Here is a 108,198-nt window from a genome sequence, read left to right on the forward strand (position 1 = left end):
TGGTCCGGAACCAGGGGCAGTCAACATTTCTTCGAAGACTCGATCGACTTCCAATACCAACACGCTACCTGAGCTGTGTGGTTGCACTAACTCAATCACTAACAACGGTACCGTGTGCACTTATCATTAACCAAAGAGGTTCTCATTTCCACCACTCAATATGCATAATAATATGTTTCCAAAAGCTTGCATTTCTCATAAACAGGCTCAAGCTCATGAGTATCCATGTGTAAATAACACATCTCGTCTGTAACTCATGGTTGATCATCATATTTCATTATGCTTGTGTATATCTCATTTCAACATATCAATGAAATTCGCTATATATATATATATATATATATATATATATATATATATATATATCACATTTCATCTTATTTGTATGAAACATGTCTATATATATATATATATATCATATCATCATTTATGTATAAATCCAGATACTCGATATTTGGCTATCTTGTCTGGGTCTGTAGTACGTTCACAAGAATAAAAGTCAAAGGAACAAAGTAGCTCAACCAACCCTTTCTCCTAACCCTCAAAAAGGGATTTCCACCCCGCTAACTTGTCTCTAACTTTATCAATGATAAAGGAGAAGTCGCTTTTTTTTGGGACATGTATAAAACATATATCTCACATAAATCACATTTCATCATATGATATTTTCACATATTTATTTTACAGTAATCAAAACCCTTTGTCACGACCTGCTCATTTTCACATATATATTTTTTATTTATTAATAAAAATCAACATCACACATCTCACATTCAAACTCAGCAGGTCACAATCCACCTAAACCCATGGGTACCAGGGATACATCAGAACATACAGCAAAAGCCTATGTAGCAGAAAGTATAAAATCATATACATCTCATCATAATGTGCAATACAACTTACTAGAGTACTACAATCACTATCTCTCCGTATATACATTCTAAAAATGGAATCTAGGGACAATTCCCACAAAAATCCAACTGTCCCTACCAAAAACTTACCCTTCCAAAAAGGGCTAATAATCCACACTATGTTAGTGGGGCTTTTCCCGCTCTCCTATCTGGGGCTCCTGAAAAGTTAATGAAATTTAGGGGTGAGACACCTCTCAGTAAAGGAAATAAACTAATACCAGTGTGTGGCAACATGAGTATACCGTGTTCAACATATACCATACATATCATACTCAATACTGTTTATCAAATCTAGGAATACATATGTATATCAAAACATGGCAGAATATACTGCATTTTCATAAACATTTCTCATCTCATATAATAATAATAATAATAACATCAAAACCATCCTAGTAGGTTAGCTGGCTGTTGTCATGTATTACTCCCACATGACTGGGTTGTGTGGCCCGAAGGCGGGACCTGACAATGGTTGGCCGACCACTGCCAAGTCAATAGTCTAGTCTGTAGGTCCGATAGGTCTACCCAGACTAGTCCGTACACTAGGGGTGATAATAGCACACTTCTTGAAAATAACCACATCGACCATCCAATCTCACACCACTCCGTACAGCGGCGTTAACACAGATATCATGATCACGAAGACCATGGACACATAGCAATAGTACGTGCAAGTGCTAGCCTAAACCAAACCAACCAAGTTTTGATATAATATACATATACTAAAACCGTGATACATAGATATCTCATATCACTCATTTTCACATTGATCATATCATTTGCATATATATACGTGTATCATGAAAATCATTGACCCGTACACCGGTATTACACATTTTAACATAACTCGACCCGTACACCGGCAAATCACATAACTCAGCCCGTACGCTGGCAAATCACACAGCTCAGCCCGTATGTCGGCAAATCACATAGCACAGCCCGTACGCTGGCAAATCTCATTCACATAGCACGACCCGTACGCCGGCAACCATATCCACATAGCACGACCCTTACGCCGAAAAATCACACATATATAAAAATATATCGGCCGGTATGCCAGTTTTTCCATCATAAAACCCATATCATCCACATTCTTAGAAAATAGTATTTTACAACATTTTATACTCATACCACACAAACGGATTTTCCACATATTCAACATACAATCATTTTCACAGTATTTTGCAAATATAAAATATATATATATATATATATACATTTTCCATAAATCAAACGATAAATATATATATATAAGCATTTTCTCAAAAACAGAAACTAACTTAGTTCATCCCCTTACTTGATACCTGTAAAGCCCCTAATTAAACTGCCCCGCACCCGCAGGGTTCCTAACTCAACGCCCTAAAAATGAAAACCCCCAGAATTAAACTTCAGTATTTCTAAACGTCTAACACTTTTTATAACTACCACTAAGTCAAATTTGGTTTAAAATGTTTTACCTCAACTCATGAATGATTTCTAACATTCTCAATTAACACCCCTGGAAACGGAAACTTCCAGTGTTAAAGTTTAATATTTTAACGCGTACAATACTTCTCTCAACTGTCACAAATCCAAAAATTGAGTATAAAGTCTTACGTTGGATTTGGGATGGTTTCCACCTTCCTTTCACTGATGATCCACTCCAGTAGATTCGAAGAGAACTCCGCCAGGAGTGTCGTGGTGACTTCGGATTGTCGATCCGGCGTAAAAATAGCCCAAAAACAAAGAGAGAGAGAGAGAGAGGGAGAGTGTTAGCTTCTTTAAGAAGCTTAAATATCTGGATTTCCCCATATTTATAGAACTGTGGATTTCGTCGACGAGCCCATCTTTCGTCGACGAGTCCTTCACAAATTTCGAGGACGAAATCCACTCCTCGTCAACGAAATTCAGTCAGCTCAAAAACCCCTCTCGGCATTTTCTCATCGACGAAGCCCTGTGTTCGTCAACGAAATCTTTAAAGTCTTCGTCGATGAATCCCCCGTATTCGTCGACGAAGTCCTGCTAATCCTCCTTCCATTTTTCTCTCAAAGTTCAATGTCGTTGACGGCTTCCTTTTGTTTCCGGCTTCCATTTCCCTTTCTTTATTATTTAAATTTCATTTTAAATTCGGGTCGTTACACCCTTTCTTATGCCTTTCAATAATATTTTACTATATAATAATTGTCCAGTAAAACATAGGATAGTCAAAGGCTACTTTTTTTCAAATGCCCAATAAGTTAAGAAAATCACAGATAATATTTTCATATTATACTTTAATTTAATTGATTAATTTCCAAAAGTTCCTAACATAATTTATTTCCCTTACTTGTTTACTTAGAACGTGCCTGCAAGGATCCTAAACTGATGCCCGCAACATTCGCACAAATCCCTGTATTCACAGGCTTAGGTTTAATTAGCTCTACCCCGAAATTATAATTATTTTAACATTTCCTAGGCCCACGTGCTCCAATTAATCGGTTAGATTCTAAAAAACAAAAAAAAAAACATGGGTATGATCCACTTCCCATATTTAAATTTAATTTCTAACATATTTAAAAACACTAATATGATCAAATCTCCACAGTTTAATCTAATTCCAAAATATTCCCTTAAATATAATTTCATCAAATCCCTACAATTTAACTTAATCTCAAAACACTCCCAAAAATATGATATAATCAAATACTACAATTTAATAATCAAATACTACAATTTAATAATTAAATACTATAATTTAATCGGTTAAATTTTTTAAAACAACAGACATAATTTGTATTCCTCACCTTAACCTTTGAATGGTGCCTAGGATCCCAAAATAAAAAATCTGTTCCAATTAAAAAGATAAAGATCGAAACTAGAACCCCGTGGTGATATTTGTTTTTCGATTCGACTTACGGGTGGGGGAAAATCTTAGAGAAAGAGAGAGAGAGCCACGACTTCCAAGGGGGAATCAATTTGCCTTCAAATTTTAAGCTCAGGAAGTCAGAGACTTCCCGAGTTGGTTTATATATATATATAAAATATTATATTATATTATATTATATTATTTAATAAATAAATAAATATTAATTTAATTTAATTAATTTATTTATTTATTTTGTACATTTCCATGCATACAATTTTTTAGGCCATTACAAAAAATCTCAATAAACTTTAATTATACAATAATTGAAATACTTTCATGCCACAAGATTTGAGTGTTAAAACATACTCTAATAAACTATCGAAGAAAACATATTATAATATACTCAGTATATTTTGTTAAAAATAAAGGTATAATCACCTCTACAGTTTTAATTTAACTCAAAATATATATATTTTTCAGAAAAATGAGATGATAAACCTTACTCACTTTATTTCTTCTCAGATAAATGTTTAATAAACCAACATCACTAATTTCATATGTTTGATTCATTTAGAAAATTTGATATAATATTCCTGTATTCATATACTCACATATAATCAAGTTTAATTGGTTTAAATTCCAAAATTATCTGACATAATCTATTTCCCTTACCTATTCCTGAAGATATGCCTGTTATGTTTCTTGAAACGAACCCTAACTTCCTTAACCCTTGATGAGGAGAGAGAGAAGCTGGTAAGCCGAGAAGAGAGAGAGATGATCGGAGAGCGAGAGGGAGACCCGAGAGAGCTTAAGAGAGAAAGTGACACAAGTGAGAGTGGGAGGGCGGAGAGAGAAAGCCTAAAACCCTACAAAAGAGAGAGAGAGAGAGAGAGAGAGAGAGAGAGAGAGAGAGAGAGAGAGAGAGAGAGAGAGAGAGAGATGAGAGTGTTTAAAAAAAAAAATAAAACCTCCCCACTTAAAGACCCTCGGCCGCTTGAAATCGTCGACGATTTGGTCTCATACCAAACCAATTCTTTCGTGTTCTTACATATAGGTTTTAGATTGTCTAAAACCATCGATGATTTCCCTGAGCTCTCTAAAATTGTCGATGGTTTGGTTTTGTACCAAACCAAATTTATTATTATTATTTCCGGGTCCTTACAATTTCATATCTTAATATAATTGGAATAATATACTATTATAGCAAAATACTAATAATAATAATTTTATTTTATCTATAATTTATTATTTTAAAGAAAATAATAGTGTATTATATATATATATATATATGTGTGTGTGTGTGTGTGTAATTGCCTAATTGATCAAAATAGTGGTGGTAATTTAGTCTCATATATAATTGAATTCTCATGAAATCCACAAAGAGAATGGAAATAAATATTCATCTTCGTCAGCATCCAAACAAATTTGAAAATATGATACCATTACAATCACGAAAAGCTTAAACAATGCCTAAAAAAAGTGCAAATTATATCTCAATTTCAAAATAGAAACTAAATAGTCTAAACATCTATAAGTCATAGCCTTATTTCCTAAAAATAGAAAGCAAACGAAATTTCCAACTATCTCATTTTTAAATTTTAATTCCAGATATGCTATTTTAATGAATTATAACATTTAAAGTTGTCACTATACAACAACCTAAAGTCTAAATTCATTTATTATTTGGAACTTAAAAAATATTAGGAAAAAAAAAGAAAATATTAATGAATTTATATTTTATTATTTAAGAAAGTAATAGAGACTAAAAAATAATAAAATTTATAAATAAAATTTTGTATAAATGTTTAAATTTTAATAGTATTTATAATAGAATGAAAATATAATTAAAATATATATTTTTACAATTTTTTTAAAGCAAAATTCTTAATTCAAACTGGTATAGTTTGGAAGAACAAAAACAATTAACCAAGGGAAAAAAAGGAAAAGAAAAGAAAATGGAGAGTTGGGGACGGAAGGCCTGCAACGGGCGTCCCAGCCGCCCGCAAGAAAGAAAGATCCCATTATTACTCTCCAAGTCATTCCCCAGTCAATTAGATGCCCTCGCCCTAGGGAGAGTCGGAGAGAGAAAGAGACACTGTTCCCTACTGCTTTACTCCCTCTACGCGCCCACTCTCTCCCTCTCCCACACACGCACTGAAATGGCGGTAGGCCGATCCACTTCCTCGTCGGACGACGTCGTCGTCAAGTCTCCCAATGACAGGCGACTGTATAGGTACATTCAGCTCGAGAATGGCCTATCTGCTCTGCTTGTTCACGATCCCGAGATTTACCCAGATGGTCCTCCCGAACTGCTCGACAATAGCGACGTAGAAGCGCAAGATGAAGTAGACAATGATGGCGAAGAAGAAGGCGAAGACAGCGAAGAAGACGAGGACAATGACGACGACGACGACGACGACGACGATGATGAAGAAGAAGAAACCAAGGACGATGATAACAAGAGCGATGCCTCTCAGACTAAGAAGGTCAGTGTGCTTTCTCGCCATCCAATTTCAAGTCCGTAGAGCTGACTGCGATTTCACTTCGTTGTTTGTTGGAGTTATCGTCGTCGTCGCTGTTGTTGTGTTATTTACATGCGCCCCGTATGCCACAGTTTTTTATTTATCGTTTGACAATTTTTAGAGCCGCGATGAAGAAAATTCCGGTCATAGTCATGTGCTTTAATTTACTTCGAGCTATTTAAGTCCGCATTGCTAACTGCGATTTCACTACCTCTTTTTGTTCGTGTTATTGTTGTGTGTCTTGTATACGCAGTGTGTGCCTCAGTTCTACTTCCTTGTTGGACAAAATCTAGAGCCACGCAGAGAAATTTCACTTCGTGTTGTTGTTGCTTGATTTATATGTGCAGGGTGTGCCTCGGTTATTTACTTTTTGTTTGACATTTTTTAGAGCCACGGTGAACAATATCACCTTCTGATTTATGTCGATTAATTTCTTCAAAACTATTAAAGTCCATATCCCCAACTGCGATTTCATTCTTCTTTCTGTTTGTCTTATTGTTATTCGCTTTATGTGCAGTATGCGTACCTCATTTTTTAACTTACTGGTCGACAATTTCTAGAGCTGCAACGGCAAACTCTTTTCTGATTTATATAGTTTCATTTTCTTTGAGCTATTCAAGTCCATAGTGCTGACTGCAATTTCATTTCTTCTTTTTGTCTGTGTTATTGTTGTATGTTTTAAGTATATAACATGTGCCCCAGGTTTACTTACTGTTCCATAATTTTTAGAGCAGCAATGAAGAAAATTCCAATTTTAATTTTCATAGTTCAATTTCTTTCGATCTATTAAGGTCTGTCGTGCTAACTGCTATTCCATTTCTTCATACTGTTTGATTTATTGTTGGATGATTTATGTGAGTAGTGGGAGACTTTTTTAAAATTTTGTTCGACATATTTCAGGGCCACAATAAAGAAAACATCATTCTAGTTTGTATATCTAGATCGAAATTTTGTCAAGGGTCTCTCAATTTTTCCTATATTATCAGCGTTTATTTAATGGCATGGTGGTTTGAGTTCTAATTTTGCTAATTTAATGCATCTTAGGAGTAAGTTCTACTTTTTCTACTTTAATGCGGCTTAGGAGTGCATTGGATTTAGAGTTAGGGTTAATATATTGTTAGAGGTTATATATGTCTTTTGGTATTATTATTATTGAGTGTGTTAGTATGTTAATTAGTGAGAGTTAGTAATGGTGTTATTGTCATTAGAATGTATTTAATTTGTATTATAAATAGAGGAAAAAGTCTATCTTCAAGTTAGGTCATTCATTTTAATCAAATCTTAACATGGTATTAGATCATGATCCTACCTAAACCCTATTCCCCTCAGCCGTCACTGGAAAACACCATTCCTGTGGCTCTTCTTTCTAGATCCACCTCCATCCCATATTATTTCATAAATCCAACCATATACCCATAAATAGATCCCCTTCGACGACTCACCCCACAAAACCCCATTGTCGGAGGGCACCCCACGTGCCCTCGTGATCAAATGGCAAGGCCGATCCCACACCCTGGTGCGTGAGTGAAGTTTCGGCCACTTTTTTCTTCTTTTTTCCTTTGCCATGCTTTGATTCCTTCTTTAGGCTATATTATCAAGCTGTTAGGCCAGCCTTTTGCTAAAAAAATCAACCTTTTTTGATCATGTACTCGTGGTATTCCGTTCATTTCTGTTCAGGGTTTGTGAAGGCTTCTTTGTGAGTTTTTTGGAGCCATGGCAGCATTCGTATGTTCAGTTTTGAGGCTGTGGCAGTGCTATATCTGTTGGTAAGTTGTTCGCCTCATCCGTGGTTGTCTTGATGCTTCACATAGTTTGTGATTGTCCCGATTATTGATTGTTTTTCTTGTTTTTTGGTGTGGTTGCTTATCTGTGAGTGCTGTGGTAGTGCTATATCTGTCAGTGAGTTGTTCACCTCGTTTGTTGTTGTGCCGGTGCTTCACATAGTTTGTGATTGTCCCGATTAGTTTTGGTTGGTGATTGCTGATTTGTGAGTGTTGGGATGGAATCTATGAATCCTAAAAATTTGTTTCCTACATTGCTGCCACAAATAACGAATCAAAAGTTGGATGGAAAGAACTATGTTCAATGGTTTTAAGCTGTTCGGAATTATTTAGTAGGATTAGGGAAATCGAACCACTTGCTCCAATTTGATTCTTTTGATGAGAAGAGAAAAGACTTGTGAGTTCAAGAAGATGCCTTGATTGTTCCCCTTTTATGGAATTTGATGGAGCCACAAATTGCATGAATATGTATGCATCTAGATACGTGCAAGGAGATTTGGATTATGTCAAACTTCTATGTTCTAGTAACATTACACGTATGTATGATTTATCACAGGAATGCTTTAGTTACAACAAGGAGATAAGAGTATTGCGGATTATTTTGGAGAGATGAAGTATGTTCATGAGGAGCTTAATGTTGTACAACCTATAACTGTTGATGTTCATGAGATGCAGAAGCAGAAGGAGTAGATGACAATTCTTTGTGTTCTAGTGGGCCGGAGACCTGAGTTTGAGGCAGTTTGGTCTTAGATACTCACTAGTGCTGAGTTGCCATCATTTGCTGATGTTTAGTCTTGTGTTCTTTGTGCTTCCTTTAGCACGCATTCTCCTACTCTTGCATTTGGCTCTGAGAGGACTGCTTTTGATGCACAGGGTGATGCTAGTTCTTTACCAAATAATTGCAAAAGTTGTCGCAGTGGTTCGAGTGGTTGCAGGGATAAAGATGGACAAGACAGAGGTAATCCTTGCAAATGCACTCATTGTGGATGGAATAATCATACCATTGAGCAATGTTGGGATCTTCACGGTAGACTTTCATGTGTTGCCAATGCAGCCGCCATTGACTTCACACCTTTGGGGGCAACCAATGCAGCCACCACTAACTCCTCACCTTTGGGGTTGAGTTGGGGGGCAATGTATTGTATCTATGTCAGAGGAAGAGCATTCAAAGTTCCAACAGTATCAAGTGTGACAACAAGCTTCTCTTCCCATTGCATCTCTTGCCCAAACAAGTAATTACACAGTATGCCTGTCATTCAGTACTTCGCGTCCTAATCCTTTGGTCATAGACTCCATTGCTACTGATCATATCACAGGTATACCTAGCTTTTTCTCTGCTCTCCAATATCCTGCAAATTTACCTTTTGTTACTCTTGCTAATGGATCTACTACCGCAGTCAAGGGAATTGAGACTGTAAATCCCACTTCTTCTATTTCTCTTCCTTTGCTTTTTTATATGCCCATTTTTTTTTTAAACCTTATTTCCATTAGCAAAATTACTAAAGCCATGAATTGTTCAGTGACATTCTTCTCTGATTTTGTGGTTATTTAGAATTTGAAGACGAGGAAGGCAATTGGTGGAGGGGGTGAAGCTGGCGGTCTCTATCACTTTGAGCCGCTATCTCCTTCTACTGCCTACACTGCTGCTGCCACACCTTTTCAAATTTATTGTCGCGTGGCATGGGTCATCCTTCACTGGAAAAGTTAAATTGTCATGTTCCTAATTCGAGTTATGTGTCTAGTCTCAAATATGAGTCTTGTCACTTGGGCAAGCACCATCGTGTTTCTTTCGCTTCCCGAGTCAATAAACAGGTTGCAAGCCCTTTTATGTTAGTTCATTCAGATTTATGGAGTCCTAGTAGGGTTGTGTCCAAGTTGAGTTTTTGGTACTTTGTAACCTTTGTGGATGATTATTCAAGAATGACTTGGTTATATTTAATAAAAGATTGTTTTGAGTTATTTCATGTATTTTGTGCCTTTTGTTTTGAAATAAAGACTCAATTTGGTTTGCCCGTTCGAATACTTTGAAGTGATAATGGTAAAGAGTTTTTTAGTGCACAATTCACTACTTATATGACTCAGTTTGATATTGTTCATCAATCATCTTGTGCCCACACTCCTTAACAAAATGGGGCTGTAGAATGGAAAAATAGGCATCTTCTTGAAGTCACTCGCGCTTTACTTTATCAAATGCATGTACCTAAAGTGTTTTGGAGTGATGCTGTACTTACTGCTTGTCATCTAATCAACAGAATGCCACCTTTGTTGTTAGTGGCCAAATTCCCTACTCCATTCTCTTTCCCAATTCACCTTATTCCCTCTTCCTCCTCGTATATTTGGGTGTGTGTCCGTTGTTTTTCGACTAACTCCTAGGGTAGATAAGTTGGATCCTTGTGCTATAAAATGTGTCTTTCTGGGCTAATCATATACTCAAAAGGGATTATTGTCATACTTCATCGCGTAGGTTCCTTCTTGTTGTTTGTGTGGATGATATTGTTATTATAGGTGATGATAAAGGTATTTAGAGTCTCAAACTTTTTATATAGACTAAGTTTCAGACCAAAAATTTAGGATTGTTGAAATACTTCTTGGGTATAGAAGTATCTTGATCTCGTATTGGAACTATTGTGTCATACAGGAAGTATGTTCTTGATTTGTTGGGTGAAACTGGCTTGTTGGGATCTAAACCGATGGATACACCCATGGATCCTAATAGCAAGTTAATATCGAAGACTTGTTGGAAAGTTGAAGTATCTCACAGTTACTCGGCTGGATATATCTTTTGCAACTTGTGAGTCAATTTCTAGATTTTCTAAGGACAAATCATTGGGACAAAGTAATTTGCATCTTGAGATATCTCAAAGGTGCACTTGGGAGAGGTCTTTTATATCGTGATCAAGGTCACACTTATATCCATGGATATACAGATGTAGATTGGGCTGGATCACCTTCTAATTGGAGATACACCATCGGGTATTGTATCTGGGTTGGTTGTAATTCGGTTTCTACGAAGAGTAAGAAACAAACTGTGGTGGCAAGGTCAAGTGCTGAATTAGAATATAGAGCCCTGGCTCACATTGCTTGTGAACTTGTTTAGTTGAAGAACATGTTGGAAGAATTGGGTTTTTCACATTCTTAGCATATGAAGTTGATGCGTGGTAATCAAATTGCTCTTCATATTGCCTTCAACTTGGCCTTTCATGAGCGGACGAAACACATTGAAGTTGATTGTCACTTTGTTCGGGAGAAACTTTTTCAGAAGCTCATTACAACCACTTATGTGAAGTTGGACATGCAACTTGCTGATTTGTTTACCAAAGCGTTTGGAGGTGCTTGTGTTAAATTCATTTGTAACAAGCTAGGAGCATATGACATTTATGCTCCAACTTGTGGGGGAGTGTTAGAGGTTATATATGTATTTTTGTATTATTATTATTGAGTATGTTATTATGTTAATTAGTGAGAGTTAAAGGTATTATTCTCATTAGAACGTATTTAATTTGTATTATAAATTGAGGAAGATACCTATCTTCTAGTTAGGTCATTCATTTTAATTAAATCTTAACATATATCATTTGCCTTCTATTGTGCTGGAAATGGCTATTTTCTTTTCTAAATTTATTTTGATTTGTTCTTTACTAAGCAATGAATACTAGTGTAGAATTTCATCTACTAATTGGATATACTCGGATTGTCTTTGCAGGCAGCAGCAGCAATGTGTGTAGGAATGGGCAGCTTCTCTGATCCTTATGAGGCACAGGGTCTTGCACATTTTCTAGGTCTGACCTTGTAACTGCTATTTTATCTATTTATACACAAACTATGAACTATCCGCAATATTGATAAACTGCTATTATATCTATTTATACACAAACTATGAACTATCTGCAAAATTGATAATCATTAAATGGGAGTTAAAATTTGCAAGATGGCAACATAGCATGTATTTATTGGCAATTTAGCTCCCAGAAAATTTTGGGATTAAATAAGTTGGTGCTTTGTTATGGTGTACTGTTGTTTTCCTGGCATCCCTCTGGGCATTTGCAGAATGATGGGGCCGGGGGGGGGGGGGGGGAGGCTGCCCTATTTGTAATTGTTATTTTTTAGTTTCATTTGTTGGAGGAAATCTTTTTCTCTAGCTCTTTTACCTTTCTTTTCTTCTTTAGGCTTTGTTTGGATTATAGATATTGTGATAGAAGGAAAAGAAAAAAAACAGGAAGAAACCAATTTTCTATTGGATTTACTACTAATAATTAAAATTTAATTAAAGATGATTGAAATTTAACTAAAATTAAAGGTGCAAAATCATTTTTTTTCAAGGGTTTACTCTATATTTGATATTCTTTTCATTTTCCTCGATAACCCAAGCGAGAAAAAGTACTTCCTTCCTATCCATCTTTCCTTCATGTTTTCCAATTTCCAAATAGAGGCTTAAGAGAACAAGCATAAGTGCATACCGAATATAGCTGTCCTAGTCGCCCTCAAATGACTTTCTTTCCTTGCATGGAGCGGACACATAATTTTTGTAATAATTTTTTTTTCTTGTTTTCAAGAAGATCTTCATTTTGGATCATAGAATAGTTTGCAACTTAATTAAAATTTATATATATATATATATATATATATAACTTGTTAGGGTGGCCTTTGTGATATTTTACAACAACAACAACAAAACCGAGCCTTAGTCCCACTTAGTGGGGTCGGCTATATGAATCCTTTTCCGCCAATTTATGCGATCATAGACCATTTCTTTTGATATATTACCTTTGTGATATTTTGATGAGAAAAAAATATTCTAATTGAAAAATGAGGTACAATATAGGGAGAACAATATGTCCTAGAATTAAAAAAAACCAACGAACCAAAGCCTAATCAATCACAAAAGAGCTGCCCTACAATTTCTTTGAAGGTCAGGCAACAACAACGCCTAGAAAAACCTAATAAAATTAGCCTTAAAATAGGCAAGAAACAACTAGTGAGGGGAAGAGGGTTAATTGCACCCATGGACACTAAACTATTTACTAACAATGTGGTCACTAATCATTAAATTTGTGCACGAAGGTCACTTATCTAACAAACCTCTTTCTGTCTAGGGCTAACATGGCTCTATTAGAAATGCTTGCCTGGAAAGTCGTTTTTGTGTGCATGATAGCTAGGGCCCCACCTTGACTAACTTTAGTCAGTTTCCTTCCAAAAAGTTCATATGACTCCTTTGGGCCATCACCTTCCCATCTTCGGGAATTCCCAATTCTAGGCCTCCTGCAACTCACTCCGAGTAGGGATATCCATTTGGAAAATTGTGCACTAACATAGAGGGATTTCTTGGCGGGAAAAAATGCCTCTTCATTCCTTCATCAAACACCTTCATCAGCTCTGAGTAGGCTCTAATGGCTTTCTTTTGCTCTTTGCCTCTTGCTCATGACAGACATAGTCTGATACCAAAAATCATTTTAGAAATCACATACATCATTTTCCAAATACTTTAAGTTCATTAAATAGACAAGTGGTCTGTATTGCTCCCAATCTTGCGAACCCCTTTACCTAAAAGCATAAGCTGTTAGTTTGTGGGCCAACAACATATATCAAGCTTTAACACTCCCCCACACGTGCAGCCTGGGCACGTGGAGAGATGAACAACGATAAATACCCATTACAAGGAATACATTTATTTTTTAAACACTACAATAAATGTGGGCAAAAAGACTAGAACCTAGGACCTATTGATAACTTGTTCTGATGCCATGTTAGATTACCACTTTACCCAAAAGCTTAAGTTGCTAGTTTGTGGTCCAGTAATGAATATTAGGCTTTAACAATTTCCCGTTTCTATTTTTGCGATTTTTGTTTCTGGGAATTAAAAGTGGAGGTGAACTTTAAATTCTCTTCATTCTTGAAGAAATTCATGGGTCTTCCATGGTGACACATCTTGCAAATAAATAGTCAATATTTTTCAACCATTTCTTCATTTTTTTTTTCAGTTTGTGTTTAGGTTTGTGGGTAATGCTAGAGAAATGAGCGGAATGGGAGCCTTGAGGATAATGAGTTTGCAGGAAGTGGTGGCGGAGGAGGGAGCAAAGATAACATTCGTCGGAGATATTGCCCTAGAATCAAACTCTGACTAACTAGTAGGAGTTTGGGGTAGTGGTTCTAGTAGTCGTCGATGTATTTGAGGGTGAAAATCGTCACCAGCACATGGTTTCTTGGGGTTTTCCCCTTTCTTGATCCTCATCAACACTTCAATAGAGAAAATCGTTACCATCCTTCTTAGTGCCAACAACAAGTGCCATTGCGGTTGCCGCCCCTATGCCTCTGCTAGAAACATTCTTGCCATGGTTGCTTGAGGAAGCAGACAAATTTTCTTCCATTTCATTGCCATGGAGTTTGATCCAATGAGTCCCCATCACTGTAAGATTGTGCAAAGAGATATCAAACCAAGGTTTTTAGAATCGGATCCGCATAGGATCATTGGGAGTGTCCACAGGATCATATCGTGGATCGTAAGACTCTCTACTTACAATGTAAAGAATACTTAAAATTTATATATTTGGAAATTTATGACATCTTTCAATAAAATAATCCTAAAAACTTGGTAGTTTAAGAAATTAAAACAAATTTTAGGAATGTGGCTAGCTAACACCTAGCAGGTTTTCCCTTCAATAATTTTGACCCTAAAAAATTTTTTTGAATAGCCTGAACTGCAGAGTGCTATGTAAGGGCATCCTGTTGCTAGCTTATTTATTTAATAAGTGTAATTAAAAAGAAAAGCAAAAAGAATGAAGAGAAGAAGGGAGAAGAATTTGCTAATCTTAATTCAATGAGTTGATGTAAATTTCTCAGTTTCTGCAGTTTTGTCATCAAACCATAAGAAGAAGAGGAGAAGCAGGAAAAAAAGAAAGAAGAGGAAGAATGCTTTGTTAGTCACAAAGAAAAGAAGAGGAAATAGAAAGCTATATGCTCTCTGCTCTCAAAAAAAAAGATAGGTCTCTGGCTTGTCGATAATGAGAGAAAAAAAGAGGAAGAAAATAAAAAAAAAACAAAGATAATGCATAACTGCTACAAGCTGCAACTTTAAGCCCTCAGCCTGAATATGCAAGTCCCTATTTGTTGAAGCTCTCTATTGATCTCAAAGCTCTTTAGCTGGCCTCTACTATTGCTGGAAGAAGGAACAGTCCAAGCCTAGTGATAGACAACCTAGGATCTGTCTATCAACAACTCTAAGCTCTCAAGGAGCTTTCCATTTTGAAGGAAGAAAGCTTTCAAGATGCTCAACTGCTCTCTTGACTTGGATCGAACAAATCCTAGAACATGCTTGTTATTTTGCCCTAATTTTAATGCATTTGAGCCAACTATACCAAATTTTGTGTCTATTGTAAAAGTAAAGTGTTTGGGCCAATAAAAATATATATTTGGCCTTTTTCTTTAAAATCCTAAATAGGAAAAATCCTTATTCCATTGCAAAAATAGAATCATGATCCTAACGATCTAGACAAGATCCTACTAGGATCCTACTTTATTAAGATTCTACTTAAGATCCAAATCGATGAGGCAAGTATGGATTGTAAGATCATAGAATCGCACGATCCGGTTCGGGATTTTGATAACCCTGCATGAAACGCTCAAATCTTCCCAAAGAACATGTGAGGGTAGGTGAGGGCGTCGAGAATTTCTTGGTGACCTAGGAGGTAGAGAAGTGGTTTGAGAAGCTTTAGATGGCGCAATCGCAATTGTAAAAAGGTGGAATGGTAGTGGTGAGGCCGCGAGGGTGTTGGGGAGCGGAGTATGGAGACGTAACAGTAGCACGAGGAGATCAACGTCTGGGCCATAGGTGGAATTTCTGTTGTCTTTTCAAATTATTATTATAATACATCAGGATTTCAAAAAAAAAAAAAAAAAAAAAGAGAAAAGAAAAGAAAAAGTGACATGCGTGGGATTTCTAATGGGTGCTGGTTAGTCTTGGACAGAAAAGGGACATTATGACATTTTAGTAGATGACTAATCTTTGTGCGCCAAAAAAATGATTAGTGACCTTGATTTTAGTCAATAGGTCAGCGACGAAGGGTGCATTTTACCCGAGGGAAAGATGTGCAATCTCTGAAAATTCTTGAATCTCCTCCCAATCTGAGGGGTCCACAGGGGATCACAAGTTGCAGATTTCCATAACGCTTTCCTTTTTTGGTTTTGCCAAAACCTTAATGTCTCACCTGCAAGAATTTCCCACCACCCTTGGAGCCACCCAAGCTTCACCAAAACATGAGAAGATAGCCCTCCAAAGAAAATCTGCCACCCAACAATGAAGTAAGAGGTGTGCATTTGTTTCATTGGATTCTTGGTACATGGAGTAGTTACAAGGGTCGAGGATCATGTAGGGACTTCTACTCTGTAAGAGGTCATGTGTGTTTAGCCTATTGTGAGAGACGGTCTATGAATGTTCAATTGTCCAAATCTTAAAAGGTACCTCTGTCTTCCAAATGATGCGGCCTCAAAGAAATGATTGGAACATATTGGATATAACATTAACCTAAAATATGAGAGCCCACTGGGGTTATGAATGAGAAAGGTGGATCAGAATATCTGTGCACAGTGTGGGAATTATTAATCAGAAATATAATTCAATTTTTTGGTTGGTACAAAAAATCTTGAAGATAACGGCAATTAAAATTTTAAATAGATTTACCATAGCTGCACTAATCAGTGTAATATGCTACTATAAATAAGGCTATTAAGTTAAGAATAAAATATATAATCAAATATAGTCGTAAGTTTTAAAAAGTTAATTAGAAATAGGTTAAGAATATATAGAATCAATTTGATAAATAAGAGCTAAACCAAAAAATATTACACATTAAAATTTATGGAAGTCCTCATGGTTGTCCACAGAAGTACTAAGGTGGTGACGTCACGTGTTTTGAATATATATATTGATGATTTCTGTTGGTAGTTGTGTGGGTGGGTAAGGGTGCAGGTTGATTGCTGGCAAGAGAGAGATTCAATTTAATAAAACAAATTATTATTGTTTTGAACATCTTTTTAGCATTTTGTGCATATTGATGTGCAAATTCAACTTACAAATCTTTCTTTCAGAGCACATGCTTTTCATGGGAAGCACTGGTTATCCAGATGAAAATGAGGTATAGTAGTCCTTTATTTTTTAAGAATTTTTTTGTGTTATATTGAGGTGTACATATTCCACTAATGCCCACAGAAAATAATGCCTTGAAGAGGTTATGCCTATAGTTAATTGCATGCCATGATGTAGGAAGCATGGTTGTCTGATTTTGGTGGAGATTAATACTAACCCCTAATGTAATTGAAAACTAGATTCAATTAATTTAGTTATTGCCTTTTACTCGAGTCTGAGTGACTGCATCTTGGAGTGGCTTCATGATAAAATTTTAGTGATATCATACGAGGCATCTTGTCCATGAAAAGATTTTGTTGCTGATTGGATTATCCATTGGGTGAGCTCTAGGTGTCTCCCCTCCTATCCTTGTATTCTCTTTATATCATAAAATTTAGAGTTACATAATTCTTTTTTATCAAAAAAAAAAAAGAAAAAAACTTTGGTATCACTGTTAGACATACAGAAACTAAAACCAAAAACCCAAAATTGAAACTAAAAACCAGAAACTAGCAATCTGTTTGGTTAATATTTGGTTGGCAAAACAATTGAAAATTATAAAATTTGATTTTCAGTTTTTTTCGCAAATAGTAAAGAACCGACAACAAAAACAGAAAACTGGCAACATAACAAATGCATTTTAATAATCTGTTTCTTCATTGTGTAGAAATAGAAAAGCAAAATAGAACACAACAACAATACCAAACAAAACCTTGGAGTTGCATAGTTCTTAGAATAATTTTGATTTTCTGCATTAAGTTTGTGCTATAGGGTTGAGCAATGTTGCTTTGACATGGAGTTATGGACACATGACAGATTTAACACATAGTACAATCAAGATGTATCGACTCACATCTTTTTGTTATTATTTGTTGCCAGTATGACAGTTACTTGTCCAAACATGGAGGGTCATCAAATGCATTTACAGAAACTGAACATACCTGCTATCATTTTGAAGTTAAGCCGGAGTTTCTTAAGGGTGCCTTGAGAAGGTATTGATTTGGATAACTGGGATCCATTTGATCCAATTATTTTTGTTGTTTAAAAATTTTTAGTACACCGTGCCCTCAAATTTTATTTTTGTCTTACTGATTACTCCTAGCATCTCCATGTTATAAATGATTTTGAGATGGTCATAAGTCTTGCTACTTCAATTATGTAAATGAATTAGAGGAATTGTGGTTTCTATAAAATGAAAGGAAGTCATTTGTTATGAAGCTAGAAACACAATGGAGGTTGTTATCTCTAAACATTTAAACGAGGAAAGATAATAATAGATTGTAAACAGCCAAGCCTAAGTAATTCAAATGGTCTAAATTTGGCTACTTTACTGCAATGCTTCATGAAAGCACAATAAAAGGCATTTCTGCTCCTCTGCTGTGCCGATGATTTTAGCAAGGAAACAAATTTAATTTTACAGCATATTTTCTGAACAGCCTCCATATGCTAGAGAGAACAATGAATTTTAACCTATTTTTTGAAAATATCTTTGAATCCTTAAGGAATTTGTGTGGGGGAGTTGATAAATGAAGATGAATGAGTTTTCAATGAGTTTTCAACCATTGCATTATTATATACATGGTTGAATGTATTTTCCAATGACGTTGACCTGACTCTGTGGTCCGAGTTGCATTGGTCAAATAATGTTTAAACAGTGCCATGCAAAGGCCAGGGAATTGATTAGCCTTTAATGCTTTCTCAGATTTTCTCAGTTCTTCATTTCACCTTTGGTGAAAACTGAAGCCATGGAGCGAGAGGTACTGGCTGTAGATTCAGGTGTGTGTCAATCCCTTTTAGTTTTAGTTGTTTTGATGTACTCTTTAAATAAAGAGATCAGTCTTTGTTTTCTACTTGGCCATAACTAATACTTGCTGTGAATGGTACACTGTATTTGGAACAAAATGGAATGTAGAATTTAATCAGGTTTTGCAAAGTGATGCTTGCCGCCTTCAACAACTTCAGTGCCATACATCTGCACCTGGACATCCTTTGAACAGATTTTTTTGGGGTAGGTTATTTTTATAGGTTTTTTATTTTTTTCCTGCCTTATTATTATTTTTTTGCATTTATCTTGATGCTGCATCTATCTGTTTGTATGAGACTACTTGCTTCTTGCTTTTTTGCTGGAAGGAAATAAGAAGAGCCTAGTTGATGCTATGGAGAAAGGGATTAATCTGCGAGAGCAAATTTTGAAATTGTACAAAGACAACTACCATGGTGGGCTGATGAAGCTAGTTGTCATTGGTGGAGGTAAATTTTTTATTTTTGTGATACTATTCTACTTTTATGTATGATTTGTGCTTATGAATTAGAAATTTTTTTTTTTTTTCTAAGGGACCTCAATTTTGATAAACTAAATTGCATCAAATTCGGTGAAAGTAAGGACTTTATATTAGGAAAAAAATGGAATTCTATGAGAATTTCAATTTAGCTAAACTGAACTATATCCAACTCCATGGAAGTAAGGACTTTGTTGTTCATATGTTTATGGTAAATTTCATGTAGTTTGGATGGAGATCTAATGATGGAAATAATAGGTTGAGAATTATTCAGTGGTGGTAGTTTTGTGGTGGCTGCAGACTGCAGAGTTAGTCTTTGAAGTGGTATTGGCATTGATGCTTTGGTATTGTTGTTAGGGAATGGGTAGCGGTGGTGATATTTTTACCAGGATTGGTGATGTAGGATGGTTCTAAGTAGCCCTATTCCTACTGTTGACCCTCTTTGTAGCACACACACAATATCACAATCTATAGGAAGAATTGAATTAACCAAGCTTGAGCATCACAAACATATTCTAATGATCACAAGTTGTTGAGATTTTGAAAACATGTATGATTTGGTTTAAAAGCCGTTAGTTGATCATTTCATTCAAGTAATCAAGTTCACTTTTAAAGATGTTATATTGGAAGTCTTAGATCGCAAGGCCTAGTGTACAAATCAAATATCCCTAAGCATGGTACTAGCAAGCATGTTCATGTTGAAAATCTAGGAAGATTCAAAGAGAATGAACAAGGTTTTTCAATCAAGGATTTGGTAGAGTTTCAAGGCTTACAAGTTACCTTTAGGGGCTGTTTTAGATGGTCACAAACAAGGAATTGAAACGAGCTTACCAAAAGGTTCGGAATGACAAACACCAAGACACACGAGTACTCAATCGCACCACGAACAAGCTTGTTGATCCTTAGGAATCTTGAGACAAGAATGAAGCTTGAGGAAGGTTGTGGCTGTGAGCTATGAAAGGGAGTGGGTGTGTAGTGTTGATGATGACGTTGATGTTGTCGTGGTCTCTCACCACCCAATGTCCGGGGAGACAGAACGTAGCCTCACACTACTTACTCACAAGGAGAGGAACAAGATTCACAAGTTTAAGCAAAGGCTTCCTTTTTAATTGATAATGCAAAGATCCCTTCTACAATACAAATGATGGCATATTTATAGCCTTAAAGCATGCACATGACTTGCACATGGCTTCTTGAGAGATTAAAGAAAATACAAAAATAAAATAAAACATTTAAAACATAGATAATGAGGTTCCTAGGAAGTAGTTTGTCATAGGAAATAGGTGCCTAGGAACTAGAATAATTATGATAGTGGAGTCTAGGAACTTAAAATGAAATAAATGCTTCCTGAAAAAAATTAGACTCTTACTTGCAAGTTGTCATGCTTCTTGAAAAACCAAGACTCTTTGACTTGCAAGTTGTCATCCTCTTTCCAAGCTACCTTCCAAGAGAAGCTTCAATTGCTGCAAATAAAGTTCACATCCATTGGTGGACTTCGGGTGGGATCGTCCACGTATCACAATATCTGCGAAAGATACTCGAGGTGCATGTTGATCCCCATCAATTGGTTTGGTGTTCATTGGTCTTGTTTGGGTAGCAATGGTCATAGGAGTTGGTGGCAGTTGGTGGGTGGCTGTGGTGTGGGATGTGCAGTGATGATGGTGGTGCATTAGAGTTGGCAAATGGTCTTAAATACTGGAAATTTTTCTTGTTTTCCCATTCTCTTGTTGATACTTCAAAATAGATCATGCAAAAGTCACCTTATTGGTTGGTTTGGTTGATTAATCCATTTAAGAAATTTCTTAATGGGAAGTGGCTTTGTGCTTTGTTTGTGTTGGGATAGTGGTAGCAACTGTAAATGTTCTGTTTCTATTCTTGATTATGTAGTGAGCCTTTTTTTTTTTTTATGAATACCAGTAGACATTTTCTTCCCCTTTTGCAACTTTTCATTGAAAATCCTTCCAGAAAAATTCTCTCTTATAAAAAAAAAAGAACTCTTACAAAAAAAAAATCACATTGTTGTTTGATCAATGCAAAATGTACAAATTACTAATTGCAAAAATTAGGAAAAAAATAGTGTGGCTACTATATGGTGGAGGTAGAGGCGCTAATGGCAATTTTTATGTTGTCATGGTGGTGGTTCAGGGTGGTTGTGCAGGCAGCCATGGTTGTTGTGGTGGTAAGCTGGCACTAGCAGTGGTTATGAAAAACATTATTTTTTCTTCTTTCAGTGTAACATGGATTATATTTATGCCAATTTTTTTTTTTTGGAATACATTTTCGCCTTCTATAGGGTTTAGGAGGGTTTAGGGTTAGGGTTTTAGGGTTTAAAGTTTAGGGTTTAAGTGGATTGCTTGAATCCATTTCCAGGAATTGGATTCTAGGGACCATGCCTGTCAACTAATGTCTCTCCCATCCCAGCACAACCTGGGGGTTCTAGAGAATGATTTGTGGAAAAATTTCCTAGTTTTCCTTTTCACCTTCCAGTTTCTCATATCTGCAGAATGAAATTCAGGGACCCAAGTCCACTTGCACAATCTGAATTCATTCTCATTGCAAGTACTTAACTGGACTGTAGGTTAAGTTAAACTTCCATATCTATAGAAGTTAAATGTATTGGTGGAAGTTCTTCAATGCAAAACTTCAAGATCATGGACCTTCTAGAAATAAGGATTCCACATCCTTAGATACAATAACATCTTATGTGATCATTTTTACAAGAGTCATGTTAAAGAGCATAATTAGAGAAAATTTATTTGAGACCTTTATAATGTGAAACTGTATTATGTTAATAGTGGTACTTTTAAATGCTGCAGAGACGCTAGATGCACTTGAGAATTGGGTTCTGGAATTGTTTAGTAATGTCAAAAAAGGTCCTCAGGTAAAGTCGGTGGCTGGGATGGAAGCTCCTATCTGGCAAGCTGGTAAACTTTACAGGTTGCGGGCTGTTAAAGATGTTCATGTCCTTGATTTATCATGGACATTGCCATGTCTTCATAAAGACTATCTGAGGAAATCTGAAGATTACTTATCCCATCTCATTGGACACGGTGAGACGTCCACTGCATTCTGGTGTTGGAATTGCTGAATTGATTATACCTGAATAACAGTTGATTGTCTACTTGGCATGGTGATGATGCTTATTTTGTTTAATTTTTGCACAATGATTCTAGTTTTCTGACATGGTTTCTTTTGTGTAATGTTTTTTTTATGGTTTTTGATAATTGGGAATCTATTTTTTTTCTCTTCATCTGCGTAGTCAAATCTGCCTAGTTCTTGTTAGCCGAAAATAATTGAGTTCCTAGCTTGTGAACTATCTTAAGAAAATTGGAGTAATATTTATTATTACATTTCATGGTCCACAAATGATAAGAGTTTGTCAGTACAACTCTGCTGCTGAAAGCATTCATGGTGACCTGCAGTGCTAGAAATTCATGTTATGATGGTCATCAACCTTAAGATTATATATCTGCAAATGAACCATTGGAGCAGAAGGGCTCTGTGTGTAGGTGTGCATTGTACTCTTTGCATGTGTGCAGAGCGTGAGGGTGTATATTTTTGTGAACGTCCACAATGAAGCATACGTATGATAATATTCATCTCTTGAAAATTGTTGAAGGGAGAACTGCTTCTTTAAAATTAGTTTTTTTGGTGTGTAATTATTTCCTTTTTCATGTTATATGGGAGTGGATAAATAGTTTCTCAGAATAAAAGTACATTCTATTCTACCTTTACTTGTTTTGAGCATTCCTTTTCTACTCTGTGTGGTGAATTTATTTGCATAGTATTATTATTATTGTTTTTAATATCCTGCTCAAGCTCATATTAATCTATTTTTCTGTCCAAATGTTTTTAGCATGAGTTTAGGATAATGAGCACAAGATTTTTGCTTTTCAGAGGGCAAAGGAAGTTTACTTTTCTTTCTCAAAGCCAGAGGATGGGCAACTTCTTTATCTGCTGGCGTTGGGGATGAAGGAATGCATAGATCTTCTATAGCTTTTATCTTTGGCATTTCTATACACCTCACCGACTCTGGATTGGAGAAGGTAACTTCTTTATCTTTTACCTGTTCTTTTGGTGAGGAAAAATATACCTCTTCTCTAAGTTACCCTGTCTGATCTTCTTCCTACATTTTGGAAACCAACATTATGTTGGGATTTACTGTCTTAAAAGGAAGTTTGTGGATGAATATTTGAAACATATTTATTTTCCTTGGTACACATGCATGATTAATTTATGAACTATGCATTTTTGCTAAGATGTGAAGTTGATTAACAAATTACTTTTTGTAAATATGTTTAAGCACTTGATACTTCACTTGTTTTAATCTTGTACGATTACCCTATGTTTGGTTTGTAGAATGTCTATTTCCTAGGGATAAATTAGTTATCAAATAGGTTAGTTACAATTAATAATGCAAAAAATTATGTTGATGCCTTAAAGCAAATAACAATGTGAAGTTTTTTGTGAGTCCATAACAAAGAATAGACAAGGAATAACTGTTCTAAAATTTTATCATGGGAATTTCTATTCCTTTCTTATTACATGTTGAATGAAATAATTGGGAATAGACAAGGAATAGCTATTACCTATATTCCCAAAATTTTCGTTATATTCCATCTTATTCCAAGGAATAACTATTCCACGAACTAAATGAGCCATTAGTCAATTAGAATAGGGAAGTACCTTGTACTATTGTTTAAGTGGTTTGAGCTTAACTAGAAAACTTACGGCCATTTTTTCAAAAACTGGTCCAACCATTGATCTTGCGAAGTCAAGTTTCTACCTTAAGGCTGCTTCTGCCTTTCAAAGATTCTATCATCTCTTCACTCATCACCATGGTTATTAGAAAATGTTAACATCCTATTGATATAGATGTTTCCAAAACATATTACATTTTTGTTTTGGATTGCTAACTCTCTTAATTCAATATTTTTCACATAAACATATTTTTTTATTAGTTAAAGTGAAGAATTATCTCGTTATAATTCCGTCCCAATTCATAATTTATCAATTTATCAGAAGAAAATCTCTTCTAGATTTGAAAAATTTCAACATCCATCCATGATATACAAGTGCCAATATATTTTTCACACACACTTGCCACGATCTGGTTCCTATTCCTTGATGTGAAATGTTCTACATTCTTGGTAACGTTGCTCTTCACTGATGAGAAATCTGAGGGCTTATATTTCTTTCTTGATATTTTTTTTATTGCTTGATAGTTGTATAATTGATACTTTCATATTTAGTTAATTATATTGAAATATGGAAACTACATTTCACTTCTTTTGAGCTGTTCATCTCTTGCTAGTGTCTTTGTTTCAAGTGCAAGCCTTCGTTGGGGTAAAATGCACTTGTGCTTACTGAACTTTTAACTAAAAATCCCAATACCACTAAACTTTAATTTTGTGTGCTAAGGTTGCCCAACTACTATTTTTTTGCAAGATCCCTCTTTCGGTCCAATTTAAACGACTTTTCATCACGTTGCCGAGCCGGAGTTGTTTTTAGCTTGTGTGGCAACGTGAGTCCCACCCTCGCACATGCCATGTCATTTCCCTCTAGAAATAAAGGCACGTGACTCATTTTAACATCTTTTCTCCCTTTCATGTAAAACCCTTAATCTTGTTGTTTTATGTAGATCTCTCATGATATTTTCAAGAATCCGTGTTTGTGGGGTTCTTTCCATGGGTCTGCTCACGAACTCTCACTACATCTTTCAGTGGAGTTTCTTTGTTCAAGATCAACAAAGAAGCCAAACCTCTTGATCTATCATCTCTTTGGTCGCTACTTGAACAAAAAAAAGAGCCGCATGACCTTGATAGCGGCCGTCTTTGTTTCGGCTGTTCTCGTGGTGCTCCTTTTGATCGGTGTAGCATAGAAACACTGATGTGATTGAAGCTTGGGAACTCAATATTTGCTTGCATTAATTGTCTTTTCAGCAGGATTCATATAGCCGACCCCACTTAGTGGGACTAAGGCTTGGTTTTGTTGTTGTTGTAATTGTCTTTTCAGCAGCCCAAGAAAGCTACTAGGGGTTTTAGGGACAAAAGACTACTGGGGTTTGGAGGATTCAACCTAGTACAAAGGAACTCTCCTCGATTTGAACACCCAAGTCATGATGAAGGAAATCTCCCACAAATCAAAGCAGCACTTGCAAAAGTTGCATCAAAGATATCGAGTATATGCCGTCTGCATCCCACGGGAATTTTATTCAATTATTGGGATGGTGTTGTTGGCAAGGCGATCTTCTTCTTGCCTATGATTTCATGCCCAATGGGAGCTTAGGCAAGTACTTATTTGATGAACCCAAGATGGTTCTCAATTGGGAACAAAGGTTCAAGATCATCAAAGGCATCGCTTTGGGTCTTCTCTACTTGCACAAAGAGTGGGAACAAATCATGATTCTCAGAGACATCAAGGCAGGAAATGTCTTTCTAGATTCCAAACTAAATGGTCGTTTAGGGGACTTTGGACTTGCCAAATTGTATGAGCACAACTTGCGCCCAAGCATGATTAGGGTAGTTGGAACTCTGGGTTACTTGGTGCCAGAGCTTATGCACACTAGCAAGCCCACCCCCGGCTCTGATGTCTTTGCTTTTGATGCCTTTTTATTGGAAGTGGTTTGTGGAAGAAGACATTATCGGAGGAACTCATTTTGGTGGACTAGATTTGAGAGAAGTGGTGTGAAGGATCCATTTTGGATGTGGTTGATACCAAATTGAGGGGTGAGTACAAGGAGACGGAGGTGGTCGTGGTGCTCAAATTGGGGCTAATGTGCTCCAACAATGTGTTGGGGGCTCGACCTATGATGAGGCAGGCTCACATTGGAGCTAATGTGCTTCAAAATAGAAACACTAAACGCAATTGTATCCTTGGTAATTAGAGGGTGGGACTTATGGTCTTCTAATTGAAGGAAAATAACGTAGTGTGTGCGGGGGTGGGACCCACACTGCTGCACAAGCCAAAACAAACTCCAACTCAATGTACATGACGATGAGTTGTTTAAATTGTACAGAAAGAGGGGTTCTGCAAAGGGTGACCTTAGCGGACAAAATAAAGTTTAGTGGGTATCAGGATTTGTAGTTAAAAAGTTTAGTGACCATGGGTGCATATTACCCGCCTTTGTTGTGAAACAAAACTTTTTTCTATCATGCCTCTACATGGTATATTTGTATCCATATACTTATTCATGGGTAGCATTACAAGAATTGAAACTTCTGTGTGGTATTGAGAGATAAACACTTGGTATGTCTAACCATTCACTGCTATGATTCTGAAAATAATATTATCCAATTGCAGAAGACAGTGGTATGAGAAAATGGAGATGTTAGATGGTTAATAGACAACTCATGAAAAAGTTGAATTTCATGCATCATTTGCCTCTTATGCGCTCTTATATTTTTCATTAGATATTGCCATCTTAAGGTACCTTCAAGCTCTTGAATCTTTTCCACCCTTGTCTGTAGCTGAGAAACACCGGGCTGCCAGATTGACACTTATATGCTTACTTTGGATTGTTTTACTCTTGTGCATGTCAAAGCACCAGGCTATAAATGCAATTTGACAGTTGGCAGCATGAATTGGATTCTCATTGGTTGATTATTGATGGTATTGGGTTTCCTTGCCTGCGTTTGGACACTTCTTTTTGATAGCAAAAGATATATATTGAGAGAGATAACAAATTACAACTAGAGGGAGGACGTGAAGTCCTCAAAAGAGGAAAACAGAAAATAAAACAAAATAAAAAAAAGTTTAGGTCGGCTGAATTTGGTGGTTGCCCTTCTATTCATTTTACTGACCTTCTTTTATTATTTTTTCATGCCGTTTGGAAATTGGAATTGAGTTATGTAAACTTTGTTTCCACCTCATATGGGCTGTTTGGATTTCATGAAAATTGATATGCCTTTTCTGTACCTATATTGTGTGCTGAGTAGTGTCTTGGGTGTACATGTTTGAGGGAGTGCTAGGTTGTTTGGCCTTGCCATTTTCCAAGTGAGGTGTAGCACAACTTCAAAACTATAACAACAACAAGAAGCTTTAAGTCCCACTAGGTGGGGTCGGCTACGTGAATCCTTTTTTGCCAATCCACCCGATCCATAGCATTTTCCTCTATTAGATTAAGGGCTATTAAATCCTTTCTTACTACTACATTCAAAGTTATTTTAGGCGTATCCTTATCCCTTTTCATGCCATAAACCATTACTAACTCACTCCTCCTCACAAGTGTTCTACTAGGCTTGCTTTTCAAATGCCCAAACCATCTAAGTAGCTCCTCCCTTATCTTGTTTTCAACTGGTGCTATGCTTACTTTATTGCATATATGTTCATTTCTTGCTTTATCTTTTAATTTTAAACCACTCATCCACCTTAGCATACGCATTTCAGAAACTTTTTTTTTTTTTGTGCATGTTGTTTCTTAGTTGCCCAGAATTCTGAACCATAAAGCATAGCTGACCTTATAGCTGTCTTATAAAACTTTCCTTTTAATTTTAAGGGTATTTTATGATCAAACTGCACACTTGACGCACTCCTCCATTTTTCCCAATCTGTTTTAATTCTATGTACTACATCTTCTTCAATTTCTCCTTCATCTTGCATAATAGATCTAAGATATCTAAATCTATCAATGCAATTAATTTCTTGATTATCCAATTTAATCTTCTCTTTGTTGCTACTTCTTACCTTACTGAATTACATTTCATATATTCTGTTTTCTTCCTACTTATCCTAAACCCTGTGGCTCTCCAAACTTCTAGCTTGGACTCCACTTCGCTCCCACAACACGATATCATCTGCAAACAACATATACCAAGGGATCTCATTTTGGACATTCCTAGTAATTTCAATTACTAAAGTAAAAAGATAAGGACTCAAAGTACACCTATTATGATAGGAAGCTCTCTAGAATTTCCTCCTACAGTCCTAATGCTAGTCACTACTCTATCATGCATATCCTTAATGACCTCCGTATATCTACTGCAAACTCTCTTCTTTTCTAATACCCACCAAAGCACTTTCCTAGGTACTCTATTATAAGCTAGTTGTCTTAGTACGAAAGGGTGTTGCCTAGTTAGCATATCAATCCTGATGTATATACCATATTACCAGGGATTACATGTGTGTTTTTATTCCTTTGTCGCTATATATAAATCAATGTTTTAAAAGGTGCAATCGAGGCTCACCTTGAGGTCGCCTCAAGATGAGGCATGCCTAAATTGCCCCAAGGTATAGTCTAAAATATCTGACTCAAGAAGCAAACGCATAATGCAACAAGGCTTATGCATTTGCATAGAAGGTGCATCTTTTGTGCTTTCTAGGTTTAGACTTATGCATTTTTAGTAGGTGTATTTATAGTCAAATTTGGTTTTGAAAACAAATTATATATAAGAAAAGACTAGAGAATGCTCTAGCCTGAGTGAATCCCTGAGCTGAAACTCTTGAATCTAAACCATTTTAAAACAATTAAAAGTTGTATCTTGGATCATGAGCACAATTTGAACTTTGTAATGTTTGATTATCTCTTAACATGGTCTACTTGAATGTTGTTAAGTTTATATGCTTACACTGACCAAAAAGAATTTACAAATCATTTAAAAATTTTTTTTGTCACTCTCATAATTTTTCTTATTCTAAAAATATATATGTGATGTATTTATTTATTTATTTATAAAAAAATAAAATTCCCCAAAAGCTTTGTAATGCTTTTAGGCTTATCCCTTGATTATGCCTTTGCCTTTTAAAACATTGGTACATATTTCTGGGCTTAGATTTCTTCCTTGAGGTTTTCTCTAATGTTGATGATTTGGCAGATTTTTGAGATTATTGGCTTTGTTTATCAATACCTGAAGTTATTGCGTCAAGTTTCTCCCCAAGAATGGATATTTAAGGAACTTCAAGATATTGGGAATATGGAATTCAGATTTGCAGAGGAGCAACCTCAGGATGATTATGCTGCTGAACTTGCAGGTTATTTTTTTAACCTGTCATGCTTATGTTTCCTTAATATGGTACGATACAAGATTGGTCATCTATTGGGATTAATATTTTCAAATTATAATAATTTCTTATGTTGCATTGATTGCTGCTTGCTCTAGAATGAAAAGAGTTCAGACTCATTTTTTCCTGTTAACTGTCTATTGAGTTGCCATTCCTTTTTTTCAAGTCATAGCAATGAATACCCTGAACCTATTCTCAGGTTGAAAGTAGTTTACAACATTTTTAGTTATGTTTATGATGTTGTTGGGAATAAACTGATATGGAAATGCAGGAAATGTAATATTAAATTTGCTTCTTTGAACCATTTCCCGTAATTATCTAACAGTGTTATGAAATTTAAAACTAAAACAATCACAAGAAGCCTTAAGTCTCACTAGATGAGGTTGGCTACATGAATCCTTTTCTGCCAATTCACTCGATCGAGAGCATTTTCTTCCACTAGCTTATGAAATTGCATTTCTATATTTTGTTTACTAAATATTAAACTGCATAACTTGGCATGCTTTGATATATTTGGCAGTTCTCTGAATTTTAAAAATTGAATTTTGAGATGGGATCATGGGACCTAAACTCACCTTTGGGTGCAGATTTTACTGCAGATGCCCTGGCATTTTTTTGCCGAAAGGAAGCACACATTTTCATTCTGTAATTATATGGATTAACCAAGGAATTCTTTGCTATACGATTTGCTTATGTGTGTGTATGGAATTATATGTAGTTAAATTGGTTGCAAATGTAATTTGGTGCTAGTATAGAATTTGTAGAGATTTGTTTCAATTCTTTGAATCTTTGAGATGGTCAGGCCAATAGTCAAGTATAAATTGGTTGCTAATGTAAGATGAGTTATGTCTTATATATTCAAAAGACATTGAGTGATTGGGGCTTGTTTAAAGCACATTAATTATTATCTAGTTCTTTCTAACTACTACTACAACAACAACATCAAACCAAGCCTTAAGTCCCACTAGGTGGGGTCAGCTACCTAGTTCTTTCTAACTAGTTATAATAATTTTTTTATGGCAGAGAATTTGCTTGTTTATCCGGCTGAACATGTTATTTATGGAGAATATGCATACAAGGTGTGGGATGAAGAAATGATAAAATATATTTTGGGTTTCCTTACACCAGAAAATATGAGAATTGATGCAGTGTCGAAGTCCTTCAATGAGTCAAAAGGTAGGCAAAATTTTTGTAATCATTAGCAGCTATTTTGAAATCTTTTATGTCTGAGCCTTTGGTTTTCTTTTATGTGTTTGATATAGAAATGTGAATTGGTTGTAAGGCTATTGGTGGGTTTGCTTTGTGCTATGCCCTTCAATTTTCTTTTACTCAAGACATAGAATAGTGGAAAGTTAACAGGAATCAGGAAGCCTGTTAGCCTGCAACAACAGCAGTTTCATAGCTATACGAGACAAAGGCACAGGAGTGATTGGGTTATGTCTTGAGTTTCGGGATTGTTATGGTTTTTAAGGGTTTTTGATTTCCTATTGGGTTATTGATTTGTTATTTTCTTATTTGGGGCTATAAATTCTGGGCTATTGTATTGAATTGATATTCTAGATAATTTGAATTTTATATACCCTTAATGTGAATTTTCCTTCCACCCCTCAGAAAAATTACTGTAGGAGTTGACACTTGGATTGACGCTAGGATCCATGCAAATAATTTGGGCTCAAGCACTCTTATATTAAATTTCTCAAATATATTGAAACTACAGGTACTATAATGTGGATGCAAAAGCATTCACATTATAGTTAAATTACTGTAGGAGTTGACACTTGGATTGATGCTACGATCCATGCAAATACTGTGTGCTCAAGCACTATTATATTAAATTTGTCAAATGCATCCACATTATAGTACCTGTAGTTTCAACATATTTTAATAATTATATCTTTTTTTTTCCTGTCAAAAAGAAAAAAAGAATGTGGATGCAACCGCATGATATGTAGGTTGCTTTTGAGAACATGAAATTGGGGCCTTGGATTTGAAATTTTGCAGAATTTGACAAAACGTTTGGTAACCCAGCAGCACGGTGGATCAGATATGGCACTCGGTGAAAGGGGCCATAGTGAGTACATGAATTTGCCCCAATTTCACTTTATTGAAAGCAAATGCCACCATAGGAGGTCAAACCAGTATGGAAGTTTGGGGTTTGTCCCTGGTTAATATTGGATGAAATGATAGAGGGCATGTAGCACTGACCACTTTTTTTTTTAATTATTTATTTATTCTATAAAATAAGGGAAAAGATTGCACTGCCCCCTCCTGAGCAGAACATCTCAACAGATCCTATGTGTGTGGCTGCAGCAAATATCTCTTCTATGCATCTTTCCTGTGGTGGGAACGCTGGAACATGATGAAAAGCTGGAGGAGGGAAAAGATTTCATGAGCTTACAGGAGTATAATTCCCCATCCATCTCGTATTTTCTTCCAATATTAGGTGAAGATTTTAATTTTTTCCAGGATGAACCATAGTTGCACGGCTTGAGAGTGGGAGTTGTTGCTGGTGCAGCAGAGTGGGCAGATGTAGAAGAATTGTAGTTTATTAGCATCTTGGAAGTGTATATGTAAAATATATAAAATATAGGAAAAATATCTATACTGCTACAAGTCTACAACACATACGTATAATATTTTCATAGAAATATGTCATAAATCTTAACATCTAAACTGATGTGATTGCATAAAAATATTTTCACCTGATAATGCCCGAGAAGTTGCAAAATTACATTGTGATTTTGTTTGATTAAGAAATTGTTTTTACATGGCAATGCCAGTGCTATTGCAAAATTACAGTGTTACTGCATTTTATTTAATCAGAAGTAATAAACTCAGGTGCATGCCCTACTAGAAGTAGTTTGAGATTTGTACTGATGGAAGCAGGGTTCTATCATTACAGGAGTAAGATTCTGTCATGGTTGGAGTGATGTTTTATCAACGTTCTTCCATACAAGAAGGTGATAATCAAGGTTCTGAGACAAAAGTGTCACTTTGTGAGGAGCTTCCTACAACTGAGGAATAAACCAAGCATAGCGAAATTGGATATAGAAAGAGGACTAGTTTGTTTTATGTATGGATTGAGGTATGCCATAGATGTTTCGTCAAGAGCAGTCAGCAGAATGATTTTAGGCTCTTAGCATTCTGGTTTTCAGTCAATAACTGTGGTGGTTGACCACTTTTCAATTATGGTTCTTTTTTTCCTCACCTCACATGTATATATTAGTATATTACCATGGTGTGCGGTGGCTAGAGTCTGCAATTGTATTTTTCGAGAATGTTGTAAAGTGCTGGCCAAGGTGGTGAGTCATTGCTTTTGGGATGTCCAATTCATGGATTCCTGCAACTAAGGGATAAACCAGGTACGTAGGAATTGGCGACTTATGAAATTGCCTACCAAAAGAGGACTAGATGTTTCCAAAGAGCGGAATTATTTTTGGCTTTTAACATTCCTGGGAATTGAATTATATTTATTGATTGCGGTGGTGGTCCACCGCTTTTGCAACTATGCCTTTTTTTCCCCACAGTACACAACCTGTTCTTTGAGATTAATGAAGAATGTTGTAAACAACTTGGGGACTACCAGCTGATGTGGTGAGTGATCATGACGCTTGGATCGTGTGATGTTGGTCATTTTTGTTTGAGTCAATAGGAACTATATTTAATCTATGATTAACAATCCTCAACAGCCGTTGGAGCAGAAAATGTAGACCTTTATTCTAATCTTTCCCCTTCCTGACTTGACTGGTAGGTGCAAACACATTTTCAAACAATTCTGGGCTGAAAGCTCCAATAACATGTTCCCAAACACAGTGTTAAGAGTGCTTCATATTTTTATGCAGTGTAGTAATAAGTACGGTACTGTTATTATTGAATTGAAATTCTATTACACTAAGAGCATGCTTTTGTTATGGACTGAACTGCTGTTGCAAAGTCTGGGGAGAGGATGTGATCTATTTTTGTTTTTTGTACATAACAGATCTGCACAAAAGCTCCTCAAAGGTTTTGAAATGCATTAGCCATTGAAGGTCTTGATCATGCCTGAAAGTTTCCTTCTTAGCGAATGATGGGAAACTTCTTTTAAGCAAACTCTGTCCGTTGATCTAAAAGGGAAAAAAATACATGCCATAATATTCTTTGATCCCTGATCCTGAACCATTTGGCCTGATTTGTGACATGCTTGGAGCTATTTTTTTATTTTTTTCTTATAGATAAAAAAAGAAATATTATCAGAAAAGAAATGAGTCATTACAAGGATTGGAGCGCAAGGTGTCACCACTTAAATAGAAGAGAACACAAATGATGAAAATGTTGACTTTATGAGTCCTATCCCGTTTCGATTATGACAAATCCAAAGTATCTCACTTGTGCATCTAGTGCTTGAACAAATAATTCTCTTAGAAGGCACGTAGAGTCGAGGCATGATCAAAGCCATGAGGATCTCAAAGCTCACACTACATGATGGCAATCAGGAGAGCAAAAAGAATGAAGACATTTTATGTTGTATTGTAATGCATTTAAGTATTGGTCTGTAATAATGCATTTCATGCATGATGGGATTGAAAGCTCAAATACTGGACCATAGACTGATCTTAGGGAACCTAAATTTGCATGGTAAACCCTTTACTCATATTTCCAAATTCATACACATAGGATTGATAAATTCCAAGGTCAAAACAGGGCTAAATTTTAGGTCTTGACTGACCTCAGTCGATCGATCCTTCAGTGTTATTTTCATCACAGTCGACCGACCCTTTAGATTGGCCTGTTTAGGAAGCCTCGGTTGACCGGCCAATTTTTCTCTTGAAATGCCCAGCCAACCGACCCTCAATTACTTGGCAAATATGTATAGCCCAGCCGACCGACCTTCAAGCCCGGCTGACCATTCATAAGGCTCAACTGACCGAACTATCATAACTTTGCATTTCGCCTATGGCCAGCCGACCGACATCTTGCACAGTCGACCGACCCCCTAAGAAAATTCAAATTTTGCCTTAGGCCAGCTGACCGATGCATTCCCTAGCCGACTGGACCTCTCGGGTTGGCCAGATTTTTTAGTGCTAATCGTCATTAATTTTTTAATTAAATTTTTCTAAAATAACGAGCGTGTCCCTAACAATCATAATTCTTGGAAATTCTATATATAGCCCATTTCTAAAGCATAATTAGTACTTTTGATTGGCAAAAATTCTCTCAAAATATTTTGTGCAAATATTTCTTATATTTTCACATATTCAAGCATACTTAATCCTCTTTCTCATATTCCTTTGCAAAATCAATTAGAAAGAGAGCATTGATTCATCCTTCTTCTCTTGCATATTCATTGCAACTTGAAAATTGATTGATCATTCATTCTGGTGGGCATATTTCATATCATCCAAAAGCTTATACTCTCACTTATTCATTTGCATTTGAAAATCCTATTTAGAGAGTAAGTTTGAGTGCTTCTCATATTATTTGATTCATAAATATTTCTTGGGAAAACTCTTTTACAGCTTGTGAGTCTTTGCATATTCATTGCAAGATTCAAAGGCTTACATTGTGTTTATTGGAAAAATATTTTTGGTAAGCTAATCTCCAATATCTCTTATACTTCATATTTGAAAAATACTTTTGGAGATATTATTTGGGTTCTTAAAATCTTTAAAAAACACACTTAGTGAATATTATATATCTTGAATCAAAGATCATTTTCATAATACTCTCACACATTATCTCATACATACATAAATCTTTGAGAGATAAACTACAAATACTCTATTGAGCTTAAACTCCCATCATACTAGAGTGCATTGCTTTTATTGTTGTATATATCTGCTTATTGGAGAAACACTTTGTTTATACAAACATCATTTTATTATCTTTGTATTCTTGGCGTGTCGTATCGTCGGAAGAGGTCACCATCTTGTAAGGTGTACCAGTTTGGCTCAGCCTGGGTAATTGAGCTAGGGAGGCACCGACCTGTAAGGTGTCAAGGTTTGGTCCCACCCGGTAAGTGAACCAGGGAGTCTCCGCTCTGTAAGGAGAGGTTGTAAATGGCGTCGCTTTGCCTGGTTAAGTGAGCATTTTGTGAATCCTCAAGTGGGTTGACTTGAGGCGGGGACATAGGTAGTATTGGCCGAATCTCGATAAAAACCTGTGTCATTCTTTCCTTACACTCTTTACATTTCATATTTGCTTGCTTATCCTTATCTTTTGAATTTATTGATGCTGTAGTTAAATACTGATTCATGGTTGATTGGGAAATTCTAGAACTATCATGTTTGTTTAAATTATTTGAAAATCATTATCTATCCGATTTGTGGTTGATTGGACAGACCCTAGATTGAGTAATACTGATTGTTATTTTAAATTGACCTAGAAATTTTTAAAATATCCAATTCACCCCCCTCTTGGAATTACACCAAAAAATCACAGAAAAAATGAAGATAACTAAAAAGGCAAAGCTCACCATTCTTGTTGCATGCTAATGAGCTGCAACCCATTTGCTATAATTTGGATTGACTTTTAAAAACCCTTTCCTTGCTTAGGAAAGCAAAAATTGATGTGATCTTTACTTTCGAAAAACAAGAGAAATACTCTGAAGATTCAAACCAGCCTTTATTTATTGGTTGCTTTGGGATAAAAGAAAGTATATGTTTAATCTAGAAAATGACCTTGCTTGAGCATTGCCCTCTATAGTTCTGCAAATTTTTGAGAAGTATGATCTTGTTTATTTAAACAAGTACTCCAAACCAAGCCTTAAGTCTAGATAGGCAGGGTTGACTACATGAATCCTTTTCTACCAATTTACATGATCATTGGCAATTTTTTTTGACAAATTCTGGGCTATTGAATCCTTTCTATCTCATTCTAAGTTATTTTAAGTCAATCTCTCCCCATTCTACTATCCCTCACACTAACTAGCTCACTCCTCCTTACTAGTGCACTATTTGGCCTTCGTTCGCCCCTCCTTTATCTTATCTTCTACTGGAGCTATGCCTAACTTATTGTGAAAATGTTCATTCCTTAATTTATTTTTTAACGTTATACTACTCATCCACCTTAGCATTTTCATATCGACAACTTTTACTATTTGGATATGTTGTTTTTTAGTTGCTGATCACTGATCCATATAACATAGCTAGTCTTACAGTTCTCAAATGGGACTTACCTTTTAATTTTAAGCGTATTCTATGATCATGATCACATAGAATGCTCGAAGCACTTCTCCATTCTGCCCAACTTGCTTTTAGCTCTATGTATTTCTTCTTTGCCAATTTCTCCTTCAACTTTCCTGATAGATCCAAGGTATCAAAATCTGCTAGTGCTATTGATTTTTTGACCATCAAGTTTAATCTTTTCTCCAATGTGCCTCCTCCAACTACAACAACACGACAAGCCTTAAGTCCCACTAGGTGGGTTTGGCTACATGAATCCTTTTTCACCAATTCACCCAATCCAGAACGTTTTCCTCTATTAAATTAAGGGTCATTCCAAGTTATTTTAGGTCTATCCCTATCCCTTTTCATGTCAGAAACAATAACTAACTCACTCCTCCTTATAGGTGTTCTACTAGACCTACTTTTCAAATGCCCAAACCATCTAAGCCTCCCCTCCCTTATCTTGTTTTCAACCGGTGCTATACCTAAGTTATTGCGTATATGCTCATTTCTTACTTTATCTTTTAATGTTAAACCACTCATCCACCTTAACATATGCATCTTAGAAACTTTCATTTTTTGTACGTGTTTCTTAGTTGCCCAACATTTTGAACCATAATGCAAAGCTGACCTTATAGCTGTCTTATAAAACTTTCCCTTTAATATTAAGGGTATTCTACGATCATATAACACCCCTCACGCACTCCTCCATTTTAGCCAACCTGTCTTAATTCTATGTACTACATCTTCAATTTCCCTTTCAACTTGCATAATAAATCCAAGATATCTAAATTTATTATTGCTATTAATCTCTTGATTATCTAGTCTAATCTTCTCTCTATTGCTACACCTTACATTATTGAAATTACATTTCATATCTTCTGTCTTATTCCTTCTTATCCTAAACCCTTTAGACTCTAATGTGGCTCTCCAAAGTTCTAGCTTAGATTTCACTCTGCTTCTACTATCATCAATCAACACAATATCATCTGCAAACAACATACACCAAGGGATCTCATTTTGGATATTCCCAGTAATTTCATTAATTACTAAAGTAAAAAAGAAAAATAACGACTCAAAGTAGAACATTGATGTACACCTATTGTGATTGGAAATTCTCTAGAATCTCCTTCTACAGTCCTAACGCTAGTCACTACCCTATCATACATATCCTTAATGACCTTTGTATATCTACTGCAAACTTCCTTTTCTAATATCCACTAATGAACTTCCCTAGGTACTCTATCATAAGCTTTCTCTAGGTTAATAAAAACCATATGCAAGTCCTTCTTCTTTTCCCCAAACTTTTCCATTAAACTTCTTAAAAGATAAGTAGCTTCTGTTGTTGATCTCCCAGGCATAAAATCAAATTGATCTTCCTAAAACTTTCCAATATTCCTCTTACTATGATTGAAATTAAATTCCATATATTATGTTTTATTTCTATGTATCCTAATACCTTAAGATTCTAAAGCTTCTTTCCATAATTCTAATTTAGATTCTACTCCAATCCTATTTTCGTCAATCAAGACAATATCATTTGCAAACAACATATACCATGGATCCTCATTTTTGGTACTCCTTGTAAGTTCATTCATCACTGGGGCAAAAAAGATACGGCCTCAATTAATATTCTTGATGTACACTTATTGTGATTGGAAATTCCCTAGTCTCTCCACTTGCAGTCCTAATGCTAGTCATTACTCTGTAGTACATATCTTTAATAAGTGCAATAGACTAACTACATGCATTTTTCCCTCTAGAACCCACAATAGAACTCCCCTAGGTACCCTACCATATGTTTTCTCTAAGTCAATAAAAACCTTATTAAGTACCTGTTCTTTTCCCTAAACTTTTCCATTATAATCTTAAAAATATATAGATTTTTGTTAGATCTCCCAAGCATAAAAGCAAATGCATTTCTTCAGACCTTTGTTTCTAACCTTAATCTTTGTTCAACTACCCTTTTCCACAGTTCCATTGTATGGCTAATAAGTTTAATTCTAGATTGGTTATTACAATTTGAATGTCTCCTTTGTTTTTGTATATAGGTATGTGAGTGTTTTTCCTCCATTCATCCTACATTTTGCTTAGTTTTTATAAAATTATGTTAAATAAATTAGTTAACCATATAATTTTGTTATCAACTAGGCATTTCCAAACTTCAAATAGGATGTTATCCACTCTTATAGCTTTTCCATTTTTCATCTTTTTTTAATGCAAACTTCACTTCTTTAACTCTAATTTTGTGAAAAATAATCTCAGAGTTTTAGCCTTATCGTCATTTGTTAATTCAAGTTTAAGTCTTCTACTTGGTTTTCATTAAATAACTTACTAAAGTAACTTCGCCATCTTTCTTTTGTGTCTTCTTCTTTAACCAAGACAATATCATCCTCACTTTTTATATATTTTACATCACCAAAGTCCTTGCTCTTTTTTTCTCTAGCTCTAGCAAGTTTAAATATTTCTCTTTCCCCTTCTTTTGCATCTAATATAGCATATCTATTGTAATATGTTCTATGTTTAGTTTCACTAATGGTCTTTTTTGCATCTTTTCTCGCCTGTTCATACTTTTCAAAGTTTTCCATGTTTCTATACTTTTGCCATGTTTTATACGAAATTCTTTATTTTTATGGCTTTTTGGACTTTTTGTTCTCACCACCAACTTTCTTTAACTATCCAAGAATCTTCCTCTTGATTCTCCTAAAGTCTCTCTTGCTATCTATTTAATAGAGCTAGCGATCCTACTCCAAGAAGTGTTTGTCTACTTACTAGTCTTTTATTCTTTAAGTTACCATTGCGCCAGTGGCACATAACTATAGGATCTTTTGAGTTTTGAAGTTAATTACCTGGCTAACCTTGTAATTTTGTCTTAGTGAAAGTGGTTTGCCTAACATTTCTTTCGTTTGTTACTTACTTTTTCAGATTTCAAACACGAGCCATGGTTTGGATCACATTATACAGAGGAAGATATTTCTCCTTCTGTACTAGAATTGTGGAGGGATCCTCCAGAAATTGATGTTTCCTTTCATTTGCCTTCAAAGAATGAGTTCATTCCGTGCGATTTTTCTATCCGTGCAAATTATGCGTCCAGTGATCTTCCAGATATATTTTCTCCCAGTTGTATACTTGATGAACCATTGATGAAGTTTTGGTACAAGCTTGACAGGACTTTCAAAGTTCCTCGTGCAAATGCATATTTCCGCATCACTTTGAAGGGGTCTTACAGTGATGCAAGGAGTTGTCTTTTGACTGAACTATTTATTAGCCTTCTTAAAGATGAATTAAACGAGATTGTATATCAGGTTAACTGCTTATCATTGTGGTAACTGTTACATTGCTTTATGTAGCTAATATTTTTTTACAAAAGAAACCAAACTTAGTTCCACTTGGTGGAGTCACCTTTATGAATCCTTTTCCACCATTCTGCACAATTTAGGGCAATATCCTTTCAAAGTTGGAGTGCTTGCCCTCGTGCTTTTGCTAAATATCAGAAGGGCAAGGGCATGATTTGTAATTACCTAAGATCCACAACAAACCTCTTGCCTCTAATAATTTGATTAGAGCCTGCAAGCGTCTCAATTGGAGGCTGGGTAACACACCACTAAATCCAGAGGCTAGGGTAATTGACATTTTCCTGTAGGTAGAACTTGAACTAATTTTTATACATGTAAATCTTGAATGGTACATGTATTTATACTTTAAACCTATTCACACTAAAATGCTGAAACATGTTTCTTTCGAAATTGTTTTTCCATTATTTAACTTCCCTCAAAATTTCATTATTCTATTGTAATTGTACGATGCAATACTCAGTAATAGTGCCTCAACTCTGTGTATTTCATTTCTGAACCCTATTCATTGTGCAATGATACTTATGTTTGCTTGTACCAGTCTGTTCCATGACTTGCCATCGAAATTTCTCATAGACTTTATGTAGTTGCTGGTCATTATGTTCTCATTCAGTTTGTGACCTTTTCAGTTAAGTTTCTCATCCTCTTAGTTTTAATATAACTTTTCATGACAGTAGCATTCAATTTTTTATCTGCAGGCTAGTGTGGCCAAGTTGGAAACTTCTTTGTCTCTTTATAGTGACAAGTTCGAGCTGAAGGTCTACGGTTTTAATGATAAGCTTCCTGTTCTCTTGTCTAAAGTTTTGGCAAAATCTAAATCTTTTTCGCCAACTGATGATCGTTTTAAGGTACTTATGCTATAGCTTTTGTATCTTTGGCACCTTTTCTTTTTGCATGTTTCTCTTATTTTGTATGTTTTAATATTTTATCGTCTTCCTGAAAATATTGTACCTTAGTAGCTTTATAGTTTTCTTTACCTTCCTGACCTTAGGTGTATGCCACCTTATGAAAGACTGAAGTTATGCTCATTGTACCTGAGCATGCATTATCAAGGAAGTGTTGTTATTTCAAACTGGGAAAAGCTAAGCATATAACCAGTTACTGCTGCATAGTTGGAAAATTGAGCGGGCATGGTTTATAAATAATTAATTGGCAGTAAACTTTGTATGTTAAGCTGCAATGTGCATGTGCACCTTCATCACTCAACTCTGTTGTATTTGAATTTGATATTGCATACAGTTTGCTTTCAGAGTGAAAATGAGTATGTGGTTAAAAATAATTATACTGATTTTTTACTGGTTGTTACAAATGGATGTTGAATTTAACAGGTCATTAAAGAGGATTTGGAGAGAGCCTTGAGAAACACAAACATGAAGCCTTTAAATCATTCATCTTACTTGAGAGTACAAGTTCTGTGTGAGCGTTTCTGGGATGCAGATGAGAAGTTAAGATTGCTGGGTGGTTTGTCTCTCCCTGATTTGAATGCTTTCATACCACAGCTTCTTTCCCAGGTAAGTACGTGGGCACATTAGACATTTGTTGTTCTTTGCAGTTCAAATTCTTGATACTACATTACGCTGTTCTCCCAATAAATTTTATTTCTTTCCTTGTTTCTTTGTTTTACATTGGGTTCTTAGCCTGGTTGATTTCACAAGCTGGTTCATGTAAGCTGCGTAACTTGCATAAGTTTGTTCACCAATTGAGTTGACACCTTAAACTCAATTTTTAACCATTTGTTCTTGGTTGAGATGAATTGCGAGCAACAATAAAATCTTGCATCAATTATTGCAGACTAACAAACACCAAGAAATGATTATACTTTGGAAATTATTTTTTTGTGATCGTCAAAGATAGAATTCATTGAAGGGCACTGAGGGGGTGCCACGGATGTACAAACAGTTGAAAAGTTGAAAAATTAGAACCCTAAATCAGACAAAAATTGGAAATGTGTTCAAGTCTTCTCTTAGAAGCATGTGAGCTGAAACTTTTTCTGATCTGTGTTTTGTTGGCGGCAGTTATGGATTTATGGATCTTTTACTTTGTAGTATTTTTTGTTTAGTGTTCAAGGCCCAATTTTGGACATTTCTTTGCTTTTCTTTTCTTTTCTTTTTGATTGGTCTATTGAATTTTCTTTCAATACTGAAGTTTCTTTTTTATTAATAGGATACTGTTAGACTCGATGTTTTAAAGGGTGACGGAGCTAGAACATGATGAAGTTCATATTGTTTTCAAGTTCTAAGGTGCAACTCTCAATTATTTTGGAAAGATTGAACTTCAAAAGTTTTAGAAATCAACTCTTATGCTTTTCATTTTTGTATAATAGTCAAATTTTCACACTTAGAATGTGCAAGCCTTGACTAAAAAGGCTCAATAAGTGTGCTTTTTGTACAAATGCGCAAGCTTGGTGTGTAATGCATTGGCCTTTTTGGGATTTGGTATTTTAGACTGGGCCTCAAGGCGTGTTAGGCATGCCTTATCTCAAGGCAAACCACCTTGATTGAGCCTTTTAAAACAATGGTTAGAATAATAAAACACTAAAACCACCCAGTGCTCAATATGCACAAACTTTAGGCCTTTGGGACTATCTATGCTAGAGGTAGGGCATGTTTAATGCATGCACATTTGTGAAACTCCTAAAAATCTCAAGATGAAGTTAGATGGAAGGGCATGGTTAACAGGATTGGTAGTTTTAATTATTTGAGTGTTCTATTTACTATTTGTCCCCATTCTCTCCTCATTTGTCAATACCGTTTAATTAAATGGTATATTAGATGGTGTTTTATATAAAGGAAAAACTATTGGAAAGAGAAGAGGGAGAGACCCAGAGGTCTTCCATTTCTATATTAGTGTGTGGATGTGTATACATGCACACAGATATACTCTGTTGGGCAACCAGACCCTCAGATCATCCCATGTGCTGACTTTGGTGTTTTTTTATCCCGAGGGCAAGTAGCAAACTCGCATAGAGCCTCCTCGGGTGTTCTCTCTACATTTGGCCACCTGGTCCTATTTGTGCAGGCCATGAAAAACATGACCTCTCCAAGTTGGATCAATAATTTTGAAGCAAGGGAAAGTTTAGATTTACAGGAAGTTTTATGAGAATGCTGGATTTGCTTTCTATATCTAATTAGCTGATGAAAATAAATGTAACAAAGATATGAAAAAATAGGAAATCATTCATTCGTTTACTCATATATAAATTATAATAAATAATAGCAAGTTTCAGGCATGAACTTCTTTTGTACCTCAAAAATCTACTCTGAGATGTTCTATATGTTTGATTTTCAATGCCTTTGAAATTTGAATGGAATAAAAACAAAAAAAAAAAAGAAGAAGGAAATAATGGAGTGGATAAGTATAAGAGTGGGCAAATAAGGGGAAAATAGGTCTCAGCTCTCTCACTCTGAGTCATTGGGACAATATGTGCAATAGAACTACCTTTGGTATGCCCGGGAGAGGTGAAAAGGAATAGGTGTTGGCTATTGGCACTCAGATTTCATGCCCATAACGCCTATTTAGGTTATTCCTTGTGTTCTGCTTTTGCTTATTGCTCATATTTTTCTGATTTTCTGCAAGAGTTACATTCATTCATGCAGTCATTGTTATTCACTTCTGTCAGCCTATTGTGCAGCTTTATATTGAGGGTCTTTGCCATGGCAATTTATTGGAAGAAGAAGCAATGAATATATCAAATATATTTAGAAGTTACTTTTCTGTGCAACCACTCCCAATTGAAATGAGGCATGAGGAGCATATTTTATGTCTTCCTTCTGGTGCTAACCTTGTAAGAGATGTCAGTGTGAAGAATAAGTCAGAGACGAACTCTGTGGTTGAGGTATGAAAATTAACCTAATACCTGCAATTTTCACTGTTATTTTTGTGCTGTCTTCTGCTGAATTCTAGTTTTTTTTTTCCTGATTTTGTTTTCTGTTGCAGCTGTACTTCCAAATTGAGCAAGAACTTGGAGAGGAATCGATAAAATTGAAAGCGTTAGTTGATCTTTTTGATGAAATTGTGGAAGAACCACTTTTCAATCAGCTAAGGTGACACCAATTGAAACTGAATTTGTTCATATTCCCTTAGAAAATTTTCTGGAAGTTATTTTGTGGGCAGGGGCTTAGGTACATCTCACCAAAAAGATTCCCTGCTTGAAAATTAAGCCTTATAGCGCCTCTGTTTCCCTTACTCTCTTTCACTTTCCTTTCCTCTTTTCACTCATTTCACTATATCTAGTCTCAAATAAGGTTTGCATGGTTCCTTAAGGCTCTTCTTGGCTATTCAAAGTTCAAACCCATCATGGGCGAGATCTTGTGATTTGGCTGAAATTTATACTTATCCCTTACTGTTGTGTTTTACCAGGAGTCTTGAAGTGCCACAATATTATATTATATGAAGTTAACATGTCTTTTAAATATGAATAGCATCAATGTAGTCAGGCTAAGTTATATTGGGTTAATTGGATTGTTTATTGCTTTTTCTCCTCTTGATAATTTTCATTTATGATGAATGTAGGACAAAGGAGCAGCTTGGTTATGTTGTTGAGTGCAGCCCAAGAGTGACATACCGTGTATTTGGGTTTTGTTTCCGTGTTCAATCTTCTAAGTACAACCCAGTCTACCTGCAGGGGAGAATAGACAATTTTATTGATGGTCTGGAGGAACTCTTGGTAAGCATCTAAGTTCGCTATCTGGTGTTGTATTACTTTGGCAACACATGTTGGGCTTCTCTATTGTTATGCAACTAGATGTATTCTTTCTATGTTCTTTGACGAGAAAGTTTGTTCTTGTAATCATGCTTGACAATTTGGACTCTGGAGTTGCAAAATGGTATACTTTCATGACATGCACTTAAACAACTACAATCAAGCCTTAAGTCCCCACTCCCACTAGTTGAGGTCAGCTGCATAAATCCTCTTCTGCAATTCTCACTATCCAGGGCAACACCCTCTAATTGATATGTAGGTGACCCAATCATGCTTGTATGTCAATTTAATAGCCTTTAAGAGACTGGCAGAAATATATATAGTTTCTAGGTTTTTAGAATAAACAAAATGGGCAAACTTGTGTTTTAGATCTTAGTGCTATGAAGTATAATTGTATAGTATCATATTTAAACATGTTATATGTTACAAACACTAAGTAAATAGTTTCAGCTTCATGGAAACAATCTCACCCAGTATGTTGTAGATCTTAATGCCATGAAGGATAATTGTACAGTATCATAGTTAAACATGTTATGTTTTTTTTTTTTTTTTATCACTAAAGAGAAATAAATTAGCAAGGCATCAATGGATGTCAATCCATGGTACAAAACATCAACCACTCTTTAGAGTGTCGTAAATGTCAAGGATTACATTATGATCCTTAACAGTTTGCCCACTAAGCCAGCTGGAAACAGCAGCAATCCACTGGCCTTTGCAAGTATAAAGTGGAGTAGTTGTATTTTTGAAGGCTCTCTTATTTCTTTCTTTCCAAGGACACCAAAAGGTAGCGAGAGGGATTAGGTTCAAAGCCTTTCGCTTCTTCTTGGTGGCTCTGATGCCTATTAAAGCCCAAAGAAAACACCTATTTGTGACTGTAAGCCTCTTTTCTGCAGATTGTCAAGGGTTAAAACATTTCCATGAGCAGACTCCCAAACAAAAAAGCTATTTTTGAAGGGGGCTGCTGCTTTAAACATGTTATATATGTCAAACACTAAGGGTCTGTTTGGTATCGTTGCTGTTTTCTATTTCTGTTTCTCCAGTGAAGAAACAAATTATAAAAATGCGTTTGTTTATGTTGTTAGTTTTTTTGTTTCTGTTGCCGGTTCTTAGCTGTTTGCCAAAAAACTGAAAATCAAAATTTATGGTTTTCAATTGTTTTGACAACCCGTTGCCAGAAATTTTAACATCTAGAAATAATTTTTTTGGATTAAATTATTCATTTTATATACTTATAAATTAAGATCAAAATTAAATGATCATATGAATTTAAATATTATTAAAGTAAAAATATACATAAATTTCAAAAAATAGTACTAAAGCCATTACAAAATATTTCTACTATTTTTCAATTTTCATGTCCAATAAATTTTTTATTGTAAAGTAAAAATTGAAAGTAGAACAATTAAAGTAAAATAATTATAATAAATTTTATTTTTATCATAGTAATTTTTTTAACGTTTATTATTTGTAATTTTATCTTTTTAATCATATTTTTTAATATTATTTGATTTAAAGATGAAAATGAACATGTTTTCAATTAAGTCTTTAATTTGTAGTAGTTTTATAAATGTTAACTAAACAGTTGTTGGTTTCTAGTATTTAATTTCTCTTTCTGATTTTTGGTTTTCGTTTTTTTAATTTTGGACAATGATACCAAACGGCTCCTAAGTTTGTAGTTTTTTCAAGTTTATGAAAACAATTTTACCCAGTGTAGAGTTAATGGTGCTGAGATTGTGCCCTTCATAGATTTGATTTGGCGTGAAGGCCTTGTGCATTGGGCGTTCTATAATACAAATATTAAATTGTTTTTATAATACCATATATTTAATTATTTATTTTTTAAATCTTTTAAAAATTCTTAGCTTATCACTTTTTTTTAAACCAACATTTTTTATATTATTCTTTTCTATTTATGGTTTTTATGAATAAAATGAAAGAAAGTTATATTACAAAGTTCCTTTATACATCAGAGGTATTGTTGAAGAAGCATTAGAGGACTGTTTGAGGAGTGGCTAAGAAGTTTTAAGGAAGTGTAACACTAAAAGTACTCTTTAAAATTTTTGACCCATTTTTGAAGTATCAAATACATGTTGTAGGTGTGTCTAAGGAGTGCTGTTGTCCAACTTCAACATGACACACTTATCAAGGATCGGTGCTATATGTTCTTAGTACCACCTATCTGATGATAACTCATGTCATCTCTGTTTGGCATTGTGTGTGCTGCAGCCATGGATTCTATCTTTCTCTTGATCACTTTTAACCTTGAGGATACCTTATGTAAGCCTAGATTCTCCAGATGAGGCACAACATTGTGGTTGTGTTTTTATTCGTGTAACTACACTTCCTAATGCTTATGTATGCTGTCAGGCTTGTATTTGAAATTTTTTTGTTGTTGCAGGATGGGCTTGACAGCGAATCATTTGAGAATTACAGAACAGGCTTAACTGCAAAGCTGCTGGAGAAGGATCCATCCCTCAATTATGAGACCAATCGATTTTGGGGTCAAATAGTGGATAGAAGGTAGTGTGCATATTTTTCTACATAGATGTTGATTACTGTTTCCCATAGAGTTGTCAGTTAAAAGAGTCATTAATCAAGTGTGATATTCATTATTTTTTTATGTTAGCTCGTGAAACTTTGGAGATCAATTACGCTTATGTGGGAGATTTTCCCTACCAAAAGATTTGAAGGTGATAGAATGATCACACCTTTTAAAAATATCAAAATTGTTTCTTGTATTGAACTTTCAGGTATATTTTTGACCTCTCAAAAAGGGAAGCAGAAGAACTAAAAAGCATTCAAAAGAGCGATGTTATAGACTGGTACAAGACATATTTGAGACATCCATCTCCAAAATGTCGGAGACTTACAGTTCGAGTCTGGGGTTGCAACTCTGACCTGCAGGAGGCTGAAATAGAATTGAAGTCTGTTCAAGTCATTACTGATCTTGCAGCCTTCAAAGCATCATCGAAGTTCTACCCAATCATTTGTTGAACTCCATTATTGAATATACAGAACCGTCAATACCACCAAAGGCTCAATTTTGGTGCAAGGTGGCAGGTTAGGATTATATTGGTCAACCTGGATAGGAAAGAAATGTGAAAATATATTGGAATTATATGTACATTCTTGAAACAATTCATTTGATATTCAATATCAGTATATTGATAATAAATTTACCATAACTCTGTTGATGAGTTATCCAAATCGATCATTTTTCACTTGGTACCCAAAGGTAGCATTTTCTTCATTTCTTTGACTATAGTACGATGAGTTGGTCAGACTTTTGGACATGCTGCTGTGATGCATTGCAGGTATCTCACCTGACTCATGAAATCTGATTCGTATTAATTTTGTTGTCGATCATGATCGCTTCTTGGAAATCGACATACTTGGTTCATCACCCCCCAAACTCTGTTTGTGTGTGTCTGTGTGTAGGCATATGCTTTCTTCTATATTATTATGAATTGGTTCATCACAGCCCAAACTGTGTGTGTGTGTGTAGGCATATGTTATGTCTCCTATATTATTATGATTTGGTTCATCACTATATAAATTCTGTGTGTAGCCATATGTTATGTCTCCTATATTATTATGACTTGCATGAATTATATTTTATATTGATTTATTATTATTTTATTATATTATGGTAAAATAGGAGTAGAACAATAGAATAATATCTGTGTTGGAAGAGAGAGAAGCTTAATTCTTATTTACGATCCTCATGATTTTACTGTTTTCAAAACGTCTCCTGTTTTTGTGCTTTTCTAGAATTATATTAATGTTTGCTGTTGAATTTTGACAAGAACATTATTTATGAATGTGCAAATTAAGTATTTTACAGATGTTTGAAAACTACAATGTGCCTAACAATTTAATTAAAATACTCAAATCTCTTAATGTCCACATTCTGGGCATGTGTCCCAAAAAAATAATATTAAATGTAATATCAGCTGATGATTTTATCCTTGTGGAATTAAGTACAATGCATATACTAAATTTTATATAATATCAGTTGGAAAACTGATATCTATCTAATAGTAACTAGAATAATTTATCACATAAAATAATGGGAAACACTAATTTGTCTTTTGTTTTTTGTTAACTACTTAATTTTACTCAGAATATTTAGTTAATACAACTTCATGGGTGAATATAGATGCAAGCTTGGTTATAAATAAAATCTATAGAGGAGGTAGTTCGGTTTAATTTTTTTATTTTTACTGTGAGTTTCCTGTCAACTTAAGATTTATATTAGTTGTTCAGTTATAAGTTGTAGGGTATGGAAGTAAGTGTCCCCACTGTGAAATGATACAAAAAGAAGTTATCAGGGTGGAAAACTAGTTGCCTGTTTAAATATTAGATGGTTTAGATTTGTACTTGTCCATGTCACAAAGTGCGCCTATGTTCTTGTCTCGTTTCATAATTGTTGCTGCAGTGCTGGATAGGGGGAAAGTGGGTGAAGTGGCTTCTGATGGATGATAAATTCAAGTATGACCTGGTGATTTGGAGATGCTGAAGTTTTTACTTCTTTTGAGGAAGTGTATGGCCCAGGAATTAGTTCACCGTGACATTTGCCTATAAACGATTGCAGGGATTTGTGCTGCGAAGTGGGGTATTGGAGATGGGTCGTTAACTGGAAATAGATAATCTAGAAGACAGGTCGTTTGTGGTTGGGAGGCAGGATATCGTGATCTGTGGCACTGTGAAGTGCACTACTCGCAAACTTATTTAGGATTGCTTTTCTTTTAAAGAAAGCTGTATTATATGGGTAATCCTCCGATAGGATGGCAAGGAAGTTTACTCTCCAGAGAGTTGTGCCGTTGATCTGGTTAGGAGGATCCATGGATATTCCAACTTGTGTGTCATCTGAGAAAACATTTTCTTGTGTTTGCGTGTAGGTGTGTGGGTGTGCATATATATACTTTTGGCTAGTTATGTGAGCATTAGCTTGTTTTCTTTGGCATCCAATTCAGGTTGTTGCTGTTTTGGAATGTTTGGAGGGATTTGCAGTTGGCTTCTCTTTTTTGTGGTTTTGTTTGAGGTGCCCATGAGGTAGGAATGGGATAGTATAAAATATAGATGGATTGGACAACGAGGTAAACAGGAGGAAAGGAAATGAGGGTTGTGAAATTGTAGTTTCCCTGTAGATGTTGTTAGCTCACAACTATAGTAGCTGTGCGAAGCCGTCTTGCTCAGTGGGAACTTGTTAAGAACAATGCAAAAAATCAGGGGGGAAAAAAATTAATATTAAAGAAATGAAAAAAACAAGAAAAATACACTAGAGTTTCAGACACTACAAAGTTAATGTGGCAGGCAAACCCAGTGGTAAGGATGTGACCCAAACTGGTAAAAAATTCAAGACATTAAAATAACCTCTGGACTGTCTGTGAGTAGCCTATGAGGTGGTGATGGGGCAAGTAAACAACCAAAATAAGATAAGAAAATGGTGTAAAAGATTTGTAAGAGTGCATGTGCTCGATTTGGAGCATTTGGAGTAGAAATTTTTTCAAAGGAATTAATCATTTAGAACAGATAATAAGGAAAAATGTTGTAATGATAGCAATCTCCTTATAAAGTGTAATATTCACATTGATCTAACATCACGTTTGAAGACCCCAAACAAAATAACTAGTTGACAGAATCTGCTGCCACACCAGTGAGGGTGTCCAGCATTAGAAAATCTTTAGGAAACTCCGAAACAAAGAAGCAAACAGGCAAACAAAAAAAGAAAATGTGATCAATCAAAAGGGGATTAGAAAAGAAAACCTATGTGAGGTATCCAGTAATTATAGGAGTCGCCCTCAATTCTATAACTCAGGTTTTGTTTAGTGGATTGGTTCCTCCTGTTGAAAGGGGATTTTACCCCTGCAAAGGTCCCTCCAGGAGACCAAAGCCATAATGCTTGAAATGTTCATGTCGGGCCTACAGCCTCTCCCTCTCCAAGCCCGCATTAAGAATGCACATGGTGGGCGGGGGGGTTTGGAAGCTGCGATTTGAGCTGCTGCACCTCCAAGGGGATGTCATGTGGGGTCTCTATTTTTGAGTGACACACACTCTCGGGGTACCCCTTCCCAGAAGGCAGCCAATTAAATTCTACTTGGGATGGTCTGAAACTTGTGTCCCTCACCAGTTGGACCAGCGGACAATCTCTTGTGAGGGCATCTTTCTTTGATCCCTGACCTGTCTGATTGCACTCCTTTGCCTGATTTGATATTCATGCAGTTGGCTCTTGTGGGGATTGATGCATATATTCATTTTTATCGGAACAGAAATGAAAGGTATCTGTTTCCTGTGGCTCAAATAGACCATCCCCTTTTCGCTTCCTACCTTCTGTTGGGTAACTGACAGCCCTTCCTTTTTGTTCCAAACAAAAGAAATTCTCCACTTGCTTCTTGCCTCCATAGCCTTCAAGGTCTTGGCATCCACTTGCAAAATATCCATTTCGTTTGACGGTTCTTTTACAGGATGACCTGATAATATTCTGCTGGTTTAGTGCATGCCAGAATTCTTACACCCCGAGTAAGCAAACTGGCTGCTGAACAACCCCGCTGGCCGGCCGCCCTACCCTTGCCGGATAGTGCCATTACCACCCTGTCGCAAAGTGTTCATTATGTCGCACACACGGGCGATGAGTCTGACCTAGACCTAGCAAAGCGGATCGGGTCGGTTTATCCGTGATGGATAAGGCGGATTATCAGGTGAAAAAATCATAATCCATATTCGACTCGTTTAAGTGGCGGATTAGGCGGTTTCGGGTTGGATAATTCATGGCGGATGGGCAGATAATCCGCCGTTCTCAAATATAATTTTATTAATAATTTATTTTTGTCATAATAATTTAAATTGTATATGATAACTTGCAATTAGTTTGTGTATTAACTTTTTTAGTAACTATATCAATCATTCAATCATTTATACTAATTAACAACTCCTAATTTATGCAAGTAAAACTATAAGCAATAAAACATAATAAATTAATCTCAATCCAACTCAAAATAAAAACTTAAACTGTGTGACTCGTGTGAGTTTAAAATCTAAACATTAGAATTGTTCTTATAGCATGTGAGTTTCTTTAAATACAACTATTGTCAAATCGTGTGAATCTCCCAAAATAAAACAATCAATAAACTAAAAAAAAATCTTAATCCATCCTTCAAATAGCTTCAAAATCATTTGAATGCCTTGAATTAATTGAAATGCTTTCATTTGTGACATCAAAGTTTTCATCTTCTTCTCCTCGTGTGCCTATCATGAAAGAATTCAAAATATAATTTAAGTTATGAATCAAATAACATAAATTGAACTTATTAATTAGCATCTCAAAAGTTACAAGTTATCAAACTGGGAAAAAAATTTACAAATAATTTATTCAACACTACAAGTTAAAACAACAAACAAACAATAATTTATTGACTACATAATTTTCAAAGATAAATAGAAGCACTAGCTGCATAGCCTGTGCCAGTGTAGTAATTAATATTCAAATAAAGTCAAACAGAGCAAGATGATACATTAGATGAGGTACGACCTGCTCTTTCAGCTTGAGTAATATCTTCAGCAAGTTCTTCCTTATTTACAAAATCTTCAATTGCATTCAAAATTCAAAATATAAATAAATAAATAAATATTGCATAATACATAGTAATTATAATATAATTAAATAAGCATACCTCCTCGACTATACAGCCAATCACGAGTTAAAATGATAGTTTCAGCATTATCAGGCGTAAGAGAACTACGTGACATATTTATCACTTTTCCTCCAATACTAAATGCTGATTCCGATGCAACAATTGATATTGGAATTGATAAGATATCTCTTGCCATTCGAGAAAGAATTGGATACCTATATTCATGACTCTTCCAAAAGTCCAAAATATCCAATTCTTTATCACAATCTACCATCCTCTCTCTAAAAAACATTTCTAGTTCTGACATTAGAGCTTCTTCATCTTCTTTAGCAAAAGCTTTAAAACCCTAAAAACAAGTATATAACAATAGAAATATAAAAATTCTATAGATGTATAATAAAAGTAAAATAAAATTTGTACGTAAAAAAAAATCTTACTTTTAGTGTCATATCAACTGATATTACAATAGGTGTCATATGACCACGATCATGACTAATAGTTGCTTCCAAGGAAGGCATTTTCTTAGAAGTTGAAGGGGAGTGGTGCTTCACATACTCATCAAAAAGTGAATGCATCTCACGCTGGATGTCGTTTACTCGATCTTTCCAAGACATTGGTTGCACTTCTTTTAAACAAAAAGATACAAATTGTATCTTGAAAAGAGGATCCAAAATAACAGCCATTGCCAAAATTTTACTATAATCTGACCACTATTTGTCAAATTTCCTTTGCATTTGAGTAGCTACATTCCTTAAAAAGACATCATCACCCAATGCCGCATTAAGTAAAGTTACTTGTACCTTCCATACTCCTTGAAAGTATAAATTTGCAGTTGGATAAGATGTCCCAGAAAAAAGATTTGTCAAGTCATAAAAAACCTTCAAGAAACTAGCAATTTTCTCAATTTCCTTCCATTCATCATCATTAGGGCAAAACTTGAAATTCTCCTCACTAAACCTGAATTGGCAAATAGCATCTCTATAGTATAAAGCACTTTCAAGCATTATATATGTAGAATTCCACCTAATAGGACAATCTTGGCGAAATCCTCTCACACGTGGTACTCTCACCTTTTCACAACATTCATGAAATCTAAACTTTCGATGTTGTGAATGTTTCACATATTTGACATAATCTCGTATTTTGTCCACAGCGAAATGAGATAATTTTAGGTCATCTTGGACAATGAGATTCAATATGTGAGTGCAACAGTGAACATGAAAAAATTTTCCTTCCCTTACCAAAGCATTTTTCAAGTTCAGATTAGACTTCAAATACTCTACAAAACAATCATTGGATGTAGCATTGTCCAATGTTATGGAAAATAGCTTCTTGTCTATACCCCAATTCACCAATAAGTCCATGACTTTGTTACTAAGTGCTAAACCAGTGTGTGGAGGAGGCATGCTTGAAAAACTCAATACTTTCTTCTGAAGCTTCCAATTTTTATCCACAAAATGTGCAATTAAACATAAATAGCCATCAGTATTTAACGAAATTCATAAGTCCGAAGTAAGAGAAATTCTACTAGAATTATTCAATAAAAGCTCACGAATGTGCTCTTTTTCCTTGAAAAAAACCCTCATAACATCATCGTTTGCAGTATTTGATGTCACAAATTTTGTCTCTGGATTTAATTCTAAAGCCCATTCATGAATTCTTTCATACTCAACAAAAGAAAATGGCAAATTGTGTCTCACAATTGCCATTGCCAACTTCCTACGTTGTACAACTTGATCAAGTTTTCGTATATGTAGAGACAACTTTCCATCACCTTGACTCATTAGCATTTGTTTCAGATCATTATTTTTCTTTCCCATGCATTTTTTTGTATGACAATGTAAGTTTGATGTCCCAGAGTTCTTACTATGGTAGAAATATTTCTTAGGACAATACTTACATTGGGCATATTGTTTATCTCCACTTTCAATCAACTCAAAATCTGTCCAAATACTAGATGTTTTTTTCCTAGTTCTTTTTACCTGTGTAGTTGTTTCTTTTGTAGGTTCTGTGTTTGATGAATCTGGCAACTGAACTTCTTCTTTACTCATTTCATCATTTTGATCAATTGAATTCGTTATTGACTGAGACATTTTTTTTCCCAAATCCTTGTAATGCACTGCAAAAAATTATGAAATGGGATTAAATGTTTTAGTTGACACTAAAACTTTTCAGTTAAGAAATAATGCTAAACTTTTAATGAAATTAACCATGCACATGGTACAAAAATTTTTGGACAAAATTACCTTTAGATGTCAATTAATCAAAGTTGGTAAGCTTGCCCTTTCATAAATATATAAATTAAGTTTCTAACAAACTCAAATCTTCGTAGATATATGTCAACTATCCAACAATCAATTTTTTTTTTTTTTTTAAAGAAAAGATTAGGCTTTAATAAATCTTTAAAAAAATGTGCCAATTAAATTCCCAAGAATTTATCTTACATTTGAGACTATGAGTTTCAGGTCTTAGATTTGAATTTGTGTAAATTTAGACAAAATATAATGCAAAATTGTATTAAATTTCTTACAAATCAACACAAATTCAAATTCATATTTTTACATATTATATGATTATATGAAATGGGATTAAATGTTTTCATTGGCTAGCGAAGGATTAAATTCATCTTGAAGCAGAAAAATATAAAATTAATTAATTTTTTTAATTTATTTTATATTTTTGCACTGCAAGAAAATTATTTTTATGTGTAAATTTGTTATTCTAATATTGTATTTTTTATTGTTTAACAAATATTTATAGAAGAGTGTTTTAATAAATAAAAACTATTTGATGTTTTACGTATTCTACATTATAACTAACTAGTCATTGGTTATGGAAACAATGAAATTTAAATTTAAATTTCAAACAATATGCAATGAAAAAAAATGAAACAATGAAAAAAATGAAAAAATTGCACATATGCAATATTAAGAACCTGCAAGCTGCAAAGGAAGATTGGGTGAGGCTTGCAAGCCGCAAAGAAAGACTAGGCACTGGGCAATCTGGGCGAGGCCGAGTGGCTGGTGACTGGGCGAGACTTGAGAGACGAAGATGACTAGGCGAAACAGAAACTGCAAGCTACAAAGGAAGACTGGGCGTCGGCGAGGCCGCGAGGGAATGGTGGCTCGTGAGTCGTGGTTGTGGCTGTGGGTGGCAGTCAGCGACAGCAATGGGAATTGCCGTTGACCCGACGTCGTGGACTCGTGGGATGTGGCTGCGCAGCTGGAAATTGGAAAGAATGAAACTTTGGAACTCAGGATGAAAATGAAACCAGAAACCCTAATAGGAATCTGGTTAAGATTTGAGAGGGGGGCAGCCAGGCAGGGGGCTGGGGCTCAGGGCTGCTTGTGGCCATCAAACGACTCAGGCCGTGTGGTGTGGGCAATGGGCTATGGGCTTGTGCCTTTTCCGTGCGTGCCAAATGCGGCAATGGGCCGTGTGGGCAGTGGGCAGTAGGCACTGCCGCACTAGGCTTTCCCATTTGGGCGGGCTGCTGGGCTTGAGTTTTTATGGCTCATTAGTTATGGATTTTTAAGCGGTTTGGCGGATATCCGCCGGATAAAATCGACCCGACCCGCTAAAGAGGCGGATATGAAAATTAAAAACCATATTCGACTCATTTAGCAAGCGGATGATGATAAGTCGGTTAAAACGGATCGGATGCAGGTCGGATTAACGGATTTTTATCCATTTTGCCAGGTCTAGTCTGACCCAATGCGACACAAGACCAAAGTAAAGACCTCTCTATTCATTATGCCATTGGGTAATGTGACACGAGACCAAGTAAAGTAAAGACCTCTCTATTCATTAGGCCATTGCCATAGGGCTGCAAAAGAATCATTTTCTAGCCGTATATTGTTTACGATTTAATAACCAAAATAAATTGGGGGAGCAAGAATTAGAATGTTTTCCCACGTTCCTTTCTCAATTTTGTACACTAGTTAGAAATTTAGAAGGGACTTAGTCAAATTGTGGTGATTTGTCTCATTATCATGTCCTCTATTTTCAAAATTATCTTGTTTTGTTTTCTTTGTTCTACCTCGCGAAGGCTTTGAAAAAAAAAAAAAAAAGTTGGTGAGAATGATGCGCAAATATGAAAGGAGGTTGCCATGTGCTCCTAACATGGTGGGGCCGCCCATGCATTCCCCACCCTCTTCCTCTGCTCTGCCCTGCCCCCCAACTAGACACTGACCCGTGACCGACTCTGACTCATTGAGTTAACTTTTTCCTCTTGAAATGACGCTATTACCCCACCTCCCCCCCACTGCAATACCGTACCAGCTAGCAAATTGCCAAGCCGCAGAGGGATGATATGGGTTTTTGCCAATGTTAATCCTTGGGTTGGTGCTTAATTGTGTACAGTGCGCCTTTGTATATATAAATTATATATATTGGTTTTGAGTTGAGCAAATTACGTGAGAAAACATATATAATATTGGACAGCCCATGTCTTGATTATTGGATGTGTATGAAAAATATTAATTGGCTAGAGACCACTTCTCAATCAACCACCGTATTGATACAACAAAATGAATCTTCCTTAATAATTTGCACCTAGTTAAAATATTCCTCATAAATCATGATTAAGCACGAGAGAGAGAGAGAGAGAGAGAGAGAGAGAGAGAGAGAGAGAGAGAGATTGATGGGGAGGTATCAGTGTTTGTGTTTTCTTAATTATGAGCATTCTAAATTTTACACAATGCCAGTGTCGTGGGGAGAATAGGATGGAGAAGAAGATTGATGGGGAGGTATCAATTACCACATTTTATTTTTGTGGGGTGTAGTCACTAATCACTAGTACTATACCTTATATGTAGTACGTAGCTGAGAAATAAAGTTGGCAATCCATGTGAGCCAACAAAAACCATACACATTCAGTGCCCCCCTCGCCCTCATCTCTCACTATCCCCCATTTGATTTTCGATCTGGATAAGCATCCCCAACCCCCCATCCAATTTCTAGCTTCCTTCTCTCATTATCCCGCATTTGGTTTATCGCAAAACCTACTTACTTGGGTTTTACACAGTTTTGTGTTTGGCAATTCAATTGCCGTGTTGCCTTCTTATGCGTCACCCCCCCTTTTTTTTTTCTTTTTTTTCTCTCTTTTTATCAAATCTAGTTTTCCTTCATCTCATTATGATAATTGATATTCATGATAGATTTCCTTTATTAATATTCGTGATAGTTAGTCAGATAAGTGAAATGAGCATTTCTCAACTAGAGTGCGAATGGTACATTACATAATTAGCTTAATGATTATTTAGGGTAATCATTTTTGTACATTGACCTTAGAATGCTTATTAACACAAATGCTTAATCAGGGTGAGAAAAACTCATATTTATTCTCACGGGTTTTAAATGGATTGCTTGGCATTAATTTAAAATTAAGTAATATATATATATACCTTTTTTGAATAGTAGTCTTTTTTTATTAATTAAAGCTTAAAATGAGTGGTACATACTTTCACAAACAAAGGCTCAGTTATATGGAACTGATTCTTTAACACGCTAATTTTTAAGTAATAATAATAGTTGTAATAATAATGATAATAATAATGATAAACTTTAACATTAATCCTGACAGGCAATTAAGAGCTGATTAATTAATTGCCTTCTATTTACAAGCAATCAAAGTTGTAATTAAAAAGGCAGATTCATCTTTCCTCTTCCACAGCTCAGCCGCCAACGGCCAACGCCCTTTTTTTAAATTAAGAGCCCCAACTCCCCAAGTTAAAAAAAAAAATGCTCTGCAACAAAATTAATAATAAAAATAAAGAATAAAGGGAAAAAGGGTCGGTGGAGGAAAAGCATGTGCGTGTAGAGAGGGTGGGTTAGCCCACGTCCCCCACGGGCTTACCTAGTCGGTGAGGCCCACAAGAACCGCTGCATGTGCATCTTGATTTCTTCCCTAATTCGTGGGCCCCCGGCCCATTACTCCTCTCTATACTCCACAGTCCTCCTCACCACTGTCGCCTGTGGACCCCTACGCTCTCCCTTTCCAATCCCTCTCTCTACCCACAAGCTAACTAAGCCTATAAGTAGAGCAGAGCCTCCTCCTCATCTTCCTCACCCCCTCCTCCTCTCTCACCTCATACCTCACATCTCAGCTCAGCTCAACTCTTCTCATTGAATTACCTCTCTTCTCTCTCTCTCTCTTTCTCTCCACCTTCTTAATTAATTCATGGCTACTGCTAAAACACTCTGTTTTGCCTCTCTTCTCTTCTTCATTCTACACCAGCTGCATACCACCATCGCCGATTACGACGGCTGGCAGGGCGGCCACGCCACCTTCTACGGCGGCGGTGACGCCTCCGGCACCATGGGTGAGTTCAAACAATTGATTAAGCTATCTAGCTACTAGCTAGCCAGCCACCCTACTTCGTTAAATAATCAATTTCTCCCTCCAAACAATGATAATAATAAATTTTATGATTCTGCAGGAGGAGCGTGTGGGTATGGAAATTTGTACAGCCAGGGGTACGGGACGAACACGGCGGCGCTAAGCACGGCGTTGTTCAACAATGGGCTGAGCTGCGGGTCGTGTTACGAAATGCGGTGCAACGACGACCCCAGATGGTGCCGCGCCGGCACCATCACGGTGACCGCCACCAACTTCTGCCCTCCGAACTTGGCGCTTTCTAATGACAACGGCGGCTGGTGCAACCCTCCCCTCCAGCACTTCGATTTGGCCGAGCCCGCTTTCCTCCAAATTGCCGAGTACCGCGCTGGCATCGTCCCCGTTGCCTTCCGAAGGTAATTTCCTTATTTACTTAATTAATTAATTAATTTTTAATTATAACATTAGGCTCCTAATTAAAAACATCCGTTACTTAAAAGGGTAGTCCGGTGCATAAAACTTTCATGTATGCAAAGTCTAAATAAATGATGGAATATCAGAAAGCATTAAAAAAATTTAATACAAAGTACCTTAAATGCGTCATGAGAATTTAGAGACATAGTAGCGATAAGGTCGCTTAATTGAATGACCATACAATTGCCATCACTCCAGATTAACTTATGAATAATGTAAGTTACTTTTTCTTAAAGCAAAACACCCTTCTCTAATTTTTGTAGGACTATAATTTTGATTCAAAAAAAATATCAATTTAATAAAAATTGAACCCAACTAATTTGATTAATAATTTTGCCAATTGAGATTGAATAAAATATTAACCATAATGAAATGATTTGATATTCACTTGGTGTTCTAGGGATTATTTAGGAGGAAAACAATTTTTGTCTTGCATTAAAAGAAGATAGATATCCTCTTTTCTCATGTGTTTATGCCTCTCTCTCAGTAATCATTTATTTTATAAAAAAATAAAAAAATAAAATAAAAATAAAAATTATTTCAATTCAATTTTAAAATTTTTAATAATTTTTGCAGTTTTTTTGGATAATCAAGAGTGTGATATTAGGTCATTAGTTAAACAAAGATTCAATATTATACATTGGCAGGGTGCCTTGCATGAAGAAAGGAGGTATCAGATTCACAGTCAACGGCCATTCGTACTTCAACTTGGTGCTGATCACCAACGTGGGCGGTGCAGGGGACGTCCATGCAGCCTCAATCAAAGGGTCCAGAACGGGGTGGCAACCCATGTCCAGAAACTGGGGCCAGAACTGGCAGAGCAACTCCTACCTCAACGGCCAAAGCCTCTCCTTCCAAGTCACCGCCAGCGACGGAAGAACCCTCACCAGCACCAACGTGGCGCCCGCTGGTTGGCAGTTTGGCCAAACCTTCCAAGGCGGACAATTTTAACCAGCCTAGCCTAGGTCCAACCCTACGTGGCAAATTGCCAACAAATATATATTAAATTAATTAACACGTGTTTGGGGCACGTGTGCAAGTGAGTATCTATATATATATATTTATTATGGTGTGTAATGAGGCGGTGGGGGATAGGGCCTTCCATTGCAGAGGTAGCTAGCTAAGTAGCACCCGCAAGGCCTTTAAAAAGTTCACAATATGTAATTTAATTGTAATGTAATGTATTTAGAGTTTGGGCAAATATAATTAAATTGCATTCTTGCAATTGAGCTCTAAAATATATGTGGAATTAAATTATGTTCGAATACAATTTGTAAAGTTCAGTATAATAATTCAGTGATTAGCAAATAGTCTTTTTGAATACAATTTGGATCAATAGCATACCATCTATAAATTTTTAAAAAATATAATTTGATAATAACCAATTTTTTCGACATCACCCTCAAAATGGGTATTTGAGTTTTAAATCGCTATTGTTTACGGCAAATTTAAAATAGAAAAACAAAGAAAATGTAGCATCAAGATCAGATAAACAAATAATGTAGTAATCGGGAAAAAAAATAATAAAAATAATAAATAAATAAATAATAAAATAAAATAAATTCATTAAATTAAACAAGTAAAATGAATAGTATGATAAGGACAAAAAAAAATGTATATATATATATATAAGCAAGTAACTATGATATTATATATATATATATATATATATATATATATATATATATATATAACACCACAAGCTTCTTCAAGAAGCTTTGAAAGTCAAAAAAATCCATTTTGAATTGGATTTCTTTTTTGGTGTTGCGGTCAGTGCACTCACACACACACACACACACACACTCTCTCTCTCTCTCTCTCTCTCTCTTACAACTCTCTCTCTTCGATTTCGGGCCAGTTTTACTTCGGATTGACAAACCGAAGCCACCACGACGCTCCTAGCAAAGTTCTCTACAAATTTGCCGGAGTGGATCGTCAGGAAAACAAAGTTGGATTTCATTCTAAATCCAAGGTGAGACTTTATACTCAATATTTGGATTTTTGACAGTTGAAGAAAGTGATATACGCATAAAAATACTGAACTTTAATACTAAAAATTTTCATTTTCAGGGGTGTTGATTGGGAACGTTGGGAATCATCCCTAAGTTGAGGTAAGACTTTTTAAGCCGAATTTGACTTAGTGGTAGTTATAGAAAATGTTATACGTACGAAAATACTAAACTTTAATTCTGCGAGTTTTCATTTTCAAGGTGTTGAGTTGAGAACCTTGTGAGTACGGGAAAGATTTTTTTTTGGGCTTTTCAGGAATCAGGTAAGGGGATAAACTAAGATAATTTTGTTTTGAGAAAATGCATGTATATATATGTAGCATCTAGTTTCAGGAAAAATAAATATATTTATATATATGATTTACATTTGAAAAATGCTATTTAAATGATGATACGTTGAATATGTGGAAAATTTGTTCAGTGTGGCATGAGTATAAAATGTATGAAAAACTATTTTCTGGGAATGTGATTATGGCACAGGCTTTTATGATTTGAAAATCGGCGTAGATATTTTTATATGTATATGTGATTTGCCGGCATATGGGCCGTGCTATGTGGATGAGATTTGCCAGTGTACGAGCTGTGCTATGTGATTTGCCGGCGTACGGGCCAAACTATGTTATTTGCCAGCGTACGGGCCGAACTATGATTCTATGTGTAATTCCGGCGTACGGGCCGATGATTTTCATAAAATATGTATATGTGAAAAATGATATGATTGATTTGATAATTATTGATATGAGATATCCATGTATCACGATTTTAGTATATGTATATGATATCAGAACCTGGTTGGCTTGGTCTAAGCTAGCACTTGCACGGTACCGTTGCTATGTGTCCATGGTCCTCGTGATCATGATATCTGTGTTAACGCCGCTGTACGGAGTGGTGTGAGATTAGATGGTCGATGTGATTATTTTCAAGAAGTGTGCTGTTATCGCCCCTGGTGTACAGACCAGTCTAGGTAGACCCATCGGACCTACAGACTACTGTTTGACTTGGCAGTGGTCAGCCAACCATTGTCAAGTCCCGCCTTCGGGCCACACAACCTAGTCATGTGGGGGTAATACATGACAACAGCCAGCTAACCTACCAAGATTGTTTTATGTTATTATTATTGTATGAGATGAGATATGTTTATGAAAATGCAGTATATTCTGTTATGTGTTGATATATATGTATGTTTTCCCAGATTTGATAAACAGTATTAAATATGTTATGTATGGTATATGTAGAACACAGAATACTCATGTTGCCACACACTAGTATTAGTTTATTTCCATTACTGAGAATTGTCTCACCCCTAAATCTTATTAGCTTTTCAGCAGCCCCGGATAGGAGAGCGGGAAAAGTCCCGCTGATATAATACGGTCTATCTGCCCTTTTTGAAGGGTAAGTTTTGTAGGGACAATTAGATTTTGTGGGAAATGTCCCTAGGTTTTATTTTTTGGATGTATATATGAAAATACAATGATTGTAGTAACTCTGGTATATTGTGGTATATGGTATTGAGATGTACATGTTTGTATATTTTCTGTTGCTAGGGCTTCTGCTTTATGTTCTTATATATCCCTGGTGCCCACGGGCTCAAGTGGATTGTGACTAGCTGAGCTGGAATATGGGATATGTGATATTGATATTATATAAAAAAAAATATGTAAAAAAAATGAGTAGGTCGTGACAAATAAGATATATATGTTGGTGTTAGGCCCTGTGAGCATCCAGATCAAAGTGACACTAAGAATTTTACGTGGTTCGGTCAATAATGACCTACGTCCACGGAGCACACACCAAAATTCTTCAACTCGTCGGAAAATATTACAATTCTCTCTCTCTCTTCTTCCCTTCTTCCTCTCTACTCTCTCTGAGCTACTCTGCACATACCTATGTTATCTCTGCACTTTTGTGCTATGCAATACATCTTCCACAGCCCTCCTTTTATAGGCTTTGAATGTAAATTACAATTAAGATAAAACCAATCAAATTAATCATAATTGGAAGTTTATAATTAAGAGACTAATAGAGAATAAATTCCACGCGTTTTCTGACTTAACAATGCGTCATCTTCTAGCTGTCTTCTAGCTCCATCTCTAACAGTTGGGAGAAAGATGGAGACTCATGAGTTTTAGGTTTCGGGACATTTTTCACATTTATCAAGTGCTTTTTTTTTTAATCAAGCCAGACATAGCAAATACATAAATAGTCCTAATTTGGCTCAAATATAATTTTCTAAGGAATAAGGTAAATATCTTAAAATTTAAGAGTTTCATTAATTTTTTTTTATTATGAGTAATTATGAGAGAGGGTTAAATATAAAATTTAAAAGTCAAGAAAGATTGACTCCCAACCCTTTCTCTTTGTTATAGTACTAACACATCCTGAAATATCTTCAAATTCTTGATTGGGACATTGGGTCATCATCTTCTCTAATGACAAGCCATAAAAATTATGTCCAAAACTTTATAAAGTCTTATTTCATTTGATTGCTACTGCCCTTAAAACAAACGATACATACATTTATGCTGTAACGACCCAAATTTAGAATGGTATTGAAATAATAAAGAGAGGGAAATGGAGACCGGAAACAGAAGGAGGTCATCGACTTCGTTGACGACATTGAACTTTGGGAGGAAAAACGGAAAAGGGGATCAGCAGGACTTCGTCGACGAATACAGGGGATTCGTCGACGAAGGCTTTAAAGACTTCGTCGACAAACACAGGGCTTCATCGACGAGAAAATACTAAGAGGAATTTTCACGCCGACTGAATTTCGTCGATGAGGAGTGGATTTCGTCGACAAAATTTGTGAAGAACTCGTCAACGAAATCCTCTATCTATAAATATGAAAAATCCGAATTTTTAAAGCTTCTTTAAGAAGCTAACTCTCTCTCTCTCTCCCCCCTTCGGCTCTCTCTCTCTCTCTCTCATCATTTTTGGGCCAGATATAGGTCGGATCGACAATTCGAAGTCACCATGACGCTCCTGGTGGAATTCTCTCCAAATTTGTTGGAGCGGATCGTGGGAGAAAGCTAGTTGGAAATCATCTCAGAGTTGAGATAAGGCTTTTTAAGCCATATTTGGTCTTGCGCTAGTTATAAGAAATGTTGTACTCATGAAAATACTGAAGTTTAATACTGGAGATTTTTAGTTTCAGGGTATTGGTTAGAACCCCTCAAGTGTTAAACTTGAATGCTTTTGGGTAAAATTTTTCTACTCAATATTTGGGTTTTTGACAGTTGAGGAAATTATTGTATGCTTAGAAATACTGAACTTTAATACTAGGAATTTTCATTTTCGGGGTGTTGAGTTGGGAACCTTGCGGGTGCAGGGAAGATTTTCTTAGGGGTTTTGCAGGAACCACGTAAGGGGATAAACTAAGTTAGTTTTGTTTTGAGAAAATGTATGTATATATTTATATAGAATCTAATTTGTAGAAAAGGTATATATATTTATATATATGTTTTATATTTTCAAAATACTGTGAAAATGATCGTATGATTGAATATGTGAAAATCCGATTGTGTGGCATGAGTATAAAATGTTGAGAAATACTGTTTTCTGGGGATGTGGATGATATGAGTCTTTATGGTGGAAAACCGGCGTACGGACCGAGATATTTTTTTTTTTATATATATATATGATTTGCCGACGTACGGGCCGTGCTATGTGGATATGTTTACCAACGTACGGGCCGTGCTATGTCGATAAGATTTGCCAGCGTACGGGCTGTGCCATGTGATTTTTCGGCGTACGGGCCGAGTTATGTGATTTGCCAGCGTACGGGCTGTACTATGTGATTTGTCGGCATACAGGCCGAGCTATGTGATTTGCCAGCGTACGGGCTGTGCTATGTGATTTGTCGGCGTACGGGTCGAGCTATGTGATTTGCCAGCGTACAGGTTGTGCTATGTGATTTGCTGGCGTACGGGCCGTGCTATGATAAAATGTGTAATACCGGCGTACGGGCCGATGATTTTCATGATACTCGTATATATATGCAAAATGTTATGATTGATGTGAAAATAACTGATATGGGATATCTATGTATCACGATTTTAGTATATGTATGTGATATCAGAACCTGATTGGCTTGGTTTAGGTTAGTACTTGCACGATACCGTTGCTATGTGTCTATGGTCTTCGTGATCATGATATCTGTGTTAACGCCGCTGTACGGAGTGGTGTAAGATTGGATGGTCGATGTGGTTATTTTCAAGAAGTGTGCTGTTATCGCCCCTGGTGTACGAACCAGTTTGGGTAGACCCATTGGACCTACAGACTAGACTATTGACTTGGCAGTGGTCGGCCAGCCATTGTCTTCGAGCCACACAACCCAGTCATGTGGGGGTAATACATGACAACAACCAGCTAACCTACCAAAATTGTTTTATGTTATTATTATGATATGAGATGAGAAATGTTTATGAAAATGCAGTATGTTCTATCATGTTTTGATATACATATGTTTTCCTAGATTTGATATGCAGTGCTAAATATGATATGTACGGTATATGTAGAACACGAAATACTCATGTTGCCACACACTGGTATTAGTTTATTTCTCTTACTGAGAGGTGTCTCATCCATAAATTTTAGAAACTTTTCAGGAGCCCCTGATAGGAGAGCGGGAAAAGCCCCACTAATCTAGAGTGGTTTATTTGCCCTTTTTGAAGGGTAAGTTTTGGTAGGGATAGTATGGTTTTGTGAGAATTGTCCCTAAATTTCAATTTTGGGATATATATATATGGAAGTACAATAATTGTAGTAACTCTGGTACATTGTGATGTATGATATGATGGTATGAATATGATTGTACATTTTCTGCTGCGTAGGCTTCTGCTGTATGTTCTAATGTATCCTTGATACCCACGGGTCCAGGAGGATTGTGACCTGCTGAACTAGAATGTGAGATGTGTGGTATTGATTTTATGATGATATTATTATAAAAAAAAATATGTGGAAAAATGAGCAGGTCATGACATACGTTGACTATGACAACCACTCTTCTTAACCCATTAGATCTTGCAGATGTTGTATAAATTGTAAAAATTACTTTGAAAGGATGATGCATAATCAATTATAATATCATCATAATTGATTTCTTCAATACATCTTTAAAGAAGATCATGCCAATAAAAACATAAATTTTAAAAATAAATAGTAGATGTCATTTCCTATAAAAACCTCTGCCTTACTCTTGAATTCATTTCAAAAGAAACTTAATAGTAGGAAATGCTTGAAAAGAGTGATATAATTTGTGTTTGAATTTCCTAAAAATGTGTATGTAGTGCAATTCCTTTTCCTGCAAAGTGCATTTTGCACTTAAGCTTGTTTATTAAACCCTCAATTATTTAAGCATAGAATGAGTGAGGACTTTGGGCCGTGGGAGTTCTTGTTTGGTGGGCTAATGGGCTTCCAGTGTGTCCTTATTTACTAATGCCCCCCAAGCGTTTGGTGGGGGTGGGGGGGGGGGGGGGGTGTGGGGCATAATATCTCGGCCCAGGCCCACTATTCCAAAAGCTTCATGGGCCGACTGCTTTTCAAGATGCTAAAGCCCAGGTCTTCCACTAGATTTCTAAATTTAAAAAGTAAAAGACTCAGAATAAGGTGTTTGGGGTGAACTTTTTTTAACTTGTAAAAAGATGATTTATGAGTTCTCGAAAAACTTTTGAAAGCTATTAATTCAAAAATTTCAAAAAATTAAATTCTTACTTTTTTTTTTTCTAACAAATTATTTTCTGTCATAAGTGTTCTCACCTTTTTTTTTTTTCCAAATGTTATGATTAAGAATGCGAGTATTATATTTTTTTAAAAAAATAAAATTTTTGAACTCATACGAATTCTTTATACTTAAAATTGATCTCTCTCACACATCAATTAAACAATTCTCAAACAGTTTTTTTTTTTTGTTTTTTTGTTTTAAATCACTAATTAACAAAGTTTTCAATTTAGACAATTTCTTCAAGTTAAAAATACATCAAAATTTAGGCACATTAAGGAGATGATCAAATAATTAAAATATAAAACTTTTATAAAATATTTCATATTTTTAATATATTTTTAAAAACACTAAGAGAAATGGACGTCATAGGTTTGTACGACCTTCACCCATCTTCTCCACTTTGCTTTTGACATGTGGTTCGTGAAGAATTTTTTTTTCAAAAAAATTGCTGTCAAGTGGAAACTTACTTTGTACTAACCTAAATAATAGGAAAAAAAACCAAAAAAATAAAAAAAGATGTCTCCCGATCACCAAACTCTCCACTTTGTTAGGGTAGGAGGGTTGTCACAGTAAAAACAATTTATCACTGATTTATGGAGAGATTGTTTACTTGAACTCGAATATGTGACTAATCAATCGCTAAGGAGTAATTTTTTCTCGCCCTTTAACTTAAATAATAAGAGATAACTTATGTTTTATTTTATATATTTTATACCAACTTAAAATTCAAACTACAAATTTTTAACGAAAAAAAGTCCCAAATTAAATATTAAAATGTATTACAATAGAAATTCACTATCTTGCAAGTAATACAAATAAATAAATAAACTCCCACCAGCTACTTGCATCAGCTGCTGCTCTCCGTAGGTATGATTTCACATCAACTATATATGTAAAATCACAAAGTTAAGTATTTAATTATTTATTTTTTCTGGTAACTTTCCACTTAGAAAAATAAACGGAACCCATAATTAAAGAGAAACTGAAAAAATAATTCCAGCGGAGAATGGGTGCGAGTAATCGCAAAGTCAATGTTATTTGGCTACTTTCATTAGGCCTCTTTTCTCATCTGCTCGCCATCCCAAAAACCAACGACTATTATAAAAATCCTACTTCTGATATTCCCCTGATTCACTATATCATACCCATCACTTCTCCGATACTCCAAAGGTTACTCTCTCTCTCTCTCAGCCCTCGCGATCCTTCATAGGAAGTAGCAGATCTAGGGATTTGAAGAGCTAGATTTCGCCATTTATTTTATTATTTCCGCTTCTTGATTCTCTCCTTCTGCATATTGTTAATCGTTGCAGTTGAGCTGGTTTCCGTTTCATTTTTTGTTGAATCTCAGATGAGCAGAAGAGAATGAGGTGCGGCGGGCGCCGCTTTGACTTGCTTTCTTTGTTTTTGATCGTTACTTGCACTTAATTTGATTCTGCGAGCTGGCGATGCAGGTAGATCCGGATCGGGGAGTGGCTGATTTGGAGAAACTGTGAAGATGAGTGAGAGCCAGAGGTTCCAGCTCGGGACCGTTGGGGCTTTGAGCTTGTCGGTGGTTTCTTCAGTGTCAATCGTCATTTGCAACAAGGCTCTTATTAGCACTCTTGGCTTCACCTTTGGTCAGTCATCCTGCGCTCTTGTTCGTTGTGTTGATGATACTGCGCTCTACGGCTGTTGTTCTTAATTTGTTTTGCTGTTCTTAGATTCGTTTAAGCGCGATTAGTTTTGTTACGTCCGATTCTGTTGAGCCCCATTTGGTTGTAGTTACTGCAAACTCTACCTAGGTTATAAGGTGCCGTGTGCGAGGCTTAAGATTAATGTCTACGCGGAATTTTCAATTATCGGCTTTTTTGAATAGCTAAATTTAGTTTAAGATGCATTTAGCTTATTACTGTGCAGGATAGATCCATCTCAGATCTATATGGCTTATGCAATCTTATACCTATATCGGAATTACTATTTAGTTTGACGAGGAGAAAGGGGGAAAAGAGGATATACATTTCTTTAGAAATTGCGGTGGTTGTACCTTGTATCAGACTATCATGTAGTTGAGAATTGAGATCATTTGGACCTGATGGATGTGCTTTTCAAAATTCAAATCATGGATAAGCCATAGGAATAAACATATATAAGAAGTGCTTATATGGATGAGAAAAAGCATTGCGAAAACACTGACAAATAAAAACTACCTTGGTTTCAACACAACTTGTTAACTGGATGTATAGTTAAGTGAAAATTGTATACTGATCGGACTGAATTGATAGGATTATAATTTCTTTTCTACCACATTGAAGCTAGGAATGACAATTAATTGTTTGGAATGTAATTGGCATACGGAAAAAGATTTGTGTGCCACGGATGTGCCTACACTGTTGCTACCTTGTTGCTTGTTGGGATAGCTTATAATATTAGTACTTCCATATTTTTTGAAGCACTACTATTATAAGTTAACTTGGTGAACTTATTAAGATATGGGAGTGTAAATGATTTTGTGTTTGTTGGTTTGATTCCATATGCATTAAAACATTTAGAAAGAAGACTCCTTTTTTAATTTTTATCATTCAAGTTGAGAGCACCAAGGGGACAGGAGGAAGAGTAAAGAGAATCTAGATAGTGGTGGTTATAGAGGGTGTGATCTCCGGGGATGTAATGTCTCTTGAATGTTGACATAGTGGAAAGATGAAAAAAGATTCATGTAGCTGGCCCTAAGTGATGGGATTAAGGCTGAGTTAGTTTGAGCATAAGTAGAGTGATTATACAAACAGATATTTTATTTTAAAAAAATTGCAGCTAGGTTATGCATAAGTTTTTAAAATTTCGTATTGTTTTTGCCAATTCGGTTGTGAATGATGTAACTGTGTAACTGTTTCACTTTTTTTTCGGCCCCATGAATGCACTCTCCAATTTGTGAATATATAACATGTATATTGCTTAGAGTATAGGATTTAACAATAAGTCTACTGTGAAAGACGTAGGGACAGGCTAATTGCCACACCTCATCAAAGCTATATGATTACAACATCTCTAGGTTTTATTTGCTTCCTGAAGGTCATCTCATGTGCACTAGTATGTGCGCTGCTGGTGCTAATGTGGAAGGAGGGCCATATTCTGTGGTCCTTTAGGGCTGGGGTGCTCTGGATTGAGGAACTGCCAACAGCACAGGTCAAGGCTGGCCAAAGTGTTTTGCACTAGATGGTCAGTATGCATGGTTAACGTTGATGCTGGATCTTGAAGAGTTCTGTTCTAATTTTCTAAATGATATGAAGGATTTGAGCTGCAAAAGCCGCTGGATGGATTAGAATATTGGGTGGTAAAAGATATGGGTAATTTACCTTTTGGTTCATTTATGGCTGTGTGGAGTGGGATAAAAGTTTACATTACAGATAATGGATATTATTGTCATTGCCACATGTTGAGGAAAAACTTGGCCACATGGAATGCAGTAAAGTCTAGATTTTTATCTAATTCCATTTTGCAGCGGATGATATTCATTTGCATATTGAATGCCTCTAATCTTTTAGGTGCATTAGTTTCTTAGAAGCATTTGGCTGTCAGGCATATCAAGTCAGGAAACCCCTCAAAATTTTTGTAGGTTATTAAGACCGTCTCTCTCTGGATGCCTTTTGAGTGAACATCTATTTCCGAACAGAAATACTATGCTGTTTTTGTTGTTGTTTTGTGATCTTAAATTTCAGAATCGATCCTATACTGCTTAGCTTTTGACATCTTTATATGATTTAAGTAGTTTATTTTAATATTTGACCTGTGGTTTGCAGCTACCACTTTGACTAGCTGGCATCTTCTGGTTACTTTTTGTTCTCTTCACGTGGCATTATGGATGAAGTTGTTTGAGCACAAGCCCTTTGATGCTAGAGCTGTTATGGGATTTGGCATACTGAATGGCATTTCTATTGGACTTCTGAATCTTAGCTTGGGTTTCAATTCTGTAGGTTTCTATCAGGTAAAAGTCTTCTCTCTGCTTGAATTTAATTTGGGATTATTGTTTGCTCATTGTACTGTGTCGGTGTTCTGATTGTGTTGTAAGTTGATTTTGATTTTTCTTACTAAATGGACAGTAAGTGCATTATATGTGCTTTTGTTTTCCAATGTGCTAATTATACACAAAACACATGCTGTGTAAACCTGCAATATGGTTGGGTGTTTAAGAGGCATATGTGTTAAGTGATTCTACGTCTTGTTGGATCAATCTCTGTGCTTGAGTCAATGAGATTATTCATGCGGACAGACATTCTGAACTTGCAAAATAAAGAGAACATCTAATTTAGACATCTCATATTTTTCGTTTAGAAGGAATGCATTTTTTATCATTTTTCTTTATGAAGTAGTCTGGAATATATTTGTTACCATGGTTAGAACTTTTTATATGAAAAGGATCCTGGATGTGGTTGACTTTCTTAGGTTCTTTCCAACATCGATTTCATTTTGTTTACATTCAGATCCTTCATGATAATCTATTCATTCATTTATCGGCCTGATTATCATTTTTGAAGTCTTCTCTCCTAACTTTGCATGCTAGATGACGAAACTGGCAATCATCCCCTGCACTGTCCTTTTGGAGACCCTCTTCTTTAGAAAGAAATTCAGGTCAGTGATACCAATCTGACCTTTATTTTGATTATTCTGCCGTTATCTGCATCTTATATATATGTATATTTTATATTTGATTTTTGGTGCATCTTTTCTCCAAGCTATTGGAGAATTTTCAGCTTACAGAGAATTTGTGCCTTGAGTTTTGAGGGCTAATTTCTAATTTATTAGAAATTTTAATTTATGTACTTTCATGTATCTAGAGATATGCCTAATGCACAATCATAGTTACAAGAAAACTCTAATGCTCTATTGAGCTGCAAATATGTAGAATGTTCCAAAGCATGGTACATGTTTGTTCTGGAAACTCTAAATCTGGCAATCCTGAGTTTTAAACCAATACATTCTATATGACTATATGTTCATTATTAAAACTGGAGCATTATTGTATTATAATTATATCTCGTAGACATCATTAGTCATCTACTTTTAGATTTAGAAACATCTCCAATGTCCTCTCTTCAACATGTAAGTGCTGTTACACCTTTTTTTACATGTATATCTATGTAAGAATACCCTAATGTACCACATTTTGGAGCTTGTGCCATACTGCAATCCCATTTCCCTTCCCCAAATTGGAACATTCTGCCATCAAGGTCAACTTTGATTTATCCAAGCAATCATCTTCATATTTAGGTGTTTACACTATTCTAATGCAATGTTCATCATCGTCCACTGATATGGCACATCTATTGGGTTGTGTGCATTCCATGCTTGTCTTCCTTATGCCTTGCTTCTCGTCGAAATATCTCGAATTGGCTATGTACTTGGCTACTAATGGCAACCATAGTTTTCAACTTTTTTCAAGCATAATTGTATGTTTGTCTTGCATGTGTTCAGTACTTCAGTATTATGAATTTTCAGCTGAGAACATATTCCTTGATCTATCCTTTCCTCTTCATTTTGAAAACTGAGGTTTCTTGTCAATGATACAGTCAAAAGGAAATGTTCACACGGAAGATTAATCCGAGTTTATCTTAATTTCTCTTCTCAAAAGGAGTTTTTGTTCTGTGCTCAGCTCACTTATCTGACAATGTGTGGCTTGAAAGCATTTTTTGACTTGTTAATCTTTGGATTTAAGGCTTTGAAACCTTATGTGATTACATTTACCCTATGTTTGGAGAGACCTTGGATTTGGATTTGTGTTGGATTTGTATAATATGTAACATAAAGTTGTATTGAAATATATCCAAATCTACTCAAATCCAAATCCAAGGTCCAAAATATCATGCTTTCAAATGCAACGTAATTATATAGCAATAGCGTTCCACAAATTTTGACAATTTACTTTTGCCTTCCTGTCAATTCATATTCAAATGAGGTTTCTTCTTCTATCATTCAAAAGATTAACTTGATTTTGAAACTCTTCGCCTGATAGACGATGTATCATTATTAAGGGGTTGTTTGGTAAAATTGATTATTAAGTTTTGAATTCTGAATCTGTTTCTTAATTAATGAACTGGATACAGAACCAGTTGAACAGCTGAATAGTAATATTTTTACAATTTTGACCTTAAATATTTGATTTATTTGCACTTGAAAGGATATTTAAAATTAAAAACAAAACAAAAATTAGAAAGATACAGAAATTTAAATTATTTGCATCATCTGAAAAGTTGTATCAGTTCCATATGCATCAGCCAAAAAAAATATAGAATTTTTCAAAAATCAAAATTATAAAAATTTATTATCAGAATCGCTCTTCCATCTCTCTTTCTATCTCGTATTAAATAAATAATATAAAAGAAACATTAACATTTGGCTGTTTGATAGCCAATAATCAAGGAGAGAATACAAGAAACGCAAGAAAATGGAAGTGAAAACTATTTTTTTTATTATTATTATTTTTTAAAAAAGTGGAAGAAAGAGACAAGTTTGGCACCCTTGTTGCCAACCGCGTAGCAGCAGTTGTGATGGCTCCTCCATTGCCAAACAACACAACCCAGAACACTATTGTTGCCAATTCACAGTTGAGCTCGAAAAAGAAGAGATTTTATTAAGAAGAAGAAGTACAACAAGGAGCATAAGAAATCCTCTTTAAAAGATACAAGAACAAAGAACAAAAAAAGAAAAATAAACCAAAACAGCACAGCCACCAATTATGCTGTAAATAAGAAAAAGAAGACCCTTTGAAACATACGGTTTCAACAAGGAGGCCAGATAATGATCCAATCCCCAAGCGTAATTGCAGACATCCTCTTGCCTGTAAAAATATGAGCATTCTGCTCCAACCAAAACCCCCACAAAACTGCAAAAGCTACACACCTCTGCAACGCCAAACAATCTTTACCCCTTCCAAAGGGCTTCTGAGACCATTGTTTTAAAAATAAAAAATAAAAAAATCTTTACCCCTTCCAAAACCTGAAAAAGAGAGAGCCAATAAATTCTGTGCTGAATCCAAACTCACCCAACTGGCCAATCTCCAAATAAGCCAAAAAGATTACTTTACGCCCTCCAAGAAAAAGAGCAATTAAGGAACAAGTGAGAAGCAGATTCTGATTTTTCAAAACAAAGAGAACATGTATCTGGAGGTAAATCCTTGAAAGGCCTCCTGCTCCTCTGCCACAGATTATTAGTGTTAACTCTGTTAAGACAATGAAGTAAATAAAAGCCTTAATCTTTCAGGGTGATTTTAGCCTTCCAAATAGATCCATGAACTGGAAAGGACAATTTTTTATTGATTAAATGCTCAAAAAAAGATTTACAATATTACTCCCCAAAGAATCAAGAAGGCAGGAACTGTAGTCTCTCCTTTTGGAAAGGTGCCTAGTGTCCAACAAACTTAATAAGAAAACGAGCTCCAAAACCTCCGTATCATTAAGAGCCCTATGAAAATGGAAATCTCAATAGAAACCAGCTCCATTAGAAATAAAGAATGAAGAAATAGATCCATTGTGCAAAGAGGACAATCTATAAAAACAGGGAAAAGATGAGCTAAGCAAAGAACTCCCCAACCAAATGTCTTCCCAAAAGGCCAAAACGAATACATACCCATATCCGGCAATAAAATTTGTTTAAGGAATAAATAGAAAATATAGTTGTGAATGCAAGTTAGCATCCCACCTGTTATCCTGCAAGCCAAATTTACTTTTAATAACTCTGTGTCGAAGGGAGGAGGACTCCTTTAAGGGAAAACGCCACAACCATTTACCCAATAGAGCTGTTCTTAGACATCAACTTACTAAGACACGAACCCTCTTTTTTAGAACTAGAAATAACCTCCCAACTGACCAAATGATCTTTATTCTTCCTTACCTGTACCAAATAAAGCCTCATGATTTTCTCAATATTATTGGTTACCCTCGCAGGTATTCTAAAGATAGGCAAGAAATAAAGAGGAATACTAGCAAGGCAAGCCTAAATGAGGACAACACATCCACCTAGAGAAAATAAAGCACCCTTCTACCCATCCAACCTCTTAGACGCCTTTTCGACCATAGGATCGTAAATCCCGACCATTCTAGGATTACCACCTGGAGGTACACTTAGATAAAAATCAGAGGCCAATAAAAAATGCCACACCCAACTAAAGAGGAAAATTCAAAAATCTAGAAATATCCTAATTAATATAAGCAAACCGTTCTCCCTCAAATTATTTTTAAATCAGAGTCCCTCTCAAACAATTGAAGAAGCACATTTAAAAGATACCCCTTGGATCTTCCAAAAAGAAATAGTATCATCTGCAAATTGAAGATGAGAAACCATAACCCTCTCACTTGCCACCCCAATCCCTCTTACAAAACCTCTTTCTACTGCCATGTAAACCAATCTACTCAAAACATCTACCACAAGAACAAACATAAAAGGAGAAAGAGGATCTCTTTTCCCAACCCCACTTGAAGCCCTGAAACAAGATTTAGGCTCTCCATTAATGATAACAGAGAAGGAAGCATTAGATAAGCACCTCCTTGTTGAAGGCCATCACCTTTGACCAAGCCCCTTTCGCAAAAAGATTTTATCCAAGTTCCCAAATATTTCATCGCAAATATTTGCATGTACCAGAAAAAAATCATAAAATCCCAATTTTTATTTATTTTTATTCAATCCTCACAGGGGTAAAAAGAGAAAAAGAAAAAGAAAACCGCAAATCATCAAGTGCATGTAAAGAACACTGAAAATGAGATAAAATTTCAATTAAAAAAAGAAAAAGCAGATGCTGCAGATCTAGCCGTTGCTGGTATAGAATCACGGAGAGAGAGAGAGAGAGAGAGAGAGAGCACACAAATGGTGGGTGCTATGTTGATCTTGTGTGGGTGCTATGCTGATCTGCTCATTGATCTAGCCAAGCTGGTGTCAATTTTAGATTTGCCAGTGATCTTGTTGGCCATTGGTGAGAAGATGAGGCTTGATGGTTCTAGAGGGCTGCTGAGCTGGTGTTATAGATGGCATGTAGTTCATTGTTGAGAAAGAGGGGAAAGGAGGGGGGGGGGGGGGGGAGATGTGAAAAAGGAGGATTACTAAGCGTTCTTTTTTGTGCTGACCAAGCTTGTGGTAATTAAAAGTTAGGGGTGGCAAAACGGGTCAAAACTCGATGGGTGACCCGTGACCTGCCCTTTTAAAATGAATTTGGGTTTATGCAAGTCAACCCATTTATAAATGGGTCAACCCATGACCCACCTATTTTTAAACAAGTCAACTTGGGTTTGGGTCGGCATTTGGCCTTTAAACCCAATAACCCATTAACAGTGGCCTCTGGTATGGACTTCAAATTTCAAATCCTGTGAGCCTTCGGAGGGAGGAGAAGATGAAGGCGAAACAAACGAAAGATCACGAAAGGGGGAAAGGGGCAAAGGGCAAATCTGAAGCAATCCTCGCCATCCAAGCCCTAAACCACGCCCACAGATCCAATCCGGCGAAGGTCTTTGACTACGTCCTCTCCAAGAGCTTCCCCTGCCACGTCAAATTTGACCTCATTGCCCCCTTCAAGGAGCTCCTCCAGCAGAACCAATGCAGCCTCGCCACTGACGTTTTTTCCGTCGTCCTATCGGAGCCTTGGTACCGCACCAACCTCTCTCTATATGACCTCTGATCTGTGATCTGGAGCTCTGGAAGCGGTGGGCGAAGGCGAGGGCCGTAGCTGTCAAGATCCTTCTGGAAATCAAGGTATGTTGGTCGGAAGAGAAGAGAGGTGCAGTAGGTATGGTGGCGCACTTCAGATGAAGGAACCTGGGCTTTTGAAAGCAAAATTGCCGCAAATCTACTGGAATTGAAGGAGAAGGAAGCTAGGGTTGTGGCGGGAGTCCGGGGGATGCGTTTCTGTTTCTCACTTTCGTGAGGTTGTGTTCTTCACTTCTTCGGATAGATGCTATGGTTTTTTTTTTTTAATATGAAATGTTTAATTTTTTTTAAAATAAATAAATTATATTTTTTAAACGGGTAACCCATAACCCGTCCGTTTAGTAAACAGGCAGGTTAGGGTTTAGATGGTTGTGACCTGTTTAACCTCGACCCACTCGGACCTGGCACGCGAACCCGCTACTGAGAAGTGCACCCGAACAAATCTAGTCTCTCAACTTAAAAACCATTTAGCGATTTGGTCCCATTTAGAGGGCATTCAGTGCAAACTTTGCAGTTTGCTGGATTGAAATTTGTTCCTCCATTAATTACATCTCTTTGATTTCCTGAGTTGTGAATGTCTCAGTAATGTTCTAGTCTAGTCTCTGGCTCCTTGTCCTCATGTGTGCCTCAGCTACTAAAAGATTCCTGTCTTTAGTTTGATTTCTTTATTTTGGTAAAGTCATGTAGTGTTAAACTGGAACCTTTATTGTTATTATTATTTTGTATAGCTGACATTATTAATTTGGCATGATATACATATTTTTGTTCTTGCGTGGTTATAATATTTGTATACTGATGCTTCCCCAACCGCTGTGCAGTAGGACTATCCAGTTCTCACTTAGCATCCTCCTCTTGGGTGTTGGGATTGCTACTGTCACTGATCTGCAATTGAATGCCCTGGGTTCATTCTTATCTCTGCTTGCTGTTATTACAACCTGCATTTCTCAGATTGTATCCTCATCTGTGGTGATCAATCACCATTAGTCTACCATGCTTGCATATTTCTTTCCTTTGCATGAAGCAAGGTTAATTAAATAAATAAATGACTTGAAAATTGATCTGAACAGGGAGGTTTGCTTTTCCTTTTGCATTGAGTGCTACCACAAACAGAATCACAAGATGGTATTTAGATGCTGTGGGCATTTTATTTTTTCAAAAAACAACACTATTATCATGGGGGATTAATAGCTGGCCTATAGGGAATGATGTGGAGATAGAAGAGCGAGCAAGAAAAGGAGGAGCGGTGGGGTGGGAAGCGCCTGTGATGGAATTCCCGTGTGTGAAATAGCATTTTTCTTTTTCAAATCATATTTCATAAAATTTTCTCTATTCTTGTAAGATCTTAACTACAGTAAACAGATGACCAACACCATCCAGAAGAAGTTCAAGGTTTCTTCAACCCAACTCCTGTATCAATCTTGCCCCTATCAAGCAATAACATTGTTTGTCTCTGGTCCATTTCTGGATGGGCTTTTGACCAACCAAAATGTTTTTGCTTTCAAATATACTCCTCAAGTGTTGGTGAGAATTGGAAAGATACAGGAAATCTCTTTTCCCCTGTTATATTCTTTGCATAGAATTTAATTTCTGTTGTCTGATTGCAGGCCTTCATTGTCCTATCATGCCTAATATCTGTATCTGTAAACTTCAGTACATTTCTTGTAATTGGAAAGACATCTCCCGTCACCTATCAGGTCCTAGGCCATCTAAAAACATGCCTAGTTTTGGCCTTTGGTTATGTTCTACTACACGATCCCTTTAGCTGGCGCAACATTTTAGGTATCTTGATAGCTTTAGTGGGGATGATACTCTATTCTTATTATTGCACTATTGAGACCCAGCAAAAGGCTAATGAAGCATCCACCCAGTTGGCGCAGGTACTTCATATCTTGCATTTATTCATGTTCTATATATATTATTTTGATTTTTCTAATTGTGTTTGGGAGCAAAGAGTTCAAGCTTTAGAACTGGAATTGAATGAAAGTTGAGAAAATTCAATAATCCAAAGCACGAACTCCACTCCCTAACACTGCAAAGAATGCTTGCTTAATACCATGTCGTGTTTTGAATGATTGAAGGCAAAGGAAAGCGAGACCGATCCTTTAATTAGTGTGGAAAATGGAGGTGGGATCTTAGCTGACGGAGCTGTTCCAAAAGGCCCTGCCTGGAGTTCAAACAAAGATCTACATGCCTGAAGCGCTGGCCTCCTTAAATGTCCAATAGTTCATTTTCCACAGATGAAAATTACCAAACAGAGCTGCTCCAGCGATGAAGACATCGCTGCCCGGGTCTCCATGTATGGCACATCACAGATTTTAAGCTTGTTTTCCTAGATTACAGCTTCTAGAATAGAATTAAGTAGTTTTTCTTTTTTAAAGAGGTGAAGGAGAATGCCTTTTTTATGTATCAGTTTTGGGTTTTATTAGTTTTGTATGAATTAGTGGTGCGGATATGGATGGATGTCAAATTGGGAATCCGTATTTAATTTGTCGGCGTGGTGTACTGTTACTCCTAAATGTAATGAGAACTCTGTGAAGCTGAAGCTGCTCATCCCCCTCATATTTATTTTTATGAAGATGAACAAGATTGCAAAAACTAGCTGCTACATAACTCTCTCTTGGTTTCATTTCTTTTTTAATTACCTGTGAAAGAATAGATGTATTAGGGGACTTGAATGTGATAAAAAAGTTGTGCCAACGTATTTGGTTAAGTTGTACGTTTTCTTTTTCTTTTATCTATCACAATCTCGAATGCCATTGTTTAGCTACATGTTGAATTAAAGGCACTGGTGATTTTTGTTTTGAAAGATGATATTTTGCGCCCAGACAACAATTTTACTATATTTGTCGGTTGATTTGCGAGGATGTCAAATGTAATTGTATTCCCATTTCACTAACAGTGTTGTTTCTACGCCCCTCATGTCATGGCTAATGCAACAATGCATGCTTTCATGTTTTAACCTTCACGCCACATTTATCTGTTGCGAGGGAGCGAAAAATTATTAATATAAGTACAGTCTCACATTTCCGCGAACAATTTTAAAGTCCGTATAAAATTCTTTTAGTTTTCTTTTCTTAATATCTTTTTTTAGCTTTCTTTTCTTAATATTAGGTTTTGAAGATAAGTTATTGCTTGATTTTTTTGTGGGTTGAATTTTTTCTGGATTTATTTCTTTTCATGGCTTTTTAATTTTCTCTATGACTCGAGGGAGAGTATTAATGTATCTTCAGTCCTAGATCGTTTCTGTGAGCGGGATAAAGATCCTTTTAACGTTTTAAGGATGAGCTCGACTTTTGTCGCCTTCGTTTTCTCAATGGAAATGACACGTGCTGACACTTGTCTTCATCTCCTCTGACCATGTTCGCTTGTGCCCCTGCTTCTTCCGAAGAAACACATGTAACGCGCGCACACAGCAGCAGCAGCAGCTTCAATGGCTCTTCGAAAGATCAGAAGCGGGTGGAAGCTGCGACAAGGGTTGGGGTTTGAGACGAAAGTGAGAGAGGGGTGGTTGGCAATCGGCAGGGGCAGGGAGGACATTGAACACGTTGACGCTGCCGGAACTTCCGTATGAGTCGGCGATAAGCGGGGAGATCATGCAGTTGCACCACCAGACCTACGTCTCCAACTTCAACAAGGCTCTCGGCGACCTCCATGATGCCATGTCCAAGGGTGACTCTCCCTCCGTCGTTTATTTGCAGAGCTCCATCAAATTCAACGGCGGAGGTAAATACATTTCAAAGAAGCATTTAATTTCCCCCCCCCCCCTCTCTCTCTCTCTCTCTCTCTCTCTCTCTCGGCTGTGTACGTGTATATGATCGATTAACTATTGAGTTGTTTTGTTTCTTGTTGAAGGTCATATTAATCACTCCATTTTCTGGCAGAATCTGGCCCCTGTTAGGGTACGTACTCCGTAACTCCATCTCTGTGCAAATGCACAATCTCTAGTCCACTTTAGGTGTGTTAGCTAGCTAGTGGTGAATTTTTTTAATTAAAATCTGGAATTTGTATAATGCTGGGAGCATGAGAATTTGAATCTGGGTGAATTTAAAAACGATAAATGAAAAATTATTTTCTACACGCTCTTAGGATTTGTAGTCACCGTTCAGAGAAATAGAAGTATAAAATAATTACATGCAATTATAGGTAATTGTGAGTTAAATATGAGATATAATTTTTTCGTACACTATCATTAGCCTTACTCTTCAATTTTTTTATATTACTGTTTAACTTATCATTCAACTAATATTTATACAATAATATTTTAGAGAATAAAAAGTGCATGCCAAGACTGTAGTACAGATCATACAAATATTTTATAGATATTCCCATCTGCCTTAATTAGTTCAAACCGAGCTTATTACAGCATAATGCAACAGTTAGTTTAGTTTTGTTAGTTGTTCTTTTTCTGTTTTTTTCTGTTTTCTGTTTCTCCTCTTTACTTTTGTTTTTCTTTTTCATCTTCTTCCTCTGGCTATATAATATACAGAGGCTTCAGTTTGTAATGTAGTTAAGGAAAATAATAGAAAAGTTTTTCTTTCTTTTGCTCAAGTCTTATCTGCTGCTGCCATACTCTGTTTCATGGTATTAGAGCAAAAAAGAAAAGAAAGCTGCGTAGGATCACTGCCATGTCTACTTCCTCTATTTCAATGAATAATACAAATGAAGAAAACAATCCATACCACTTACAGAGTGGTGATTCACCAGGTACAATGTTAGTTTCAAATGTCCTCGCTAGGGAAAATTACCATATATGGAGTAGATCTATAATGATGGTTTTGAAGGCAAAGAATAAGATTGGTTTTGTGACTGGACAATTGTTCGTCCAGCTTCGACAGATACTTCAAATGCTTTGTGGGAAAGATTCAACAATATGGTATCTTCTTGGATCATCAACTCAGTGTCAAGAAAATTGGGGCTAGCATCATTTGCTCCCACACCGCCAAGGATATGTGGCAAGATCTCAAGAATAGGTTCACACACGAAAATGGGCCAAGAATTTTTCGACTTCAGAAAGATTTATCAATGTTAGTTCAAGAAAATATGTCGGTAAGAGATTACTATACAAAATTTAAGTCTTTATGGGATGAATTGGCTAATTATAATCAGATTCCCACTTGTTCTTGTGGTGTACTAAGAACATGTACTTGTGATGCAATTCAGGAATTCTTGAAATATCAAGATAAACAGTATGTCATTCAATTCTTGATTGGATTGAACGAAGTTTTTTCTCATATTAGAGGGCAGATTCTGATGATGGAACCTTTACCAGAAATAAACAAACTTTTTTCTTTAATGGTCCAAGAAGAGAAACAAAGAGAAATCTACAAACTTGGGGTAATTGACACAATTGCTCTTATGAGTAAAATGCCAGAATCAAATTTTTCAGGCCACAAATTTGCTTCTAGAAATCAGCAACAAAGGAGAGCCAAATTGTTTTGCACTCATTGTGGTTTGAATAATCACACAGTTGATAAATGCTATAGAATACATGGCTATCCTTCAGGTTTTAAATTCAGTAATTCTTGACAGAAAGGAATGTCTTCATCAGCTAATCAAGTTATTAGCCATCCTCTTGATACAACCTTTGAATCTTATAATAACTTGTCTTTCTCTCAAGAGGATTGTCAGAAATTATTAGTTCTAATCCACTCACAACCTGATAAACCATCAGTCATCAAACAGCCAATGTTATTTCTACCACTCCTCCACAGAACACCCAAGGTATGATACTTTCAAGTTTTTCTTCGAGTTGTTCAGCATCTTCATCAACATCTCAGCATCATTGGATTGTAGACACTAGTGCTACAGATCATATCGTTCATTCCATTGATACCTTTACTTCTATAACAAAGCCTTTAGACACTACTGTTATGCTTCCAAATGGAAACATTGTCCCAGTTATTCACCTTGGCACACTTAAATTGTCTGAAAGCTTAACTCTCAAAGATGTACTTTGTGTAACATATTTCTCATATAATTTGCTTTCGGTTAGTAAGCTTACTTCATCTCAGAAATGTATTTTTATATTCTTACCTGATGTTTGTTTCATTCAGGAATTTACCCCATAGAGGATGATTGGGATTGCTAGAAAATCTGTTGGGTTATACATTTTGCAACACTCGGCTGCTCATACTGTTGAGTTTTCATCAACATCCAATATTGTGAACTCTGTCATAAACTCCAAAATCTGGCATAGTAGATTAGGACATCCTTCTATGTCCCGATTGAATTTTCTTTCAAAAAATGTATCAGATGTTAGTTTTTTAGACAAACCTGATGATCATTGTACAGTTTGTCCTCTGGCTAAATAGAAAAGACTTCCTTTTAAGATTCATTCATATAATAAAAGTTTTTCTTTCAATCTTGTTCATGCTGATATATGGGGACCATTTTCTGTTCCAACACATAATGGTTCTAGATATTTTCTTACCTTAGTGGATGACCATTCTAGATTTCCTGGACCTACTTAATGAAAAAGAAATCTGAAGTTCAAAATATTTTTTATTGCTTTTTACAATCTGGTTGAAACACAGTTTGAGACAAAAATTAAATGTGTAAGATCTGATAATGGTTTAGAGTTCAACGTGATAAATTTTTTTAATTCAAAAGGAATTTTGCATCAAGTATCATGTGTAGAAACACCTCAACAAAATTCTATAGTTGAGAGAAAACACCAACGTCTTTTAAATGTAGCAAGATCTTTAAAATTTCAATCAAACATGCCTTTGATTTTCTGGGGAGAATGCAAACTTACTGCAACATATCTTATTAATAGACTTCCATCTTTAATTTTGAATAACAAATCTCCACATGAAGTTTTGTATAATTCTGTTCTAGCGTATAAACATTTAAAAATTTTTGGATGTTTGTGTTATGCATCAACCCTTACCCAATCTAGATCAAAATTTTCTTCAAGAGCAAGACAATGTATGTTTATAGGATATCCATCTGGTGTAAAAGGTTACAAACTTTATGACTTGGAACAGAAAACATTTTTTGTTTCTCGAGATGTCATATTTTATGAATTTATATTTCCTTTTTCCTTTAATTTCAATAGGACTTCTAGACATGACATTTCAATTCAATCAAATACCACTTTAGAAAGTTCCATTCCAGTTCTTCCTAAGCCAGTTTCAGATTATAATGAACATATAATCTTTCCTGAACCATTGTCATCAGTAATTCCTCCTTTGTTCCTCTTGTTTCTTCTAATACAGATATACCTTTACATGATGCAAATCAATTTCCACCTTTTTTAAAATCCACTCGACAACACAGAATGCTTGGTTATCTGCAATCATATCATTGCAACTTAGCGACTTTTGATTCTCAATCATCTCCTAGGGATCCTGCTATTATTTCAGGTACTAAAAATAGCATTTCTGAAGTTCTTTCTTACTCCATATTATCTGAATCACATAGAGCATTTTATATTGCCATTTCTTCTAATTTTGAACCTTCATTTTATCACCAAGCTGTCCAGCATGCTCATTGGAGAGATGCTATGTCTGCAGAATTATTTGCATTAGAAATGAATGACACCTGGGTTCTCACAACACTACCACCTAATAAAACTCCTATAGGGTGTAAGTGGGTTTATAAAACAAAATACAATGCTGATGGTTCAATAGAGAGACACAAGGCACAACTTGTTGCTAAAGGTTATACTCAATTGGAAGGTTTGGATTTTTTTGAGACTTTCTCACCTATTGCAAAGATGGTTACTGTCAAGTGTATCTTATCACTTTCAGTGATACACAATTGGCATATCTTTCATCTTGATGTTAATAATGCATTTCTGTATGGAGAATTAGAAGAGGAAGTTTTTTATGAAGCCACCTCCAGGTTATCTTAGTAAGGGGGACAAAAGAGTATGCAAATTGCAAAAATCTTTATATGGCTTGAAGCAAGCTTCAAGGCAGTGGAATTCCAAATTTACTTCTATGTTGTTTACAATGGGTTTTTCACAATCAAAGGCTGATTATTCATTGTTCACTAAGAAAGAAGGAAATTCTTTTGTTGCCTTGTTGCTGTATGTTGATGATATACTCCTAGCTAGCAGTGATTTAGCTGCTCTTGAACATGTTAAAAGCTCACTAAGTTCTGAGTTTAAGTTTAAGGCCTGCAAAATTCTTTCTTAGTATGGAGAAAGCTCGATCAAACAAGGGCATATCTTTATCTCAAAGAAAATATTGTTTGGAGCTTATTTCATATTTTATATTGCTTGCTGCTAAATCAGTTATATTTCCTATGGATCCTCATACAAAATTATCTAAAGATATTGGTGACTTGGTAGATGATGTTTCAGCTTACAGAAGACTTATTGGTAGGTTATTGTATTTGACTCACACCAAACCTGACATTACCTTTGCTGTGCATCATCTTAGTCAATTTTTAGATACCTCTCGCATTCCCCATTTACAAGCTACCATGCGAATCTTGCATTATCTCAAATCTGCTCCTGGCCAAGGATTATTTTTTCCATCTTCATCAAAGGTTCATATCAAAGCTTTTTCAGATTCAGATTGGGCTAGCTATTTAACTACTCGTAGATCCATCAGTGGATATTGTGTTTTCATTGGGGATTCTCTTGTATCATGGAAGTCTAAAAAGCAACAAACCATCTCACGTTCTTTAGTAGAAGCTGAATATAGATCAATGGCATTCACAGTCTCTGAGATTATTTGGATCAAAGCTTTACTTGCTGACTTGCATCACTCCGATCCTCAACCAGCTCTCTTATTTTGTGATAATCAAGCAGCCCTTCACATAGCAGCTAATCCAGTCTATCATGAGCGTACTAAACATATTGAAATCGATTGTCATTTGGTTCGTGAGAAATTACAAGAGGGTCTTATTATTACTTTACATGTATCTTCTGCTCATCAGATTGCAGATTTAATGACCAAGCCTTTAGGTTATCAAGCTTTTGCAGTACTTTTATCCAAGATGAATGTGCATAATATCTACACATCATCTTGAGGGGGACTATTACAGCACTATGCAACAGTTAGTTTAGTTTTGTTAGTTTTTCTTCTTCTGTTTTTTCTGTTTTCTGTTTTCTGTTTCTTCTCTTTACTTCTGTTTTTCCTTTTCATCTTCTTCCTCTGGCTTTATATACAGAGGCTTTAGTTTGTAATGTAGTTAAAGAAAATAATAAAAAAGTTTTTCTTTCTCTTACTCAAGTCTTATCTGCTGCTGCCATACTCTGTTTCAGAGCTAGCTTAGAACACATTCGGAATTGGTTCTCCAATTATTGTTATGGCAGAAAGGCGGTGGCGAGCCTCCCAAGGGTGTGCTATTCGAGGCTATTGACTCAAACTTTGATCCAAAAAATGAATGCTGAAGGTGCGGCCTTGCAGGGCTCTGGATGGGTGGTACGTATGTGCGATTGTATGTTAATTTTTCTTTAATTACATTGGAGATCTATTAGGCCTGAGCAGCCGGAATTATCCTACCTGGGCATTTATCCTTTTCTATCTTTCCCTATAGTTGAACCTAAGGCCTCAACTAAAGAAGTTCAATGCTTCTTAGAATAATAGTTAGTTAATTGTTATCTGAAGTAAGTTTCATATTTTTTTTTTGTGTTCGTATTTATTGCTTGTGGAGTGTATTCTAAATCTCAATCATTCTTGACAGTGGCTGGCTTTGGATAAGGAGTTGAAGAGATTGCTGCTTGAAACCACCGCAGATCAGGTAGATGCCATGACTTTTCTTTGGTTAGTATGTGCAAATTGAATCATTGATAAAGTTCATCCATCCTTGGAATCACATTAGTACTTTCTGCTGGTTTTTGAGTTGGATGGGATGTGATTTGGCATATGGACTTTGGTTCCCTGCTTCTCCAGAGTTCAATGCATATGACCAAATGCGCATTTCTTTATTTGACCCTAGAGTGAGATTGATGCTTTAACCTTCTTTTCTCCATCTTTAAAAGGTTGTTGGGAACTTATAATATCTCAGTTCAATTCTCTGGAGTAGAATATATATGGAATAGTTGTAGAACATATGCTGTACGTCTAATTCTTGCAAAAATATTACCAATACAAGTTCCCTGTTTAGACAAATTTAGTACTTGTGGCATCAGCTGAAAAGTTGAGTGCTTCAATAAATCTAGTGGACTTAGAATTGACAAATGAAAAAAAGGTTTAAATTTTGATCTATGTGCAAAATGAGAGTCAACCAAGTGAAGTATGCATTAAAGAAAATGAAAACTGAATAAATTTGCTTTTATTCTTGGGAGATCAACAACAAAAGTAATTAATCTTTTAAGGGGAGAAATGAAAACATTTAGGGAGTGGGCAGGCAACATGCACATGATTTTTATTGCTGTAAAGAAAGCATATGATAGATACTTAGGGAAGTTTGATTGTGGATTCTAGGGGGCAAAAAGGGTTTTTTTTGGGTGGGGGGAGCTGGGAGGAAGAGAGTATGTTGTAGGACAATGACTGGTCTTCTAGATATCATTAGATAATGATATGTATGATGGGCTAGTGACTTGACTAGTTTAGAGCCACATGTGGATAAACTAGGAAATTTTCACTTTGTAAATTAATGGTTTGTAATTTTTGCTTTACTCATGGATGAAGTTACTAAGAAATGTGGTTCATATTATCTTTGCAGATGATAAAGTCTTGTTAGATGAATTTAGACGTGGAATAGAATTTAAGTTGGAATTCATGGAATGTACTTTTGTCATTAGGAAGAATATTGGAGGTAATACAGAACATGTTGGACAGGGAACTATTGGCAGTAGTTGATTTTGATAGCTTAAACCTATTACGCAAAAGCTGAAGGGGAAAATGGATAAGAGTTAATTCAACTTGAGTAAAATGGAGATGTGATTTGGGCATGATGTGTGATCACAAAATATTAGTTAAAATTAAATGAAAAGTCCAACTGAGATATAAAAGCTAGCAATCAGAATATCTTGGAGGAGCCAAGAATTAACATTTTCAAAAAGTGAAAGTTGCTAACATGAAAATGCTAAGCTGGGTGAGTGGCAAGTGTAAAAAAATAAATTAAGGAATGAAGATGTGTTAAGCTAGGCATAGCACATGTAAAAGATATATAAGATGATGGAAAAGCAGTTGAGATGCTTTTGATACTTACCACAGTAAGTCAAGCCGAATAACACGCCAGTTAGGAGGAGCGAGTTAATGTCAGTGGTTATAGGAGGAAGGGATTAGAATTAGAATAATTTGGAGCAGAGTAAAGGATTTGACATGATTCAACTTTGGAGGATATAGTCTTGTAATTGTTGAATTATTGTCTTCAAACTATCTTGCATGCTTTCTTCATAATTATCTTGCTTCAAGTTAGATTGTTTATTTTGTTGTCACTGTGAGGTTTTTTCATAGCTTGTCATGTTGAAAAAAAATTGTGTGTTTCATACTCAGATGCATGTTCGATACTAAGTTGAAAGTTGGTTTGCCTAATTAAATAAAGCTTTCTTTTTTTTTTTCTATTCCAAAAAAAATGTTGACTGACCTAAGCTTCTTAATAACAAGATCCGCTTTTAACTAAAGGATCAAGTTTAGTTCCACTACTTGGGATTGATGTTTGGGAACATGCATATTATTTACAGGTGAAGCTATGGTACTATGCTGCTGCAATTAATTTTCCCTTAATTCATTTAAGGTGGTTTTGCTCCCTCACTTAGGTGTTTCTTTCCTATGTATGCTTTTAGTTGATTCGACACAGCTAAGATTGAAGTTATTATGGTGACCAATGCAGTACAAAAATGTAAAACCAGACTATCTAAAGAACATATGGCAGGTGACGAACTGGAACCATGCAAGTGAAGTTTATGAGAAAGAGTGTTCTTGAGGTATCCCAATCATGTGGGGAGTGAGGTTCTAAATCTGTAGTATACAGTTATGTGGTACATGTCCAGGGAAGAAGTCTAGGTAAAAATGGAATTAAGCAGTGTGGACTAGAGAAAGCTTACTATGTGTAATGATCGTATTTACTTTTTGTTGGTTTCTTCTCGACGCTTCTATATATTAGATTTGGTGATGTCTAGTGGGAATTATGACTAGAACGTAATGAATGGTGAATCTCTATTTGTTATGGGGCAAGGTTATTAATTAGCATTGCTTGAGAAATATATCATCGCATAATCTTGTAGTCTTCATGCCTAATATAACATTAGCTTTCCTTAAAATTTTCATTTTAAAATGCTTTTAAGCATAATTTTTGTTCTACTAATGCCATGCAAAAAGTGGCATGCTTGATCTTTGGCATCAAGTGTTAAAACAAAGGCTAATTGGGAATTTTATAGTTGCGGAGTTGCAATTTGTAGGGCATTTCATTAGCAACTAAAGGAGAATCAATATCTAAACTTACATCATGAGCTTGGTCCAAGGGTAGAAGCATTCATCATAAAAGTTCATGTGCCAATTTATTAATGTTACTTTGAAAGTCAGGAATTTGGACTATCAGGAGGTTGCAGTAGCTTTAACAGCAACATTTTTTGGTCTTGAGAAATTCTTGACATTATTGGGTAAGAAGCTCCTAGGAAACATGAGTGAATCAATGACATGAGCACAAAAACACATGAACTTGAATGAGATGATGACAAGCGGAGAGATAGAGAAGAAAAGAGAAAGTTGAACAAAACAAAAGGATCTTAAAATAAAAGGTTGCGTAGAATAATGGTAGGAATTAGGTCATGTTGCACTAAAGTTGGAAGTATTTTTTGTACACGTACAAATTGCGTCCAATGGTTACATGGTTAAGAAAATAATCAAAATGGGATATGTATAGTAAATTCCAAACATACACCGAGCAGGGAGACCAAAGCTCCCAATCCAAACAACACAAGTAACAAAAAGTTACATCAGACCTGGGCATACCCAGGGGCACAAAGCCAATCAATACAAGGCTACCTTAATGAATCAAATGAGTATGCTTGACCAAATAACCAAGTATAGATGAGCTCTACTCAAAATGACATATGAGCTTTATTCGTATTAACAAATGAGTTATGCTCGTATTAATGAATGAGCTCTTCTCAAATTGAGAAGATACTATCAACAAATTATCATGTATGAAAAAATGAACTCTATTTATGAGGGCAATAGTCAAATTGTGCTCGTAGAGTTAGATCAATGAGTTCTACTTATTTTGTGTATATACCTGTAGAGTTAACCTTTACTCACACGAATTGATAAAAGGAAACTATCAACTAGTGATGAAGGCCACATAATATTTGAGTAGTGGATGTTTTTAACTATTCTAGGTGTTTTACAAAGACAAAAGCTGAAAATATGATTTTGCATTCAATATTTATTGTTAACCATTAATAGAAGAAAACTAAAGAAAATTGTTGTGTTCGATGGTTAAAAAAAACAAAAAAAACTCGCCCTAGTACCAAGGGAAAGGCTTCAATCAATTTTAAAAAGGAAAAAAAAATCTTGGCTATGGCAATTAACCAATTATAATTTTTTTTTAAAAAAAAGAAAAAATTGGCTCGGAATATAGGTGCGTGGTGCCTCTGTCTACAACTCATCCCTAAAAGTAATAATGCCTTCAACTTAGGTATATGTTAGAATTTTTCATTAATAAATTTGAAAATTTTGTAACAACATAATATGATAATATGGACCTTCCATTGACAAAAGTCGTTCAAATAATTAAAAAAATATAATGTATGATATAATATATTTTATCAATTGTAATAAATCATCATGTTATAGGTGTCAAGCAAAATGAAAAATGAGAATAAGAGGGACTTCAATCTCTAATTTCGGCACACCCTCTAGTCCCTTATTTGTTTATTTATTTATTTATTGTTATGACTTTTTCATCATTAAATGCATGTTATGTTAGGTAGCACGATGAACTTGCCACCCGATTTATATATTTAATTTGTAGAGAAATTCAATTCACTAATGGAAGTTTGAAATAAATAGTTTGATTAAAATTGGGGTGATAGGTAAAATCGAGCGATTTTTTGAATAATACTGACTTTGTGGTCTAATTAATTTGTGATCAAACTAATGACTCAATAAATATTTAATCAAAATTTATAAAAAAATTTAAAATATAAAATAAATTACATATAAATTTTTTTGTCTCTTATTTTTATTTTTTACCAATTTACTCATTAGAATAAATCCATTCAACTTTCACAATGTTGAGAGGCCATTTAAAAAAGGATCCATGGTGTATGTCTTCATCATCAACCTAATCTAGCCATGGGGCTACCCGACCCGACCCGATCAAACTGTTTGTATCCGCACGCATCAGCGCGGGTCGCTGCGCGGATAGCCCTAACCCGAATTTGGCACTAACAAAAGAGGAGTATAAATACGCTCACTTGTTCTTGTTTTTCCTCTCGTAAACCCTAGAGATTAGAAGAGGCGAGCGTCGACGCAGAGCTCGGTTCTAGGGTTTGTATCGAGAGAGAGATCAAAGCAGGATGGTGAGATTTCTAGTGTAAAGAGAAACCTTGTCCAATCCTCTTCTCCTTTCTACTCCACTCACTGTTTTGGTTTTTTTTTTTGTTTTTCTTTTGGGGTAATTTGCAGACCGTTAAGCGAAGGAATGGCGGTCGCAACAAGCACGGACGTGGGCATGTCAAGTTCATCCGCTGCTCCAACTGCGGCAAATGCTGTCCTAAGGTACTCCTCTCTCTCTCTCTCTCTCCGTGTGTGTGAGAGAGATCCAAACTCTGAAGCGTACGAACACTTGAATCTGAGCTCTGATTCGCAGGACAAGGCTATTAAGAGGTTTCTCGTGAGGAACATCGTCGAACAAGCCGCCATCAGGGACGTGCAAGAAGCTTGTGTTGTTGACAGTAATGAATTCTCCTTCAGCTCATATCTTCCTCCTTTTATGCTTTTGTTCTCAATGACATCTAATTTTGTGCGTTTCTTCAATTTTTGAAGACTATGCTCTTCCCAAGCTGTACGTGAAGATGCAGTACTGTGTTTCATGTGCTATTCACTCACACGTTGTGAGGGTGCGATCTCGCACAGATAGGAGATGCCGCGATCCCCCGCAGCGCTTTAGACGCAGGGTATGTTCTATTCTTCCCAATTGTATTTTCTTACCTATTAGTTATTATGTATTTCTAAATGATGTGATTGGCTTTATGATTTTCCACCTTAGTATTGTTGTTCCAATTTTTGTAATCAAGTTGCATGATATAAATCCGTCCCAGGGCTTTCACTAATTTCTTTTTTCTATGTCACACTGCTGTTTATGTTAAGTAGGTTTAATTTAATACATATCTGATTTTTTTCCTTCGTGCATGAGTTTTTTTATTTGAATTATATAGTTGAAACCACATCCACTGTCAACAAATATTGAATTGACTAGGAAACCAGGTGCTTGCTTTTTTGTATATTTTTATTTATATTAGAGTTTGAGAACTTTTTCATTTTTTTAATGGAAATCATTTTGAAGTCCAAGCTGTTTTTGATTTTATTTCGCAGTTCTCAAATTGCATCATTAAAAATTTAATTGCTCATAGCTTTATCTTCAACTAAAGCCTTGAGCATTTCATGACTGCTCTCCTGAGGACTGACTGCATGTGAAGCATGTGTGAGGTCATCCAAGTGTGTGCACATTTTTGCCATAATCCTCTTTTTCTCTCATATGGCAAGAATGGAGAAGATCATGTCTAATTTAATCCCAGATTTTGCTTTATATGCTTTAGTATAATCATAGTTGTCAAGTTGAGATTCAAATCGTGAATCGAAATTCTACTTTTGAGAATCAGGAATTGAGAATCAAATCCAACCGAGTTGTAAGATTTGATAAAAATTTTCAAAATCAATTCTAAATGACGTTGATATACAAACAAGAAGAAAAATAGTAAAATGCATTTAAAATTAGCAATAAAAAATCATATTTCATGTGTATGCTTTTCCTAAACAAATGAATAGTATGAGATTGAGTCAGGAAATAGTAATAAAAAATGAACTTTGTGTTGTTTAAGGGAAGGAATCAAGAAAAAAATAATAAACAGTTGAACTTTTGGTGTTCGTTAACAACTAAAAACATAAGAATATGCCATGCATATTCTTTCTTGGTTAAACAAAAAACAATTAACCTACAAAATGATAATATTGAACAAACTGTTATTAAAATCAACTTTTGAATTTTAACAGCATAAAGGAACAAGAGTACCGCCGCAGCTGATTAGTGTTTTGTTGCTTCTCAATGACAACACTATACTCCTTGAGTGAAGAATGATTTTTTGAAGACAACATAAGACCTAAAATTCTATTTTCTCCGCTTTTTTAGTACAAAAATGACAGACAAGGAATGGAAGGTAATTGTGTAAAAATAAAAGCAATAAAAAAAGAAAAAAAAACAGTTCTTTTAGGGGTATCATACTAGTTGGGCTTGTCAGGATATGATAGGTTCAGGATTGTGTGAATCAATAGATTTAGATTCGATCGAGTCGTTAGATTCACGAGGTGATTCGATATATTGGGCAATGATTTAGTTTTTAGATTCGATAGTAAGATTCGAATCGAATTGATGTAGAAGTGATTTGAATCATATGAATTGAATTGTGAATAGTAAGATTCTAGCAACTATGAGTATAATAATATTTTATGTAACATCATGTAAGCTAGATATACTTTTGCCAAGTTCTTTAGGAGGCAGTAGATTTCTGGTATAATTATGTTTGAAGAATTGTATAATTTCATTATATATGTTAAACTTGAGCCCACCTGTTGCCCCTTGATGTATTTTCCAAAGAAGACCTTGGCATGTGGTAATCTGTTTGAGTGCAGAATTTTAATTATCTTTATTAATTTTAATGGAATGCAAACAAAAATTTTAGTTTTTGTTTGTTCTTGTAAGACGCATGTTTAAAGTAAGCCTTCATCCCAACTGCTATATGTTGGCCATACAAAATATTTTGTCATTGAATTTTGCTTCTTGTGTTTCTTTTTGGTGTTATTTTATCGCTGTAACAAATTTAATGAAATTAAATCCGTTGTGTGAAATGATTGCATTTTATATTTCTTCATTGGTTGTGTGATTGCATTTTATGGTTCTTTGGTGAATGCCCAACAAAACCTGAGTTGGAAAACAGCTTGTGGCTGGTCCATTCATTTCTTATTGCAAATACTTATGTATTTCCGCTCGTATGTTTTTAAATGGCATTTCTTTCTCCTGCCACTTGATGTAAATGGTAGGATATGGTTTTCCTGTTTAGTACCAAAGTTGAACCCAAAGTCAACCTTCTTGAAATTGTTAAAGATAATAATGACTGCCATTTTTTATCAAGTTTGCCTTTTTTTTTTCTCCTAGTTTCTTGCAAAACCTTGGGAAACATTGAAAATGTTCTGGGGAATGGCAACATAGGGTGCTTCTTTGTTTTGGTTTTGTAAACCAACTTTTTTGTGGGTGCATTGGGCAACATTTTGGTGTATGCTTTTTTATTTTCATGTTTTAATTGTATGGTATCTGCTTGTTCTCATTCCCCACGCAACTCCTTAACCTATACCAAATCTTTTAATTTTTTTTTTTTTTTTTGAAGTTTTATGAAAGTGTGGTCCTGTATTTGGGAACCAGAATGTTGCAGATCTGTTTATTGTGATGAGGTTTGCTCAACTTGTTTCACATGGTTACATTTAAAAAGGAGTATGTATTTTGACCTTAGATTTGGATTTTTGCAGATTTGAAAGAAACACCCCCCTTTTTGTACTGCAATTTGTCTTCATCCATGAAAACCCAAATTCGAAACTCCCATTCACTCTTTTTTTTTGTAATATATTTTCAAAATTCTAGCCTTTGTCCCTTCATGTGACTAAGTTATCACTTGGACCCCTTGTTCTGTATCCTGTTTATTTCCCCTTTCCAACTTTTTGCCAGTTAAGTTTCATGCGTCTTAGTATCAGGAAGTTAGTCAGTATACTGGAGGAGTCCTCCACCTCTGCTGCAATATGCGTACGCTATAATATCCGGGCATTGAATAACTCAATTAAACACTATAGTTATGTCAACTATGCCTGTCTATGGCAGATGCCAACTTTTAAGAATTATTTTACGAAGTATGCCTAAGAATTTTGGAATTTATAATTTCTGCAACCCTCCTTTGTGGGCGGCTGGGAAAATTGCCTGTTTAGGATAATATTGACAGAGTTTCCTTGTGTTATAGGAGGATCTGCCAAAGGGCCCTCAAGGTCAAGGGCCAGGAGCTCGCCCTGGCCAGGCTGCTGGTGCACCCGCTGCTCGTCCTTGAAACATCTCTACATCTTCTATGCAGGTTTTGTTGATCTTGGTGGTGTGAAACTTCAATTTTACATTTTATTTGCAGTTTCAGAACATTATTTTGGCTTTGCATGTCGTAGCGTTATTGTGTATTGCAGTTTTTAGAGTCAGTTGTGAAACTGAAGAGGCTGTGGCTGAAGAAAGACCCTGGTGATTTATATATTTTGGACTTAAGAAACAAACAATTTTAATATTCCCCATTAAGATTTAAGTTTTAATATTTGCTCAAATGCAGCATTTTGTTTTACTAGTATATTATTTATCAGCCTCTATTTCTTGTGTTGCAATGGATTTATTATTTAGTGTAGTTGGGAAGTTACTGTTCTTCATCTGGTATTAGTACCCGCGTTGAGCAGTTCATTCCATATTAATGCCTACATGATGCACAGTTCATTCCATGTTAATGCCTACATGATGCACAGTTCATTCGATGCCTAGGTTGTTTGGTTGGAAAGAAAGTGGACCTTTTACTAGCCATTAAAAAGGGAAACAAGTTCTCCCCAATCTGATGATACGTTGTAAACCAAAAAAAAGGTTATGGGGGATGGTGTCCATAATGGCACCCTGACAGGGCTTACCCCTTTATTCAAGTAATATTCAGTCTGTTGTCGCTCTGCCCGTAGAGGTATTCCTCGTGTGGCACATATTATCATGTCATTCTCCTCGTCTTCCCTCATAATATTTTTTGCTCCCATTAATGATTAGACGATTTCTTTGAAGAGGCGGGGAAGCCTTCAAATTTATTTATCCAAAGTGGGTTGGTGTTGCCTCGTTCGCTGTTTTGCAAGACCTTGAGCAATTATTCTTTCCTTAATTAGACTTGGATCTGGTGATGCAACAACACTTCAAATGTGCGTCACGGAAATCCTGTTGCATTTATTTTAGTGGTCAAGGGTGTTAGTTCACAATCCACCAGTTTGAGGGTGATGCAACTTTCTTGGGTAATTTAGATTTGAGAAATAAGACAAATGAAAAATAAATAAAATATTAAGAGAAATTTAATTTGTTTTTTGCACCTGAACACCATTTTTGGTTTCTTTGACTCGCGGTTTTCAATTTATGAATGGTTGGGTAAGGCAGATCAAAATTTTTTTTCCCTTTTATGTATTTTAGAAAATAGAATGAGAAAAATTTTCATTTACTTTATCATTGGTCGCTATTTTTAAAAACAAAGTTATGTGCTCATTGAAGAGAATATGCTTCTATATTTTGATTATTGGCAAGAAAATGAAAAGTAAACATGTAAAATGGGATACAATTTTAATATGTTATGGTTTGTTCAAGAAATATCTATTAGTGTGTCAAATACAATTGAGTGTATGTTAAAAGGACTCGATGTTTTTATTTTAGAATTTGAAAATAGTTATATCGTGCATTTCTTGTGAATTCAGAAAAAAGTTATATTATCATTTACTTTAAGGTAATAGAATTTATGTTTTATTTTTTTTGTAATTTTCTATTATAATCTTTCTATTTTTTTGATAGACATTTTGCAAGCTAAATGTAATTTTAGTGCAGGAGTTTTTCACTCTCTCCCACTTTACTAATGAAAGTGAAATAAGATTTCATTCGATTCTATATATATATATATATATATAAAGATTTTAGTCTTTAGGTTTTAAGAAAAATCAGAAAGAACAAATTTTTCTTTTTATTTTATGCCATTCACAATTGATTCTTAAAGTTTGTAGATCAAATCCGACAAATATTTATTCTTAATAATATTTTTTTTTTCTAAAGAGAAGTATGTTAAAAGTTAGTTTAAAAACTTTTTGGCCCTTTTCCTTCACAAATTTAATGATCCTCATCCCACTTAAACAAAAGCGGGTGTGCTTACATATTAATGTGTGAAGTTTTTTAAAAATTAGTTTAAAACTTTATTCGCCCTTTTCTTTCACAAATTTCTTGATCCTCATCCACTTAAACAAAAGCGGGTGTGCTTGCATATTTATCTGTGAAATTTTGGGCGTCTACTCTCTCCCCGAGGCGGATAAGGAATCAAAGGATTGACAAGTCACGATGGGTACAGTGTAACCTGTAAATGGATAAGGTTATCCTTTAGGAAAATGTCAGTTTGCATGACCTGACACTAGGAGAGAGGAAATGAATGGCACCACTCCCTCTTTAATGATTCTCAAAGTTTTGAAAATTAGATAAAAAATTTCACAAGAAATTACAAAATGATTTGAAATTGGTCTTGTACAAAATGTCTTTCTTTTTTTTATATCTTCTCTTCTCCTTTCTATTCGTATGCCTATTCCAAGTTATAATAAGAGGGAGAAAGAGTCCTTTTATAGAATAATAAGGATAGCACATAATTTATAGTGATGAAAAATGAAAGAACATAATTTATAGTGATGAAAAATGAAAGAACATAATTTATGGAGGTAAAAAATAAGGGTGACAACTATTAATTTTTATGATTTTTATAATAATTTTTTTATTATTATTTATTTTATGAACATTTTTTGTGTAAACCTCTTAAGAACATACATTCCAGAGGCAAAGCATACTGCATGTGGTAAGTAGTATAGGGTTTAAATTTTAAATTTGAATAAAAATACAATATATGATTGTGTTTAGTTTTATTTAAACGCATACAACTTTAAAAATAAATTTTGAAATCTAATCAAATAGAAATTTTTTAATAAATTTTTGACTGATGTATGTGTTTAAATAAAACTCCACAACGGGTCTATAATATAAGCATAATAAAATAAAATAGAAAATTTTGATTAGACTCGAAACTCGACTCGAGTATTATTACTAAACATGAACTCAATTCGTTACAATACTTGAGTTAGTTCAAGCTCAAGTAGAATCAAGTCAAGTTGAGTTAGAGGATGAGTGAAGTTAGAATAACTTTTTAAGTAAGTTTGACTCACTTACATTCCTATCTACCAAATATTTTATAAAATGCTAACTTCTTTTTAAGAGGATATTTTAAGAGTTAGGCCTCGAAATTTTTTGTGTTCAATGTTTTAGGCTTGAGCTTAAGAATGAGTATTGAGTGGAAATAATGTGCTCGAACCATATAAAATAAATGAAATAAAAGATGAAATATTTTCCATTTTTATCACGATTTTGATAATTTATATTATTATTTTTTTATGTTTTTTTTTTATTACATAGGAACTCCAGCCACCAATGAGTCCTTTGGACCCCCTGGTGCAGCATCAAACCTACGGATCAGCGTCCTCTGTCCCCAGGTCTCGCTGATCAGGGTAAAGTCCGGAATGCGGATATGACTTTTATGTATTAGTTGGACGTTCGGCCAACCCAACCCCCGGGATACATCTCCATTGCCATCCACGGTCCCCTCTAGCTCACAGAGAACTCTCACCATCCACGGTCCCCGTTGGCTCACAGAGCGAACTCTCACTATCTACGGTCCCTACTGGTTCACAGAGTAAACTCTCACCATCTATAGGTACCGCTGACTCCGCGAGTGTACCTACCTGAAATTGAACTTCTGATACTCCTTCTTATTTGCTAATGTTTTTAATTGAATGAAAAGTGGATGGAATTTGCCCCAAAGACCATGTATTAAAAGAAAGGGATACACTTGGCCTAGACCAAAAAAAAAATATGTCATTTCTAATGCACATGTAAATTGTGATTTCATTAATTTATATTTTAATTTTCTTAGGGTTAGCAAAATTAATCGCTACAAGGTGACATTGGAAATTGGAATTTAAATTATGTGCCGTTCTTTAAAAAAAATAATAATTAGAGAAGATTTTTGTAAATTTACTCAAAAAAAAGTATGATACAAAGATGCCTTAATTATTTCTTTTACATGTTCTACCTTAATCACTAACTAAAATGTCTTTAATTATAGTCAATGATAATATTGTAGCTATTACAGCTAGTAAAAAAGATTTAAAAGTTGTTTGGTGCACATCATTTTTCAATATTTTCAAGAAAATGATGTCTAAAATATTTCATTTTCACTTTTTAATGCTAAAATTTAACACGGGTTTTGGACACCGATATCGAATTTAATATATTATTATTACATATTATTATATTTATAATAATAAATATTTATCAAAATGTAAATAAATAAAAAGTATTATTATTATTATTATTATTATTATTATAACACATACCATTGTTGCTTAATGAAATTGAACGATCTTTGAAGACGTTCCTCGATGACAATCACCTGAAAGAGAGAAGGTAATAATGGCTTGGAGGACCCGGGATGTACTACGAGGGATCACTCCAATGCCTATGTAAGAGATTTTGTTGAGAGACTAATTGCAACAGTAAAAGAATAAGTAGGAATGAGATGTCTTACCTCTTCTCTAAGTCTATTTTTATAACGATGGGGGTTAACCCTTCATTGATCCGGTATTAATGAACATTATTGTACTTGTAGGATGTGGAGGTTTTAAATATGATTTTGTAACCGTCCCTCTCATCAATGTATATAATTAAATCTACCTGTTGGTTATGGAAGGAGGTTTAATGGTGGAATTGAAACCATTCCTTTTTTTAAATGAGGATCTTTTGAGGTATACCAATCATATCAGTTGAAATCTCAAGATCATATACCCTTGTTATTTTTGTTAATTAATTTATTGTGTTAATTTTTTTTTCATTTATAATGGGTGAAAATTTTAGGATATAGTTTTTATATAGGTTTTTTTTTTTAATCTAAATCCACTTAAATTCAAACTCGGCTTCCAAATTCTAAACTCCCAAACATGCAATTGCTATACATTCTCAATAAAAATATTTTTGTGCTAAAAATACGTTGCTCATAGTCTACTAATAAAAAATTGGATTTGTTTGGATTCAAATAAGCTTAACACAAATTTCTAAATTCAAGGTCTAAATCAAAAACTCTCAAAACACAATTAAATTTGGTTGAGATGTAATATAAAATTGTGCTTAAATTTGTCTAAATCCAATGAGGAAGATTGAATTAGTTACTATGAGGGTAGTAGAAGGGGTTGGGGTAAACCTAAAATAATTTACAAGGAGATAGTGAGTAAGAATTTAATATCCCTAAATCTGTTAAAAGAAATTATATATGATCGCATAAATTGACGAAAAATAATTCATATATCCCACCCTACCTAGTGGGACTTAAGGTTTGATTTTATTATTTTTGTTATCATTGTATAAAGACTAACGCTGCATCTTAAGTATGAATTTTCCAGGTCTCCCATTTGGATTTGAATAAATTTGATAAATTTCAATACAATTCTATATTAGATCCTATTCAAATTGAATGTAAATCCAAACCCAAAACTTTTTCAAACATAAGGTCAGGATACAATAATAATTCTTTTCCCTTTTTGAAATGTGTATTAAAATTTATGACATTGAACTAAACATGAACATGAATTATTTTAATTATTGTATGAGAATATTTTTAATTTTGTAATACAAATGACTAATTTGGTTAATTATTAATGAAAAAGAGGTGTTTAATTTTGTTAAACTTAGTTTTTATTATATTAACACACACACACACACACACACACACACACACACACATATATATATATATATATATATATATATATATATATATATTTTGAGGGCCTTGATGTAACATACAAAACAGGTTGAATGATGAGCGTGGGACAGGAAGAGGTGATTACAATTCCGATGCAAGCTTTTAATAAGACAAAACGTGTCTCACATGGGTTTGTTACACTTCTTTAAAATCCAAATTCCTATATATATATATATATATATATATATATATATATATATATATATATTATTGATGTGGGGAAGTTTCAAATAAAATAAATAAAATAAAGAGTAAAAACATTATCTTAAGGTTTCATAAAATAAATTAGGAATGTGTTTGAGAGAATGAGTGCCTGGTCTTGAATTTGAATTTAAATAAATTTAAATAAAATTTAATATAATTTTATATTACATTTTATTTAAATTCATGTAAATTCAAATTAAAGTCGTCTCCCAAACATAGGATAAGAAATTAAATGAAAAATATGAGATATTTTTGAAATCTTAATGGGGTTTGCTTCTATTTTATCAAATTGAAAATGATGAAAAGAAACTATAGTTGTAAAATTTGTTTGATCTCATGCTAAAAAAAAATTATTACAAAGAAATAGATTATTTTGAGTATTCAATAAAAAAAATTTACGATGTGGCTAAAAAAAATTTAAAAATTTTATTTTTTGGCTCATGCAATATATTTATTGATAATTTTGTCACATTTCAAAAAAAAATCAAGGACAACGGCAAAATAAAATAATTTTATTTGAAAAAACAAATTTTTAACTTTTAAAAATTTTGAATTTGTAGCTTTTAAAATTTTTTCAAAAAAGTTAAAAGTTCTCTTTTTAAAATTTAAGAAAGTAGTTTATCAAACTTACTATACCCAATTTTTATTTTGTTGAAAAGAAGTGGTTGTGATATACCTCAAATATATCATCTATCCTAAAGAGAAGACATGTGCCCAACATTAATGGGAGAAATTACCTATAAAATCAATCACTCGATCAGAGTCCTTGACGCCTACCATATATTGACCGGAGTGATCCACACCCGCTTTATAATGATCGAAGTGATCCACACCAAGCGCTATAAATGACAGATTTACTATGATTAAACCTGGCCAGTATAAAAGGGGTATTGCGAAGAGATTAAGGTATCTTATTCTAACATAATTTCACTGTTGCTTATAATCTCTCTTAAAGCACTCCCTTACTTAGGCATCGGAGAGATCCTCTAGAGTACATCCGGGGTCTTCCAAGCTGTGTTTGTTTTCGTCATTTTCAGGTGATTGAGATCTGAAAGCTCGCAGGAGGTCAAATTAACATTTTTTGCAGCAACAGGTTGAAAGGAAAAAAAAAAAAAAGCAAGCAAATTCATCCTAACACTGCATTTGGCAGCATAGATTTCGAACCTAAAGTTTGAATTTTGGTAGATTTGGATAAAATATAATACAATTTTATTTCATATTTTTTTCAAATCCAAGTCTTCTACAAACATAAGGTATGAAGTTCAGAATCTAAACCTTAAATTTGAATTTGTGTATATTTTGAGAAAAAATGCAGGACAAAATGATATTGAACTAGTAAAAACCTAAGCGATGAACAAATATCCAAGCATTTAATTTTTAAATATTGCGCAATATACATTACAACTTTATTATTAAATATCTTTTTAAAACTATGATTTAAAATATAAAAATTAAAAAATATAGTATATTTTATTTTATCTTAAGAGCTCATTGTTTAATTATATTTAAACTATTAATCTCTAAATAAATTATTAAAAATATATCTTTATGAGATTCTCAATTAATATGTAGATAACTCACTCGAAAAATGAACAACTCGGAAGCTATCCCAAGTATAGGAGTTCTGTCGTGTAATATTCAGTCCAAATGTCAGATCGTCTCATCAGGGAATGTAGTTTAATCTCAAATTTTACGTATTTCCAATCGAAAATAAAAAGTCAATGAACTCAGTTCAGATTTGGTTTCCTGGATTGTTTAAGGTTTCTTTTGATCAATTAAATGAACATGCAATTTAAATCCTAATCCCTAACACGCTTTGAATTAAATAACGAAAAACAAAAATCCTATAATTAACTAGGGAAAAATTGAAACACGCATTGAACTTCGAAATAAAAACTAAAGACGATAACTTTAACACGTAATTAAAACACACAATAATAAAAACTCAATCAAACACATAAGCAAACAAGAAAAACCGAACTTTTGACAAAATTAAGAACTTGAATCAAGATCAAAATTTAAAGGCAAACAAGAACTTGAAAAAAAATTAAACTAAATCGAACTTCAATAAACAAGATTAAAATTTAAGGAAAACTACTAATTTAACTTCTAAAAAAAATAAATTTTTTCCTTTTTTTTATTTTATTCCTTTTTTTTTTTTTTTTTTATAACCAAACCGGATTTTAATTAATTAACTAAATAACTCAGGTGGGGGTGTACAAAATTTACCAAAAAATCGAGAACTAGACTGAAACCGAACCGTTTGAAGCTTCAGTTTGATTTTTCGGTTTCGATCATCGGTTTTGGTTTTGAATTTATAAAAAACAGATTTCCGGTTTCGATTTCACTCAAAAACTAAACCATAAAAACCAAAAACCGATTATAATTTTAAAATAATTATACCCTATGGGAACTTTGATTACAAGTACATGTGAGAAAAATAATTATACCCGGTGGAATATATTATCTTTTTAATTTGACTTCTTGCCTTGTACTTTCTCAAGGAGTAGGAAAGGATTTTATAAAGGAGGCATGAGAAAGCTTCTCATTTTGGTCATGTGGGATGAGTGCTATTGGGAAGAACTAAACCAGTAGCAGCCTGCTACTACCACAGTAATGACAGCATGCATCATCTTCTCCGACGCTCACGCCCACAGCCACACTAACGCCGAGTCGCCCAATGGCCCCAATCCTTCCGTCCTGGACTCCTCATAGTCATAGCACCTCCCACTTCCTCTCAAGTCCCACCCCATGCCGATGCAGAGACGCTCACGAGTCATGCCCACGCCAGTCGCCAACACCCACATCTCCACGTCGGCAGTCACACACAGCAAGATCAGCAATGCAGCTCACGAGTCACGCCCAGATTGTCTCTGGTGCTCTGGCCGTCCCACATTGGTTGGAAATGGAGAAAGAAGTTTCCCCACCCTATTTATTGAAGTTGGATCTGCTCATCTTCGTCAGTGCTGGGCTTTGCAGTCAAAGCCTTGGCCCAGTTGGAATAATATAGGAGGCTGTGGCCTGTGGCCTTACTTGGCTTTAAGTAATAATTTTTTTATTTTGTTAGTTTAAAATTTGGTAAAACCGAATTAACCAAACCGAACCGTAAAATAAACGGTTTGGTTTGGTTTTAAACCGACAGTATACTATTCGGTTTCGTTTCAGTAGTTTTAAAAATCGAGAGGTTCGGTTCGATTGACGATTTTGGCAATAACCGAACCAAACCGAACCGTGTACACCCCTAAACTCAGGAAATAATTAAATATAATGCTAAATTTAATTGAGAAAAAAAAAACAAATAAGCTTTAATAATAGTAATGGCCAAACAAATATTCTAAGCTTAAAACTTTAACTAAAACTCAATAAAAAGAATAACAAGAGTCAATTAAATATTTAAAAGTAAAAGTAAACAAAAAAACTAAATAAAAGGAAAGGGAAGAAAAAAAGAAAGAAGGATAAAAGAAATGGAGAGAGATGCTCAGGTAGCAAGCTGGTTGTGGCTCGGAGTAGCAGGTGGTTGGCCAAGCTGGAGCTTCTCGGGCACTTGTTGTAGGAGCACAGGGCAGCAGCTGGGAGAGTCTTCGGGTCCCTGGAGCAACAGTAGGTGCAGCGGCAGTCTGGGAGAAGCAGTAGAGCAAGTTGGGCTCGGGTCTTTGGGGTGTTTGTAGGCTAGCAGTAGGCTCGGTTACAGATGGAGAGAAAAATAAAAGAAGGAAAAGGAAGAGAGATAGAGGGAGAAAGAGAAAAAGAGTTGGGGTTGTGCGGCTATGGAAGAGAGGAGAGAGAGAGTCCGAGAGTAGGAGAGAAAAGAGGAGAGGGAGTTGAGGGAAGGAAGGAAGAAGAAGAGAAGAGGGTGCGGCTCTACTAAGAAGAAAGAAAAATATATATATATACGGGAGAAGGGAAGGCTGCCCTACGCCCAGGCCAGCAAGGGATCCGGACCTGGCTGCATGGTTGGGTCACATCAGGTAAGATTTATTTTATTTTTTCTTTTTCTCATTCTTGCTTCTCTGCGAACGAGGCCAATTTTGACTCTCCTAGAGCCCGTATCTCTCGAAGCTCAAAACACAAAATTCATAGATAATCTTCTCATCTTTCTCCAGAATTTCAAATTGTCTCTATCGAAATTCAGATGAAAAAACTATGCGCGAATTATGAACTGATACCGGTTTTAGCTCTTGATAATTTTCCTATAATAAAAATATGTTAAAAATTCATAAATTACTCAATAAAACTCAAAAATTATAAATAAGACACAACGTTAAAATATTGAGAGTAATTAGACATTTAATTAAATCTGCACTTCAATGCACGAATTAAAATGCCTAATTATGCGATTTAAGCACGTAATCACATCCCCTAACTAACGTTTTGCTAGTCTCTAGAAAATAACGTGGATGGATTCCATAGTGGTATCCACAAATACTAACTCTAGTAAACATGAAATTAATGTCCATGCAACACAATCATACTGTTTCGCATACAGGATTATAACCAAATTTCACACTAGCTCGTTCAAATTCAATGCACACAATTCCGAAGCACGTCACTCATGCAAGTTTCATCATTTTATAGCATTTAAGAACGGTATACTTACATGAAGTTAACTAGCAGTGCAATTTAGAGTTAATGCGGTCATATAAATTTGAGTATAAACAGGTGAAATCTTGAGGAATGTGTGATGTGTGTGACTCATTACACCTAGGATACCAGTGGACACCTACAGAATGGTCGTTTTGACTTGACCTAACTGGTATACCCTAAAAAATACTCAAAAGGAATGGGTTCTCTAATCATATGTGAGGAGGAGTGTCATGATCAAACATCCCATATATTGCAAGGAACAAACGCTAAATGTATGGAGTGGCTAATGTCCTCGAAATTCTCACCATTTATATATATATATATATAACCATATCTACGCAGCGGATATACAAGTCATACAACCATATATACTAAACAATATCAGAATTTAGTACATTCAGACCATAGCCATATACAATAACTCCCTCCGGTATCATCTACCCAAAAATACAAAACCCTGTCATAAACTTACCCTACAACCAGGGTAACTAAGTCAACTCTCTATCCGCGAGCCTGATCTGCTTGCCTAACTGGCTCACCTGAAAAGTGGTAATGTAATGGGACGAGACGATACTCAATAAGTGGAAATTTGCTATTACTAGTGTGTGGCGACTGAGTCATAAAATTATAATAATAGTATTTAAAAATGCATGATCTGGAAAATCTATAAAACACATATATAGTAATTTAAAACATTTGTATCATCCGAATTGAACTTTCTATCATTCATATTGCTATATCATATTATATATGACAAAAGCTGTAAAACTGTATACATATACATATACATAATTGTGCTCTTTCCCTGGGGCTCTGTATTCATGATTTGACCCCTCGTGATAGGGTTGTGCGGCCCATAGGCGGGACTTAACTTTGATCGGCCCTCCAGGTAAATCATCATACTCTACACTACCTTAGCCCGGCCAAACTGCATCCATTCCTAAGCTTGGGATTAGCTACTACCTCGTCAAACTGGCCCCCTCAACCCAGTGAACTGGGGAGCTGCATCCTCTCCGAGCACAGTTTAACAGTACCCACACATTATCTGAGATATGTGGTTGCACTCTATTCTGTATATAGCAACGGTACCGTGCTCTGTAACTATATCTATCTATAATCTTTCCACAGGGATCTGATACTATATACATATATACTATACTCTTTTTACTGTTTTCATTATGTTTCCAAAATAACCATAACACAATTAATCTAAACTGTAAATACTGTAATATTTGTAGCATCTTGATGCTATAATTGTATAATATGTCTGTACTTTCTATCTGTATAATCTGTCTGTATACTTTGAGTGTTATGGCATTTAGGAAAACATAACATTCTGTAAATACTATATATACTGAATAAATATCTGTGTACATATATATATATATATATATGTATGTATGTGTGTGTGTGTGTGTGTGTGTGAAGCTATCTGAATAAAAACTGTATATGTACTTATATCTGTCTGTATAATATCGGCGAATATCCGGCTATATCTGTATATTCTGAATAACATCATATACTGGAAAAATTGTATAAAATTCTACATTAAATAATATCTACTCAAGCCACACATACTTTAGAATCTCATATTCTGTAAAAGTTACATAATAACTAGTATACATGCACTTATGTAAAACTCCTATTAATATAATCAAATCTTCTAACATAGCATATTTCCCTTACCTAGTTTCTGAAAAGCCCTCACTGAACTTTGGCCCTACACCTGCAGGGTTCTTCACTTAACACCTTAAAAATGACATCTCCCAGAACAAAACATCAGTATTTTCCTGCATACAACATTTCCTATAACTATAAGGAAAACATATTCTGAATAAAATACCTTACCTTGAACTTAGGATGAATTTCAAACCACTTCCACCAATGATCAGCTCTAGCAGTCTTGCAGAGAACTTCACCAGGAGCGTCGTGGTGGCCTCGGATTTTTGATCCGACGAGAAATGAGGCTGAAATCGAAGAGAGAAGGAGGGAGAGGTGTTTAGAGAGAGAGAAAGAGAGAGAGAGAGAAAGAGAGAGAGAGGAAGATTTACGCTATTTTTTTTTGCAAATTAACCCGGATTTTTACTATTTATAGGCTCGGATTCGTCGACGATATAAGTCATCTCGTCGACGAACCTTACTTCCTCGTTGACAAATTTTAGACTACCCAAAACCCCTCTCGGTATCCTCTCATCGACGAGACATGGTTTCATCGACGAGGTCTCCTTATGCGCTCGTCGACGAACTCCCTGTGTTCGTCGATGAGGTCCTGTGTAAATCTTCTGGGTTATTACATCCAAAGTGTAACATCATCGACGAATGCTGCCACCTCCTTCTGTTTCTGTTTCCATTTCCCTCCCTCTTTATTATTTAAATACCATTATTCTTTGGGTTATTACAACTAGTCTGAAAAGGCTCCAGCCTATTTGTGAGGGTCCTTCATCCTAGCATCTTCTCACCTACTCGCCATGTCCAATCGAGACCACCCTAGATCAACTTACTCACAAACTTGGCGTGAATACATCTGAGGCATTAAACGGTTGAAGAATCTTCATACGTGGAGAACATGTGTCTTTGTCCTTGACTTTTTTTAGTATTTTTGTGGAGTAGGCATTAGCATTTCATTTCATGTGTATTCCTATTTCTTATTCTTTCTTTTGCTCATTCTTCAATTTCTGTCTTTTCTTGGTCAATTAGGACTATCATTACACTTCTTTCATTATCTTCATACCACCAATGAGAATTAAGCTCAAACAGTGGTCCATGAACTACGTTTATTTCTAGGAGTGGTTCAACCTTCATATCTTGAGTAGGTTACAAGACCTAGATTTCTATCTCCCCACTAGATGCCACCTCTAGACTAGCAAATCAAAACAGAGACTAGTGTGCGAAGAATCATCTAGAAGAAAGGAGAACTGAGTCTCATGAACTCTGATTTGATGTTAACACTCAAAAGGAAGATAAATAGCTCAAGGGTACCTCACAGGGTGTAAGAACCTGAATTGTGATAAGTGGGTTTAAATAATAAGAGAGGGGTAAAATTGGTATTTGAATAGGTTTCTTTGATGAAGCCAAAGTTTGTTGATGAAGTCTTTGTTCTTCTCGTCAATGAAATTCAGAGACTCATCGACGAGGAGAAGCCGAGGAGTCTCGAAAAAATCGGA

General features: G+C 35.3%; 4 protein-coding genes and 1 pseudogene across 8 annotated transcripts; all 5 read left to right on the plus strand.

Moving 5' to 3' along the window:
* The first annotated feature begins 5,665 nt into the window (after nucleotides 1-5,665).
* On the plus strand, nucleotides 5,666-47,838 carry LOC131147744 (nardilysin-like). 2 transcript variants are annotated; one of them, XM_058097291.1, is made up of 19 exons: nucleotides 5,666-6,221; nucleotides 11,742-11,817; nucleotides 17,120-17,166; nucleotides 18,036-18,148; nucleotides 18,859-18,932; nucleotides 19,069-19,164; nucleotides 19,287-19,406; nucleotides 22,252-22,485; nucleotides 23,333-23,481; nucleotides 29,248-29,404; nucleotides 30,458-30,610; nucleotides 39,502-39,881; nucleotides 40,628-40,777; nucleotides 41,258-41,440; nucleotides 43,561-43,764; nucleotides 43,866-43,972; nucleotides 44,442-44,595; nucleotides 47,030-47,151; nucleotides 47,382-47,838. In XM_058097291.1, the coding sequence occupies exons 1-19, from the start codon at nucleotides 5,691-5,693 to the stop codon at nucleotides 47,623-47,625; spliced, it is 3,294 nt and encodes a 1,097-aa protein (XP_057953274.1). In that variant the 5' UTR covers nucleotides 5,666-5,690; the 3' UTR covers nucleotides 47,626-47,838. The 2 variants fall into 2 exon arrangements, with proteins under 2 accessions (XP_057953274.1, XP_057953275.1); XM_058097292.1 differs by lacking the exon at nucleotides 30,458-30,610.
* A 10,490-nt stretch (nucleotides 47,839-58,328) lies between these two features.
* LOC131147745 (expansin-A8-like) lies at nucleotides 58,329-60,314 on the plus strand. The gene is made up of 3 exons (XM_058097293.1): nucleotides 58,329-58,588; nucleotides 58,706-59,018; nucleotides 59,724-60,314. Exons 1-3 carry the CDS (start codon nucleotides 58,447-58,449, stop codon nucleotides 60,025-60,027), a joined length of 759 nt encoding a protein of 252 aa, XP_057953276.1. The 5' UTR covers nucleotides 58,329-58,446; the 3' UTR covers nucleotides 60,028-60,314.
* Nucleotides 60,315-67,785: 7,471 nt separating this feature from the next.
* LOC131147746 (UDP-xylose transporter 3) lies at nucleotides 67,786-79,065 on the plus strand. 4 transcript variants are annotated; one of them, XM_058097294.1, is made up of 9 exons: nucleotides 67,787-67,977; nucleotides 68,118-68,174; nucleotides 68,259-68,423; nucleotides 70,581-70,765; nucleotides 71,342-71,409; nucleotides 77,289-77,421; nucleotides 77,830-77,991; nucleotides 78,075-78,347; nucleotides 78,549-79,065. In XM_058097294.1, the coding sequence occupies exons 3-9, from the start codon at nucleotides 68,303-68,305 to the stop codon at nucleotides 78,663-78,665; spliced, it is 1,059 nt and encodes a 352-aa protein (XP_057953277.1). In that variant the 5' UTR covers nucleotides 67,787-67,977; nucleotides 68,118-68,174; nucleotides 68,259-68,302; the 3' UTR covers nucleotides 78,666-79,065. The 4 variants fall into 4 exon arrangements, with proteins under 4 accessions (XP_057953280.1, XP_057953277.1, XP_057953278.1 ...); XM_058097296.1 differs by having other exon boundaries at nucleotides 67,845-67,977; nucleotides 68,156-68,174; XM_058097297.1 differs by lacking the exon at nucleotides 68,118-68,174 and having other exon boundaries at nucleotides 67,786-67,977.
* A 701-nt stretch (nucleotides 79,066-79,766) lies between these two features.
* LOC131147747 (superoxide dismutase [Mn], mitochondrial-like) lies at nucleotides 79,767-88,542 on the plus strand (annotated as a pseudogene).
* A 2,214-nt stretch (nucleotides 88,543-90,756) lies between these two features.
* Nucleotides 90,757-94,943, plus strand: LOC131147749 (small ribosomal subunit protein eS26). The gene is made up of 5 exons (XM_058097298.1): nucleotides 90,757-90,898; nucleotides 91,005-91,097; nucleotides 91,189-91,273; nucleotides 91,365-91,495; nucleotides 94,601-94,943. The coding sequence occupies exons 1-5, from the start codon at nucleotides 90,896-90,898 to the stop codon at nucleotides 94,682-94,684; spliced, it is 396 nt and encodes a 131-aa protein (XP_057953281.1). The 5' UTR covers nucleotides 90,757-90,895; the 3' UTR covers nucleotides 94,685-94,943.
* Nucleotides 94,944-108,198: the final 13,255 nt, after the last annotated feature.

This window comes from Malania oleifera, chromosome 2 (assembly GCF_029873635.1).
Source record: "Malania oleifera isolate guangnan ecotype guangnan chromosome 2, ASM2987363v1, whole genome shotgun sequence".
Taxonomy (NCBI): Eukaryota; Viridiplantae; Streptophyta; class Magnoliopsida; order Santalales; family Ximeniaceae; genus Malania; species Malania oleifera.

What these genes read in the sequence shown, in the direction of transcription:
- LOC131147745 (XM_058097293.1), top strand. Translation starts at nt 58,447, where the DNA reads ATGGCTACTGCTAAAACACTCTGTTTTGCCTCTCTTCTCTTCTTCATT. An exon ending in TGACGCCTCCGGCACCATGG is followed by an intron (nt 58,589 to 58,705) that starts GTGAGTTCAAAC and finishes ATGATTCTGCAG; the next exon opens with GAGGAGCGTGTGGGTATGGA. An exon ending in GTCCCCGTTGCCTTCCGAAG is followed by an intron (nt 59,019 to 59,723) that starts GTAATTTCCTTA and finishes ATACATTGGCAG; the next exon opens with GGTGCCTTGCATGAAGAAAG.
- LOC131147744 (XM_058097291.1), top strand. Translation starts at nt 5,691, where the DNA reads ATGGAGAGTTGGGGACGGAAGGCCTGCAACGGGCGTCCCAGCCGCCCG. An exon ending in GTCCTTCAATGAGTCAAAAG is followed by an intron (nt 30,611 to 39,501) that starts GTAGGCAAAATT and finishes TTACTTTTTCAG; the next exon opens with ATTTCAAACACGAGCCATGG. An exon ending in AGACGAACTCTGTGGTTGAG is followed by an intron (nt 43,765 to 43,865) that starts GTATGAAAATTA and finishes TTTCTGTTGCAG; the next exon opens with CTGTACTTCCAAATTGAGCA.
- LOC131147746 (XM_058097297.1), top strand. Translation starts at nt 68,303, where the DNA reads ATGAGTGAGAGCCAGAGGTTCCAGCTCGGGACCGTTGGGGCTTTGAGC. An exon ending in TTCTTTAGAAAGAAATTCAG is followed by an intron (nt 71,410 to 77,288) that starts GTCAGTGATACC and finishes ACCGCTGTGCAG; the next exon opens with TAGGACTATCCAGTTCTCAC. An exon ending in CATCCACCCAGTTGGCGCAG is followed by an intron (nt 78,348 to 78,548) that starts GTACTTCATATC and finishes GAATGATTGAAG; the next exon opens with GCAAAGGAAAGCGAGACCGA.
- LOC131147749 (XM_058097298.1), top strand. An exon ending in GCGGCAAATGCTGTCCTAAG is followed by an intron (nt 91,098 to 91,188) that starts GTACTCCTCTCT and finishes TCTGATTCGCAG; the next exon opens with GACAAGGCTATTAAGAGGTT. An exon ending in CGCAGCGCTTTAGACGCAGG is followed by an intron (nt 91,496 to 94,600) that starts GTATGTTCTATT and finishes CTTGTGTTATAG; the next exon opens with GAGGATCTGCCAAAGGGCCC.